At 53.0% G+C, this 127110-nt stretch overlaps 44 protein-coding genes across 44 annotated transcripts in view; 21 read left to right on the forward strand and 23 right to left on the reverse strand.

Moving 5' to 3' along the window:
• Positions 1 to 301: 301 nt before the first annotated feature.
• On the forward strand, positions 302 to 1967 carry GLOTRDRAFT_106402 (quinone oxidoreductase; the record flags this gene model as incomplete). The annotated part of the gene is made up of 7 exons (XM_007868843.1): positions 302 to 577; positions 649 to 869; positions 928 to 1166; positions 1233 to 1344; positions 1456 to 1528; positions 1705 to 1763; positions 1931 to 1967. The coding sequence occupies 7 exons, from the start codon at positions 302 to 304 to the stop codon at positions 1965 to 1967; spliced, it is 1017 nt and encodes a 338-aa protein (XP_007867034.1).
• A 4658-nt stretch (positions 1968 to 6625) lies between these two features.
• On the reverse strand, positions 6626 to 8124 carry GLOTRDRAFT_62102 (ectomycorrhiza-regulated esterase). The gene is made up of 8 exons (XM_007868844.1): positions 7939 to 8124; positions 7865 to 7884; positions 7736 to 7807; positions 7450 to 7675; positions 7388 to 7397; positions 7116 to 7326; positions 6965 to 7061; positions 6626 to 6899 (listed from the first exon to the last, which is right to left on the reverse strand). The coding sequence occupies exons 1-8, from the start codon at positions 8059 to 8061 to the stop codon at positions 6795 to 6797; spliced, it is 864 nt and encodes a 287-aa protein (XP_007867035.1). The 5' UTR covers positions 8062 to 8124; the 3' UTR covers positions 6626 to 6794.
• Positions 8125 to 9492: 1368 nt separating this feature from the next.
• GLOTRDRAFT_21086 (ribosomal protein L1) lies at positions 9493 to 10577 on the reverse strand (the record flags this gene model as incomplete). Its single annotated transcript, XM_007868417.1, has 4 exons — positions 9493 to 9853; positions 9904 to 10002; positions 10056 to 10322; positions 10378 to 10577. Coding segments are annotated over 4 exons (927 nt in total), but the record flags the coding sequence as incomplete, so codon positions are not given.
• Positions 10578 to 11766: 1189 nt separating this feature from the next.
• GLOTRDRAFT_42573 (multidrug transporter) lies at positions 11767 to 13776 on the reverse strand (the record flags this gene model as incomplete). The annotated part of the gene is made up of 10 exons (XM_007868428.1): positions 11767 to 11954; positions 12014 to 12143; positions 12196 to 12305; positions 12369 to 12493; positions 12550 to 12701; positions 12759 to 12956; positions 13016 to 13146; positions 13210 to 13314; positions 13372 to 13495; positions 13546 to 13776. 10 exons carry the CDS (start codon positions 13774 to 13776, stop codon positions 11767 to 11769), a joined length of 1494 nt encoding a protein of 497 aa, XP_007866619.1.
• Positions 13777 to 15103: 1327 nt separating this feature from the next.
• GLOTRDRAFT_116562 (uncharacterized protein) lies at positions 15104 to 17942 on the reverse strand. The gene is made up of 4 exons (XM_007868845.1): positions 17700 to 17942; positions 16202 to 17649; positions 16001 to 16105; positions 15104 to 15941 (listed from the first exon to the last, which is right to left on the reverse strand). The coding sequence occupies exons 1-4, from the start codon at positions 17782 to 17784 to the stop codon at positions 15504 to 15506; spliced, it is 2076 nt and encodes a 691-aa protein (XP_007867036.1). The 5' UTR covers positions 17785 to 17942; the 3' UTR covers positions 15104 to 15503.
• A 138-nt stretch (positions 17943 to 18080) lies between these two features.
• GLOTRDRAFT_139285 (uncharacterized protein) lies at positions 18081 to 20370 on the reverse strand (the record flags this gene model as incomplete). Its single annotated transcript, XM_007868846.1, has 11 exons — positions 18081 to 18624; positions 18677 to 18715; positions 18766 to 19260; positions 19317 to 19358; positions 19412 to 19430; positions 19487 to 19507; positions 19568 to 19689; positions 19742 to 19773; positions 19837 to 19967; positions 20014 to 20190; positions 20241 to 20370. The coding sequence occupies 11 exons, from the start codon at positions 20368 to 20370 to the stop codon at positions 18174 to 18176; spliced, it is 1659 nt and encodes a 552-aa protein (XP_007867037.1). The 3' UTR covers positions 18081 to 18173.
• Positions 20371 to 21939: 1569 nt separating this feature from the next.
• Positions 21940 to 22523, forward strand: GLOTRDRAFT_130143 (uncharacterized protein; the record flags this gene model as incomplete). The annotated part of the gene is made up of 3 exons (XM_007868847.1): positions 21940 to 22062; positions 22132 to 22285; positions 22342 to 22523. The coding sequence occupies 3 exons, from the start codon at positions 21940 to 21942 to the stop codon at positions 22521 to 22523; spliced, it is 459 nt and encodes a 152-aa protein (XP_007867038.1).
• A 711-nt stretch (positions 22524 to 23234) lies between these two features.
• On the forward strand, positions 23235 to 28064 carry GLOTRDRAFT_106408 (uncharacterized protein; the record flags this gene model as incomplete). The annotated part of the gene is made up of 23 exons (XM_007868848.1): positions 23235 to 23294; positions 23347 to 23392; positions 23453 to 23541; positions 23600 to 23629; positions 23679 to 23743; positions 23794 to 24053; positions 24108 to 24159; positions 24207 to 24568; positions 24619 to 24888; positions 24957 to 25165; positions 25223 to 25562; positions 25626 to 25684; positions 25736 to 25777; positions 25827 to 25973; positions 26020 to 26154; positions 26207 to 26253; positions 26306 to 26325; positions 26388 to 26490; positions 26540 to 26862; positions 26911 to 27080; positions 27131 to 27414; positions 27465 to 27883; positions 27928 to 28064. 23 exons carry the CDS (start codon positions 23235 to 23237, stop codon positions 28062 to 28064), a joined length of 3669 nt encoding a protein of 1222 aa, XP_007867039.1.
• A 330-nt stretch (positions 28065 to 28394) lies between these two features.
• GLOTRDRAFT_23360 (ribosomal protein L5) lies at positions 28395 to 29123 on the reverse strand (the record flags this gene model as incomplete). Its single annotated transcript, XM_007868421.1, has 1 exon — positions 28395 to 29123. A coding segment is annotated over one exon (729 nt), but the record flags the coding sequence as incomplete, so codon positions are not given.
• Positions 29124 to 30706: 1583 nt separating this feature from the next.
• Positions 30707 to 32057, forward strand: GLOTRDRAFT_139287 (uncharacterized protein; the record flags this gene model as incomplete). The annotated part of the gene is made up of 2 exons (XM_007868849.1): positions 30707 to 31199; positions 31276 to 32057. 2 exons carry the CDS (start codon positions 30707 to 30709, stop codon positions 31917 to 31919), a joined length of 1137 nt encoding a protein of 378 aa, XP_007867040.1. The 3' UTR covers positions 31920 to 32057.
• Positions 32058 to 32203: 146 nt separating this feature from the next.
• Positions 32204 to 34002, reverse strand: GLOTRDRAFT_77537 (pectin lyase-like protein). The gene is made up of 10 exons (XM_007868850.1): positions 33785 to 34002; positions 33634 to 33724; positions 33333 to 33581; positions 33120 to 33276; positions 33053 to 33074; positions 32868 to 32997; positions 32764 to 32812; positions 32605 to 32701; positions 32507 to 32553; positions 32204 to 32446 (listed from the first exon to the last, which is right to left on the reverse strand). The coding sequence occupies exons 1-10, from the start codon at positions 33985 to 33987 to the stop codon at positions 32316 to 32318; spliced, it is 1176 nt and encodes a 391-aa protein (XP_007867041.1). The 5' UTR covers positions 33988 to 34002; the 3' UTR covers positions 32204 to 32315.
• A 1540-nt stretch (positions 34003 to 35542) lies between these two features.
• Positions 35543 to 36578, reverse strand: GLOTRDRAFT_11410 (uncharacterized protein; the record flags this gene model as incomplete). Its single annotated transcript, XM_007868405.1, has 4 exons — positions 35543 to 35740; positions 35799 to 36236; positions 36295 to 36389; positions 36446 to 36578. Coding segments are annotated over 4 exons (864 nt in total), but the record flags the coding sequence as incomplete, so codon positions are not given.
• Positions 36579 to 37561: 983 nt separating this feature from the next.
• On the reverse strand, positions 37562 to 39238 carry GLOTRDRAFT_62122 (Clavaminate synthase-like protein). The gene is made up of 8 exons (XM_007868851.1): positions 38806 to 39238; positions 38579 to 38755; positions 38445 to 38525; positions 38277 to 38382; positions 38075 to 38218; positions 37968 to 38024; positions 37847 to 37910; positions 37562 to 37781 (listed from the first exon to the last, which is right to left on the reverse strand). Exons 1-8 carry the CDS (start codon positions 39181 to 39183, stop codon positions 37691 to 37693), a joined length of 1098 nt encoding a protein of 365 aa, XP_007867042.1. The 5' UTR covers positions 39184 to 39238; the 3' UTR covers positions 37562 to 37690.
• A 540-nt stretch (positions 39239 to 39778) lies between these two features.
• On the forward strand, positions 39779 to 41838 carry GLOTRDRAFT_62127 (Clavaminate synthase-like protein). Its single transcript, XM_007868852.1, has 11 exons — positions 39779 to 39926; positions 39992 to 40086; positions 40147 to 40238; positions 40305 to 40525; positions 40576 to 40660; positions 40724 to 40818; positions 40870 to 40980; positions 41031 to 41059; positions 41120 to 41223; positions 41282 to 41741; positions 41805 to 41838. Exons 1-10 carry the CDS (start codon positions 39829 to 39831, stop codon positions 41387 to 41389), a joined length of 1038 nt encoding a protein of 345 aa, XP_007867043.1. The 5' UTR covers positions 39779 to 39828; the 3' UTR covers positions 41390 to 41741; positions 41805 to 41838.
• Positions 41421 to 42469, reverse strand: GLOTRDRAFT_43312 (NAD P-binding protein; the record flags this gene model as incomplete). The annotated part of the gene is made up of 4 exons (XM_007868477.1): positions 41421 to 41605; positions 41663 to 42170; positions 42229 to 42332; positions 42391 to 42469. 4 exons carry the CDS (start codon positions 42467 to 42469, stop codon positions 41421 to 41423), a joined length of 876 nt encoding a protein of 291 aa, XP_007866668.1.
• A 1493-nt stretch (positions 42470 to 43962) lies between these two features.
• On the forward strand, positions 43963 to 48367 carry GLOTRDRAFT_77548 (NAD-specific glutamate dehydrogenase; the record flags this gene model as incomplete). The annotated part of the gene is made up of 18 exons (XM_007868853.1): positions 43963 to 44163; positions 44333 to 44607; positions 44662 to 45083; positions 45148 to 45339; positions 45414 to 45601; positions 45659 to 45723; positions 45779 to 46032; positions 46082 to 46163; positions 46215 to 46374; positions 46429 to 46528; positions 46585 to 46617; positions 46671 to 46865; positions 46916 to 46933; positions 46987 to 47184; positions 47246 to 47333; positions 47391 to 47557; positions 47609 to 48036; positions 48088 to 48367. 18 exons carry the CDS (start codon positions 43963 to 43965, stop codon positions 48154 to 48156), a joined length of 3135 nt encoding a protein of 1044 aa, XP_007867044.1. The 3' UTR covers positions 48157 to 48367.
• A 2016-nt stretch (positions 48368 to 50383) lies between these two features.
• GLOTRDRAFT_42902 (uncharacterized protein) lies at positions 50384 to 50620 on the forward strand (the record flags this gene model as incomplete). The annotated part of the gene is made up of 1 exon (XM_007868459.1): positions 50384 to 50620. A coding segment is annotated over one exon (237 nt), but the record flags the coding sequence as incomplete, so codon positions are not given.
• A 2487-nt stretch (positions 50621 to 53107) lies between these two features.
• Positions 53108 to 55709, forward strand: GLOTRDRAFT_121793 (uncharacterized protein). Its single transcript, XM_007868854.1, has 3 exons — positions 53108 to 53577; positions 53631 to 53747; positions 53799 to 55709. The coding sequence occupies exons 1-3, from the start codon at positions 53346 to 53348 to the stop codon at positions 55412 to 55414; spliced, it is 1965 nt and encodes a 654-aa protein (XP_007867045.1). The 5' UTR covers positions 53108 to 53345; the 3' UTR covers positions 55415 to 55709.
• A 390-nt stretch (positions 55710 to 56099) lies between these two features.
• GLOTRDRAFT_130155 (uncharacterized protein) lies at positions 56100 to 57564 on the forward strand (the record flags this gene model as incomplete). Its single annotated transcript, XM_007868961.1, has 8 exons — positions 56100 to 56226; positions 56285 to 56312; positions 56371 to 56563; positions 56615 to 56734; positions 56797 to 56978; positions 57031 to 57046; positions 57100 to 57259; positions 57326 to 57564. 8 exons carry the CDS (start codon positions 56100 to 56102, stop codon positions 57562 to 57564), a joined length of 1065 nt encoding a protein of 354 aa, XP_007867152.1.
• A 427-nt stretch (positions 57565 to 57991) lies between these two features.
• On the reverse strand, positions 57992 to 59153 carry GLOTRDRAFT_43606 (NAD P-binding protein; the record flags this gene model as incomplete). Its single annotated transcript, XM_007868505.1, has 6 exons — positions 57992 to 58283; positions 58341 to 58451; positions 58504 to 58574; positions 58633 to 58663; positions 58719 to 58988; positions 59044 to 59153. The coding sequence occupies 6 exons, from the start codon at positions 59151 to 59153 to the stop codon at positions 57992 to 57994; spliced, it is 885 nt and encodes a 294-aa protein (XP_007866696.1).
• A 1650-nt stretch (positions 59154 to 60803) lies between these two features.
• On the forward strand, positions 60804 to 62259 carry GLOTRDRAFT_94209 (uncharacterized protein; the record flags this gene model as incomplete). Its single annotated transcript, XM_007868855.1, has 3 exons — positions 60804 to 61670; positions 61733 to 62080; positions 62134 to 62259. 3 exons carry the CDS (start codon positions 60804 to 60806, stop codon positions 62257 to 62259), a joined length of 1341 nt encoding a protein of 446 aa, XP_007867046.1.
• Positions 62260 to 62420: 161 nt separating this feature from the next.
• On the reverse strand, positions 62421 to 64503 carry GLOTRDRAFT_139295 (cytochrome P450; the record flags this gene model as incomplete). Its single annotated transcript, XM_007868856.1, has 12 exons — positions 64389 to 64503; positions 64010 to 64334; positions 63805 to 63953; positions 63628 to 63743; positions 63464 to 63572; positions 63384 to 63397; positions 63135 to 63324; positions 62999 to 63080; positions 62818 to 62934; positions 62752 to 62762; positions 62563 to 62695; positions 62421 to 62508 (listed from the first exon to the last, which is right to left on the reverse strand). Exons 1-12 carry the CDS (start codon positions 64438 to 64440, stop codon positions 62424 to 62426), a joined length of 1383 nt encoding a protein of 460 aa, XP_007867047.1. The 5' UTR covers positions 64441 to 64503.
• Positions 64504 to 65729: 1226 nt separating this feature from the next.
• On the reverse strand, positions 65730 to 68663 carry GLOTRDRAFT_77565 (uncharacterized protein). The gene is made up of 2 exons (XM_007868857.1): positions 68469 to 68663; positions 65730 to 68418 (listed from the first exon to the last, which is right to left on the reverse strand). Exons 1-2 carry the CDS (start codon positions 68612 to 68614, stop codon positions 66012 to 66014), a joined length of 2553 nt encoding a protein of 850 aa, XP_007867048.1. The 5' UTR covers positions 68615 to 68663; the 3' UTR covers positions 65730 to 66011.
• A 190-nt stretch (positions 68664 to 68853) lies between these two features.
• GLOTRDRAFT_111417 (uncharacterized protein) lies at positions 68854 to 71788 on the reverse strand. The gene is made up of 9 exons (XM_007868858.1): positions 71117 to 71788; positions 70320 to 71064; positions 70228 to 70262; positions 70055 to 70171; positions 69813 to 69998; positions 69688 to 69750; positions 69504 to 69634; positions 69280 to 69455; positions 68854 to 69220 (listed from the first exon to the last, which is right to left on the reverse strand). Exons 1-9 carry the CDS (start codon positions 71696 to 71698, stop codon positions 68901 to 68903), a joined length of 2355 nt encoding a protein of 784 aa, XP_007867049.1. The 5' UTR covers positions 71699 to 71788; the 3' UTR covers positions 68854 to 68900.
• A 550-nt stretch (positions 71789 to 72338) lies between these two features.
• Positions 72339 to 73610, forward strand: GLOTRDRAFT_139297 (uncharacterized protein; the record flags this gene model as incomplete). Its single annotated transcript, XM_007868859.1, has 4 exons — positions 72339 to 72528; positions 72581 to 73098; positions 73147 to 73494; positions 73554 to 73610. 4 exons carry the CDS (start codon positions 72339 to 72341, stop codon positions 73608 to 73610), a joined length of 1113 nt encoding a protein of 370 aa, XP_007867050.1.
• A 477-nt stretch (positions 73611 to 74087) lies between these two features.
• GLOTRDRAFT_130161 (uncharacterized protein) lies at positions 74088 to 74573 on the reverse strand (the record flags this gene model as incomplete). The annotated part of the gene is made up of 2 exons (XM_007868860.1): positions 74088 to 74424; positions 74494 to 74573. 2 exons carry the CDS (start codon positions 74571 to 74573, stop codon positions 74088 to 74090), a joined length of 417 nt encoding a protein of 138 aa, XP_007867051.1.
• A 521-nt stretch (positions 74574 to 75094) lies between these two features.
• Positions 75095 to 77798, forward strand: GLOTRDRAFT_139298 (uncharacterized protein; the record flags this gene model as incomplete). The annotated part of the gene is made up of 10 exons (XM_007868861.1): positions 75095 to 75307; positions 75362 to 75556; positions 75625 to 75701; positions 75757 to 75854; positions 75908 to 76032; positions 76082 to 76170; positions 76228 to 76349; positions 76412 to 77166; positions 77236 to 77465; positions 77522 to 77798. The coding sequence occupies 10 exons, from the start codon at positions 75095 to 75097 to the stop codon at positions 77643 to 77645; spliced, it is 2028 nt and encodes a 675-aa protein (XP_007867052.1). The 3' UTR covers positions 77646 to 77798.
• A 187-nt stretch (positions 77799 to 77985) lies between these two features.
• GLOTRDRAFT_121798 (uncharacterized protein) lies at positions 77986 to 80471 on the reverse strand (the record flags this gene model as incomplete). The annotated part of the gene is made up of 8 exons (XM_007868862.1): positions 77986 to 78112; positions 78169 to 78404; positions 78460 to 79184; positions 79245 to 79365; positions 79563 to 79687; positions 79897 to 79923; positions 80107 to 80215; positions 80274 to 80471. 8 exons carry the CDS (start codon positions 80469 to 80471, stop codon positions 77986 to 77988), a joined length of 1668 nt encoding a protein of 555 aa, XP_007867053.1.
• A 561-nt stretch (positions 80472 to 81032) lies between these two features.
• GLOTRDRAFT_94214 (alpha/beta-hydrolase) lies at positions 81033 to 83152 on the forward strand (the record flags this gene model as incomplete). Its single annotated transcript, XM_007868863.1, has 5 exons — positions 81033 to 81222; positions 81311 to 81541; positions 81595 to 81721; positions 81778 to 81988; positions 82031 to 83152. 5 exons carry the CDS (start codon positions 81033 to 81035, stop codon positions 83150 to 83152), a joined length of 1881 nt encoding a protein of 626 aa, XP_007867054.1.
• A 147-nt stretch (positions 83153 to 83299) lies between these two features.
• GLOTRDRAFT_139301 (terpenoid cyclases/Protein prenyltransferase) lies at positions 83300 to 84864 on the reverse strand (the record flags this gene model as incomplete). The annotated part of the gene is made up of 8 exons (XM_007868864.1): positions 83300 to 83555; positions 83612 to 83717; positions 83779 to 83990; positions 84042 to 84087; positions 84136 to 84414; positions 84463 to 84524; positions 84579 to 84694; positions 84752 to 84864. 8 exons carry the CDS (start codon positions 84862 to 84864, stop codon positions 83392 to 83394), a joined length of 1098 nt encoding a protein of 365 aa, XP_007867055.1. The 3' UTR covers positions 83300 to 83391.
• Positions 84865 to 85412: 548 nt separating this feature from the next.
• On the reverse strand, positions 85413 to 87733 carry GLOTRDRAFT_77574 (uncharacterized protein; the record flags this gene model as incomplete). The annotated part of the gene is made up of 6 exons (XM_007868865.1): positions 87656 to 87733; positions 87545 to 87593; positions 86594 to 87490; positions 86024 to 86441; positions 85769 to 85975; positions 85413 to 85704 (listed from the first exon to the last, which is right to left on the reverse strand). Exons 2-6 carry the CDS (start codon positions 87552 to 87554, stop codon positions 85413 to 85415), a joined length of 1824 nt encoding a protein of 607 aa, XP_007867056.1. The 5' UTR covers positions 87555 to 87593; positions 87656 to 87733.
• Positions 87734 to 90881: 3148 nt separating this feature from the next.
• Positions 90882 to 93029, forward strand: GLOTRDRAFT_43580 (cytochrome P450; the record flags this gene model as incomplete). The annotated part of the gene is made up of 11 exons (XM_007868503.1): positions 90882 to 91071; positions 91123 to 91447; positions 91511 to 91659; positions 91710 to 91825; positions 91874 to 91985; positions 92044 to 92057; positions 92120 to 92309; positions 92367 to 92448; positions 92520 to 92636; positions 92740 to 92886; positions 92942 to 93029. 11 exons carry the CDS (start codon positions 90882 to 90884, stop codon positions 93027 to 93029), a joined length of 1530 nt encoding a protein of 509 aa, XP_007866694.1.
• A 187-nt stretch (positions 93030 to 93216) lies between these two features.
• GLOTRDRAFT_62158 (N-acetylhexosaminidase) lies at positions 93217 to 95637 on the reverse strand. The gene is made up of 12 exons (XM_007868866.1): positions 95074 to 95637; positions 94980 to 95017; positions 94876 to 94927; positions 94680 to 94829; positions 94601 to 94621; positions 94182 to 94545; positions 94070 to 94118; positions 93933 to 94017; positions 93837 to 93877; positions 93745 to 93781; positions 93615 to 93675; positions 93217 to 93550 (listed from the first exon to the last, which is right to left on the reverse strand). The coding sequence occupies exons 1-12, from the start codon at positions 95593 to 95595 to the stop codon at positions 93297 to 93299; spliced, it is 1674 nt and encodes a 557-aa protein (XP_007867057.1). The 5' UTR covers positions 95596 to 95637; the 3' UTR covers positions 93217 to 93296.
• Positions 95638 to 96197: 560 nt separating this feature from the next.
• GLOTRDRAFT_116582 (N-acetylhexosaminidase) lies at positions 96198 to 98458 on the reverse strand (the record flags this gene model as incomplete). The annotated part of the gene is made up of 12 exons (XM_007868867.1): positions 96198 to 96448; positions 96499 to 96559; positions 96614 to 96650; positions 96708 to 96748; positions 96796 to 96880; positions 96935 to 96983; positions 97037 to 97400; positions 97456 to 97476; positions 97530 to 97679; positions 97734 to 97785; positions 97840 to 97877; positions 97931 to 98458. The coding sequence occupies 12 exons, from the start codon at positions 98456 to 98458 to the stop codon at positions 96198 to 96200; spliced, it is 1677 nt and encodes a 558-aa protein (XP_007867058.1).
• Positions 98459 to 100391: 1933 nt separating this feature from the next.
• On the forward strand, positions 100392 to 100883 carry GLOTRDRAFT_130170 (uncharacterized protein; the record flags this gene model as incomplete). The annotated part of the gene is made up of 2 exons (XM_007868868.1): positions 100392 to 100505; positions 100569 to 100883. 2 exons carry the CDS (start codon positions 100392 to 100394, stop codon positions 100881 to 100883), a joined length of 429 nt encoding a protein of 142 aa, XP_007867059.1.
• A 442-nt stretch (positions 100884 to 101325) lies between these two features.
• Positions 101326 to 103103, reverse strand: GLOTRDRAFT_77581 (uncharacterized protein). The gene is made up of 4 exons (XM_007868869.1): positions 102883 to 103103; positions 102384 to 102836; positions 101762 to 102325; positions 101326 to 101692 (listed from the first exon to the last, which is right to left on the reverse strand). The coding sequence occupies exons 2-4, from the start codon at positions 102727 to 102729 to the stop codon at positions 101586 to 101588; spliced, it is 1017 nt and encodes a 338-aa protein (XP_007867060.1). The 5' UTR covers positions 102730 to 102836; positions 102883 to 103103; the 3' UTR covers positions 101326 to 101585.
• A 3292-nt stretch (positions 103104 to 106395) lies between these two features.
• On the forward strand, positions 106396 to 107130 carry GLOTRDRAFT_42683 (ENTH-domain-containing protein; the record flags this gene model as incomplete). The annotated part of the gene is made up of 6 exons (XM_007868438.1): positions 106396 to 106470; positions 106532 to 106602; positions 106658 to 106696; positions 106753 to 106764; positions 106820 to 106901; positions 106954 to 107130. The coding sequence occupies 6 exons, from the start codon at positions 106396 to 106398 to the stop codon at positions 107128 to 107130; spliced, it is 456 nt and encodes a 151-aa protein (XP_007866629.1).
• Positions 107131 to 109030: 1900 nt separating this feature from the next.
• On the forward strand, positions 109031 to 111302 carry GLOTRDRAFT_77583 (N-acetylhexosaminidase; the record flags this gene model as incomplete). The annotated part of the gene is made up of 9 exons (XM_007868870.1): positions 109031 to 109564; positions 109617 to 109706; positions 109756 to 110290; positions 110342 to 110390; positions 110443 to 110527; positions 110576 to 110616; positions 110673 to 110709; positions 110761 to 110821; positions 110872 to 111302. The coding sequence occupies 9 exons, from the start codon at positions 109031 to 109033 to the stop codon at positions 111108 to 111110; spliced, it is 1671 nt and encodes a 556-aa protein (XP_007867061.1). The 3' UTR covers positions 111111 to 111302.
• A 1852-nt stretch (positions 111303 to 113154) lies between these two features.
• GLOTRDRAFT_100338 (uncharacterized protein) lies at positions 113155 to 113786 on the reverse strand. The gene is made up of 3 exons (XM_007868871.1): positions 113753 to 113786; positions 113452 to 113699; positions 113155 to 113398 (listed from the first exon to the last, which is right to left on the reverse strand). The coding sequence occupies exons 2-3, from the start codon at positions 113604 to 113606 to the stop codon at positions 113380 to 113382; spliced, it is 174 nt and encodes a 57-aa protein (XP_007867062.1). The 5' UTR covers positions 113607 to 113699; positions 113753 to 113786; the 3' UTR covers positions 113155 to 113379.
• Positions 113787 to 114365: 579 nt separating this feature from the next.
• GLOTRDRAFT_111422 (uncharacterized protein) lies at positions 114366 to 115359 on the forward strand. The gene is made up of 4 exons (XM_007868872.1): positions 114366 to 114439; positions 114498 to 114695; positions 114761 to 114919; positions 114973 to 115359. Exons 1-4 carry the CDS (start codon positions 114434 to 114436, stop codon positions 115255 to 115257), a joined length of 648 nt encoding a protein of 215 aa, XP_007867063.1. The 5' UTR covers positions 114366 to 114433; the 3' UTR covers positions 115258 to 115359.
• Positions 115360 to 115973: 614 nt separating this feature from the next.
• On the forward strand, positions 115974 to 117869 carry GLOTRDRAFT_106435 (benomyl/methotrexate resistance protein; the record flags this gene model as incomplete). The annotated part of the gene is made up of 5 exons (XM_007868873.1): positions 115974 to 116264; positions 116330 to 116502; positions 116578 to 117619; positions 117677 to 117775; positions 117828 to 117869. 5 exons carry the CDS (start codon positions 115974 to 115976, stop codon positions 117867 to 117869), a joined length of 1647 nt encoding a protein of 548 aa, XP_007867064.1.
• A 1946-nt stretch (positions 117870 to 119815) lies between these two features.
• On the forward strand, positions 119816 to 121687 carry GLOTRDRAFT_43128 (O-methyltransferase; the record flags this gene model as incomplete). The annotated part of the gene is made up of 9 exons (XM_007868468.1): positions 119816 to 120064; positions 120125 to 120254; positions 120322 to 120445; positions 120515 to 120571; positions 120623 to 120849; positions 120900 to 121048; positions 121108 to 121162; positions 121214 to 121500; positions 121550 to 121687. 9 exons carry the CDS (start codon positions 119816 to 119818, stop codon positions 121685 to 121687), a joined length of 1416 nt encoding a protein of 471 aa, XP_007866659.1.
• Positions 121688 to 123124: 1437 nt separating this feature from the next.
• Positions 123125 to 124833, forward strand: GLOTRDRAFT_116586 (uncharacterized protein). Its single transcript, XM_007868874.1, has 11 exons — positions 123125 to 123349; positions 123403 to 123531; positions 123589 to 123702; positions 123760 to 123876; positions 123939 to 124010; positions 124058 to 124156; positions 124208 to 124273; positions 124321 to 124366; positions 124421 to 124435; positions 124487 to 124764; positions 124818 to 124833. Exons 1-10 carry the CDS (start codon positions 123179 to 123181, stop codon positions 124642 to 124644), a joined length of 987 nt encoding a protein of 328 aa, XP_007867065.1. The 5' UTR covers positions 123125 to 123178; the 3' UTR covers positions 124645 to 124764; positions 124818 to 124833.
• GLOTRDRAFT_77591 (TrkH-domain-containing protein) overlaps positions 124725 to 127110 on the reverse strand; it is a gene marked incomplete at both ends in the record, with an annotated part of 3198 nt that continues 812 nt past the window's right edge. Inside the window, 14 exons of the mRNA XM_007868875.1 lie at positions 124725 to 125060; positions 125111 to 125166; positions 125226 to 125280; positions 125329 to 125375; positions 125437 to 125591; positions 125648 to 125698; positions 125757 to 125918; positions 125972 to 126115; positions 126168 to 126182; positions 126237 to 126244; positions 126294 to 126432; positions 126483 to 126598; positions 126652 to 127019; positions 127066 to 127110. The exon at positions 127066 to 127110 is cut by the window's right edge and continues 365 nt beyond it. Of these exons, the coding sequence (XP_007867066.1) occupies positions 124725 to 125060; positions 125111 to 125166; positions 125226 to 125280; positions 125329 to 125375; positions 125437 to 125591; positions 125648 to 125698; positions 125757 to 125918; positions 125972 to 126115; positions 126168 to 126182; positions 126237 to 126244; positions 126294 to 126432; positions 126483 to 126598; positions 126652 to 127019; positions 127066 to 127110 (1697 nt within the window). The remainder of the gene's footprint in view (positions 125061 to 125110; positions 125167 to 125225; positions 125281 to 125328; positions 125376 to 125436; positions 125592 to 125647; positions 125699 to 125756; positions 125919 to 125971; positions 126116 to 126167; positions 126183 to 126236; positions 126245 to 126293; positions 126433 to 126482; positions 126599 to 126651; positions 127020 to 127065) is intronic.

Genomic DNA, 127110 nt, shown 5'->3' on the forward strand with positions numbered 1-127110 from the left:
GCTGGCGCGATTCTGCCTCGCAGAATCACGCGCGGAATCGCAATCCAGAATCGCAGCAGAATCCGCCACTCTGACTCCCACTACTATAGCGCACACATGAATGCGAGTGCCCGCTGCCGTCTGCAACTTGCAGCGCATCAAACCGCCGGTACGGCACCCGGTAACTCTCCGGCCCGAACCGCTGAGCGATGGTGTCATACCCCCGCCGGCTTCCGATCGCGTCTTGCAAACTCCCGGCCAGAAGGGCAGCCATGTCGAGATCTCTTCACTCGCACCAGCAGCAACGATGCCCCCAGCAGAAATGCGCGCCGTCCTGATCAAAGACGCCAAAGGCCCCCTCGAGAACCTCTACATCGGGCCCACGCCGACCCCCGCCCCCGGCCGCGCGCAGGTCCTCGTCAGAGTCCGCGCGTTCGGCCTGAACAGGATGGACATCCACCAGCGCGAGGGCAAGTACCCCGTCCCGCCCGGCGCGTCCGCCATCCTCGGCGTCGAGTTCTCCGGCACCGTCGCGGGCGTGGGCGAGGGCGTGCATGAGTGGAAGGAGGGCGACGAGGTCTTCGGGCTCGCGGGCGGGGTGCGTGCGTTCCTGGCTTACTTGCGTGTGATGATTGAGTGCGATTGGATGTTGACGCGCGTGCCGGACAGGGCGCGTACGCAGAGTACATCGCCGTGCCCGCGCAGCTCCTCCTGCGCAAGCCGCCGCTCCTCAGCTGGGCCGACGCAGCCAGCGTCCCCGAGAACTTCCTCACCGCGTACCAAGCGCTCGTCACGATCGCGGAGCTCAAGCCCGGCGAGAGCGTGCTCGTGCACGCCGGCGCGTCCGGCGTCGGGCTCGCCGCGATCCAGATCGCCCGCGCGTACGGCGCGTACGTCTCCCCTCCTGCCCACTCCCTCCCTCTCTACTAACCCCAAACCCTACCCCAGGAAAAACATCATCGCCACCGCCTCCACCCCCGAAAAACTCCAGTACGTCCTCTCCCTCCCCGCCGGCGCCACCCACGCCGTCAACTACAAGACCCAGTCCTTCGCCGACGAGGTCAAGAACATCACAGCCGGCAACGGCGTCGACGTCGTGATCGACTTTGTGGGGCGCACGCATTGGGCCGGGAACGTGGACAGTCTCGGCGTGGACGGGCGCATGGTGATGTTGGCGGTGCTGAGCGGTGAGTACTCGGCTTTGGGTCTGGGTTTACTATTGATTCCTGCAGCACTGACGTCGTGCGTCGTAGGCGCGGAGGTGGACAAGGTGGACCTCGTCCCCATCCTGTACAAGCGCCTCCGCATCCAGGGCTCGACGCTCCGCGCGCGCTCGCTCGAGTACCAGGTTGATTTGGTGCAGAGGTGAGCGCCGTGTCGCCTTACCCTCCTCTCGTTCCTCCTGCCTCTTATCTCTGCACCCTGTTATCCACATGCTTCCCCACCCGCGCCACGAGACTAACCCGAACCGCCCAGGTTCAAACGCGACCTGCTCGACAAGATATCCGGCGCAGAGGGCGCCGGCGCGGTGCGCACCTACATCCACAAGGTGCCGTTGCCTTTCCCCTTTCCCTCCCCTTTCCCTTTCCCTTTCCCCTTTCCTCCTCCCCCCTCCCGCCCCCCCTTCCCTTTTCCCCTTCCCCTCTCCCCCCCCTGCCCTTTCCCCCTCCCCCCTTCCCCTCCCCCTCCCCTCCCCTCCCTACCCCCTGCTAACCACCCCCACAGGTCTACCCCTGGACGCGCATCCAGGACGCGCACCGCTGCATGGAGAGCAACGCGAACAGGTGAGCTTTTTCTTTCTTTTTTACGATGGATGCTGTGGATGCGCTGGATGGAGTGGATGTGGTGGATGCGCTGGATGCGCTGGATGCGATGTGCACGTTGGATGGCTCTCTTTCTTTTTGGTCTCTCTATGTGCACGGTGGATGGCTGATTGCGCGCGGGTGGGTAGTGGGAAGATTGTATGCGAGATCACCGATTCGGAGTAGGATGGTACGGGCGGCGAGGGTAGGGCGGGGAGGGGTGGGGTGGGGTATGGAGGAGAGGAGGAGAAGAAGGGGATAGGAAGAGAGGAAGGGGAGTGCAATGGACGCGCGAATGGTTCGGTGGCGGAGCAGGAGACAAAACAAAGCGAAGAGAAGAGCGGTGTGTTCAGTATACAGACGGGACCGGTGTTGCCTGCGGGATGCGAGTGTACACTGACTGCATCGAACGCGGCCCGCTCTTCCAGGGCGGTACATACTCATACACATACACATACACACGCGCGCCTTAAGATTCCGAGCGCCGACGCGGAACGGGCGGACTCTTCGCTGGTGACTACCGACTAGGCCTTAGGAGCGAGACGCCTCGCGTGGATGATGGGACGGTACGGGGGCTGTGTGCGTGCCTCTCACCTGTTTGTCCTGCCCTTCAGGTCCCACCCTCTCTCTCTGCGTTGCCCTAGGGGGGGAGGGGGGGGGCGTGCGTGCCGCGTGCGCCGGAGGAGCAGTGCCCGGGGTGGTTCCTTACCGAGCGGGACGGCAGGCAAGCGGCAAGTCTGCAGCACCGTCCGCAATGTGTTCTGCAGCTGGAGTGTTCCATGTCCAGAATGCTGCTGGGTCTCGGATGGCATGAAAACGCAGCGTGCACTTGCCACCGAGCCCAGGGGCTCTTGAGCACGACGGGCGGCTGGAGGTATGCGCCGGGGCCGGGAGGGCGAGGAAAGCGTGCGTGTACACGGGACAGCGTCTCGCCCCGGGGGCTGGGGCGATCGCAGGCAACGCCGCCGCCGCCGCCGTGTCTGGAAATGGGCTGCGTACGGGCGTGGGCCTCGGACATGCGCTGCGACTTGTGAAGGGACGGTGATCCGCGCGCGCGGTCGACTGTCCAGCTTCGGAAACGGCGGGGTGCATGAGAGGGCGTGGAGTGATGCTCGTCTCTATGCGTCTCCGGTGCTTGAAATGCATCGTGGCCCAGCCGCGGCGGAATAGCACAGAGCTCTGGCCGCGACCACTGAATCAAGGCTCGAGTCCTCGTGAAGCGAGGGTAGAAGGCGGGAAATCATAATGAATCAAACCTTCCGCGTAGTGTAACAACGCCCTACCAGGCCGGCGTTCAGCATCCCACCGTCGTACGTCGAACCGGAAAAGCCTCTTAGAGTCGGATGCGTGTGGACCCGAACGCGGCGAGACGGGTTTGCGGGATGCGCGATGCGTCATGCACCGTAACACAGGACGTCCGCGCGCGGCCAACAATAACCTGCGGCCACCCGCCTTGCTTCTCCCGTCATGGGTGGCGTGAAGATGCATCCTGGAATGGCGAACAGATGCGCGCGGGGAATGTTCAAGTGGCCGGAGCGGTAATTGTTGCCAGGCAAGGGAACGGGGAACAATGGACAATGGATCAGGATCAGGAGATCAGTATCTCGATGCGCGGAACGGACGAGAGATGTTGGGTCCGTGGAGGGTACTCGGAGACGCAAAGCTGCTGTGAGAGCGCAAGAAACCTGGGACAATGAACAACGGATGAGGATCAGGAGATCAGGATGTACATGTATCTCGATGCGCGGAACAGATGGGTCCGTGGAATAGAATAATGGAGGGGTACAAGGACGCTCAGAGCTGCTGTGAGAGCACCGGGCGCCAATCCCCCGACGAGAATACCTCCGTGCGAGGTAGGTTATACTTCGCCATCTGCTTCCCAGGAGTGGCGTGGTATGCGGGACGTCGGCCGAGCCCAGACTGTATCCCATGTAATGTAAGTGAGGGCGACACATATATCACTGGTACTTGTTTGTACCTGGAGGTGGGCCAACGTCATTGCATTCGTCCTCGAAGTGTATTGCCTAACACTCACGGTAAGACTTGATGATCATTCGTCCCTTGCTATGACAAGTCCAGGCGCTATGTGACCGGGCACAGGACACCCCATTTGCCAACAATCTTCAGTTCCAGGAAGAGCGAACGTCACCTGCTCCGTCTAAGAACCGAAATATACAGTACCTGCAATTTCGACATACGTGGTCGCACGACTTGCAATGCAAGACTTCGATATATAGATCGTGCTTCTCCCGTCATAGTCGTCGATTACCCAGATAGACGCCCGGTGAGTCGGAGACTGTGCGATAGCGGAAGAGCCATCCCGTGAACGTAGCATCGGGCAACCGCTTCGCAATAGATAGACGGGTACACATGGTCCGAGAGCGGCGGTTTCTTATGCGGATGCTTTGTGCCTTTGCATAGCCAGGTACCGAAGAGGCTGTACTCGATTCGTCGGGATGGCCTGAGTCCCGTGGCCCTCGACAATTAAAAAAGCGGAGGAAGCCAAGATCTCCACGGTCATACCCCGCGGCAGTCCGTCTCCCATTCGTCCAAGCAACGTGTTCGCCACAAGCTCCCGCGAAGTGCGGTCGGAAGCCGGTGTAAGTTGGGTATAAGTATACCTTGTCGCTGTAGCGTGAAGACGGCACGGTGGTTGGGGACAATGATAGGCCAACGAAACAATACCGAAGGGAGTGGATTCCAATGCAGCGGGCATCATATGCCCGCTGCATCGTAATGCACGTCCTTATTTCTATGGCACCCGGATGCCGAGGGCAGTCAATCTTAATGGAGGGGGGGGGGGTATGGAGTCTCCGAGATGGACGGTGATAGCCCGGATTCTAAGGTATCTTGAAGTCGTGGGCGTCATGTTTGAAGGTCGTAAACCCTCCGATATGCCGAAGAAGTTCCATCGGCGAGAAGCTGGACGGTATCGAGAGCTGAGGTACGAGTCCAGCCTGCTCGGACTGCAACCTGCACTGGCAGAAGTCGTCATCTCTCGCCTTCCGCATCGTGCAACGAAGCCTAAATGAGAGGGCAAATCGCGCTACGTGATAGATGCTAGAAAAGACTTGAAACCGTCGAATTCGAATCAAAAAGCTTAGTCACTGCCCGACTTGAGTCACTGCCATTCTGACTTGATTCCCCTCCATTGCGTACTAATGCCAGAAGCCTATCACGGCCTTGACACGTATCAATATTCATGAGTCAGGCAATTGCGAACGCGAGATTACTAACCTTGGTCGATAGAGGGGCGCAGACGTACGCGTATTCTTGAGCACGAGCTGTTTGGCCCAGGTGGACGTTGCCGATCAGCGTCCCACGCACAATTGAATTCTCGACCGATATCTCCTTTCGCGGGCTTGCAAAGAGCGTTCGATGTTCCAGACAGGTATAGTGCCCTGTTCGCCTTCTCAAGCTTCATGCATCCGTCGAGAGACATGGAATCGGGGCAGATCAGGTTCTGATACTCTTTGCGTACAGGTTCTTGAGGCTATCTCCATCCGTCCATCACGGATCTCTCCTTCCATGCCTTGAGGGCTCTTGGGATCCAGCGGCGTACCTGATCCACCACTGCCTGTGCTTCCTTCGCGTCAGCGCATTGCATTCCGTATGAAACAATCGACTAGACGCGGAGATGGCTACTGCATCCTGGCGCCTAACCCGTTGCCACGGTCTGCTCGATAATCTTCAGGAAGGTGTCATCATGTATCAGAGTCCTCGGCCTGCCACGCGTACCCAGAAAGCGGTGAATTGGGTAATGGCTGTTGTGCTACACACGCTTCCGTGGGACGGCATCGCTCGTGCGCAGCTTTGGCGGTCCCGCTATCCCGTTTGAGCGATACGTGTTGTCACTTGCTGTTTCTGTATCATGCAGAGCTGCGCCCCCGAGAGCTATAAAGGGGCCCTGGTATGTTCACAGCTCCCCATCATCTCCTCCAGCTACTCAAGTCACCCCGGACTCGATTCACTAGCTTGACACTATCGTTCATCCTCACCCACATACTACGATGAGCTCGCCCCAGAAGCCCCGCCCTACCGGCAGCACGTCGCAAGGTGCCATTCGCAGCACCGCAAGCAGCACTGGGGCAGTATTCTTCTAAGCCCCGTCCCGACATCGCGGGACTCTGTCAGCGCCCTACGATATAACCTACAATACTGTGCACATAATCAAATAATCCTTCAACCTCGTCGTATTCTATAATCTGAAGAGATGCACTTCATTAATTGGTGAGTCACCGTTCAGTTGCCCGCCTGCGAGATGATGTCCTGACCTTGTCATGTCTCGTTCCAGTTTCATCAAGCGCTGCTGAAGCTCAATTACACCTTCGTAATCCAACCCAATCGTTCTCAAGTCTGCGACTACCCTTTGTCGAACCGCCGACGTATTTATTCGTCTTCATTTTGGCTGCAGCCAAATCGCGATCTAGGGATTCCTCGGAGGAGATTCAGATCTGTCTTTCATTTTCGGATTCTGATAATATAAGCGCTCGACCGCGGTGGCTTTAATATTTTTATTACCGACCTTGTGATTCCCCATCCTGTAGCTTACCCCGTAGACCTGTCTCCCTAGAAGTACACACCCGCTCCCCTCCCCTCTGCACCCCCGCGCAACTGAATGTAGCTAAATTAGCAACAACAATAGTATCCTGATTCTCACCTTCCACGCCCGATACGGTGAAATGCGCTGATGGTATCATCGATCAAGGCCACACATACATAGAGAACCTCAGAGAATATGATCGCGAGGACGGACGCGAAAGAGGCCCGAGCTGACTCCCAACGGCCTCCACCCTCATGAAACAGGAAGCATGATCGTAGCCACCGTCTTTTCTCATGGAGGTCGTGCCTATCCCATTAAGCAACGGAGGCTAAGTGACGACTTCCCCGAGTGGCATAGGGCCTGCGCAGAGCTACTCTGACTGCGGTAAATTCACGGATATGGCCAGGGCGGCGGTCGCTGTCAGCTCACTCTATGTATAGCGTCCCGGAACAGTCGATCGACCCACTGGGTCACAGTTTCCCTCGGACACCAGTCCTCCACACACCCGTTTTCAAATCACCGCGCTCGCACAGCTGCCACCACTCCAGAATAGTATCAACTATATCGTCCTGCCTCTGCAAGTATTCGGGTCAGTTATTACGAAGCATTCAAGGGCACGAAAGTAGCCATAGCGACGTACACCCGTAAAATTGTGGTCGGCGTCTTCCATGAGATACAAATTATGCGTGCCTGGCGTCCGGGTACCCAGAGCTCGGGCGTATATCGTTGCATCATATCTACGGGAAGCATGCTAAGCAGGGCATGCATTATGCAAAGATGGCGTCACTCACGGCGGAACAGTCTTGTCGTTAAGTCCATGTACGGACAGAGCGTGAGTGCTCAACGGGAACCGGTCCCATACGATGGACGTGTCCCAATGCGCGAACGCTTCCAAGTCGTGAGGATATATTTTGGCATTTACCTCCTTCCGCGCTACGGTGACTCTCCACTCGTAGAAACCCTGGGACTCGAACGCGGGTTTGTAGATCGGTAGCAGGTTGTCTGACGTCGTGGAATCAGCGTCGGCGCATCATGGGATTTGCAATGCTGTGGGTATGCGCACCGTAAATTTTCTTTCGAGTCGGGGTGAGACCACAGCACCCTCCGTGAAGAGTAGGCACGCACATGCATTCTGTATCGCCCTGATGCATTGACGAACCCCGTCACCGTCTTCCCCTCTTCGGAAGTGCAGAGCCAGTGGAACGCGACGATGCTGCCGCGGGAATGACCCACCACCAAATCGATCTTGTACCCGTAGGTCGAAACCAGGTATCTGACTACGACTTGCAAATCCACGACGTCATCTCCAAGTGCCCCTTGTCGCCATATACCGGGGGTCTCATGATTACCGCTGCAAAAAAATGGCGACGGCGTCGGCACTGTCTGGACAGGGAATACACGGTGACCTTACCGGAAGTCAAAACGGAAAGAGTCAAAGGGGAGGCGATGCGCCAGCCGTTTCTGGTAAAGGTAGTCTTTGTGCCTAAAGTCCATGAAATGGGTACAGACATGCGAGACACGGAGCTAGAAGCCGTTTCACCCCATTGTTCCGTGTAAGATCTGTGCAAGTTATCTTAATCCATTGATCCTCTCGGATTACGTTCCAGTACATACCAGCGCTATGCTCTTGCCCTGCGTTGGCTGGTCGGGTTGCCATTGCTGAAGAACCCCGGTGATCGAGCACCCCTCTACCTCGGTATGGGGTATATGAATTTTCTTCGGTATACTCTGGGCCATGAATTCTCCCCCTTGATCTGCTAGTAGCAAAGCTGACAAGGCTGGAAACTCGAGGTTACTATTAGTATCTCAGTGGCACAGAATGCAACGGGCATTGAACTTAGTCGGCTATTTGCTTAGCCGGATCCGGTGGAACGTGACCAATACTGTTAGTCACGAGACCCGCAGTCGCGTACATTCGTCGCCACAAACCTGAGGCACCAAGATGGATGGACTGGGAAGATACAGCAAGTACTACGATAGGGAAGCCTTTTTCCCTATGATTTCTTCCTTCGCACTCTTCCCTGGCTTCCCCTTCACAACTTTATCCTTCTTCCTCTCCTTGCGCTTTTGCTTCATCTCCTCCTGAGACGGCGTCGACGTCGATGTCTTCTCAGCAGCACTGGCATCCGTCGCATCCGCATCTGCGACAGACACAACAGCATCCTTCGAAGCCAAAGCCTCTCTCTTCTCAGCTCTAGACTTCCTTCGCTTCCTAGGCTTGCCCTCGTTAGTCGACGGCGTCGATGCCGCCTTCTCAGCATCCTCCGAGACGGCGCTAGCTGTCGCTTTCGGAAGTTCAGGCGTCTTCGCCTCTTCAGACAGAGCTTCTGCAAGCTTCGGCGCATCGACAGGCGTGGAGTGTTCAGCCTTCGACTTCCTCCGCTTCTTCTTCTTGGTGGGATCGCCCAGCGTCGCAGGGGTGTTGACAGGCGGGGCTGGGACCCCCGTGCTCGGAGTAGCAGTGACGCCCTCAGGATCGAAGAAGTCAGAGGCCAATGCGCGGGACTTCTTCTTCTCAGCGATGGGGGTTGACACGGCGGGTGGAATCGGGGACTCAGAATCGGGGACAGCTGACTCTGTAGTATGAGTCTCCGCAGTCCGTGATTTACGTTTGAGTTTCCGCTCCTTTTTCGGCTTGGGTGTGGCAGCTTCGGCATTCGAGGGTTGCGCTGAGGGCGCTTGGTCTTGCGACTCCTTCGCCGGCTGCTCATTTGCAGCTGCCGCCTCCGTGTCTTCAGCCCCAGACTTCCTCTTCTTCTTACGGCGTTTCAGAGACAGTTCTGGGGCTGATTCCACGTCCGCCTCAGCACCGCTGGTCGGCGCGACAACCACGGAGTCTTCGGACGCACGTAGATCGGAGATAGAGCTAGATGGGACCGGGGTAACGGCCTCAGGTGCTTGATTCTTGGACTTCCGCTTTGGCTTCTTCTGGGGAGGAACTTGAACGGAATCCGAGGAGGTGGGTGCCGAAGACGAGATTGCAGGTGAACCCTTCAAAGTGGTACCGGGCGTTTCCTTGGACGAGGCAGGCTCTTCCTGGGTAGGCTGGGGGGCGGGCTTGGACCTCTGGGGCTTTTGAGTAACATCGTTAGCCTGGGCAGCAGCGGGTCTAGCGACCTCGGCCTGTTTCGACTTGTCCGAGGCAGCACTTGCCGCCGATGCGACAGTACCCTTCGACCTCTTTTTGGGTTGCTCTTCCTCCCCTTGGGCGGGCTCTGCAGCCCTCTTCTTGCCCTTAGTGGCCGCCTCGGGAAGCACCTCATCTACCTCCATTTCGCTCTCGTCGCTCGAGCCACTAGCCTCGGCTTCAGACTTCTCACCGGCGACAAGTCCATCCCAGCGCCCGCCTGCCTCGGCACCTAGGTCACACGTCCATATCGGGAGACTCACGCTCGAGCTCGTCTTGATGTGAAGACTCTGAATGTTGTCCCACTCGCCCTTTATCCGCTTGATAATAGCAGGGAGGGCGGTTTTGATGTTGTCCAGAATCTGGGTTGGTTTTTGTGATAGCGTACCAACCTTGATAGACCTGCGTAAAGTGAGGAGGACTGCAGGAAGCACGAGGTGGCAGATACTCACGTGCAGGTTCCCTGATTCAAGTGCATGTACGTCGATGAGATCGCCCGTTCGAGTTCACCCTTCAGATCCTTGCGAGTTAGACAAACAGGTATGGGTTGCCTAGGCCAATCTGATATTTACACGGAGAGACAAACGCAGGAGGAAGAACTCACTTCTTAGCTTCAAAGAAGCGCTTCCCTAAAAGTCCGGGTAGTAGTGGGACGACTCGCTCGTCTGCAAGGAAAAGTCCGTTCTCCTGGAGTAACAGCCGCCGCGCCTCGTACGGCTTGAATTTACCCTTCAGCTTCGTAATGCCCACCACACGCGAGATGAACTTTATGCCGTGTGATTCTAACAGGTCTTTATATTCGCGCTGGGGGTCCTTGGTTATGAGACATACGGGCGTTGTACGCGGGTCGACCAATGGGTGTTTGATAGGTCTGTCGGTGCAAACGTTCCAGGAGAACTCAGCGTTCAGCAAGTGTAATCACGCACATCTTATGAGGTTTCAACTTCTTCTCTGGCTGCATCTTTTTCACCGCTACGACCAACCAGACATGCTGCTCCTTCCCTGGCAGGAGCTCATTTTCCTCCTTCTTTTTCTGGATTTGCAACGCATGTCCTAGCAGGGCGTTGACCGCCTTCTTACATTGTAGAGATGACACATGCCCGTCGATGAGTTCCGTGTTAGACATCGAGCAGGAGGGAGAGCGAAGGATGCACGACGCCAGACAAGCCTGCAGCCTGGAAGAGGGTTAACACAAAATTCGATCCAGGTGCAGACCCATAGTTTGGTTGTGTTTGCGAGTGGTGGCGTGTAACCTTTGTAGGCCACAACATCATCATCATGATGAAGCCTGATGAAGGTCAATGCATGTCTTCCGTAAGGACCCGCCGGTACTCATACAACTCGCGGGCGAAGTTTGTATCTCATGCTACTTGAGTGGTATTGGAGCCCAGAAGTGTGAGTTTCTGCTACGCCTCCCTCTTACCGGTTAAGCTCGCAACGTGTTTGGGAGGTTACCCGGAAAGAGGAAGGTTTTGCAAGCTCCTGACAGGCTGCGCCCTTCACTATCAGCGAGCCACTGTTAAGTCGTTCGTTAATGAGGTAGTATATAGGTACGACTCGCAGTGGTAAGGAAGTCGGTCGAAGAAGACTCTCAGTCTTTCCCCTCGTCTATATTCTGCTCTTAGTATCCCAAGCCAGAATCATAGGGGACAAGGGAGGGACTGAGAGGCTTCGTCTTTCGACTTGATTTCTCCCTAGGTATAGGAGGCTGATACAGATTCCTCGAGTCCGCAGGCCGTTCTCATATATTTTGGCATACGCATTCCAAGCGTGCCTACTATTGTAGGCTGTCCGAGCGTGAAGCGTCCAAGGTGTCCCATTGGAACAACGATTAAATCGCGCCCCTCTATGTATCTGCCAATTTGTGATTGTGTGGGCAAAGTGCTCCCACGTTGTGCGACACAGGCTATACAAGCCTGACATGTGTCATGGATTGTCCTTCGGACACCCGAAGAAGGTTTGAAGATAAATCATAGTACTTTGCAGTCCCAGTCGCAGCCGCAGCCCTAGTCCTAGTCCCAGACTTCAAGTGATCCTCAAAGAACGGATAAATAACCGAATCTATTGCTGCACCTTAACATTGGATCCATGCTTGAGGTACGCTTGATTATACAGGTGCACAAGGGTATGCGTAAGCTACACAAGTTGAACTATGATACAAGTTTCATCGCGACAGTTGAGTGTAACAGAATGCGCGTGTCGGGCATTGGTGTCATGAGCTGATGAAAGAAGAAAGACATAGCCTGGAAAGACACATTAAATGACGATGTCTCGTCGGTCATAAATATTCCATGAGGAGTACTCGGAGCAGTAGTTCAATACAGGTCCGCCACTTTCGCATCGCCTGTGACGGAGGCGCGCGCTGCCTGCGCAAACTTGCATCGCGCACGAATCTGTGGGCCATACCAGTAGAAGACGTACACTGGGATCGCGACAATGACGCCGAGAAAGCCCAGAAGGGTCGACGCCCACTCGAGCGAGTGCGGCCCCAAGTTCTGATACACTGGAAGTGGGCGAAGTAGTCAGAGCTGATGATACGAGCCGGAGATAAATTTGACTCACGCGGAACTGAGTAAAGCGCCGCGATACCAGCAAGGAAATCTCGAGCAAAACCGTTACCACCCGTAGCTGAAGCTGCATAGGGACCATAGGCCTGAACCATGTAGTCGATAGTCGCCATGTAGATAGCATACTAAAACAGCGGTTAGAACCTCGTTATAGTATGCGAACAGCACGCCACATACGTTTGCAATGGCAATCATGCAGGCAAAAATCATCGGAGCGATCCAAGGAATAGGCGGGCCCAAACTAGTCCAAGCAAAACCGAACAAACCGATGGGCTCGAGAGGAACAGCTATGGAGAATCACCATAAGCGTCAGTGAGGGGGGTTTCCCGAGGTCATACAAGGATACGCACTGAAGAGGAGCCACCACAGGCGAGCTTCGGGTTGAAGCGAGTTAGGGTCTTTACGAAGCTGGTTGCGCTGCTTCCAAATCCAGGGAATGAAGGACGCGTAGGCGATGATGTATCCCACTCCGATGCTGAGCAATATTGGTTTAGGTCATGATACGAACAAGATGTTGAAGATCGGACTCACGAGCAGAAAGCGAGACCACCTGTGACCGTGCCAAAGCCCCACTGCTGGAACACAGGACCGAAGGACTGGAGGAACGAGAAGATAAGAGCATCACTGAAGCCACTGAGAAGCGACAGGCACAGCACGATCGGCTCGCGGACGAACATCTCGAACTAAAAGGATCCGCGATCAGAGGCAAGCGACACAAGAAGAAAGGTAGATACACATACCGGACGCAGCCAAATTGCGACAATCTTCCTGGCAGAGAAGCGGTTCTCCTTCACCTCAGAAGGGCCGTAGATGTTCTTCTCGCCAGCCTCGCGACGCCTCTTAGCCTCCCGGTCGAGCAAGACAATGGTGCAAGTCTCCGGGACCATGAAGAAGTGCATCGCTTGGACTGCGGCGCCGAACATAAGCTGGATCCAGAACTAGAGGAGTGGTAGTCAGCCTCGACGACTCTACGACCGGTGCACACGGCGCTACAGACATTCCAGTGCCATGACAGATATTCTTGGATGAAGCCACCAAAGATAGGACCGAGGACGGATCCGCCGACCGAAGAAAAGACGACAAAGGCAACTGCGAACTGCTGCTCTTCCGCGGTCCACATATCGGCAACTTGATAGTGCAAAGGTTAGTTATTTACGGTTTGTTGACCGGCGTCACAGTAAGAAAACGTACCCATTCCCAGAGTAACGGAACCTCCTGCCGATGAGATGCCGCCGAGGAAGCGACCCACTACGATGGTAGCGAAGTTCGGGGCTAAGGCGCATGGTATCTGCCAGACTAGAACGGAGATAAGGATTCGTGCCGTGTAGAGGGTCATGGATCATGTGCACATACTATTCACGAAGAGTAAACTGAGTTGCAGGATGGGCCTGCGCCCGAGCTCTTCGGACCATGGCGCCCAAAGCTCACACCCGAAGGCATAGGATATGAGGAACACCAACTGGCCTACCCGCGCAGCCTGACAAGTCCCTCTTAGCACCGCAATCACGAATTGATAAGTCTACGCACCTGCTCGCTGATGGAGAACTCTTCCGCCAAAAGCGGTACAGCATTTGCGTACACAGATGCGTTGAAGTTCATGGAGCACTGTACAGCAAATATGACAGAGAGAATCGTCCACTTCTTCCAAGTGGGGAAAGTGAACCCGAGCTTGTCGTATGCCTCGCCTTCCGAGAGCACCATCCTGCCGTCAGGTAGCGTATGCCGTTCGTGGACGGTCCCTCGTTCGATGCTACCCATGTCGGCCTGCTCATTCCGATCTTCTTGCGCGCCCTTCTCATCTTCGTCGCCACTGTACACCTTCCTCGGCTTTGGCAAAGCGTCTTTGTGGTCTGCCTTCTCGTCGACGCTAGGAGGTCCAGAAACAGCAGTCCTTTCGCTACGGGTGGTAGGCGTGAGATCCTGCCTAAACGGTTGTGTCTGACTCATCGTTAGGGTATGGACGAGGACAGGTTAAAGTAGCAGCTGCAGTTTCGCGAGGTATCCACTCCGATGAAGGGGCAGCAGACAGCAGATGTCGCACATTGGAGTCGAGCGACTCCCACCCGTTATATACTGTTCCAAATGCTCTGCGTTGATCCCATACAGTTCAGGATGACGCACCAGTTGAAGATCGGAGAGGACATACATAATCGCATCAAAGCGTGGAGCACGGTTGAGGGCACTTCTTTGAAGACGCCCAGGTAAGTAGCCGTGGTCCGGATATATCTTCTGAAGTAAAATTTACAGCAGAAGACCGCATGGTGGCTTTCCAACCGTAGCGAATACCTGCTGAAATTCTGAGACGAATGCTGAACTAGACGTTCCTTCTTGTCGCCGGATGTACGATGATATCGGCTTCACCTCCGCGAAGAAGCCGCCGCCATGCATGGTCCGATCTTCGACTTACTATTACCGACATTCGACCGATAGCAAGGGCAGCCATGTATTCAAAATTCTCGCGCAACCATTGCAGGCGAATTCTTCGAAGCCATAGGCAAGAAAGAGGGTGCGAGTTGTATGTCGTTGTAAACGGCACCTCGCACCGGCACATGGGAATGTCTGCGGCACTACGTTGTGCCGGTGCCACAGCCACATTGCATGGCGGGTCGTTGTCACTGCGGGCAGAGACCGATGTCCCACCGGCGAGCATGCTATGAACATGCCCCAGTCGGGAGAACACTTTCCTAGAATGGTCTTTGTTGGACCATGACCTGGACATGGAGAATGTCCTTTGAATGAACAAAGGCAGGTCTGCGGGACATTTACTATGCTCTCTAAAAAGCAGGGGACATTTGATTGGCATTCTTCTCTCATTCTTTATGTCTCTGCAAAGTCCCACTTCGGAGCATGCAAGGAAAGTGTTCTCCCACCTATTTCATGAATGACGAATGTCCGGTGGCGGGATATTGGTGCTTGCCCGCTGTGTGTGGCGTCCCAGTTCTGAGATCGCCACAGTCCTCTCTTCGTCGAATGACTGCACAGGAACTATGGTTTGATTCAGTATGGTGCAGCTCCCGGTAGCTCGTCTCCTCTGCTGCATGTTTCGTCTATTGATGTAAGTGCATAAAGCGGATACCCACAGATACGAGCAAGAGGAACCTTGATTGCAGATTGAATAAACGAGCCTAAACTATTCCGAGGATTAAATATACTGAGAACATACGTGCACCCGTATAGTACAATATATATATCGTGAGTGAAACAATGGTGCAAAGGGAAACCGTAAATGAAATCATAACTGTCCAATGAGACAGGAGCAAGGAGGACGGCGAAGCCGCCAGGTGAAGGGAGGATAAGACGCGATACTGTGACATGTAAGAAGCAGATCAGACCGCAGAGCATACGACGAACGAAGGGCGCGCTGGTGAGCAAGATATGTTACAGTGAACATGAGAAGTCATGACAATGACAAAGCAGCAAGACCAAAGGCAAAACGAAACTACTCCAGACCGACCGACCGACTAACCGATATGTCACCGCGGAGATCACATTATGACGCACTTGCAACAGCCTCCCTTGGCCTCGTCCTCTTCTTCCTGCTGTCTCCGCCGTTTCTCGTTCTGAACCTCGGCAGAGACTTGCATCTGGGGGATATTTCCATTCGCAGACACAGCGTCTGGATTGGGGGAGTGATAGCGAGCAAAAGGTACAGGTGATTCGGAATGGCGGGGCGGATTGAGCCGCATCTGTGCGCGTTCCCTCTCTAGATCCTCGTCAAGGTTCACATGTGTAGTGGTAGGAAGCGGTCGATCGTCTTCTCGATCGTGCCCTGGCCACGGCTCGCCGTACCAGTCGCCTTGATCTGCACCCTGACGTTGCTTATCACGATGTTGCCCGAATTCGTCCATGGGGATGTCTTCGGCGCCAAGATCCGTACGAGGAGGCTTGTACTTCGAGTAGTCAAAGCCAAATGTCCCGGGAGCCTAGGTGAGATCCGCTGAGAGCCTTTTACAACATACGTAACCGTGCCAGAGTAACTTACGGGAGCGGGTTCTTGCTCTTCTGGCTTCCTTTGCGGGGTGTTCCCATCCGCCTCTTCATACAGACCGTGCAACCCCTTCTTACGAGCCACGACTGGTAGAACGACCTATGCCGAAGGACGAAGATCAGTATATACATAGTAATTCACGTCATTCGAAGTGGCAAATATCGATACCGTCAATCACATGGAACAGCCACTCACCTCATCCCAATTACCCTTCGCCTTCGGCTGCGTCCACACGGGGATAGCATCTGCCATATCGTCGTCCCCATCCTTCGGAATGGGATACTCTGCGATAGATCCCCTTTTGTCATCCTGCCTGAGATTCCGAGGGGGTGTCTTTGTCTTGGGCTTCTTTGCAGAGGATGTGGGAGTCGAAGTCGCAGGACTCTTTGCACGCCGCTTCGCGTTGGGAGTGGTAGCGGAGACTGTGCGCTGGCGCGTGGAAGTGGGAGATGCAGAGGGGGATGGGCGGGTGCGAGGGGTATTAAGTTGCGTTGTGGAAGACGAAGCTAGAGTTGATGTCCCAGCAGTGTTGCGAGTACCATTTAGAGTAGGTGTCTTGGGAGGCTCGGTCTGCTGCCGTCTAGCAGGTATACGGGACGGGGTGCTTGTCTGCGCTTGTAGGCGGGCGGTATGCGTTTTGTCCTCTGCGAGGGGATGAGAAGCATGCGAGCTGGAGGCTACACCGCCTTCCACGCTGAAGTCGTCCTCACCGTCGAGATCCGTCAGTGGATGCTCGTCCAGCACCATACCCGTCTGCTGAGCCTCCGCATCCTCATCGATGTACAGACTGCCTCGCGCACCAAAACTCTCTGCCCGCCTCCTAGTCCGGCCGCCCATCGTCACTTCCGAATCCGCGCGTGATGTCCTCCCGGACACATAGCCCGAGGCTTTCTCGGGCATCTTCCGCAACGAGTGCCCGTAGCTCGCAATCTCAAGCATCTCCATCCGCTTCCCGACCCGCAACTCGCCGACGCCCCCATTCCGCGAGTAGTCCCCGCGATACCAGTGCTCGTACGGGTGCTCCTCCGAGTCCATCGACGACCGCCCTGACGCCTGATCTGGTAGCAGCGACGACGATGTCACCGAGCTCGCCGTCGCGAAAGGCGGCTGCTCGTTCAGTATCCCCGACGACGACTGCTTCGACGGGATATCCACGGTCGACCGTGACGCCTCGTCAACAGCGGACATGTGGTACCCGTTTGGCTTTGGCGTCAAATTCGCGGTCGCGTTCGCGTTCGCGTCCGCGGTGCTGGAAGAAAAATGGCTGGCCGCGCTCGGGCTCCGCGCGCGTGGAGACACCGGTATTCGAGTCGGGCGACCGTTCACAGCGGGTGATCTTGAGCGGCCCAAATCGGGAGACGGAGATGGTGAGGAGCCTGCAGGGAGACCGTCGTAGACGTACGGCGTGGACTGCGTCCGAGCTCGTTTGAAGTGCGCCGGCCGGGTCGACGACGTGGTGTGGCTGCTGCCTTCGGAAGGGCGCGACTGCGATAAACTTGGGCGCGGAATCGCGCTCGGTCGCGGCGAAGGCGTCGGGCTGGCCGAAGGAGATGAATATTGATAAAAATTCTGGTCGTACCCATCGTCACCCAGTGAGGCCTGGGAGAGCCGGTTCGACAACATGCGGCTCTCCTGCTCGAGACCTATATCTTCGTTGGAATATAAACATATGCATCTCCTGATAAGAACATACGTTTGCGTAATGTTGGCACGATCGTCTCGTCCCATGATGGTCCTGGATGTAACGCAGATTGCGCCGTAGCTGTCAAGGCAGCCATGAAAGAAACCGATCACTCCCTATAACGGTGGAAAAGTGAAGATGGCGAAGGCAAGGATAAGGAATGGCTAGGGCGATTCGGTCAGAAAACACAAGTACGAGATAGCCAGCATACAGAGCGGCTGCAACAGCGAGCGTTGCAAAGAAGCCCAAGCGCCCGTAGTTCCCGGTTCCTAAGCTTACCAAATTTGGGTGATAGTGGCTGGCTGTAGTAAATGTCAAGGCACCTCGTAGTCTGGCTTAAAACGATGGCAGGAGACGCTGAGGAGAGAGAGAGAGGCAGAAACGAGAGGCAGCTGGAGGAGGAGGCACAAAGATGGATCTCTTTGATTTTTTCATTCGCATACAAGACGAACATGTACACTTATAATACAAGTCAGGAGTGCGGCCCTACCCATCACATTTGCTCGACAGGGTCAACTCCCCAGAAGCTTTCAAATACCCATCCCTATCCGTCCGCACCTCTTCCGTCGAAAACTCGACGGATATGTCATACGTGACACCCACCTCATCATCAACCACGATACTCGTCCTGTTCGTAAACTCTTCAAGGATCTGGCCTCCCTTCGACCATGTCACCGCGTAGCTTTCCTGAGGAGTAACCGGATCCCTCCGGAATTGCGCGAGAGGAACAAGGTACAGCTCGATAGTCCTCGTCCACTTGCCTGTAGATGCATCCTGCGCACACCCGGTGTACACGTCATCCACGAGATGGACGCGGCGTAGCAAGGACCGCCACAGTCCTTCCCTGCAGACCGAACAGAAGTTGGGTGTGGTCACCTGTCGCATCAGGCAATCTTCGTTTGTAGGGCGGTACGTAGTCTCATTCTGTTCCGAGAAGCTGCAAACTTTTTCGGTGAGATCCTACGACGTAGGGTATGCGAACGACTTACGTCGGGAAGAGCCCGTAGTACGCTGGAGTAGAATTAAATCTGAGCCGGGTTCAGCATTCGCCTCGAATGAGATAGAACTGATGGCCCACTCTTTCTCCGTTCCGAACTCCAAGACCTCAACACTGCACAGTTGCGCAGTTCCCTCCAGCGCAGAGTCCTTCAAAGTGAACTTCACCTGATGGAGACCCTCCTCCAGTGCAGCGGACTTGTGAATATCATAATGCCACCGGTCCACGCCAATATCCTTCCTCGGCGTCCATCCCAAATCCTGATCGTCGAACTCGACGCTAAGGGCTTGTTTCTCCGGAACGCCAGATAGCGAGAACCGCAGCAAATACCTATCATACATTCCGGAAGAGTTGAACGTCACCGACCACGGCTCGGAAGTGTTCAGCATCGTCCAGGCGTAGTTCTGCATCGGCATGACCGAGCGCTCCACTCGGGGAGAATCAGAGAGAGGTTCGCTGAGCCATTGCTTCCATGGTAAATCGGAAGAGAGATCCTGCACGGCGTTGACGCCAAAGTACGCGTAGCCGCCATCGTACTCTTCCCCGACGTCGATGATGGAGTGACCGAGTTCATGTCTTTAGCCGGCAATGCTCGTCAGGAGAAGACCATTAACAGAAAATGGCTACTTTACCTCAAAACCAACGCACCATTCGCTAGGGATGGCGTGATAACCCTGTTGTACGATCATCATACCACCATGCGCCCATGTAAATTGACCATACGAACGTGAAGTCCCCTCCTAAGCCTTCAGTCATAATTGCCATTGAGATGCTGAAGAGGCTAGTGACACGTGAAACTGACCTCCGTATAACGGATCGTTCCCTGATGTAATAAGGCATCATGCATGAGTGTCTGCCAGATACACAGGTTTGATGTACTCACCCATTAAAATAGGATAATCGCACCTGTCGCCCATGGAGAAGCACGCGGCGCTAGCTTCATCCGGCTTACTGTAATACACGCCTCGCAGCTCTGTTCCATCGCGGTACAGGCCAAACGCAGTACTGCATTCACGATTTAGAGTCCGAATCACCGCTCGTAATGTGTGCAGCCTACTTCTTAGGCTTCCCTCCGACGCCAATACCGCTCTGAGTATGATAGACCGGAGGGGGGGCTCAGATATAGTCACCCTGGCAAATAACATAACCTACCTCTACACTGGGTGTGAAGGCTGCCCAGAAGTTCATCAGCGGCTTCACCGTGTTGAACGTTTGGTTTGATGAAATATCCTGAGCTAGCCGTCTTGCGTCTTCGAGAAACTTTGGACGTTCCTCCGCAGTGTCTAAGAGGACATGAGGTTTCGCCCAACTCAATCGTGTGATACGTACATCCGTCCGCGAAAAAGACCAGGTCAATCCTGTTCGCTGACTTTCCAGATAGAATGAGGGGCTGTATAGTCAACGGAGGCGAAACTGCGTGGAAATCTGCAATTCGGGGTCTACTCTCGGCTGAGAGAACCTCCTGGCCAAGGGCGAGCTCCGAAATATCACTGTCTTCCAGGAATACTGTATGCTCCCATGAGCTTTCATGTCCGCATAGACGTCTTGCTTGCAACCATAGCACATCCTTGTCATAGCTGAAGAAGCGTAGTCGTTCTTCACCCAAGGGTTCGCTATGGCTCCTGCTCCCTTCCAGCGGGACGTGCCTGTCTGGCAACCTTTCGACTGAATAGCTTCCAGGTTCATTTTTCAATCCCTTGTGCAGTTGAGTCTCTCGGAATGACAAGAATGAGCAGCTATGAGAGTGGCCATCGTGATGGACGACAAGTTCGTATGGCTTTGGGGGAGACAAGATATCTAGACAGAAAGCTGTTTCGGCCAGCAGAAAGAATAAACCAATCGCCCACATAGCTAGCTCACTGTCTCTCCCAACAAGAGGCTCGGAGAGCAGGACGTCGACGTTGACTGTATGTCTTGCACGTGAATGCCTCGGACTCTAATCTGGACACCGTGACGCGTACATATGGACACACAAATCCTCTACAAATACATAGACAAGCATGCGTGGGCCTACTTAGTGAGTGGCACAATCTGCCCGAGTTCGCACAGAAGCCATTACGCAAAGCATAACCGCTGCTCAAATTGGGCTCACAGCGACGATCGCGGATCAAGGGAGCAGAACACGGGATGGCCGTTTGACGGGGGGTCGTGGTCGTCGGAAGCCAGCGAGAGGGGACAACCCCCCCGTTCGGTGTCCAATAAGAACGAGACGGCACCTTACCCAAGGTATAGAAACGTAAATCTCCCCTTCACCGACGAGCGCGCAGCACCGGCGTACCCTTCATTCAACGGAGTGCACGAGACATGGAAGTCTTTCAAAGTACAGGAGAGGAACAGAGACTACCAGGGTCCGAGAAGAAGATTGGCAGTAGGTGGCGATAAGCAGGGTCGTGACAAACAAGCGCGCTCGAGCAGATCAAGTACGGCGTGCGGATCGAGTTTAGCTTGCGGGACTGTCAGCAAGGGATAGAATCGGGGGGGGGGATTTGCGCCGTTCAGCGAGAACTGACGTAGAGAGTATACCCAAAGATGCAAGAATAGCATGCAAGAGACAATAAGATACCATAGCTCAGACGACACGCGCCCTTGGCTGAAATTTCAGGGGCGCGCGTACATAGGAGACATGGTACCTTTCGCCTCCGATTGAGCTGTGAATCAGCGGAAGCACCACATGCTGTTCGGAACGATTTCGCATCCAGCAGAGTCCGTGGACCGCCGTCTCAGGAATCCGGTGGAGTACAACTGTCCATCGCCGCTGAGAACTGCGAACAAAGACAAAGCAGTGCACCGACGCACCAGAAATAGACACGTGATGCGCGATTGGGAGAGGCGTGTAAGCTAGAGCTGTGCGAACGCCTTCGGCTTCATTTGCGGCATGCCATTGAGCCTCAAAGTTCCGCTCACGCTCATTCACAGGAAACACCCGAAAGGAAACCAACGGACTTCTTCCACGCCCTAGACCAGCCGCGCCTCAATCCCCTATGACCGACCATAGCCAGCACCAGCGCCCAGGGCTACCGAAAAGGAAACATGAATGAAGGCCAACAATCCTGGTGGCGTTTCAACTTGACGGAGGAACTTGCCTGTCTCATGACGATCCGATAAAGGGACCTTTGACCTTAATCCGCGTCTTTCTCCTTCCTCCCCCTTCGGCCATTATCCGCTCGTCGCATTGTGGCGGCACGCTCTGCACTGGCCACCGCCGGCGAAAGAAGTTCATTATGCACGAAGCCAGAATCAAACCTTACATATTTAATGGCCTCTCTTCCCTCTTCCTCCAACAGGACTGAACACAGGGGTCTCCCGGCCCTCCCAGACGTATTGATAGAGGAGATACTTTCGCATTTGGAAGTTCCAGAGATGGTGAACTGCAGACAGGTGAGTCAGATTGTGGCAGATCACAGATTGCAGTATAAGACTGAAGCATATCCTGCTTTACCTGATCAGCTCTGCTCCCGTATAAGAGACATCATCGACGATTCGGATTACTTACAAGACAATATCGACTATTACATCGAAGAGCAAGTTAGCATATACAAGCTGCGAGATGCTTTACCACCCGAGTTACAAGCCGACGACGAGGCGGTCGTACTGAACAATGGTGCGTGGCGCTATGGACCAGAACATGTTCAAGTCTAACGACCGGCGCGATGACAGCCGCGGACTACATGGATGTTTTGGAGCGTTCCAACGAGCTTTTGGAAGAGAGACTGGACCGGATATTCCAGGAGTTGGAGGAATTGAAGGCCACAACCTTAGAGAACGCTCGCCGAATCCTTGGTGAGCAAGGGCTATCGGAACTCGATAATGGATTGGGAGCAGAAGAGGAACCCGCATAACGTACTTTCCCCAGTATAACTTATTCGTAAATACTTCGACTTTGTCCGACGGCGCTGGTCTGCCTGGTCCTACTGTTTAAAGACGTACGGGAGTCGGGTACTCCTGCAATAATGGCGATCGGAAATCATTCTGTTTCTTGACACTAAGGTCCGAATGCCCAGCACTGCTAAGGCCTAGCGCACTCGCACGTATTCCTCGGAGATCGGGCAGAGTCTGTATATGCCTTAGACCTCCGACATTGCGGCCACACAGGGTGTAGGGCTTCAAGCGTTGATAAATCGTCTTAGAATTGGCCCTCTTGCTCTGGTGGCACTTGGGCCCGCCGTCGTCGAACAAGCCAGAAAAAAGCAGTACACTTCCCCTCTCCTGCCTGGTCGACAGCGCCAGAATCGAAGAAGATAATCAGTTCAGCAGACCTGATAATCCGACCCATGTAGCGACACCGGAAACCGAGCCAAGAATGGATGGCAACGCGTCAATGGGCGTCTTCAGCAAAGAAGGTCCGAAAGGCTCCAGCGGCAAAGTCCGCCCACTGCACTCAGGCTCAGCTTTGGATGCCACCGTTGAACGTTGACTACCACTGTCGGCGCCGGACGCGACGTTGACGACGTGTAAGCGCGTTCAGGCCGTGGCTATTCCTTTGGTTTTCCTGTATACACTGTCTGCAGCTTGAGACTAGCCGAAACTGGGTCGGACGTTAGGAGCCCACCATGCCTGCACTCACGGGCTCCACGTCAAGTAGCGGGAGTTCCAAGAACCTAGGGGACTATGTGAGAGGACACCAAGGAGTATATGCGTCTGTGATAGCTGAGTGATACTTAGCAATTAGGAGATTGCCTGGGCAAAGGCGCTTTCGGACAAGTGTATCGTGCGTGAATCTGGAATATGTCTTATTCTGTTATGGGTGTGACCATAGGGGACTCTGTAGGAGCGCTGAATTGGGCGACCGGGGAGACTGTAGCAATCAAGGAGATCCAGCTGAGCAATATTCCGAAGGGCGAGATCGGAGAGATTATGGTATGCTCGATTGTTGCACCAGGGTCCTAGGCTGAAGTACTGATCGGACGGTGGACAGTCCGAGATCGACCTACTGAAGAATCTCGATGTGAGGCTTGATGATTCCAGTAGCTGCTCGTTGCTGAATGCGTGCATAGCATCCGAACATTGTGAAGTACAAGGGTTTCAAGAAAGAACGGGAGTATCTCTACATAATCCTCGAGTACGCGATCTTCGGAACGCCTCAGGTTCGCTCTACTAATTTACAATCAGGTTCTGCGAGAACGGATCACTTCACAATATATGCAAGCGGTTCGGAAAGTTTCCGGAGAACCTTGTAGCCGTGTACATATCCCAAGTCCTCGAAGGGCTGGTATATCTACACGACCAAGGTGTCATCCATCGCGACATCAAGGGCGCTAATATCCTCACAAACAAGGATGGTTGTGTCAAGTTGGCTGACTTTGGTGTCGCTGCTAAAGCGACTCCAGGGGTAGTCAGTGACGCTACCGTGGTGGGGAGTCCTTACTGGAGTAAGTATTCAAATAGTACATCTAATGCATTACCGAACGCAATCTCGTAAATAGTGGCACCGGAAGTCATCGAACAGTCGGGGGCTACCACTGCGTCGGACATCTGGTCAGTCCTATCCTTACACATTCAACTGTGTACCAAATTCGTTGCAGGAGCGTAGGTGCTACGGTGATAGAGCTCCTGGAGGGCAGGCCTCCGTACCACTTCCTTGACCCGATGCCCGCATTGTTCCGCATCGTCCAAGACGACTGCCCTCCGATTCCAGAGGGCGCGTCGCCCATCGTCAGGAACTTCCTCGAGCACTGCTTCCAGAAGGACGCGAACTTGCGTATATCTGCGAAGAAGTTGCTGAAGCACCCTTGGATGGTCGCGGCTAGGCGACAGATGGGCGCCGAAGGCGGGTTTGGCCGCGGAGAGTCAGCATCAGCCAATCGGGAAGGAAGGAGACCACCCAGCAATTATAACTATGACGAAGCTGTATTGAAAGTGCAAGAATGGAATGAAGCACTCAAGTGTAAGTCCGCGCTCGCTATGGCTCGGGATGTCCCTTCTTATGACCCACAGCTCCCTCACGACCGTCCAAGCATCCAGCACGCGCTCGCCCAACAACCCCTCCAGATTCGCCCTTATTTGACATATCGAATGGCCCTGGCATACCGGCATCAACCTCCGCGGGCTCTCAACCTACCGTAACTCCTGGATGGCGTATGCCTACCATTTCCAGCAGCAAGGCACCTACAGTCATCGTTCCACCACGCATAGTCGAACCAGAAGAGCAGACGGATAACTGGGATGATGACTTCGAGGAGGGAATATCCTTCTCGAAACTACAAGGTACGCCTGGCACAACATTCATTTCCGCTTTTGGCGTACTCACACCAGGTGCTTGCACATGAATCAAGCCCTGGAAAAGACGCCTGCTGAAGAGGAAAAGCTTGAAGCCGACGAGAACGCTCAGACCATTCGTCCAAATCGGAGCCCACCAGCCAAATCGCCCATGCCTTTGTCAAAGCCGCCAGCAGAGACAATAGGTCCTATCGTTGAGGACTACTCGGATCTTGCATTCGACGAGGATGACGATAAGTTGGAGGAGAAGCTCATGGACTTCAAGGTGTGCTTCTTGTGAACTTGAGACGTTATCGTCACTAACTCGCGAGCCCTTGTTTAGCTGAAGACATCGTCTCGGCGGGGGTTATATCATCCAGACGATATCAAGACATTTGGCTTGGGTCAAATATCCCCAGGCCCCAAGACTGCGCCCCTTCCGGAGCTGGACCGAAAGCCCTCCCGACCATCTCTCAGTCCTAGGACGTCTTCCCCCAACGCTTCAGCAGGCCCTTCTACATCGCGCCCCTCGCATTCTCGCTCATCGTCATTCGCCGGTTCACCCGGGGGTTCGCTTGGCCGTTCGGAAATTAAACGCCTCGCGAGCCAGGCCGAGTTCGATAAGTATGCAGAAGATGACGATGAGGACTATGACGATGTTTTCGGCAAACCGAATGGCAACAGTGAGTCCTTCATCTGCATCCCCAAGGCGCCTTGGGTGTGACCTGAAACACGTGTTTCATCAGCGAATGGAGCTGCCTTGCAGAGATTGCAGTTAACCACGCGCCTCTCCAGCAGATCATGGGTAGGACCCTCATCCAAATCTCTTTGGGCACTTGGCTGACTTGACTCTCAGCTTGGTGATGATGACATCGACGAAGAGGATCCATTCGCCGAGGTGCGTTTTACTGGTATTGAAGGTGGACTCGTATAAACTAGTCGGATAGATCGACGAAGGATTTTCAGAAGACGATCTGGAGGCTAATCTGCAACGAGATAAATACGCTCGGATGTGCAATGCAGTGAATCAGCTGCTAGACGGGCTGACTCCATCAGCACCGGACTTTCAATTGCGCGACGCTTGTGATCAGCTTGTAAGTCAATCTTATACAGGAGGAAATCGTTTCTGACTGTTTCCAGATGACCATTCTGCAAGATGTACCGGAGATGCAGGAGCAACTAGTCTCTTCCCACGGCATGCTTGCAATACTGGAAGTTCTGGAGGGTAAATGTTCCCGGGATGTTGTCTTGAAGTTGTTGCAAATAGTCAATCTGGTATGCTTGCTGCGAAGTTCTCCCAGATGCTGTGATTTATTTATGGTTGTAGCTTGTCACCGGTGACATGGGTTTCTTGGAAAGTTTCTGTCTAATAGGGTATGTCATTTCGAATCTACTGACGACGTTGGTATTTACTCTGCGGCTCCAGAGGCATCCCAGTTGTAATGGGTAGGGTCACCATTGTTACCGTTCAAGAGTGTGCCTTGACATACTTATACTGCCATGTATAGGTTTTACTTCCAAGAAGTACCCCTCTGAATGCCGCCTGGAAGCGTCCCACTTCATCGGGCTTTTGTGTCAATCGTCTGTTTTGACCCTTCAGATGTTCATTTCGTACGTTATATCAGCTATGACTGCTCTACTTGCTGACCCGTGGTTATAGATGTCGGGGTCTCAAGGTTTTAGTGGACCTCCTCGACGAAGACTACGCAGAACAGACGGAACTTGTGGTCCGTGCTCTCAATGGCATAAGGAGTGTCTTTGAGTTGCAGAGTCCTACCAAGAAGAACGACTTCTGTCGCATGTTCATCAGAGAAGGCCTACTGGACCCTCTCTCCTCCGCCCTGCTTAATGTGATGGCGACCACGGAGGAGAAATCCGCGGACATCAAGGGACGAATAATCCAGATCATTCTGATATTTTGCCAAGTATCTGTGTCCGATATCCACGTCCGCAATGCTCTTGGGACCCGAAAGGTCATAAGACGTACGTAGTCGAAGGGTCCTGTCTTTGCGTTTGTCTGACACCTACCAGGTTTCTTACGTGCCTGCGAGTTGCTCGACGGCGACCATTTGGTGCAGATGCTGAAAGCCGTTAAGCATTTATCCATGAATGCCACCCTGCTTGACGTCTTACAGAATGCCAATGCCATCGAGATCCTATGTCGCATTCTGGACGAGCAGAGTTCGGGCCCACGCAGTACGGTAAGACCGCCTCTGGGGTTGTCAGGGGTTCCTTTCTCACAAAAGCTTAGGACGTATCAAATCACATCTTCCAAACCTGCTATAACCTCTGCCGGCTGAATAAGTCACGACAGGAAGAGGCTGCGCAAGCTGGCATAATTCCGAGCTTGAAACGCGTCATCGAGTCCAGCTCTCCCCTGAAGCAATTTGCTCTGCCTATTTTATGTGACCTAGCGAGTGCAGGGAAAACATGTCGAGTTCTACTGTGGCAACATGACGGCCTGCAGATCTACCTGAAGCTGCTGGAGAAGGACCCTTACTTCCAAGTCAGCGCCCTGGAAGCTATTGTCTCCTGGTGAGCACAGTACCAGACACCCGAGAAGCCATTCTAATCTATCATCACAGGCTTCAAGACGAGACTGCACGCGTTGAAGATCAGCTCATGAAGCCCGAGGCTGTCGATGCGCTGCTGAACTGTTTCGTCACAGCCAAGGCGAACTCCTTTGAGAACCTGCTGGATCCGTTCCTCAAGATCTGCCGTATCTCTACTGGTATCACCATCGCCATCGCCAAGAGCCAGTTCTTCAAGCGCATAATCGAGAAGCTAGGCCACAGCAAACCCGTCGTGCGGCTCAATCTGCTCCGTCTGCTGCGCATGGTATGCGAGGTCCACCCGAACCGTGCGATACTCGTCGAACGCTACGGTCTCTACGAGATGGTGGAGAGACTGAGCAAGGACGACGGCGCTGTGCTTGTGAGAGAGCTTGCGAGGGAGATCATGCCTACTCTGGCGCCGGCGCTCAAGCCAGCCAGCACCCGATCCAGTGCCACCAGGACCGATTCGCCCAAACCGTCTATCGCGCCTAAGAAAACGAGGGTGAGGCGCACGGCTTCGGAGGGGACATCAGCGCTCTTCTCACCAGCCCCGAGCTCGGTGTCGCGTACTGCATCCGGGCAAGGAGGCGGGACGAAACCCAAGTCATCGTCGCGGCTGAGGTTGAATGATATCTCATGGCAGCCTGATCAGTGATTGTACATTTTTCGATTTCCTACCTCCTCTTCACCGCTCCTTTCGTCGTAATCTGGTTTTTTCCCCGGTCGTAATGTCGTTCCTTTGTTATCGCATCCTCGCTTTCGCATAGCATCGCACTGCTCTACTGTCATTCGCATAAGTTCACAGCACTATCACCATTAATCCAGGCTCGCATGCAGGAACATTTATTAAAGCCTCTGTACACTAGAAGCACTGTAAGTAATCTACAGATGGACATAGCCGTAAGTTCACGTGAGAATTGAACGGGCGAGAGGCACACCTAAGGCTCATCACCGTCGGACAAATGGAACTTGAAGTCCAGAAAGTAAAGCTCTCGCTTTATTTTGAGCACCCTGCCCTTCAGCGTTGGTGATGAAGTGTATGTGCATGCCGTAGGTCCCTGGGTAAGCATCCAAATTGACCTCTATCTGGGGGAACAAGCCCATGGCTTCTGGGGGTAACCCGACGGAAATGACACCAGAGACGGAGCTCGGGGTGAAGTGCTGCGCAGAGGGAGCAGGCATCACGAAGCCGGGGAACTCGCGCAAGCGTGGAAGGACGAATTCGGTGAGCGTACCGAGGAAATCGTACATCTTCGGGCCCTTCAGGTCGACCTTCGCGCCGACCGGCAGGCCAGGCCTGATCCACCCGCCCACAGTCTTCACGCCCCGCACAACCTGCACACCCTCGCTCGTATGCCTCCCCCCACCGTACTGCGTCTCCCCGGACAGCGCCCGCAGCATCATGATCGGCCCCAACAGGTTAACGCGGCTTGACAATGCCTCCTTCACCATGGTATGGATCTGTATTCGCTCAAGCTGGACGACGTTGTCCCAGGACGTCGGCGGCGCCGGCTTACGGCCAACTTGCGAGCCGCCCACAGGTGGATTGACGCGGTTCTTCGTGTACGGGTCCTCAGGGTCGTACTTAAGGCGAATCTGCCGGGGTGGTTTGCGAGGACCGGGTTCGTGCAGATAGGTCATGTACATCAGGTCGTCCCGGAGCGTGTTATAGTAATGGTCCATCATGCGCGACTGGTGGGTGTCCCGCACGAGCAGCTTCACGCGAGGGATTGGCAGGCCCTGCTCATCGCGCTTCAGCGGTTTCCGAAGTTTTGGTGGCCTACGGGTTGGGCGCAGCGGGAAGCCCTGCCTAGCAGCTGCAGCGGTACGAGAAACGGCCGGTGCTGCACTCATCTGACAGAGATGAATTCAGCGTCCATCAATCCTGAACGAAACGTAACGTACCGAATAAACCGCTGGCTACGCCGTGTAGCAGAGCAAACCACTGGCAGTGCTGCTAAACATCAGGCGCCACAACCCAAATAATGACAAATACTCAGGATATCGCCTCTTGGTCTCTGGCGACTCTCCGCTACCCTCCTGTGCCGTGGACTCGCTAGGACCCTCTGTGTTTCACAACGACGCCAGTTAGAATCCAGGCGCTTAACAAGGACGAAGCGCGAGGATGCTCAACTGTGCGATATATTTCACCACTGCTTTTTCTGAATCTGATAGGACCTAATCTGCTGTTGAGGAAAAGAGGAAGATAACCGCAGTCGAAAGCAGAAACACGGAGCAGTCGCGCGGCATGCTTGCTGAGGCCGACACAGAAGGCACTGGGCCGAAGACTTCGTAAAGGGAAGGGTGGAAAACTGCATCTCCATGAACTCACCTCGACCGAAGGAGAAACCCAAGGAAACATATCAAGTCCGCATGCCTTAGCTTCGTGTAGGGTTGGACACCCTTAGTCGACCCTATAACCAGGCGCTTGCACTTAGCTCCCGGCCAGCAGCCATGTGGCAATCACTAGGGTCTCCGATGCTTCTACATATTCATCTTTCGCCGCCGTCGGAGTCGTGGCTCACTGCACGTCCCATCACTGGACTCCTTGCCTTACGGCTCTACCACCCTGCTAGCGACCACGACCAAGTGAACTTTATTGGCTCTGTTAAGGCTCTACAGAGTGTCTTCGTCACTGCTACGTTTGTAGAATCGGTTTCTTAAGCCCTGGGGAACTCTGGTCAGTCAATCGTCACCGCCATTGTCTCACCCCTTCCCACGGTTCATATCCGCAGAACACGCGTAATAGGGGTATAAGAGGGTATAAGGAGTGGCCGGGTTGCTAGGGTCGTACCTTCACTCATCATTCAACATCTTCTTCCCGCCACACGTGCTGTGCCGTAGGTGTGCGTATTCTGTCCAATCCTCCTACGTGTTCTGCTACCTATCTATTCTGCTGTCCTCTCGTCCTACGGCAGTTCGCTCATGGTCGCAAGGCGCGTGTATTGTATGTGGCTCAGTCGCCAGTACGTTTAGCCGGGGTGCGTTCTACGGGCGTGTCGCGCCTCGTGTTTCGGTCTCGAACACTGGCCAAAGTAATATGAAACCACCAAAAATGGTTGGCGCGATCACGTCGCTTCCTTCGGTGTCGGTCAGTTAATTGTTTATTGAATTTTACTCGTCGAAACTCGTGTTTTGGACGCGCCTTGACGCGTCCTGTCATGTCACGCGTTCGAAGAACATAAAAGCGCGACGGCCGAGCGTTACATTCCCAGGATTACGAATCGGCCCATCGGTGCTCTCCATCTGCTTGCTGTTATCTCCGGCCCACAATGGTTGCGCTCGACAATTTACCGGAATCCATCATTTCGAAGATATTATCTCTGGCTTGCAAGGATGGTGGCGCCTCGGGCTGCTCGCTATCGCGCACGTCGAGATATATCGCTTCTCTAGCGCTGCCGTACCTATACCAGTCAGTCGCTCTGTCCGGCGTCGATCAGATCACGCGCTTCCTGGAGTCTCCTCGTGTTGCAAGCAGTAAGAATCTGCCCATCCGTCATCTTTTCGTCTGCGATCGTCAGCGGAGTATGGCTGGGGACAGGTGCCAATATCCGCTTGGCCCCCGCCATCCGGTCTTACCTGCACACAAGAGGATCTTGGAAAGGCGATACGACGTCGTGCGAGAGCGACATGAGGCTGACGCTTCCGAATTTGCAAAGAAGCTAGTTGCAGTGATCCTGAAGTTGAGCGCGAAGGGCACGAATCGTTCGCTGCAGACACTCAGCTTGATATTCTTCAATCCTGCTACGGATGACGTAGTCTGGAGTATCTTTCAGGAATTCTCGTTTGTTCAACTTGACTGATCTGTCTTTGCGCACACCTGAGAAGATGCCGGGGCTAGGTGCAACGCTTAATGTACCGACGCCGCGTCTTCCGGAGTTGCGACGAATCCACTTTGCAACTGCGCGATCTCTGATGCACATTGAGAAGGCCTGGGAAGAGAACGGTACGCAGCCCGAATACACAGTGACAGACGAGGTGCTGTTCCTTGCAGCGTTGTGCAAGATGCCTCGGGTGTCGCACCTCCGAATTTCCGAAATCAAGTTGGGTGCCGCGGGCGCTGGAGCGTATCTGGCTCGCATGCTGGGCTTGGACTTCCCCCCTGGTAGGGACGCACAAGTCCCATTGGACTACATGATCGATGCTGTACCACAGCTGAAGTTTCGCGACCCGGCCCGAATGAGTATCGCTGTAGAAACATGGAGCGGAAACTCAAGGATACAGCAGCGGAAATATAGATTTCCTCCCTTGACGGAGCGGAAAATCACGGTTGAGGAGCGTGACTTCTTCAGGGATGCCATTCTTACAGCGAGTCACTCTACCCCGCAGGATGAGTCCGGCGCACCGCACAAAGTGCAGACGAAGCCCCGGATCTATGACTTGGGGAAGCATGCTGAACACAAGTACGACGAATGGTGGAGGGAGTGGTTGAAGAGGCAGCAGACCAACGCTGACGACGAGCGTGCAGCAATATTACTGTCCTGAGCACGCAAACGAGGAACCCCTCTTCCGTCATCTCTATGTATCCAATTATTCCTTACCGAGTAAATCTTGTCTGTCAATGGCTACCACTTCTACCACAGTAAATCCTTTGTTCAACCTCGTTCCCTTGCCGTAGTGTTTCCCTTCCGTCGTTCACAGACACAATGAATGATCCATTCAGAGACTCGTTTATACAGCAGTGCGAGTGAATCTGCTCATGTTACAACATCTTGCGCCGACGAATCGAATCTTCGGGTCAACCGTACGTAGGCTCGACATATATCCTCCGGCAAAGTACAGGAGACCATCCGCTGCCATAATTGTTTGGGGTTGATCACATATTGATTGGAGATTCTGTTGGAACTTGGAACGATTCTCGACTTTGTTACGGTGGCCACATCAATATATGTAGGTGTAATCGATCCATTTGGGATGTTCTAGGAACACCTTGTCTACGGTGAAGTTCCTAGCTTCTGTGTCTGTCAAGAAATGTTCATAAGGCTCTCTTCCGGAATAATTTCCCCCAGGACCTGGATAGCGAATCAACTTCCACCCCCTGGGCAGTAAGTAGCTCATGGACTGGCCCTCACCGTATGAGTTATACTCCGCATAATACGTCGTAGATATATTCAGCGTGCTGTTGGTGGTAATGGTGAGCACACGCTCATAAAGGTGGGGAATTGCTAACCGCGTGCTATCGAATTGTATCCATCCCACAGGTGCTATACTCTGGTCCATGTACGTATTGAGGTATACAGTGGTAGCAAGACTGTTCCAGGGACGTCCTAGAGAGTGTAAGCATTCGAAGACATGTCCCTCTCGCAAGACCTTAAGTGAGAGTTCCTACCTAAGTAGCATTTCCCGTCCGTGACAGTGGTGGCATTGGCGTCCGGAGACTGAAAGGTGTAATCAGGCAAGTTAAGACAGAGAAGGCGGCACATTCCTACTCACTCGGATGATTTTTGAGTTAGAGATGTAAGCACCATACCGATTGCCAGGTGCGTCCGTGAGGTTCGTGCCTTTCCAAGCGACCAGGCCTCCGCCGCACCCACGGTTAGCCAGAGTGACATTCTGGAACCACCTGAAGACTGCCAGTCAGTGCAAGCACTGGAACCTAGGTAGTCCATGCTACTCACGCAGTTCCAAATCCGAATAAGTCTGGGTACGCGTTAGCAAAGTGCTGGGGAGTCAGATATGACGCACAATCAGTCATGCCATAGATAATACTGTCGACAACGTAAGTACTAGCATTCCTTCCGGTGTACCAAGTATCTTGGTAGCTCGCGAATGTACACCCATAGAAGGACGCGTTGGCGTAAGATATATCCGTGACCAATGCCTGGGAGATGGAATAATTCGCCTACAGTCAAGAGTAGGTTGGAGCATTACGGGAATTTATACTCCACTGGAGCGCACCGCAAGGTTTTGGAAGTCAATGTTATACGCCTTGAAATCGACGTTGCCAAAGAGCGGCTGGAGTGGGGCCCCAGTAGGGCCTGCTCCGATCAAGGATGCGTTGAAAGACGGTGAGACAACGAGTACGGCGGATTGCGCATCATCCTCAACACCCTGGGTTACAACCCATCCATTATTCCATATCTGCACCAGATTCCGAGTGGAAGCGTTTCCAGCCGGATCGAATGCAGTTGCTCCATTCAACTGCCCCTACACCGAGGAACTGATTCAAGAGACGTCGGTAATGAAGGTGATGCCATACCAAGAGGGTTAGGGGCGCCTGCCTGGACACATTGACGGTCTCATGATATACACCTTCCCCGATCAATATTGTCACTGGTTCTCCTTCTGACCTAGTCCCAGAGTCGAATGTTTATGCCTTAGCTATTTCGTTAGCACTGCGAGAGACTCACAACGAGTCTACTGCTGCTTGTACGCTGGTGAAGTTCGCTTCTGGGTCCGTTGGGCTCACGTACAGAGTGCCTGAAGAACAGCCAAGCAATTGCGACCAAGAGCTAGGCTTCTGCAACTGGCAACCCAGGTAGATGGGTGAGAGCCCGAACACGCCGTTTACACAGCAAAGCGCGAGGACGCCATATAGCCAATGCAAAGCCATTACAACGTTCGGGGGCTAGGAGCTCGCCGATTTCTGCATGTTTATCGTTTAAAACGTTTTATCCACACCACTGCTGAGGGCCTTCGAGGCTAGTCAGGAGGAGTGGGCGGGCCGGCGGCGGTCATTCCGCTCCCTGGCATTCGATCACGAGGACGAGCGTGTATACCGGAAGCGCGACAGTCTTGACAACTACCCACACAATCGATATTTTCAGACTCATGTAGAAATCTTCGAAGTGAGCGACGCGGAAGATGTAGGTGCGGTCATGACCGAATTCGCCCTACCGACCTATAATACGCGTTCAGCCACCGTGATACCAATCACACACAATTAACCGGTGGCTGAAAGCCTCTGATGGCCTCCCCGAATTTAAACGCTTGAAGTTCAACTTCAACTTGAAGGGCCTACGCACCAGTGTTGGGCCGGTTGACGCCAGTTAGTTTAGTTGTTTCGTCAACTAAGCAACTATGGTGCGGGACACCTAGTCACCGCTACTTTTGGACAGCGGCAAAATCAGTGCTGGAGAAAAATTTTAATTCTGAGGTCACGAAAACGAGGACTTCGCAGTGGGCAGAGCTATTTAATGGTACTCTGTAGCTATATAAGGACTCACAGTGTTATACACAAGCAGGTAGCCAAGGATTTCTCGACCTTGCATAGTGATTACATAATAAGCGCCTATTCATATCGGGTAATTTGGCAAAATAGGTTTGGGCCAAAATTATAACTCCTTCAATTTTAAGTATTTCAACAATCCGTCTTGAGAAGCTGATTCTTTCATCAAATGCAGCGTTTTCCCAAGATGGATAAGAAAATGAGGGAAAATTGGACCCTCCATAACTGTTGTACCAAAGTAGTGGTGACTAGGTGTCCCGCACCATAGTTCTACAAAGTTTAGGAACCCATAGAGGTCAACTTTCCCACTCACTACCATATACGGTGAAAAACCTTAGCTAAGCGCATGAGTTCAAGACTATAGAGAGCAACCCATCATCCCTGCAGTCAGAACGGACGGGGAACTCAACATCTCGACGGGAACTGAGGAGGACTGCTGGCTGGGCTGCTGGCGGGCAAGGCTCGCGCCACAGTTCCGCCGGAAAGTTATCAAAAAGTAAACGGAACTAGTTGACGAGTTGACGGTTCTCCGAACTTTCGTCAACTAGTTCGGAACTGGCACAACACTGCTACGCACAACATTGAATGCTCCAGCACGTGGCGAATACACGCGTTTCCATCAAGCCTCGCAAGAGCCTAGCGATTGAAAGCCTCGGTTTCGGAAGTTAGCTGTAAGCTCTCCGTGCTCCAGCGCGATATTCATATATACCGCACTATGCCGCTGACAACATCGCGTCTCGTATCCGTAACCCGTTTTGATGTTTCACTCAAGCACACAGGAATGTTAAGCCAGCCAGCCAGGAAGTGGGCGTCTAGCGCCCATATTCATTCATCATGATAACCCTAAACCGAGAAAACATCCGCAAGAAAGCGAGAGCAAAATGAAGCGTCGAAAGCGGGTTGGTATTCAATGTGACTGTGGTATCGTTTACTGTTGAGCCTGCGCCGCCTTGAGCTGAGCAAGGAGAGTGGTGGAAGCAGCCGGGCAGCCCTTGCCAGGCCCGTTCAGGTTCTGGATGGTGACGAGGGCTGCGTTGATGCGAGCTGCTTGCGAGGCGGGGGAGCTGTCCGTCGGGAAAGTGACAGCAACCGACGGGTTGTTAACTGCGTGGCCAGCGTTCACATTAGCTTGGAGTTGCTGTATGGCATCGGAACGTGAGTAATCAAGCTGGAGATACGCGTAAGGAAGGACATACACTAATGTACTCGTCCTGGGCAGGTGGGCACGCGCACGGAACCTTGATGGGCTTGCCATCGGCTCCGTTCACGGCGCCGTCGCAATCGCCGGTACCGGTGGGGTTGACGCCGCTCTGGAAGCCCAAAGCTGGGGCAAGGGATGCGACGTCTGTAGCACCGCCGCTTGCGGCGGGGGAAGCAGCAGGCGCGGCCGCAGGAGCGGGGGATGGAGCGGGGGCGGGGGCAGCTGATCCACCAGCCGCGATCGCCTTCTGCTGTGCAAGCAGCGTGGTCGATGAGGCGGGGCAGCCCTTACCAGGGCCGTTCAAGTTCTGGATCGTCACCAGCACGGCGTTGATGCGGGTAATCTGCGACTGCTGGGAACCGTCAGTCGGGAAGGTCACGGCCACAGAAGGGTTGTTGACGGCGTGGCCGGCGTTAACATTGGCGTTCAGGGACTATAGATGGATAGCAATCAGGATCGGATGGATGGCAAGATTTTCATTGTCCACTCACCTGGATCAACGTATCCCTGGCAGGAGGGCAAGCGCAGGGGATCTTAATAGGCTTGCCATCCGCGCCGTTTACGGCACCGTCACAGTCACCCGTACCTTCCACGACCCGTCAGCTGAGGCATCTCGGGGAAAACTAACGCCCCTGATCTTACCAGTGGGGTTGACACCGGACTGCCAGCCGAGATCGGGAACCAAGTTGGGATCCACATCTCTCTTGTAAGGAGCGGACGTCACAGACGCGATAAGCATAGCGGCGGCGGGAACGAGAACAGTCGTGAACTTCATTTTTGCGGATGTTAAAACGTTAGTAGTCGATACTAAAAGAGTGGTAGGTGTCGGGCTTCAAGCACGTCCGGCGTAGGGCAAAAGATGAGTGGCTGCCGACACAGTCGGTAAAAGCTGGCAGAAAGTGAGACGGAAGAAAGAAAGGAGGGGTAAGGCGGTACGGTGGAACAACAACGGTCTTTATATCGCCCTTCGAAAAGGCTATACCTCCACGTGCAAATTGAACTTACCCGAACCGGCGGAACGCGAGGGTTTGATGTAAGATTGATCTCACTCTAATCGGACACGATTACTAGGAAGGGAATTATACTCTCAAATTTGTATTTCAGGCAGCAAAATACAGAGATTTCTTGCATTCCAATACGGCATTGTGGAATACATCCGGTCATACTGGGTAGACAAGAATGCATCGTGTCGAGCACTATGGGAACCGAGCCTGCCATAACATGGGCCCGTCGCAGAAAAGGCAGGTGTGTCAGGGGACGTGGGCAAGACAACAAAATGGTTAGGCATGTGCGCCAACATGATCTCATCACCCTCCCAGATGGTCCCTGACAAGTAGGGGACTGCGGCGGACTGCAATCTGACCGAGGATGAGAGGGGCTCAGACGGCAGCGTCAGCTGAAGAATGTGAGTAATCGGAATATCCTATAGCTATGGAGGGTCCTCCATCCATCCATTGCTGGGCTCAACAATACCGCGGTGAAGATATTCATGCACTCAACGGAGGCATCAATCCAGCGATCACCCAAAGGCTCGGGTACGCCGGCGTAGAACGTTGGCTGCGTAGGATTACTCGAGGGCTGTCCTTCCAGAGGATGCCTTCAAGACAACCCTCAGCCGCCAACCAAACCACGGGCGCGTCCGACACGCACATAACAATGACACGGATGAAGTGCCCTGAGCTGGGAACATCTTGTTCCGCAAGCTTATCGAGTCTTCTTCTGTAAGTTCGGATGGGAAGCAACGGAACGTGTTGATAAACCGGCTTCCATCTTAGAGACTCCATCCTGATCAAACAATACCATCCATGCCCAGTAATTACATTCCTCAAATACGCCCACTCGCATGTTGGAGCTTAAGGTTTCTGGTAACCATCGCACCGCGTCTTTTCAATATGCTGACCCGTACTCGGGCAGACCTTGTGGGAAGAAGTGCTTGAAGAGTTCAGGGTAATGCCTCTGTGCAACATCCGGGTGACTCCTTTGGAGAAAGTGGTTGAGTGAAATCAGGAAGGTCGCACTATTGAGACACTACCGAGAACTTACTTTATCCGCCCGATGAGATTGACCTCGCCAGATGGCAACCGGTCATACTCCGAGAAATTAACAGCTAGAAGATAAAGCGACGTTGATCTCAACAATTGCCTCGCATAACATGGCCGCTTACAATCCGTCTCGCCGGTGGTGCCTCGGGCTTCCTTTAGCTTGAGCACGTCAGCTGGGACTGCATTGTGGCGTCAGTATCAGTACTCATATACGTTGAGGGACACTTACACTCCAGGCGAACATCACTCAGCTTTATATCTTGTCTGATATTCTGGAAGAACGGGATCGAATATCGAGGAGTCGACCCCCTTGGGGGAGACAAGACTCTATGGGAGGTGGCACGAGCAAGACCTTGGGTGACGGTCTCCAGAGCTAGAGAGTACAGAGTGAGTGCTTGACATCGGAGTGGAAGAGTGATACGACTTCAGACCTTTCCCGATGTTCACGACAAAGGTTCCCGGGATCGGAGGAGCGTCAATCCATTCGCCTGAGAGGTTCTGAACTTGCAATCCTGGGTGTGGTGACACTTGCAGAAGCTGGCCAGGCATCGGAGACGTTGAACAGACGGCACGTGAAGTCGCAACAAGGGTACACGCACGAATGTCAAGAACCCGGCATCGTAATGTGGGCCGACCCCTTGATTCGAATTTACACTGTCAAGTGCTGGATACTTCACAACCTGCGGGGAAGTGTCAGGCTGAATGCAGGACCAGCATATGGCACTTGTATCACCTTGCCACGGTGTTGCATCGCACCCGGGCTCTTATCAAAGAACACGTCCAGTGCGTCCGAGGAAAGCCCAAAAGCTTCAGATAACAAAGTGATGAAGTCATAGCTGAGCTGCTCGACTTGATTCAAGTACCGGAGCATCGTGGCCTTGAACCCGGGCAATAAAGTTTCATCTGGCCACTAGGACGGTAATGAGACGCTACGCCGGGACGTATCAGGGCCTACCCTACCTGCGAAGGACCCCATAGCTTTAGATATTCCGGATCGCCTGGTTTCCATCGATTCTCGTGCTCAGTAGCAAAGTCGAATTGCTCTCGCTGATCAGTTTTCCCCTTGGTTAGCTCGCGTCCAAGAGCAGAGTATCCGAGGAAATGCTGCGAGTTGGCCATGCGGATTTTGTCCTTCTCCTCCTGAGGTAGCGCAAACAGACGCGGAACATAGTCGATCAGTGCCTGAATGTCTTCTCCTGCGACAGGCGGGTTGGACAGGTAAAGGAATCCGACATTAATGAGTGCATATCGTAGTTCCTTAACGAACGCAGAACGCGATTCCGGTGAAGACACCTGAGAATAGTCGAGTATCGGTACACTCGTGAAGTTGGTTGCCATTGTAGATCCCCCGCGAGGTCTCTAGCAACAAACAAGGTGGTAAATAAGAGCTGACAAACCAGACTTCGAGTTCATTTATAATTGGGAAGAACATCTAGTCATGCAAGCCTGCCGATAGTTCTCGTGACTATGACGCGATTATCCCCGTTCCCACCAGCGAGTCAGCCAGGTCCCTCTAGAGTAACTGACCCATCCAGACCGTATCGAAGCCAGAAAATAGAGCGCAGTTGTATCAGTGAATGAAAGCAGCTGCGAGACAGCATGTCTACTGCCTGGAATTATTCAGTTGACCGTTCCCAGGCCGTCTTATTGAACCTCAGGCTCGGACATTCACCTTCTGCCTGCCGAAGACATGAATAGAGTATCGCAGTAGAAACCAATAAGCTTGACCCTCCTAAAGACGATCATCAGTGGCACAAGCAGCGAAGCACGACGAAATAACAGGTCAAGCTCAAGTCCAGGTACGAAGTCCAGGGCAAGCTCCAAGTTCGAAACGAACTCGTCCGATCCGACGCTACAAAGGTCAGCTGTGACCCCGTGACTGAACTGTTGTGGAAGCCGCCACACATCATACATTCAAGTCGAAGATAAGCGGCTGTTACAATAACCGGTGCTACAACCGCTGAGACCACGAAATCAGGTATTATGCCAGAGTCTACAGCTACTGAGTGTAGTGGTCAGAGTCCACCATTCCTTGCTACGAATGTCCGTACGGACAGCACCTTCGAAGAGATTCCCGTAATGTAAGTAAGTTGTCTAAAACCGAAATTATACATCTGTATCTGGATCAAGGCTCACTTTATGACAGCGATTTGAGCGACGCAACTAGCGCTGATCCCATGGCGAGGAGGGCGCTCGCGGACAAGATCAGAGACGCCTGCATCAACGTCGGATTTGTTTATGGTGAGCGCCCTTAAGCGCAGCTTATGTTTCAATAATTTTATTTTGAACCATCACTGTTAGTGAAGAATCACGGTATTCCGGAAGTGGTCATAGATAATGCGGTGAACGCAGCCAGGACCTTCTTCAAGTTACCTCTCGAGACCAAGATGAGCGTCAGTCTGCTTCCGCCTTCAAGTTCCTCCCGTGCAGGTTTTGCTAGACTCATACTAAATTGGCAGCTCGACATACACAAGAGTCCCAACTTCAAGGGATACACTGGTCTGCTTGGAGAAAACACGAACTCTGAGAACAGAGGAGACATGCACGAAGGATTCGACATCGGCTGGGAAGAACTGGAGGAAGCCGGCAACGCTCTGAGGGGAGGCGACGGCGCGATGGCTGGTGGTAATGTCTGGCCATCTGATCTTCCCGGTTTCAGGGAGGCCGTACTGTCATATTAGTTCGTCCACCCAGCGACAAGGCGCTCTACTCCACTGACCATCCATGCAGCCACGCAGGAGTTAAGTTGGGGAAGCTACTGTTCCCTCTATTTGCCATGGCACTCGACGTCCCAGAGAATTTCTTCGATGATAAGGTAATGCAATAGCATAGACCTGGTGCTGAAGCGGTCGAATTCAAGCCGATGCACATGCTCCAGACAACCAAGCCAGCGGCCATCATGAGGCTGCTCTACTACCCGCCGCAAACTGGCGTGATAGACGACCGCGTTATAGGCATCGGAGCGCACACGGAGTAGGCATTGATCCTAATTTTTACTGGGCTAGAAGACCTGAGTATCGCCAGCTATGAATGCTTCACAATCTTGTGGCAAGACCAAGTTCAAGCACTCCAAGTGCTGAATGCCGATGGCAAATGGATAGACGCCGTCCCCATCCCGGGGACCTTGGTAGTGAAGTACGTCTTCTATATCGGACTACGGTGGGGAACTGACGTCGGGTCTGCAGCTTGGGTGATCAATTCGCTCGATGGACTAGTGTGTATATTATATACCTTGAGTCGGACAGATGTCTTCTGATGCTCTTCAATCCTACAGATGATGTGTTCAAGTCGACCGTGCATCGAGCAGTCAATCGGTCGGGGGTGGAGCGGTACTCTATCCCGCTATTCTTTGGCAGTGACTATGACGTGCAGTTACAGGTACGTAGCCGTCCCGTCTGTCACCTAAAAGGTAAGAACTCAATCACGTTGTTTACAGCCAATCCCGGGATGTGTCTCCGAGGACAACCCTCCCAAATACGAAGTCGTTACCGCAGGTGACTACGTCAAGTCGAGATTGGAGGAAACATATGCGCACAGCAAATGATATTCTGGGTCCATCAGCCACGCGTAACGTCTCAGTAAGTAGAGGAGAAGAGACCGAGCCTGCCACCATCGGTTATGTGAATAGTCCCATTCACGTATGCTCCGGCCCTACTAGCGAGAAACAGGGCTAAGCCCCCCATATCCTTAATATCTCCCGCCCGCTGTAGAGGGATGCCGTTTTGTATAAAGTCCTCTGACACAAGTTGCGCTGTCATTTCTGTTGAAACGGTACATCAGCAGTTCGTTCAGCATCACTCGGAAACATCCACGCCACCGGAGGGATATAGACCAGGCGCGATGATATTGCTTCGTATCTTCTGATCGCGCAGAATATTCGCCATCATTTTCCCCAGGTGATTCACGGCAGCCTTGCTCATACTGTACGAGACGCTGAAAGCCGATGGGTCTCTTCTCAGCCCAGAAACACTCGAGACAGATATGACTTGGCTCGTGACGCCTTCGATGCCTCCCTGCCTATTTCCCGCGTCTAGGAGTCCCAGGAAGGCAACGGTGCAGCAGTACACTGCCGTACAGTTCAGTTCGAACGTCTTCGCCCAGTCTTCAGGCGTTCCTGCAGCCCAGAGCCGTGCCTGCAAGTCCGTAATGTTTTCTTTCGTCGCCCCCGGACGAATGACGGGCGGCTTGAGGTCGTGGTATGATATTCCGGAATTGTTGACGAGCAAGTTGATGTAACCGTGTTTCGCTTCTAGAGTCGCGGCCATGTCCAGCAGGGACTCACGACTGGTCACGTCGCCTTGGAGGGGGAATATCTTTCCGTATTTCTGAAGATGAATGGCTGTCAGGGACAACGGACCGTCGAATCCTTCATGAGTCGCTCACGTTGGCCTCTTTTGCAGTTGATTCTAGGACTTGTAGTCTACGGCCCACGATGTATACGATGGCGCCGTTGTTCTCCAGGGCCGTGGCTATCATCCGGCCAATTCCTATGTCGCGAGGTTCTATCAGAGGGTGGTATTGTCACAAAAGTAATGCATGCTTTACCAGTCCCTCCACCTGTGACTACCGCCACCAACCCTTTGACTGAGAACAGCGATGAGCGGTCAAGGCCTTCCGATGACATTGCGGAGACCTTGTAGGATGTCTGAATGGGAAGACCATAGATGACTTCCTTTCGGAGAAGCTGACCAGCCGTGGGCATTGCATCCACGATTATAGCTCAATGGTGCTCTTCCGCTGGGAGTGGTATTTCCCTCGCGATTATCAGGCAAGTGTTAGTGGAGAAATTTCGGGCAGACCATTCGGGCTATGGATCAGAGCCTATGTAAGTCGTGAGCTTAGTCTACTTGTGTTCTGCGTCGTGCTGAAGGAAAGATTCAGATGGAGGCAGGTGCGAAGATTGGACCCAAAAATAACTTTGATTAACTGCCTGCTTGTTGGCACGCGAGCTTGAACTACTTGGCTGGGCTGGCCAGTATAGCGTGATCTTGGCGATATTATCATGCGTAAGGTTGCATGTCGACGGTGAAGGGAAACTGTGGCAACATATAGACAAATTTTGAGATCACGTACGTATTAATACTGGGGTGATGCTCCGAAATGCCAAACGCGGGGTTGAAGAGGCCTTTAACGTTCGTCCCTCCATTCCCCGACGAAATCAGGGAAGGAAGTGCATGCGCTCATTGCCCTCGTCACATACCACATCTTATAGGCCCTACCCTAATCAATTCCTGGTCGTCCTGATACCCAGGAAACCACCGCCTGACCGTATTAGTCTAGGGCGCCAATACTCCGCCAAAAAGAAAGAAAAGAGTCCTTCAGATTTGCTTCCGGCAGGGCCCAGAACAGACTCCATAACCGCAGTTACAAGAATCGCAACGAGTGGGGTTCGCAACTGCAGATATTGAGATCTGCGCCGAGGACTGCCCCAGCCTAGTGAATTTCTCAAATCGAAGGGATCCGGTCCAGACCTGAGAAGCAAAGCCAGGGATTCCTTTACATACCTTTTTTGCGGATGAAACTATATTGACCGCATCGGACATTCGCCAGGCAAGCAACCATTAGACGTTTGAAACGCCCGGTGACGGGTTAATGTAAGAAAGTCGTCAGGTGCAGCATCACCTGTCATTTCATGGATCTTTTCCGAGTGCCGGAACATACCCAACGCACGTCGGAGGGAGTCCTGCCCAGCGCGCGTGCGCCCCTCCGAGGGACGCACGCGCGCTGGGCAGGAGAAGGCGCCGTACCCCAGAAAATCCGTGAAGTCACAAGAGAAATTGGTGCAAGTCTTCGGTCACGCTGCGACTGACGACCGCAAAGACCTTTTGGCAAGTCATCGCCATTGTCGCCTCGTATAACGTCTTCAAACCGAATAGACCGACACCGGTGCTGAAGGCGGTAGCAGAAAGTTGTATCATAGCGGTACCGGTCCCGGGCGTACTGCAGCGCTTCGGCGATGAGACACCCCCTGTCACCCCTCAGTTCGGCTCGATCCATGGGCACGGGCGTGACGTTCAGTTCTAGCACATATAAAAGCGGGGAAGCTTTACACCATGCAAGCCATCGATTTCCGTCTTCTCTTCATCGTTATTCGTCGCGTCATTCAGCAGTCGGAGGATGTCCAGCCCGAGCATAAGCACGCCCGACAGCGACGCGTCGACGCCGTCGGTGTTGGCGGACCCAGGCAAGGCCCATCTGCGAGTTCCGGGCAGCGATCCGTCGGTACATCGCGTCAAGAACATTCCCGGGTACTCTACACCTGTTTTCAAAGAAAAGGATGAGCAGCGCGCTCAAGTGCAGGCGAATGTACTTGGAAAGGTGAGTGTATCGTGACCCAATGCAATAGGGAGGTCGAGCAAGTACTGTGTCGTCTGGCACATATGCGTGAATAGCATGAGATGCAGCAATGGTGTAAAGAGAACCTGACTTCGATCAGCCCGGATGAGCGTTTGGCGGATGTATGCGCGTCTTCTAACCAATTACATAGGGATTCATCCCTCGCGAACTTGTTGCTAACGAAGTGAACTGGTTCTATGACCATCTGGGCATCGACGACACATACTTCTCAAACGAGACAGTAGAAGTGATCTCAGACCACATTATCGCGCTCTTCGGCGCCAAAGTCCTCGCGTACACCAAGCACGACCCCAGCAAACTCGTCATCGATCTCGAAAAGACAGATGAGAACGGCGCGACCTTCATCCACACCAGTGCGCCCGGTAAGACTTCCACGGACGGCCCTGGGGCCACTTGTGAGACCAGGTGAGCGAAAAAAACCCTACTTTCTATCGCGCATATATTGACTTTTTGACGAAGAATCGACGAACTTTACCTGGACAAGGCGACGCCGGATAACTGCTACCGTCTGGAGACCTTCCGTTCGACCGGGTCTATCTCAGCTACCGCATCGCAGCAGCTCCGCTGCTACTTCGTGAACAAATGCAACTTTGCTCCCGACGCGCCCAAGGCATCCTCGCCAGATGGCAAAACTGACATCCGGAAGGTGTCTGATCGCGCGTTCCTGGAGAAGGCCAGTGAGCACACGTTGAAGATATATCAGGAGGTGATGTGGCAGGTCGAGAGCAGGTACGGACCCGTCATCGAAGTACTTGAGGTAGAGGGTAGTAGGGAGAGGAGGATGGTGATTGGGTACAAGATGGGGGGCACCAGTCGCTTCTTCAGCGCCTTGTCGAATTTGTATCATTTCTATTCATTGTACTCTGCTCGTAAATACGTCGGTGAGTTCTCAGAATTAGCTCACCTGGAGAAGCCTATGTTGACGTTTGACGTGACTCCTGGTAGAGCAATTCTCCAACGGGATCACCATAATCTCGTTGTACCTCAACCCTCTTCCCAGCACCAACGCACCTCCGATCGAACACTCCATCTTCCAGATCATGAAGGAAGTGTCTCTTTTGTACTGTCTCCCCGACAACCCCTTCTTCGTTGTGAGCGATGGGCCAGGTCATGCCGTGCAAGAAGCTACTTATGCATGTACGTCCGATACTACCATTCGCATTCATGTGCTCTCTTCAAACCTGTCTGTTCTCACACATTTCGGTTCTCAGACTGCGGCTGGATCTTTGCGCAGCACTTCTGTAACCGCCTTGGCCCGGCGTATCTGGCGCTGAAGAACGTGCTGGATGAGAATAATGCAGCACATATGGCTGTCCTCAATGACATCAAGAGGAGGTTCAGGGAGGAAACTTTCACTCGGGAGAGTATAGCTCAGGTCATCCACGCGCATCCAGACTTGGTGAGTATCCTCGGCGATTACGAACCTGGATTCGCAATTTTACTGGTACCCCTGCAGATCCGGCTTTTGTATGTGAACTTTGCCATGATTCATTATCCCAACAACGAAGCGTCTCGTCTAATGTACGTATCGTCTTACAAAGCTCTGGGCAATTACTTATCTCGTCCTGTGGCACAGGCCGACGTTATCGTACCAGCGCTTGCAGACACAGCAGCCGCTCTCAGACCAGGAGCTCTACGATAAGATACGGCGGTCCGTGCCGAACAAGCACGACCTGCAGATCCTTGAGAGCTTTTTGATCTTCAACAAGCATGTTCTCAAGACGAATTTCTATCAGCCTACGAAGGTCGCGCTCTCCTTCCGCCTCAAGCCCGATTTCTTGCCTGAGGTGGAATATCCAAAGAAGCCCTTCGGGATGTTCTTCGTAATTGGTGAGCAATGTTGTCAACATGGGATGTGAGGTTACTCAGCAATAGGCAGGCAATGAATTCCGTGGATTCCATATCCGCTTCCGAGATGTCGCACGGGGCGGTATTCGGATCGTCATGTCTCGAAACAGAGAGTAAGACAGAAGTAGCCTTCTTTTTCAATTTTGTGACATACTCTTTCGCAGAACGTACTCTATTAATCAGAGGCAGCTGTTCGACGAGAACTATGGCCTGGCATCGACGCAGTCCTTGAAGAACAAAGATATCCCCGAGGGTGGTGCAAAGGGAACGATTTTGCCCTCGCTAGGCGCGAGCCCCAGGTTATGCTTCGAGAAATATGTCGATGTAAGTTTGACACCTGGGGATTTGGGCCTATCACGGCTGACTGACTCCACCAAGGCCATCATCGACCTGCTCATACCGGGCAGGACGCCGGGTATCAAGGAGCCTCTAGTGGACCTTTACAGCCGACCGGAGATGCTATTCTTCGGCCCCGATGGTGGGTACCCCGTATTTGCTGTAATGTGCGGACTCACAAAAACGTTTCACTTACAGAGGGTACCGCCGATATGATGGACTGGGCCGCAAGTAAGGAAACGCTTACCTCAACTTGTGAATTGATCATTTTTATATGGGTTTAGTGCATGCTCGCGACCGTGGTGCTGAAACTTGGTGGAAGTCCTTCACGACTGGAAAGAGCGCCGAACATCTCGGCGGTGTGCCCCATGATACGTATGGCATGACGTCGCTATCCATCCGGCAGTATGTTCTTGGTATATACAAGCAGCTGGGCCTTCGTGAGAAAGACATTACCAAGGTCCAAACCGGAGGACCAGGTACGCCGGGTGCATATCACATTCCATATCTCTTCTGACCTGTCGTCAAGATGGTGATCTTGGTTCCAGTAAGTACTTCAATGACCACAGCGGTAGCAGGAATTCACATGAAAATCGCTAGACGAAATTCTGCTCAGCTCGGACAAGACGGTCGCTATCATTGACGGTAGTGGCGTACTTGCCGATCCAGTCGGACTCAACAGGGAGGAACTGGTCCGCCTGGCTAAGTTACGGAAGCCGGTGTCCTTCTTCGACACGTCGAAGCTGTCGAAAGATGGGTACCTCGTAAAGGTGGAAGACCAGGATGTGAAATTGCCCTGTAAGGCCATCTTATCTTTCCAGGATTATGGGTGGGGTAATTGACTTCGAACATGCGACAGCTGGGGAAATCATCATCGATGGCACGGACTACCGCAATACCGCCCACCTTCGTTTCAAGGCCGATCTGTTCGTGCCCTGTGGCGGACGGTGAGTTGTTCGTGCGAACGGAGCGAAGGATAGTAATTGACACGTTCTGGTGGATAGACCTGAAGCCGTCAACATTTCCAACGTCGCTGCTTTGTTCGATGCGGAAGGCAAACCTCATTACAAGTACATTGTGGAGGGCGCCAATCTGTTCATTGCTCAACCCGCGCGTCTACTCCTGGAGAAGCGCAAGGTCGTCCTATTCAAAGATTCGAGCACAAATAAAGGTAATTACGCCGCTCTAGCCCTGTTGGTTATTTCTGACACACGATTACCAGGCGGAGTGACCAGCTCGTCGTTAGAAGTCCTTGCGGGTCTTGCTCTGTCCACTCAGGAGTACACAGACTTGATGATCTTCAAGGATGGCAAACCTTCAGCGTTCTACCAAAGTTACGTCCGCGACATCCAAGAAAAGATCACCGAAAATGCGGCTGCGGAGTTCCAGTGCATCTGGCGCGAACATGCGCGTCTTCAGGGTGCAAAAGCGCGCACGACCATCTCGGACGAATTGTCGAGTACTTTGAATAACCTGCAGGCCGAACTGGAGAGTTCCGACTTGTTTGATGATGAGCCCAGTAAGAGGGGCGTTATGCGGCGTGCCGTTCCCAAGACCCTGGTCGACCAGGTAGGCTTGGACGAGTTGCTCAAGCGCTTGCCTGAGTTCTACCAGCGTGCCATGTTCTCGAGCTGGGTGGCCTCACACTTTGTAAGCACGTTGTGCTCGCATATTAATGCTGCGACTCATGGTCCTTGACAGATTTATAAGTACGGCGTTAACGCTTCGAGCGTGGACTTCTTCCACTTCGCACGGGATCTCTCGCATTGAAGCGGGGGCGGCAATCATACAAACTAAATTATTCGGGCCTTTCCCTTCCCGACTCTGCAGCTATAGACGCAATTACTTGTACCGTACGAGGATAATGGATCTCAAGGTCTACCACGGCTATTTTAAGTGCTACAGCATTTTGTGCTTTATGGCTTGTGCGCATGCGCGTCGTCCGAAGAACGCGTCGTCCGGTTTCCATCGCTTCACGGACTACATCTGCCGCCCCACGCCTTGGGAGACATGCATTCGAAAGTGTCCTGAATAATTGACAGGGTCGTGTAGAGATTTGCCGCTCGTGATTGCTCGCTGACTCTTCACTGTGGACCCCAGAGAGGGGTAAATTCACCATGTTTGCAACCCAGAAACTGAGTCTCTTTCACCAGGTCAAATGGTGATTTTCACTGGTAGGTGGTACTTTTCACCAAGTACGCGGGTAGATTGCAACGGGTGAAAATCCACCTTTATATGGCCGGTTTCACCATGTCAGTATTGTGTAGTTGTGCGAGTGAAATTCACCCAGAATTGAGGTGAATCCTCATTGAACCTATTTCACCATAATTCCTGGTGATTCCAACCCATCATCATATTATCATATAATTCACATATTCATCACAAATTAATAGTCATAATATTGCACTACTACCACATATGTATTACAGGGATTACTTGAACTACCTTACAGCCATTTCAATGGATGCCACAACCGGCACGCAGCCAACGACCTACAGCGTTACAGCCGATGGCACTATCCCGCACGCCCGGATGACCTGCCATACGCTGAACACTTACCTCGTCGTCATCACCAGCAGCCCCGCCACGGGGATGCGCCCACCACGCCGCTGAACTCAGTTGAAGGAGGATATGTACATTAGCATTATGGTGCCGTACACGGATACATTCGAGCTCACCTAGCTACCTATGCGGTCTCCGTCTGCCTCGAGACTACTGGCCTTCATCGCACCACACCTAGGACAACATCAGCTACGCCAAGAGTATGTAAGTTCACAGGTCATACCTGCTTGGACACCTAGAACAGGTTATTGGGGATTTACCAACCTGGTTGTCCACACTAGTTATTTGGCCCAGATTCCTCGTATCAGATATATTCCCCTACTATTCTGTAGCGCATAGTCAGTAGCAACTTCATGCTGGACCATGATGAAATGTAGCATACCTTCTTGACTCGACGTCTGCAACCCCGAACTCTACGCCCTGAGACCAAACCGAGCGCGCCAGAGCACCTAGCGCACCGTCAGGTTGTCATCGTCGGTCGTATCCTGCGTAGGAGGTGTATGGCCGCGAGCCCAAGACATATAGAGAGGAGAACTCGAAGAGTGGAAGGGTCAGTGGTGGTGGTCACAGTTGAAGTCGGACTTAGCGACGCGCGCGTCATAAGTGGCGCTGGCGGTTCGGCGGTTTCTCACGATACCACCACTACGCAAATCACAGAGAGCACTCGTACGTGTACTGTCGACGTTGAGGACCATCTCACTTCAAATACCGTATAAGCAGTATTTACAGAGTTCAATGTATTACATGTCAAAGATATAAATTAAATGCAATGTATGAGGGAATAACAATGGCCTTTGTTTCGCATGGTGATATTCACCAATTGCTTGGGTACTGTCAAGCCCGCATTTTATGCCCGTGTAAATTCACCCGCTTTCTGGGTGAACTGGAATAGGTAAATTTCAACCGTGCAATCACCAGTACCCACTTGTCACCCACTTTCTGGGTGATTCACGAATTTCACCCGGTTACATGGTGAAATTACCCGTCCTTGGGGCTCACAGTGCTTTTCACGCACTTGCTGCGACGACTAGTATGCCACGAAGCAAACATCGAGGTCACCACACCTTTCGGGTCTGCTTATTTGCGCGGTTTTCCGCGACAGGCACGCGTTGCCTTCCCGGGGTTCCGTCCCAGGGTCCATAACGCCGACTGTTCCGGAGCTTTTGAGTTTATGCTGCCATGTTACTTTGCTCCAATAAGGACTAGGTAGGTTTGGTTCGTCGTGATGGCAAAGGGAGCGTGCTTGACTGCTGTTGGTCCTTTACCTCGTCAATTCTGGTTATAGCAGTTGCGTAGGTCATTCCACAACGAATCTTCCGCCGTCCAGGCTGCAGCACTGATCGCAGCTGTTGAATTAAATACCCTCTGATAGAGCCGTTGCAAAGGTCAGCTTGGACAATAACTTCATCCCATTGTCTGCCCAGGGGCAAGAAGCATGAACAAAATTCCTCTTGAAATCTGCGAGAGGATGTTCTCTTTCGCGTGTACCGACGATGGTACTACAGGCTGCTCCTTGTCTCTGGTCTCTAGATACGTGCGCGATGCCTCGCGTCGCGTACGCCTGCAGTCAGTCGCTCTACAAACCTACCAACAAATGCAAAAATTCTGCGTCATGGTCGAGAACCTTCCTCCTCGTCATCGGCGGGTTCATCATCTCCTGCTCACCGGACCCACCAATCCTGATGCGCCCAATATGGATAATCTGGATAGACAGACACGTCTCCGCGCAATCCGGGCCTGGAAGGATCAATTACAGGAGGAGGGCAAGGCAGCCTCCCTTATCGTTGCCCGTGTTGTTAACGCCATCGCCCCCACCGTTCGCGTCCTGTGCCTTTTCCTCCCAAGGGAATCCCAGATCGAGCTGACCCATATTGGTGTCCGCCTGCCTTTCCTCGAGGAAATCACGCTTCCGGACGCGAGCGTTCTATGTCCGCTCACCATCACTACACCCGTTGAACTATTTCCCAATCTGAAGCGGCTTCACCTCGCAGGTCCTTACGTAGACCACCTTGACCATGTGTTGAGGTTTTTACCTCAGCTCGCAACCTCCCTCACACATGTCCGCATTTCGGGGTTGGAGCAGAGCAGGCGTGACCCATACGAGCTGAGGGACGCCTTACGTCCACCCGGTCATTCCTCCTTCACCTCAGAGGAAGCACACGACCTAGCTAGATTTCCTGCCACTCTGCAGGAAATTATCGTGCAGATGGGTCCCCAGCCGTCTTGTGACTTCCGGATATCCAGTCCGGGAGTCCTCCCGTACGAGCTTGTCCAAGGCCATTTTGTGGCTTTGGGAGATGAAATAGGCGGGTGCAAGATCACCGTGCTCGCACCCCAGAGGGACATGGACGAATATGATTTCGCGGAAGCCAAAAGACTGTGGCTCGACCGGGCGAATCAAGGCCCTGGGTGCTGGGTCCGTTAGGTGTGTCCTAGCCGTCTCGCGTGCCAGCTCTGATGATTGCTGATTTCTCCAAAATCAAGGATTTACTTAGTCATTGTCACGTCTGCCATGAATACTGTACGTCCAAAATACCGAAGATACCGGCGTAATACTGTTTCCTCTTTTTCACTGCACCCATGTACTTCGGCCTATCTATTGCTGCGAGGCCTGTGCTCGAAGTTATGCCCCCGATTATCGAGCAGCCGTTGCCCGATACTGCTGCCATCCTGCTGCCATGAGTATTTGGCCAGCTGGTTACTGGCAACCAAGTTGTATGGAGAACTCCCGTGGTCCACCCCTCCTTACGAGCAATAAAATCTGCGTTCCCATTGGTCGAGAGGTACGGCACGCCCAATCCTCCTCTGCGAGCAGCTCGGCCTGAACGTGCTCGCCACCTCGTTAAAAAACTGCCATCCGTGTCCGTTGCTATACGCCCAGTACAGGAGTTGTCGGAGGTCCCGACGGCCTCTCCCCACGGACGACGGTGAGCCGCTACTAATTCTATGGCGTGGGGACCTCTGGGGGGGGGTTGAATAGCCTCTAGTCTGAACATCCTATGCTCTGACACCGTGCCTGATAGAGATGCCAATAGGCCCACTTGAGAGGAGGACTCGCCTCCAGATGGCAGAGTGCAAGAGATTTCAAGAGGCAGCTTTGTTGTCGGCGCATGTCCGGATGGGAGGGCAGAGAACCTTCCAAAGGCAGACATGTCAGGGCGCGATTGAGAGTGGGGGGTTATTGAGGAGCAGCTGTCGCTGTCCTGTCGGTCCCGTATTCGACGTTTAGCACAACAGCATCGGGCACATCGGCCTCTGTCGCCTATGATGCCAGAATTCGGCTCTCCTGCTTATTTCCGCCGATATTTCCAGCAAGCACTGCGCCGCGCATATCGGTCAGATAAATCGCAAATTCAGCTAGAGCTTTTCCTACCGAGTGCGATCCCATTGGCTGTCGACTTTGTGCTCAGATAAAAATCTGTGCCACCTGAGACTACCTTTCGAAACCCCGGAGAGAAAGAGCACCATAAAGAGACGTAGTAACCATACAGATGTGTCTGTTAGTCGGGATCTCTGAATAGATCATAGATGCGTTATTAATATCCGCTTGTATCAGATGTGCTGCACTTAGCGAGCGAATGGGCCAGCTATCAGCGTAAGGTAATTATACTGCGAACGACCACCGGAGGCTCCGACAGACTCAACTGTCGAACCCAGATATTTTATCAGCTTCGGCGGGCCCTCTTGTGGGCCGTTGCGGAGGACTGTGACTCATCATATCCGGCAGACAGACATCAGGAAACCTGCCTCGAGGAAGAACTGATGAGTGCTAATGCTTGCGAAACACCTAAAATCGGGGATTTCTTGTTCAGAAATGTCGCTGATTACGTCGACCCGGCTATATCCTACCTTCCCGCTGAGGGGTTCATTCTCAATCTCGAGTCAACATCAACTTGAAGGTCTCGCGCCACACCGTTGACCCTCAAGAGACTGCTCAAAGCATCATGCTTTGCAGATCGGCCACCTATAAGCTGCTATGAAAGACCATCGATCTAATATCCATCATTAACCTGTCAAGACGTGATGATCCAGGAGCATTTCGTACTTACCATCTTTTGTTGGAATGTCGACCGCTCTTGAATCGCACACGTTCCTACTCGGCATCTTCCGGACGTGGTTGCCAGAAAGGCTGTGGCGCGACATATCAAACACAATTACCCTTTCCTCCTGCCATTTCTGCGCTGTTCGCTGGCCCAACGTCGTCGACGTTCTGCTGATCGTATTGGTCGTTTCCTAGACCGGCAGGCTCCGCTGGTCTTGTCTAGACACAACGTCGCATATCCAACCTTGCGGCCTTGATTCTAGCTCGTTCATTTCCGGCTCGACGTCGACACTTCTTTGCAACACCAACCCTTTGCTAAAGGAGCTGTAAACACCTTTCATTGCTATATTCTCTCATGTCAACGACAACTCTTCAGCCTCCGGCGAGTCCTAGTCACTCGCCGGCACCAGGTGGCAACGAAAACGGCCGGTCACCGAATGTGCGCGCGTCCATGGGACCCTCTTCGCGCCCAGCGGGAAATAACCCAGGTGCTCCGCCTGTATCACCTCGTCCTGGCGCCATCTCAGGTGCAGGCAGGCCCACAAGTGAATTGCTTGGTGGCTCGGGCATGTTTCAGACGCCGGAAGGTGATTATCAGTGTCGTCCAGCGTGGGTTGTGTTGACACCGTACTCTGCATAGCTGAGGCTATCGACCAATGGTTTGAGAACCTCCAGAACTACGAGGAGATGCTCGAGGATATGGCTGCAGCCTCGCTGGATGTAAATTTCAAGGAAGAACTGAGCGCCATCGAGCAATGTGCGTTGTCATGTTAACAGCTTGCCTCACGTTCTAAATTATCTGCCACAGGGTTCAAGGTTCTTTCTGAAGCTGAGCGCACAGCCGCTCTTTACAGTCTTTTACAACATTCGACACAAGTACAGATTAGGTTCTTCATTACAGTTTTGCAGCAGATGGCAAGGGCCGATCCTATGACCGCGCTGCTCAGCCCTGCCGTTGGTGGCTCCATGCAGGCTCAGATGGAGGCGAAGTTGGCGAGCATGAATCTCAAGTCGCCGGGGCTTAAGTCCCCCCTTCCGGCCTCGCCGTCCGCTCGCAACTTTAGCGCTAATCGTCAATCGCTCGCGTTGGATAGCTCGTCGCACTTCCTGTCTCCCGAGTCTGCCAACTTGGCCTCTCCCAACCCCGGCGATCCGGCATCAACACTGGCGCAGCAGAGGGCTAAGTTGAACGCCAGGAATGCGGCGCATCGTATCTCCGCGCCTCCTCTCGCCTCCGGTGGTGGCGATGGCAGGACCATGTGGGGACAGAACTCGAACCAGCTGGGACAGGTCGAGGAGCGTTCGCCTTCGCCGGCGCAGGAACTTACCATTCCTGCGCCGAACACATCTTCTGCTAGGCCCAAGAGTACAGACTTCTCTGGCTTGACCAAGGCATTCCAGTCCCCGAGGGGCAATGGAAATGAGCTCGACAACGTTGCTTTGTCGCCCATGGTCGGCGACAGTTGGGCTAGCCAGGTCAACACTCCATTGATGCCGATGTTTAAGAACAACCGTGACTCTAACGCCAACCTCGATGCCGCCGCAGCGAAATTGACGGACTGGTCCAGCAACGCTCGCGTCCCGTTGATGTCCGACCCACCCAAGCCTGGCATGCGTCGTGGATCCAAGCAGAGTAACGACAATCAAAACAGTGCCTTCAACAACAACGGTCTCTTGGCTCCGGGCCATCAGCCCGGCGGGCAGCAGCAGCGCAACGGCGGGAACGGATTTGCCGGCCAGGCCGGCTGGTCTGGGGCCAAGAGCCCGGCGCTCTCCAATACATCTTCGAACAGATTCGGCGGCAGCGACGACGGCAGCATGGCCGGCCTTGGAATGGGAGGCTTTGGGATGGGACTGGGCAGTCCCGGATTGGGTATGGGTCTGCCGGGTGCTGGAGGACTTGGCATGCCCGGCTTGGCTGGCATGGGCCAGCTGAACCCATTGATGAACATGAATATGCTTAACATGGCGAACTTGGGCGCGCTGGGCATGTCGCCCGAGTCGCAGTTGCTTGCAGCCCAGATGGCGGCCGCCGGAGGTTTCGGCCAGCCTGGGTTGAATCCGTTCATGGGTCTGCAGCAGCAACAGCAGATGAACAACCGTAACAACAATAACCGCGCTCCCGGGGGACGTCCTAGCGGCAACAAGTCCGCGAGCGGAAGAGAGAAGAAGGACGAGGAGGATGTGGACCCGAAGGTCCTGGAGGACGTCCCAGCCTGGCTGCGCTCGCTGAGGCTGCACAAGTACACGCCCAACTTTGAGGGCATGAACTGGCGGCAGATGGTCGTGATGACCGAGGCGGATTTAGAAAAGCAAGGCGTCGCAGCCCTGGGGGCCAGGAGGAAGATGCTCAAGACATTCGAGGTTGTCCGCAAGAAGATGGGCATTGACTCGCCCGTCGAAGGCGGCGCTGGGGCTGCATAAATGGATGGCCTCGCAGTAAATTGCCGCAAACTTGGCAACAAATTATGAATACGGCCCAAGGAGCTGTACGGATATTTCTTTTCTTTCCATTATGGTTATGGCTATCGGACGGATACATAATGACTCTGTCGATGCAGATTCAGCGTACGTACCTTTTCCACTAATTGGCATCGTGCCCTGGTCCGGTGTTGACCTCTCGATTTCCTCTCATGTATTTACGATTAATCTGAAATATGGATACCTCTTTCTTGTCTCTTTTTTCAACTCCTACTTGCAATCCCTGGCTGTTATTTGTGTGTCAGTCTAAATCTAAATAGGAAGTCACGTCAACGTTTAGGGGACCCAATTTTGCAGTTCTTTCTCCACCGTTGATGTTCACCGTTGTTGCAAGAATGATATGGTCTCTGTCGCGAACTTCCATTGTCCTTCACGACGGGGGACACCGGGATACGCCTTGTGGCAGTAAGCGCTGTGGAGTCGGGTAATATCTCGGTGTCGCGTCCCGTTTATAAACTGCGGTGAGATCACCTTCATTTGTAACGCCCCCTCCTCTTTCTATTTACACGACTTAGTGCTTGGCTGGTACCTTGGACTTCGTCATTGTTATAAGAGTGCCTGCGTATTTTTCTGCGGCATTCGTCCTTATTCCCATCTTTCACGACCATCCTGAGGACCGCTGGATATCATGATCTCGTCGAAATTGTCTGTAATTCTGGGTTTGATGCTGCCAGGCGCCTGGGCGACATCGTACTCGCAAATTATGGAATACGCCGGGCAGAGCTTCTTCGACGGTTGGGACTTCTACGGATCCTGTACGCTATTCGGTTCGTATCGTCGAAGGACACGAAAGAACTCATAGAATCTTGATAGTTGACAATCTCACCAATGGTGATGCCATGTTAGTCCGATGCGTCGATCCGCGAAGGATGATTGGGTGATCGAGCTTGAATTCGCAGCTTCGTGTCCGCGGACCAGGCGGAGAGCCTGAAGCTGGCGTACGTGAACGACGCCGGAAATGCCATCATGAAGGTGGACAACATATCGACTGTGGCATTTAACCAGAAGCGGAACACCATTCGTATTAATACCAAGGACCGGTACGATGTCGGCAGCGTGTGGATCACGGATATGCTGCATGTACCATTCGGGGTCGGTATTGACATCACCGTGTATGATGCACCTCGCTGAGACTCTTCGCAGTGTTCGGTATGGCCCGCTTGGTGGTCGCAGGCTCCCAAGTGGCCAGATGGCGGGGAGATCGACACTTTCGAAGGCGTTAACCAGGTTACCATGAACCAAATGGCGCTCCACACAGAACCTGTATGTTATACCGGTCTCTTATTACAACTGACAAGTGACGGACTCATTGTTGTAATTTGTAGGGCTGCACACAAGTTAGCCCCGTGCAATCTAGCCCCCTGGTCAACTCGACGGATTGCTCATTCGAAGCGAATAGCAACCAGGGATGCGTCGTGACAAACCCGACCACCCAGTCGTATGGGGAAGCCTTTGCGCAAGCCGGTGGAGGCATGTTTGTCACCGAGTTCGCGTCCACGGGTATCTCGTGAGTATTTCCACCGAGCTTTGTAGATCCTTACTCATGCGTCAACCTACAGAATATGGTTCTTCCCTGTCAGTCGCCGTCTGTTATTAAATTAATAATCAGTTTCTTACCTTCCTACCAGCGTGCAAGCATCCCGAATTCACTGCAGGGAAACGCCAGCTCCGTGGATACCTCCACCCTTGGCCAACCAGTAGCGAACTGGCCCAACGGCGGCTGCAACATCAACAAGTTCTTCCAGCCCCAGAGCCTTATCTTCGACATCACGCTCTGCGGTGACTTCGGTAAGCTCCCACTTCACTTCCTCATGGTCCCGATCCAACGGTGACTAAATCCATGCGTTCCCACAGCTGGCAACGCCGCGACTTTCTCCCAAACGTGCTCGGGCTCCTGCTACCCCGACTACGTCGTCGGCAAGGGCTCGACGTACGACAACGCGTACTTCGAGGTGCAGTACGTCCGCGTGTACGGCGCGAACGGGAAGAACACGACCATCTCCGCGGCGCCCGCGTCGATATCGCGACCCAGCACGGCGTCTGTGGCGGGCATAGCTGCGGCTGCCGCCCTGCTCGGGGTAGCTTCCTGGTGAGGAAGTGACGAGAGGAGACGCGATCTTGATAGGCGGTATACCTCGAGGACCTATGACATGTTCGCTGCCCGGACGGGTCTGCTTGACTCCCTTGCGATGGGGTGGCTTCGGCCATCGCTTTTCGAGCTGGATTTTTTGCTATACACTGCCAGCTCCACTAGAACTGTATCGATAACTTATTCACGGACGCTTAGAAGTTACCCCTTCATGTATCCACGCAATCTTGGAGCACGGCCTTCGCACTTTCCATGGACCTTATACGGACTAGTACATAATATACCAATATTTGCTCCCAACTTCACCCTGAAACATCATAGCAATGTATGACATACACAGATCCCGTAATACTAGCAATACAGCTATTAACTTCTTCCTCGTTGTCCTCCAATTCTATCCATCAAAAAGATCCATCCACACGATCCCAGACTCAATCCTGCATAGACGCCAACCCTTCCCTCACATATTCCTCGAACAAGCTCTTATACTTCGGGTGCCACCTACTCAGCGCAGGGCGCCCCTCGGCAATGTCGCCCGCGCCCCACATAATCCTCAGCTGGTCGACCTCCCTCCTCGTCTCGTTATCCGGACAGAGGATGTAGAAGTCGCCGTTGCGGACCTTGTCGAGCATGTACAGGACAGTCTCCTCGGGAGTCCACGCGCCTGCAGGCTTCTCCTTGTCAGGGGAGGCGCCGCCCAGGGCGGTGTAGGTCCAGCCGGGGCTAGGGACCGCGGCTGTAGGTGCATCAGGGGTCACAGAGGAGAGACGGGATACTTACATGAAGAGGTGCGCGGTTAAGTTGGTCGCGGGCCGTTCACGCAGTTCCCAGGCGAGCCCTTCGGTTAAGCTCTTCACGGCGGCTTTGGACGCATTGTAGGATGCGTTGCCACTGAACGAGTATGGGTCAGCATATCGCTCTGGACTTACTAGAGCAGACGTACGGGGGGTTAGTGATACCTTGCTTGGAGCCAGTGTTGATGATTACAGACTGGTTCTCCTGGTGGATCATAGGCTGGGCAGCGTGAATGGATAAGGCCGTCGGCGTCCTAATCTGGCTTAGTCTGACTCACCGGAACGAAGGTGTGCTGGACGTTAAGCACGCTGTCGCAACATTAGAGTTGGACATCCACGATCGGGGAGTAAAACACAGGCTCACCCAAACACATTCACATCGAACGTCTTCCTCCAGTTGTCCAGCCCCTCCCACGACGTACCTTTGGGCCCGATCGCGGCATTGTTCATTAAGACACCGACTTCCCCCCAGGTCTCGTACACCTTCTCCTTCAGCCTGACGACATCGTCGAGCTTGCTCACGTCGGTAGGAATGACCAGCACGTTGCCCTCGCCGGCGATCGCGAGAACCTCCTTCCCAGTCTCAGCCAACTTGAGCTCGTCCACATCCGCGAGCGCGACCCTCATCTGCAATCTACGAAACGCATTACGGTTCCGATCTTGATCGAACAGCGCTTGCCAGTGCCCACCTTGCCAGCTCCAGCGCAGCCGCCCGCCCGATTCCGCTCGCAGCGCCCGTGATCACCGCGACGCGCCCAGAGTGGAAGACTGGGTGCAGCTCGTCCGCGACGGGCGACATGGGCGCGTCAACGCGGAACGACGCTGCCCCCAATCCTGTCGTGAACGCAGGTCGCAGCGGAGACGGTCCTCGTGAGGGCATAATGAAAGTTCTGTCGTTAAGGCAAACTGAGAAGTCAGAAATACGGTGTGCGCTTGCGTGAGGGCTCTCTTATAGGGGGATTGCCTCCGATAGACTACAAGTGACGTATCCGTGAGAACAGTTGCCATTCCTGGAATGTGGCAGATGGAAGAGAAGAGGAAGATGGGAATCGAGCCTTCATTGCGCAATGGTTTACTACGACTCAGCAATACCTTTACGCAACATCGAAAGACGCAGCAGGATACAACGTTACGGGGTCAGACCAGCGAGAAAGGTATAAGCCTTGCTTGGAACCAGCGGATGACGAGAGCGGTAGATCATGGGGTACTCTCATGATGCACGCTGAGGCACTTCCAGTCCTGAGAAAAGAATAAATACGGCGCCCAGTGATGACACGGGCCGAATATTCTAGGGAGAGACTGCACCTCTTATGGGGAAACCAAGCAGACGGTTTACATCGCAATCCATCTGCTTGGTGTTTGGGTGTGAATCACATCCGAAAGATGGACAACAGGACTAGGAAAAATCTAGGCCTGATGGCAGAACATGGTACCAGACGCAAGTAGTGCTCTACCTGTCGCAGTATCCCAGGTATGCCGTCTCCCTTGTTCCACTGTGAAGACAGACAGGAAACGTAGAGAGCTGGGATACCCTTATTGGGGCCTTCCACCTCTGCGAAGAGGCGAACGCAGGGTACCGATATAACACCAAGAACAATGGCAGTCTCCGACCTTGCCTGCTTCACTGTCATATATCGGACGGTATCATGGAAAGGAGCGACCTAGTAAGCAGACATACTTTCGAGGAGCTTTGTCCATCATATTCGAACATAAAGAGAACTTGCACTGGTGGCGACGCAGGTCTCACTGATGATACACGATACGTACGATGTCCCGGAACGTTACTGATCATTGGCGTCCAAATGTTTTAATTGGGGCCAACAGAGTCTGTTTTGATTAGCTCCAGAAAATACGAGTATACTGAAATGGAACCTGGAGTCCTAGTCCTGAAAATCCCAAAGTCAATAGCACTAGGGAAGGCGGCAGGCGGCTTGGCCATGTAACTAAGAGCGAATGGTTTCTGTTTCCCGGTAATGTACCAAGTGCCGCGGCGTACGGTGGGCATTGAACTCGAGGCTTCTCCGTGGGAACTCAATCTAGCCTTGTTCAACCACGGCCACAAAAGTAACCGCAGCTTACTAGTACACCAGTACCGTATGCATCCCAAGGGTATATTCTTATTCGATACCGAGTTTACTCTAGAACCTCAAGTTATTATGGCTTGCACTGAAACCTTGAAGAAAGCGGTGGGTGGACGGGCCAGTAATTTCGAACCCTTGCTACATTAAGCCATGTGGACAGACTCGGAAGTATCAACCTCAGCCACACCAGATAACTCTGCCTTGTTTTTATGTAACGAGCCCCTGATACGACACGACCCTTCCGTGGGATGATTGCGGGCTAGCCTGTCTTCTGTGGATAAAACGCACCGGTCTGGACTTCTCAGATAAGCAACTCCTTCCTTCAAGCCACAAAGTCTGACTAGTGATACATTCGACATCCTGTTGCTATGTCTCAGGACTCCTCCTCGTGTCCTATGTCTCTTTTAGCCTGTCCCATGACAGCACCGCTGGAACATCCGCCACAATCGTGCATCGTCGGAAAGGTCGCCCAGCCACATCCTTCGAGCTCCATTGACAAGCCTTTGAAGGTTTTTTCTAAGGTGGTTCATCCGTGGTTCAGCTGGATTGATGCCAGGGATGCCTTCAATGCTGTTGTCGAAGCGGAGAAAGTTTGGGAAATGCGAGAAAAACGAAAAGCAAGTCTCGGGCAAGAGGGTGCCTTAGGCATCGACTTTTTTCTACACGCTCATGAGAAGGCGAGATTAGCAAGGAATGATTGGTTATCTCAAAGAGCCACTCGTCCGCGAGCTGCTTTTCATACGGCCAATGTCCACATCGGCTCATCATCTGCAATTTCGGTACACCATGGAAAGACGGCGATGCGGCCAGACCTCATCTATACTGATGTTCCAGTGCCACATGCTGTGACCATACCTCCCACCCTCCCTCACGAAGCGCCGTGTCCTTGGGATCTTCAGAAGGACATGTTCCTTCTCCCGGCCAAGTGGAGTTGGCAGCAAGCTATACATGAAGCCTGCTGCACTGATAACCCTGTCGTATCGGTCACAGCGGCCTGCAGAGTAGCCAGCTCATGCAAATGGTTTGACAAGACCCTGAAGGAGCTTATTGGAATGCTCATAGAGAAGATTCTAGTCCTTGGGTCGCAGAGCGAAATGCTGAACCTTGCGAAATTTGCGGGCGCATTGCATACCGCACTCGAAAATAGGAATCATCCTGGGGCACTCGACGCGATAGAATTCACACGGTGGTTCGAAGCTGCATTCCAGCATCAGTTCTGTCTGTGGTGGGATCTGGTAAGTTTATTCGAAAGCGAAAGAAGCGCAGTCGTCCTTACTTCGGCCTTTGTTCCCATCAGGTGCAGTCCAACCGAATCCGAGAGGGCACTGCCGCCACTGCATCCCCAGCCCAGCCTATGGTGTCCTTGCTCCTGTTTGAATTTATGGGCGCTCTGTATCGCGAAGGCGTCATTACCCGGGGCTGCATGTGGGGCACGATTGAGAAGCTGCTTTGCAATACCAACACTGTTGAGCACCTTCACGGTCTTCGTTCTATGCTGAAACACTCGATTCGACAACTTAGGGTTGGCGCACGAGGAAGAGCCGACATGCGTTTCTTCGTGAACATCTTGAGAGTTATCCCTGCCACAGTCGCGAAGAACACGAACATTCTGCATGAGGCACTCCAGATCCCACTACTGATCGATGTATGCTCTTCACTTCCTCATATTCTCCACGTGCTGATACTGGCCATGATCAGGAAATCCAAACTCTGATATATTCGCGCCCTCCCGAGCGTCTTTCTCCGTGGTCTTACAAGTTATTTCTGGCCTCCGAAATCGAATCACGAGCTCAAGTATCCGCATCGGCGGCATTGTCAAATTAGTCTCGTATGATCATCCTTATTTCTGGGCGGCAAGGTGTGTATAGTATGTTAAACTAAGCAAACACAGTGTATAGTAGTAAGTCGGTAGTCCAAGCCATGACAACCGATGTGGCATGATGCCCGAAGTACAAATGTGACAATGACCGGTGCAGCGAATGGCAGTCCTATTTAGCTTCATTCTCCGCAAGAATGAGCGCCCGCGCTGCGTCCGACCGAGGCGTGATGGAACACTTGAAAGGGGCAGGATGGCTTCAAGTTTTCAGACGTCAGGGCCTGCGCCAAAGGCTAGCGAATATGACAAACCTGATAGTCGCGCTCGAGAAATCTATCTCGGGTTCTATGGCACGGCCTGCCTGATCCTTAGCTTTCATAATATTGAAAACAGCAAGCGACATTGCGCAGGACAACCACACGGATGCCTCAGCTAGATTGCGCCCTGTATCCAGTGTCGCGTCACCGATCATTATTGACCATGTAGAGATACCGGCTCACCTGGACATACCCTACATATGCGGATGCATTAGTACAGAGATTACAATGGGCATAATATATTTCTACCTTCTTCCGAACCCAAAGCAATATTCTCGAGGGTCCAGTTCAGGTTTCTCGCCGAGGAACCTGCTTGGATTGAATACCATGGGATTAGCATAAGTCTTAGGGTCATGCAACATTTTCCTGTGATCATTACGGTCAATCGTCGTGTCAACGTCATCTCGAGATGATGGTCGTGGCATCGTACCATATGTTGGCTACGACGACAGTTCCCTCAGGAATAAAGTACCCCTCATGAATATCATCTTGCATGAGGCGGTGTGGTAAATCTGCCATAGTGGCGTCAACCAATGAAAACTACGCAGGAAATAGCCCAGGCTTACCGAGGGGTACAACCGGATGCCACCGAAACACTTCTTTGACCAGCGCATCAACATAGGGCAGTTGACCCTGGTCCGCCAGACTTGGTAGCCTGTCGTTCCCGATAACCGCATCGATCTCGGCCTGAGCTTTCTTCTGAGCCTCGGGGTAAAGCGTCATCGTCAAGAAAAATGTCTTGATGGAAGAGACAGTCTGTGCAAGTGGAGGATTATGTTATTCAATGGGGGTGATCCGTGGCAGGTCTTGCTTACTGTATCAGCACCACCTGGGAATCGATGTCAACCGACATCAGTACACGGACAGTAGTTTACTCTTCCTATGATGACTTCACCTCCGTACATTGATCCTGCTGCCCACTTGATGATACGCTCGTCTTCCTCACGCAGGTCCTGGTCATCCAGGAATCTAGAAGCAAACGAGGGTGCGGCAACTCCTTTGGCCTGCAGAAAAAGCATCAGTGCTTTCCCGCTCGAATGGACAAGCGGCAGCAAACACCATTTGCTCCTTCACATATCCCAAGGGTACTTCTACAACATCCCTGGTGCACTGCGCCCATTCAGGTACAATTCGTTTGAAATTCGCGCCTGGGAACCATGCGGGAATGTACTTTACTATAAGAAAGGTGTGTACGTCAGCCCAAAATTACAAATTGGATAGGGAAGAAACATTGACGTATGGGTAATACATCTACCAAGAACGCGTTCGGGCTCGTCAAAATTGCGAACTGCTCCATCGTCCTGTCAACGAGCTGCACTAACGAGTCGCCGTGATCTTTCGGCTCATAGTCGTATGTGACACGCAAAATGACGGCTCCCGCAGTCCTGGAAGAGCCGTCGTGCGGTAAGCGACAGAAAGACAAGAATAATGGCCGTCTGACCTTCGAATAGCTTCCGCAAGGTCCTCCGGATGCTCAAGAACACGCTTCAGAAAGGCCTTGGTCTCCTCCTCTTCGATAGGGGCAAATTGTTGCACACTCGCTCGGGTTCCCATGTACGTATGGAACAGTTTCCTCATAGCCCGGAACTCTTCACCAAAGCGCTTCAATCCAAGAGTCCACTCCCATCCGACGAGTTCGCAAGCCATAGTGAGAGAAGGTCGGTCAGAGTAGATGAGGCTCTTCTTCTCCAGCATATCTGAGGCTGCCTTCGGTGAGTTGAGGAATACGAGTGGCTGACCCAAAATGTTGACGTATATTATATCACCTTAACAATTATGGTCAGCGACGTGACATCGGGAACGGTCAGGCGGCCAGTTACCGTATTCACGGCCCCACTCAGCCACGGTCTCCCACATGTGCTTCGACGACATGTCGAGTACATTTCCTATGAGTGGAAGCCCATTTGGTCCAGGGGGGTATGGTGCCGGTCTTTGCCTGCGCATTACTCGTCTAAGGAGAAACAACCCCATGAGCGCGAGTAATGCGTCCAGCATCGTGAGTGGGTAAGCCATTGCAAGGTACAGCGAGATCGGGGGCAGGGTGGGCAAACGACCGTCTGATTAAATGCAAGACTCAGGCGATCCCACGAGAGCGGAAGACAATGATGCCCGAGTTCTTGCCTGGATAGTGTTATGCCAGTGGGACAGGTTTTACCACCCCGAGGGAAAAGTAGCGAAGCCGTCAGATAAGAATGGTATTCTAACGTCACGTCCATGTTGGTCGGCTAGGGTCAGCCGGGCGTGACCCTATGTGAATACAGCTGGTCATAAACGGAGATGTTCTGGAAATGGGAAGGCGATAGAGGCGTCTTGTCAACGCGCAGCGGTACCCATTCGAACTCGGTATTTGGATGTAACTGACCACTGGAGCATACACAGCAAATCAGCACCTTACGTACTTCGACATCATGGAACACTGCACCGCTGAGAGTGAGAATCGCAACAATGTCCAAGGTTACCACAAACGCGATTTCTTCAGCGAGCCTATCCGGGGAAGTGTGCGAGTCGGACATCAGTGAACACTCTCAGACAAGAATATGCCTGACAGACGTACTGTTCGAAATGTCTTTTTTTTACTTCCTGGAACGGAAGCGAGACAAGCATCCACAGCCGATCACGGCGGTGGATTTCGTGCGATCCTCATCCATGAAGCTTCACTTGTCAGGGACTCCACGCGGTCTGCGATCATGATGCCCATGTAGTCAGTAAGAATCCGAACTGCTACCGCCTAGAACATACCGTGACTTGACATCTTGGCTTGGGTTCATTTTCGGGTAGCATGCATACCTAAAGCATGGCTACTTACAGTAAGGTTATCCGAGTCAGTCGAACTGCAGCGAATCGGGTGGCTGCGGTTCCCGAGGATTCTTTTCTGCAGACTACAGCCGTCCTGAGATAACAGCTATTTCAGACCAAGATATCACTGTGCCACTCTCGCTGCGACCCGCCGGTGGATCAGGCTGGTAAGCTTCGATGGTGAGCGGGGGAAGTCGAAGGAATACATAACCAATACACACCATTCTGGTCCTGAACGTTGAACAGGCACAAGTCCCGGATCCCCATCTGCAGTGTCAACTTGAACTGCGTCCGCCCGAAGCTGATATACCTTCCCGAAGGGAAGCAATGTCATAACAAGAAGCATGGCGAGAATGGCTGATAATCGGTCTACATGGACCAGCGACTGATGATATAAGTTTTACTGCACAAAAGTACATTCCGTGTAGTTCATATATATACGTGACATGATTCCAAAGGGATACTAAGGAGCGTGAGGCAGGCAGTATGTCTAGAGAACGCGTACTGGTGCAGAATCGAAATCGAACTAATGGCGTCAATGATAGACGACAGTGAATGTACCTGAAAGATTAAGTGAAGTCATACAGGGAATAAACGAGAAACGAGGCAATTAGAAATCGTACATTGATCGTTATGAGCGCTAAGGCTTAGAGAACTACCGTGGATTGCACCTTCTCCTTTACTTCACCAGTTCGCTGGTTGAGCTCCAGGAAATACTCGAGGGCCTTCCTGGCCTGCTTCTCCATCTCCTCAGCGCCCTTCACCTCCTTGCCGCGCTCATCCATCGCAGTTCTGAACCTCTCCCTGAGGTCCCACGAGGCCAGTCTAAGGACCTTCCTCGTCTCGCGGCTAATCCTGGTGGCGTGGGCATCAACGAACATGTCATCCTGGGAGCCTTCCTGCTTGACTAGCGAGGACCGGATCCGCCGACCGACGGTGCGCGGGATGGTGCTCGGCAACTCAAGGATGAAGTAGGCTGTAGCACCAATGGCAACGGCACCAATGACGGGTGCGGCCCACTTGCGCGCTGTCTCGTTCGATAGCACGTCTGAGACGCGGGCGATACCCTCAATGAGACTGCGTACCCCGAGGGTCTTGCCGCCGACGACGGTCAAAGCACCGACGCCGACAGATACAACGCTCAGAGCAGTGGGGCTCATCTCTTCCTCTTCCTTGCCCTCCTTGCCTTCACCGAAGTGCACCGAGAACTGGTGGTAGACGTCGAAGAGGTCGAGGAACGAGGTCTCGAGAAGCTCAGGGCGCTGAGCAAGACCGAGGCCAAGACCTTGAGTGCCGCCAGCAACGACAACACCGCTGGACCTCCGACCCTTCTTCGTCGACCGACGAGCGGAGAACATCGCCTCGGGGATGAACACCCTGCGAGACCTCTCAACACCCTCTGGTAAATGCTCGTCGCCAAGGTCAGAGACCTTCTTCACGCCCGCACTAGTGATAACCCGAGCCTCATCCTCGGCCAACTTGACGGCAAGGTCCAAGCTAGCGAGGAGCGCCCTTCTTACATCCTTGGCGTAGTCCCAAATACCAAGCAGACCGGGGTACGAGGGCATTTCGACCATAGGCCTCTCAACCCCCGGCAAACCCTCTCCGACACGATCCAGTGCAGTCGAAAGCATCTGCCTGGTCGTCGTGTTCGCCTTGGAGGCGCCTTCTTCTTCAACGTGCTCCAAGGTATCTTCCAAAACCTCACGGCTGTTCTTCATCTTCTCCCACACAGGGCGGGTGCGGTCGAGGTCAGCCTTGGCACGCTCCAACTCTGACTCGGCGACGATAGCGTTGGAGCCGACTAGCAAAGAGACATCCTTGAGGAGGTTCAACAAGTAGTTCGAAACCGGCGCCAACTTGGACTTTGCTCGCTTGACGAGAACAAAGGATCGCAGAGACGACTCGAGGTTCTCGAAGGAAGGCTGCTCCGAAGTACCATCCAAAGCAGCAGCAGAGTCCACAAAATGCACTAAGTCCTCAGCGTCTTCGTAAGTCCTCGGGGAAAGCTGCTTGATCTGCTCAAGCACGAGCCGTCGGCACTTGTCCTTGTTCTTGATGCCCTCAAACTTGTTGACGACAATGAAGACGTACGCCTTTTCGTTGCTCGCATTCCACAAGAACTCCTTCGCCGACAGCGTGAAGTGGTTCTCTGCCGATACGACGAAGACGACGACGTCAATCTCCTCTTGGCGGGAGAAGAGCGCAGTCGTCTTCAAACTGTCTCGGTTCAAGCCCGGCGCGTCTATGAGAGAAATGTCGACAACGCCGTTGTTCAGTAATGAGTTGTCGGGTTGCCGCGAGTCAGCGAGATACATCTTGAGGACCTGCTGCGAGTTCTCGTTCTCCGACACGATCCCCTCAAGCCCATCCAAGCTGACACGAGTGAACGTGCTCTCATCCTTCGGATCATAGTGCGCACCCTCTTTCAAAACATGCACCTCCTCCTTTCCGCCGTTCTCCGACGCGTCATGCACCTCGCAGAAGGCCGTCGTGCACGGCTGTTGGTCAACAGGCATGACCTCCCTGCGCAGCAGAGCGTTCACGAACGTCGACTTGCCCGCGTTCAGGTCACCCGTCACGAGGACTTTCGACGATGTGTCCTGGACACGAAGCTGGAGCTTGTCGATGTGAGCGAGGGAGGATAAGATACGCTCGTCAAGCAAGTTGGCGATCGATGACTTTTCGAGCTGCGAGACCAGGGACGCCGGTGAGCTCGATGAGCCGTGCGGGCCCAGCTTGAGGTCGAGACGAAGGACATGGAACTCGGAGTCCGTCGTAGGGTCGGCCGAAGGTTCCTCAGTCGCATCCTGCACTTCCTCTGCGATGGTAGCAGCCCGCTTCAACTCCCCTCTCTTTCCCAAGACGACCTCTGTCTCCAGTGCGGGCTCGTCAGCGAATGACAACGACCGCCGCATCCCACCCCGACGCTTTTTCACCTCTCCATTCTGTTTCTCCTCGTGGAACTGTGGGTACCGTACGACCCACGATTCCTTGTTGAAAGCGCGAAGGTCTCCCAGTATCGACTTTGTAGAGTCGAGAGCTTCAACTAGACTGTCGAAAGCTTCAGTTACCGTCACCTACGCCTCTGCTATACTACTCACCTGTCCTTCTGGGTAATATACGCTTCCTGTACATCTTCCGCGTTAAGATGCTTCTCCTGCGACGCAGAGTCTGTTGAGGGCGTCTCCATCATCGGCAACGGGGACGACACCGTTCGCCCAGTAGCTGAAAAGTACGCCTGTGTCATTGGCGTGTCTATGGTTTTTGCAGTTATCGTCGTCGTCGTCAGAAACGTTAGCCGGCTCCGCTCTGTTGCAAAGCGCTGACATAATCCGGGGCACGTCGGAACCTTTTACAGGAAATTCGGAAAAAATCGGGCGCTCCCATTTTCGAATGCAGTCCGCACTTACATTAGTATAATGGACTCGTCCGCCTTTTAGGCTGCTGGTAAGCATACCAACCGAAAGGATACAGTAAATTGGAATAGCATTTAGAAGTCTGATGTAGCGGGATATCACACTAGCCTCCTTACCCTACAAACCTTCAACCCTCCGGAACACATTCGTATCACTATTGATACTCCGGCTCGGTGCCCGGAGCATAAAATCGCTTCCCTGGAACGACCCCGCGTTGCCCAGGGTGTCCCGGCTACCCATACGACCAGGAGGGGATCGAGGGGGCAAGTTCAGATTCGGCGTACCATTCGCCCCAAAGGGCGGGCCACGGGGCAGCAATACCGGCTGGACGGGCATAGTATATCTCAGGTCGAGCTCCTCCAGCGCTGTCTTTAGGTATCGCATGAACTCGGTGCGGCGTGCCCATCGCCCTCCCCAATCTTGCCAGTTGGGGCGATCTACGGGATAAACGCGACGTCAGCATTCAGATAATCATACTATGCAGAACGATACGTACGTTCCATCGCAATGATCAAGTGAATGGCGTTCTGGAATTCCATCTTGTCGATGTGAACGCCACAACCCGACCACTCCCTGTTATGTTGCGAGACATAGTTATTGATGCGCTGTCGGAGCTGCTCAATCAACTCGAGAGGCGTATTGTACGAGATCATCAGGTTCGTCGTCTCCCACCTGAAGCGGAGTCAGCGAGAGCATGCACAGCATCAGCCTCCAACTCACATTGAGTTACTCCTGCGCATGTTATGCACAAGCTTGGCGCTAGCTAGGAGAGCATTCGGAGCAATGATCTCCTGCCCGTCGACCCGACGGAACGTCGTCGAGAAGAGACCAAACTCGCGGACAAATAGAGGCTACAGATACGGGTTATCGACCCAGCTCTGGACGGAACCTTTCTTACACTTACTTGATCATCAATCATAACAAGGTCTCCGACATCGAAGACATGCGTGGAAAATATGAAGATCAACTTGGTAAAAATCGTATCAGCGAATGAATTGGAGGGAATGACCCATGACGAATAACTCTCACCGACTCAAACAGTAACTGGGCCGAATGGCCGAAAATGAACGAGAAACCCAGGATGATGGTTGCCAGAGGGACCAAAGACGAGAGCGTGTCCTTCCGGTTGAAGATAAGCAAGCAAATAAAGAAAATGACTAGCAGTGCGATGCATATTAAAACGGCATCGAGCTTGGCCACAATGGAGCCGACGTCCTAGCAACATGTTATGAGTTACCCAGCGGGGGAGGCCACCGCCATCGAAACAATACCTTCAAGCTAGCGACCAACGCTTTGCGTTCACGGTAAATTCTTTGTACCGCTTCACGCATCTCTTTCTTAGTGATATCGCCATTACCATCTTTGTCGAAGACAGCAAACGCTGCATGCTATATCGAAGAGCAAGTTAGCTACTTGCCTTTGCTGTCAGCGTCTTCATACTTACTGCTTCAGCGGTGTTCGGGAAATACGGGTAGAAATCTGTGCAGCGAGACACGTTAGAAGACACTTCACACACTGCAGCACGTCTAAGCCTACCTTCAACAAGGAGATAATCTCTCGGCGGATCAGCATAACTGAGCGCGCTGAATAATTTCCTCGCCAACTTCCGCGCGGAATATAACCCGCCAACGTCCCTGTTCAGCTTAGAGTTCTTGAGCGCCACCTGGCCTATGGCGCCGCTGACTTGGTCCACGACCACAGATGCAATGGCCTTCTTCCGTCGCATCTTCGCGTCCGCCGACTTGACCTTCTTCTCGACATGGCTGTGGTGGCCCTTTGCCTTGTCCGCATGCCCGTCGTGCGAGCTGTGCCCTTTCTCATGAATGGGCGACCCACTTGCTGAGCTGGGTGCAGCATCCCCAGGACTCGGATGTTTTCCAAACTTGGTGTGTAGGCCCAGCAAATCGAGTGAGTTGCGGCGTGTCGGCGGCTGGGAGGTCGGGACAGAGCCGGGACTCTTGTGGCCCTTCTGGCGGTAATTTGATCGTCTGTACACGGCGGGTTGTGCGTTGGAGAGCCGGTCGAGAGCTTTGAGGCCGAGGCGATTCTCACTCAGGCGGTCGGCTAGAGCCTTTTGATGAAAGTTGATGGCAACAAAACGTAAGAATATCTTCTCTGCCAGGAGAATAAGCCCAGCAGCGAAAAGGGCTTGCATCACGCGATTGATGATGACCCAATAGCCGCCAGGCGGATGGTAAGTGGCACGAAGAACAGACAGGGCAATCCAAGCCCAAGTTATGTCGAGTGCTAGCTTGAGCCACGCCGCTACAGCCAAAGTGAGCTGGGCCAGGTTGAGCATGTCAAGAAGACAGTCATGGTACCAATCCGCGCACCTCTATCTGGGTCCGGAGCCGTTCCACGGATCCGCCGAAGAGCACGATAAGCCCCATGAACAGCTTGGGAACATAGTCGACGATCAAGTACGTAGCACAACTAGCAGCCCAGACGATAGACAGCCAGAGCGACCACATGTGGGCGTGCGGGCGGGCAACGCTGCTCTTGAACCGTAGCTCAACCACGAGCAGAGGAGCGATGAGAACGCCAGCACCCAATGCACCGATCAACAGCACCCTGACGAATCTCGACAACTTCATGAACGCCAGCCAGATTGCCCGCCCTCGCCTCGCCTTCGTCTTCTCGGCCGCTTTCTCCTTTTCCTCCTCGTCCTGCTCATCCCAGTCAAATTCATCCGAAGAGTTCGTAGCAGTCGTGTCGCTTGCGGAGTCCGCCGTCAAGCCATGATCGTCCTCGTCGTTGAGACGCACCTCTGCCCGATTTTTGGACGCAGAGTGAGTCTCCGGCGATGGCGAATTGTCGTCAGACCTAGGTGCAAAGTCGTGCTCCTTTGGACGCACGATATCTGGCAAAGGAATCTCCTCTTGCTTGGGAGGCTCGTTCCTTGCCACGCCGGCCATGATGGTGAGGAGCACAAAACTGTAAGACTCGGCTAATTGATAGCCTCCCTGTCGCTAGGGTTTTGGCGTCGTGATTGCCACCGTCGGGCTTGACAGGCCTTTGACAGGAAGGGGGCATGCCTGTATTATAATTTACAGCGCAGCGTGGCTATGCGCCAAGTATGACGTTCGGGGAATCAGCCGAAAAACATACGCCATATCTGGAGTAAGAGATGGGAATATTATTCATGTAGTGGTAACTCCAAGGAAAACAAAACTAATGCGTTGCTAATAATCTCATTCCGCATGTTACTGTACTGTATCTCAAGCGTTGGATCAACGTTGAATCCTATGGCGTCTTTCCGTTGATATCACTTGCGTAAAGCAGCTCTTTGTTGATCTTTGTCGTGACAGAGGTGGCCCGCGCACCGATAGGGCCCGGGTTCTAAGCGCTATTCTTCGCCAACAACTTCGCAAGACAAGAAGCGCGCCTAGAGGATTCATTGCCCTATTGTCCAAGCATGATGGTAATACTGACTTTGTAGATGCCACTGCCGTGAGCGAGCTATGGCCCATAATATCCGCATGGGCCCCAGAAGCTCGTGCATATAAGCCTTGAGCCCCCGCGGTTCACCGTCTGTCACAAAGAACTCTCTTCAAGATGTCTAGCGAGACCCTCTTCCCGCACGCAGTATTTCCTTACCGACTGGAAGTATGTCAAGCCCCGCTGGGCGAGGCAGATGTCGGAGTGAATATATGGGAAACATTGCCCAACCTCAAGTCACTCCGTATCGCCTCGTCAACTAGTGAAGTCACCCTCGTAGAAAACACGCACGAAACGAAGGAAGATGGTATGCCTGCGATTTGAACGCTTCGTTTAAATGACTAATGAACTCGCGCTAGGATCTAAGAAAGAAGGTTGGGTTGCTCATGCGCATTCAAAGGCCCTTGAGGCTAGGGCTAAATGGATGGAAAAACACGGCCTGCCGAAGTCAGCTCCAACTTTGTATGGCCCATCACAACTCAAGCCTGATGCTGCCCCCTTTGTCCCTGCGAATCTGAGACACCCTAATATCTCGGACAGTTCTAGCTTTGATCACGAAATATCCGCATCCTCAGGTATACCGTGGTATCCTGCATTTCTGTTCGGCGTAAGCTCCTCCTCTCCCGAGGCGCAGAGAATTGCTGCGGCTACTTTGGTTGACAGTCAGCCCTGGAATATCGAATGCATAGTAATACTTGCTAGGGAACTTTGCTGTTGCGCCGCAGAGCCACTAACGGACGCACCCGGCGCAGTGGCCAAGTTCACCCGAGCGGTGTATGTCCGACTTCGCGCAGCTTCGAATGAATGGATGGCTCGAGCGCTTCTGCGCCACCTGCAGGATAGCGCTTGCGAGTTCTTCAATTACTTGTGCGGCAACGTAAGGGTCCACGGCCAATGGTCCAGGCATCAAGCTAATTTGCTCTAGCATCACTCACACAATGCAGGCCTGTTGTTGCCCCAGCACGTCTCCGCAGCAATGTGCCTAGGATCCTTCGTAGGCGACCTCAATACGGAAGGTATGTTTACGCACAGCGAGGTGAAAGCGTGCGTCGACGTCCTTCTGGCTGAGCCGCTCGCGGTGGAAAAGCTGCAAGTTGTGTATCGCCTGCTCACTTCCTCGTCGCCTACGTTATGGTTGGGAGAAACTGCTTGTATCGCTAAGCAGGCGCTCTTGCAAACACTCAGAATTCAGGCCGCTCATATGGTGCCTATCAACGCACCAGCTTTCGACGTGCCTGCTTGGGATGCGAATCGTATCCATGAACTGGTGGAGGTAATGTCCTTCACGTGTGATATCAAATGCTGGCACTCACTCATGTCACCTCTTCCAAGGCTATCACTTCTGTTTGCAACACTCGGAATGTATATCATGCCGCACTGTTCCCATGATATACATGTACCTACCTTGTACAAGCATACTAGGTAACCGATGTACCGCAGGGTACGGCGTAGGATGCAGTTCTGTCAGACACGATTCTTGTATGCATAATCAGCGTAGTTCCATTCGTAGCAAATTGAGAAGGACGTTTCAGTTCGAGGTCGCAGTTCGATGGAGTTCCTCGTGTTGCGATCGCTCCGCACAGATATGCCGTCCACTGGCAGCATAACTCAAAACTTGACGGGTAAGTGCTAAGCGCTAAGCATGCATATTGCCACACACCCTGGCATCTGGTCACGTCTTCCGTTCGCGCGGTCCGGCCCCCAGATGCGAGAAGGTTCAGAAGCAGAAACAGAGAAAGAATATGCCAGTTAGAGCAGCCAGTAATAAATGCTCCACATCGAGGTACCATACACACGAAAAACCGCGATGAGCAGTAGATGTGCAGCCTTGGGAGACAGAATGTATCCGATGTATACGACTAAAGATCAGAGACCCTCCTCGTCAGTTGGGGGGAGGGGCAACGATGCCGAGATCTTTTCCAATCCAATGCTATATGCTGGAAGGTCCAACATATCCAGGATACGCTCGAGCCGAACACTCAGCTCCCACAAGCGATTCATAGTCTTCTGGATGCATTCGTCATCCGCCGGGAGAGGCTTGGTCGAGACCCGCACAATTTCCCAGTGCAGGTCGCAGATGAGTTTCCTCTGAACGCAGTAGTGACAATTCGTTCTCCAGGTAGCCGTACACTCATGATCCGGTAACACCACGTTCGCGTGGTATCTTGTCTTCATAGGGGGGGCCGCCGAGGGTGAAGATCTCCTGTGGAATCAGTGATAGATTCACATGGATCAGTAATAAATTCACGTCCATTCCTTGAAAAACACCTACGAAGACGGGAGGGAGGCTTCTTCAGCAGTATCGCTCAACGGCGAGCGCGGTCGAGGCGCATTCTTGTCCCTCGGGCGCATCCTACGCCTGCTTTGCGCGCGCTTGGGATGGATGCCCGAGCTCGTCCAAGCCTGAAGACGCCGAGGAATTGCACTGAGCACGTCGTTCCTGGCGCCATACGCGCAGACGCCAGTGTCCGTTTCACTGAGGACAGCCCGCTCACACATTCAACCTAATCTCTCTCGAGCCCAGAACCAGAGACTCAAGGAAGAGACCTTTGCGGGGTAGATGATGAATGGATGTGAGTGCTCGTCGCGTCCACCGACCGCGAGACGGTAAGCCCTCTGCACTTACTCTCTCAGAGTCTCTCTTACCTTTTGTACCATCCTCGCGAGGACTGAGAACTGGCATCTAGACTCGCGCAACAGAGCAACCAACGTATATAGTACGTACAGTGGTCGTCCCGCCCCCTGGCGTACGCCACCCTGACGATACGCGGTCACGTGGCCGTGACGCGCCTATAGCGTCCGCCAATTAAGCGAGGCGTTCAGACTCCGCACTGTCGATACGCCTCTCCTCTCAACCACCACCATCCCCAATCATGGCAGAACCGCGTAAGTCGTCACGCCTGCGGACCAAGAACAGCCAGGCTGCGGCTGCGGATAAGGAGAACGTATCTACGGCTACAGGGCCGCCTCATAAGCGTGCGCGCAAGAAAGCAGCCGATGACGGTCAGAAAGCTGGTAAAGGCAAGCGCAAGAGCACTGGAAAGCTGAGAGTACTTCTTGAAATGCCGTTGGATGTGTTGTATGAGGTGAGTGGCTTTGAATGTAGTAGGTTAATGGCCTTGCTGATCCAACGAGGGCAGATATTTGGGAGCTTGCATCCCCTCGACCTCCTCCGTCTGTCATGGACATCGAGGGAGTTCCGGCGTGTCCTAATGAACCGCTCTGCGAGGACAGTATGGATACGATCCCTCAAGAGCGTGGAAGGTATGCCCGAATGTCCGGAAGACGTTACGGAGCCGCAATGGGCGCGCCTTGCATTCTATCCTTCCTGTCATGTCGGTATTATAATTAACATGTCCAATCATGTGAGAGGCGGGTACTCACTTAAAACTCATAACTACAGTACTGCGGCGCTATGAACTGCCAAACCGTAGTCTGGTCCTGCCGTGTGCGGTGTTGCAATAAATGCATGAAGGAATAGTACGTCGAACTTAGATAGACTATCCATTGGGGAACATTACTCATGTCTACGTAGCTTTGTCGACTCCAAGCACCCGATTTTCAAACCGCTAATCCAGGTATGGAGAGACCACCTCCACACATGGATACCGAGCCATTACATTTTCAGCAAAGGTGCATATACCGCAATATCCTTCCTTTATCTATGGTCTGACCGGCGCATACAGAGAAGCACGTGTACCTGAAGAGCGAAGCGGAGGCCTTCGTGCGAAGGGTACATCCCAGACCCTCCTGGGGCGCACTAAAAGCGATTCTGAAAGAGAGGGAAGAGATAGTGATACCTCTGTACGAGGTATGTATGGTGCATCGTAGGTCCTGCAGGACTTAAAGCCGTCCAAAAGCACGCAGAAGAATGCGATGAATGGTTCGAAGAAGAAAAGGAGAAGCGAGCTCTTGAGTTGGATGAAGTACGCAGCGCCCGTCGTCAAGCGTGAGTCATCCCCCGCGCTGCCATGGACAGATTAGATGAATGATTTCCCTTCATCAGGGTTGTCGCGAAATTATACGAAGCAGGCTACGGAGAGGAGCTGACTGCTCTCATGAACTACGATATAGATTCGTTCATGGACCACCCACTGGTCTCCCAGCCTAAAGAGCTCACCGAACGAAGTAAGTAGTCTGAGACCTGTCTCAATCTCTGATATCCGTAATATTCGCTCTCTTCGCTCTAGTTTGGAACAACATCCAGGGACCGCTGATAAAATGGATGGAAGAGAAGAAGCTCCAGCGACTAGAGCACGATCGCATTGAGGCAATGTTGATGCGGGACGCCATGGCGGCCGACCTTTACGAGGAATGGCTGAGGACGCAGTCGCCAGTGGAGGCGTATCCTTCCATTGCGGACGTCCTTCTCATGAAGGAGTTCAACGACATCATTCTGCAGCCCGCCGATATTGACGTCACAGCCGCAGACTTCGCTCCTGCTATGGGCGCTCTGCCTCGCCTGGTCGAAGAATGGAGAGAGAAAACGGGACTGAAGCTTTGCGAGCTGATGTCCCGCGAAGAAGGGCAGGACGAAGAAGCCCTGAATGTCCCTCGTCGTTTGGAATTGGCTACTACCATATTTCGATGCACGTCATGCCGGGATTTCATAAACTATCCACGGGCCCTCTCCCACAAGTGCTTGACGCGCCCTCGATATGCGAATCCCAAGAGAGGCTATTGCGCGAAGGAGGCTGGTGAAAAGCAGAGCGACCTTATGCTTCGATGGGGGACTCTGGAACATGAGCCGTGGAACTATGACGGCAACGGCCTGCTCTTCGCCGATAAGGCTTCTGACCTGGTGAAACAGTTGGTTGAGTCCTGTGGACTTGACCCGGACACAACGACAAGGGAGGAGATGAACGAGAGGAACGATAGATTTGCGTGCATGACTTGTGTGACGGGAGGGAGTCGCCCGCATACCGTCATGTCCTGGAATACCGCGGTACGCCGTCTCTACTCCGCGTTTTATCTGTTTTACTCGATCTAACATATTTTCTTCCGGGACGTTCAGGTTGAACATAGATTAAGAGACCACGCCGAACTGGAGGACTTCAAGGGCTTCGTTCATCTTACTCCTCAAGATGCCAGGCATGCTAGAGAGCTAGAACGACCACGAGGTTTCGTACCTTTCGAATGGATGGACAACAGACCTGGGATACACCCCATGTACTGGCACTGCACCTTTTGTCGAGAGAACATTCTCGAGACTCGACAGGCGGGGCTTGTCGCCCATATGCAAGGGTGAGTGCGCATCTCGGAAAGTCCGTCCATTCTCATTGAGTAAACATGCTCCCCAGCCATGGAGTCGGTGCAGATGCCGATATGAGGCAGTACCTCTACAACCACCCGGATGCGCCTGCATATTGGTGTCCTGTCCCAATTAAAATGAAGGTGAAAGAGACGCCAGTGCCAACATTATGAACATAGACGAGATCGGGCAAGACCCTCGCTGGTGCACGTTGCATATGTGTATTAGTCCACTGTTTCAGAAGTGTAATAATGATACTGCCATATTGCAAAAGGAGAGTATGCTTTTGTCATACGCCTCATATGTTACTGAAGGGTGCCAGTGGCATCTCAGTCCCCTTCATGCGTGGTATATGCTCCCTGGGCCGCAAACCAGACAGGGCCTCTGATTTCAGAGAGGTATACATCTCTCATATGCGACACGAGCCCGGTATGAGCCGCTACGGAGCATATCGCCGCCAGGCCCCGTCACACACTCGGCCATAATGCGTTTTCGTCTCGGAAATCGTGCATTTCAAACGGCAGCGGCAACAGGTGGATCCTTCATCTTCATCTCGACACTCGGTGGCCACGAACACGCATTCGAATCAGGATCATGATAAGCGTAGTCTTTCACATCCGCATCCACACTGACTCCGTGACTGAAGAACAACGGTGTGAGACGGTCAGAACCACGCGAGGTAAGGGAGCTACTCACCGGTGCATGTGTGCCAGAACCACCTCAGCGTCGTTACGTAAAAAGGGGGGGCACATCAACTTGCGACAAACGATGCAATGCCAGTCTTGCGGGAGCCGTCCGGGTCTGTCGGACAACCAAGGGAAAGGCCAACGGCGGCATAAGGCAAGTTGCAGATCTATCGAGTCTCGAGGAGACAGGCGAACGAATCCTCTGAGTTTCCCCCTGCTTTCATACTGATGCACACCGAGCCGCACCTTGAGACCCGTAGTGAGCTTGAGTGAGATCACTCAGGGTAAGGGTAGGACGTACTGCTACATTCCACGTCACAATTGTTTGCTCACGCTCGGACCCCTCGCACGCAAACCTATCACTGCGGTCGTCCATCTCGTTCTTCGTTGTCACCCCCGGGTCGAGGCTGCATGCAACGACCAACCGTCTCGCGACCTCCGAAGCACCCTCGTCGAACTGCAGTCTGTGGCTGTCGCAATTCCACGGCGCGCAGCGCAGCGCCACCCATCTGAATCTCATGTCACTTTGTCCCCCACTGAGAAGGTCCTGGCCGAGATAACTCAGCTTCGTTGTGCACGCGTGGAAGAGCGCCCGAGGGTAGTGTATGAGCTCAGTGCACATCTTGCATCGGAATATGGTTGTAGCCAATTCCAAGTGACGGGGGTCCTTCCAGACCTGTTCTTCCTCGTCTTCCTCGTGAGGCATCAGTTTGCAGAGCTTGAGCTTGATTTCGGTTCTCCACTCCTCCACTAGCCGAGGTAGGGACTCTATAGCCGGGACAAAGTCCTCCTCGCTGACTTCAACATTTAATCGCCGGGAAAGAATCTCGCTGAACTCCTTCATCAAGCAGACGTCCGCAACAGAGGGGAATGGGTCCACTGGGGACTGCAACTCCAGCCATTCCTGGTATAGGGCGGATACTATGGCGTCGTGAGCGAGCATAGTGTTCTTGCGTATTGCCTCCGCCACTTCGAGTGACTTCTCTTGTACAAATTCTATGACCTCGTCCTTGATGTTGTTCCAAACTAAAGCAGAGATCGTGAGCGTCGCTGCAGGTCTGGCAGTATAGCCTCCAGGGCACTTACTACGCTCAGTGAGTTCTTTGGGCTGCGAAACGAGCGGGTGCTCCGTTAAGGAAGAGACATCGTACTCGCTGATAGCTTGAACCTCCGGCGCCAGACCCATGCCAAAGAGTTTGTGGAGAATCTTGTGAAATTAAGGCTAAATCGTCCACCTGTTGGTGATTGAGATAGCATGTACGACTTACGCTTCACGGCGAGCATCGCGTAGCCTCTCTAACTCCATACTCCGTTTTCTCTTCTCGGATTGCAGCCATGCCTCGCATTGGTCCGCGTGCTTCGAGATACATCAATCTTAGACCGAAACAAATCCATAATACATACCTCCATCAATGATTGAATTTTCTCTGACCTTTCATCAAGAATGTCGCCGAGTTCGTCTGGGGTCCGTTCTGACTGCAGCAACCGCATAATCTCCCCCGCGTCGCTCCTAAGAAACAGCAGTCTATCTACCGAAAAAAAATGTAAGGGGGCAATTTATGGATGGATGGATAGATCCACCCGCCTTTTGAATCGATATAATGGCTGCGCATGAATGAAGAGAGGTCCTGCCGGAGACCTGCAGGTAACCGATAGAATATGTAGGTATCCGACTCGACAAACCTAGGCGCACATACGTTAGACGAGAATACCACGAGTGAAGCACAACATCACGTACTGTTCCTTGAGGCATTTATTGCATGATCTGATACGACATGTCCAGACAACAGTCTGGCAGTTTACGGCCCCGCAGTACTGGAGTATAATACAATATCAGGACCAGCCCAAGACACCCTAGTTCAATAACGACGTGGCAGTGGGGATAGAACGCGAGGTACGCCCACTGGGGCTCAGTCAAGTCCTCCGGACGATCAGGCAGACCTTCAACGTTCTGGGATCCATGCCGCACGCGCAGAGCGGTGCATCACGGTACGTCGGAGCTCCTTCGCCGTCCATGACAAGCGAAGTAAGTCGAGAGGATGCAACTTCCCGAGTATCTGCAAACATTGCGAGATGACGCCTGCAAGCCCTATATGGCTTGCCTGATACGCGTACCTCGTACAGAACATCCAGGGGCATCTCCAGGAGCAGCCTGAGTTTTCCTTTCTTCCTCTTGCTATTTTTGTCGGTTTGCTTGTCTCCGTGGTCACCGGCCGCGTTCTGCCTTTTGCCCTTGACGGTACCAGTATTCTCTTCGCCGACAGTGTCCTTGTCCTTCGCCGTGCGCCGCAAAGATTTGCGAGTTTCTACCATGGTGATGGTGGTCGAGAGCAGAACGCGCAAGTGTATACCCTAAACCTGGCATAACCCGTGAATATATGCGCTCTCGAGTATATGCGCGTCGCGGTCACGTGATTACATATATTCCGGTGGATGACGACATTCTGCAGTCCTCAGAGGCTAAATTCGGAAGGCATACTACCTATTATGGTAGGATCACGGATATGTTCTTCTCGTTTTCACGCTCGACTTTTGTCAACCAAAGACTTCTCCTTCACGCCCGACCGAATATAATAAGCCTTTCCCTCCGATGGGAGGTCATATGCTCTTTGTCTCCTTCCACTTCTGAATCGATGCCGTTTGCTCGCCTGCACGCTTGTTGAGCCCGCGTTTCTTTGGTAAACGATACATCATACTATCCTCACTTAGTGCTCTCTCTACTATCCGGCTTGTTTGGACGAAATTCACAAAACTCATGGTCGCACAAGTTGAGGTCTTGTGATACTATCACCCGAGGTATCGGGGGTCTTGGATCCTTACCCACTTCGATCATCATCGGTCTTCCTCGGACTTGGACATGCACTTGAATGTGCCATGAACTCCGTTCTATGCCTGTCTGCACCTGTATATCTCTTCATTCGACGTGTCGTGCATGTTCTTTCAGCTCTCTCAATCTCCAACCAGTATGTCTTGCTGCAGAGTGGCAAAGGGAAAGTGGACACCGGCGTTCTGAATATCCAAGTAAACAAGGAGAAAGCGTTCAATACCGCAGGGGGCATACCAGGTAAGAGCGCGTTCACGTTGGAGGAAGGTTTTATACACATCGAAGACGTATGGCACCTCTCAGCGTCACTCATATCGCTTATGAGCAGATGGTCCTGCGACATTGTCATCGTCCAAGGACGTTTCTCCGTCTACTGACGGCAATGTAACGAATCATCATGAGAACAATGAATCGAGAGACAGGTCACCGGACCCAACACCAGAACCAGGACGTCCGAGTGAGGATACAAAGCGGCTTGATACAATCCATCAGCTGTTACAGAATCCAGTCCTGTACGATCCCATACGGACGCCCCGCCATCCCATAGCACTGTGCCATGGTGAGTGATCTCTTATGACGTCCGAAGACGCGTTTTCATGTGGCGCTCCACAGGACTCTATGGATTCGATGTCCGAGGCCCATCCTCGTTCCCCAGCTTGCAAATGCACTACTGGTCGAACGTTCTACAGATTCTCAAGAAAAAGGTCGGAGCCGAGGTGATCGTTACCTCCGTCCCTGCGTGCGTCGTTTCCGTTGAATATAAATAATTCGGCTGATTGCTGACTGAGTTTCTAGAACAGGCTCCATAGCTTCACGCGCAGAGAACCTTGACAGAGCCCTCAAGGACCGAGCACGAGGCAAAGGGATCAATTTCATGGCGCATTCCATGGGGGGGCTTGACTGTCGGCATTTGATTTCGCACATCAAGCCTAGGGATTACACGCCCGTGTCACTTACGACTGTAGCGACACCCCATCGCGGAAGTCCGTTCATGGATTGGTGTGCGGTTAGTTCGGTGTAATGTTTCCTCACCGGCATGCCTAAATAGTCCGTCACCCAGGAGCGCATTGGTATCGGTAAACTCAAGCGCCAGGAGCAACAACGATTAAAGGCTGAGGAATCGACTGCCCAGTCGGAACTGGATCCGCTTGATGCCTCCTCTGCTGCAGAAAAGCACACGCCACCCCCACGCTCCCCATCTCCCCTCTCCATTTCTTTATTCCCTTCCTCCTTCACCACCTTTCTCATGTCCATCCTCGACTCGCCGGCTTACGCGAACCTGACCTCCACCTATCTCAACGAGATATTCAATCCTACCACCCCAGATGATCCGCGGGTCAAATACTTTAGCGTCGCGGCGCGGATCCAGAACGTGGCCATTTGGCACCCGTTTTGGCTACCTAAAATGGTGCTGGACGGTGTAGAGCAAAGGGAGCGCCAGCAGCTGCGGAAGGAGGGAGAGGAGATGCTGAGGCAGCGCGGATGGACGAGGGAGGACTACGTGCGGATGGAGGGGCGCCCGCCAATATGGGAACGCGAGGACGAGTGGGGAAATGACGGGCTCGTGACTGTTCAGAGTGCGCGGTGGGGTGAGTTCCTAGGGATCATGGAAGGCTGCGATCATTGGCATATCCGCGGCGCGCGGGGATTGGAGCTCGATATCGATATACCGAACGTGTCGTTTGGGATTGGGAACAGCTTTGGCGAGGGATGGAGTTTGTCGGATTGGACCCGGTTCGTGACAGCATGGCGGAAGGAGGAGAAGAAAAAGGAGACCGAGAAGAAGAAAGAGAATGGTAAGGTGAAGAAAATCGAGAAAAAGGAAAGAGAGGAGACGCTGTCGAAGGCGGTGGAAGCCAGTCAGAAGGAGAAGGAGAGACGAGCGCGAGAGGCGGATGACCATGACGATGATTTCCTCAAGTCCTCGACGGATAAATTGTCCGCGGTGTTCGACTGGCTTGTCGAGCAGGTACCTACACCTGCCAGGGCTGGTGTCAGTCCACTTGCCTCATCGTCTCGCGGCGCGTCTGCGTCGCCCGACGAGAAGAGTGCGCGGGAGCAGAGCAAGAAAAGCAAGAAACCGTCGGTCAAAAACGAGCTCGAGACGAAGGAGGACCTAGAACGATTTTATGTCGCTCTTTCGAGGAAGTTGTATGATGAAGGGCTGTAGCAGCAGATCCACTGTGTACATAAATAATATCTTGTAATCCCTGTTCACATATAATACACGCATCTAGGCTTATGTAGTAGATCAATATAGGACTCATATCTGTTTCGATATCTTGTTCCGGCTTTTGTGTACACTGAGAGGACATCAGTTGGAAGAATTGCGACAGTTGGAAAGATTCAATCGCTATACCCAGTGCAACAATTCAGACAAGATCGACAAAATCATCCACAGGCTCGTGTTCAGTGTCCGAGAGACCTTGAGGGTATCTTCTCCCGGGCCCATTGGGCCGTCTCTAGTCTTGCATTCAATGAGGGATCCAATGCCTCGAACTTCCAGGACTCTTCCGGGTCCTCTGGGAGGTATATTCCCAAGGCAGCGAGGGAGAGGTACGTATGAAATGGATCTACAGTTCATCAAGATGTTGAGGATCACGCCTGGCAGCCATAACGGTGCGCATACCAGAATGTTCGCCAGGGGCTTTGGCAATCCCCCCGAATTTGAACTGGCACTTCGCCAAGAACGAAGCCAGAGGACCAGTATCCACCAGGCCTTTCACGTCTAATATCTGCAAAGGGGTACGGCCAACTCAGTGAGGTTCAACACTTGTAGCAGCAGATCGGGGTTACCTGGAGAGAGGCGCCACACCAGAAACAATAACACGCGTCCGGATCCTTTTCCGTGCGCCCACGGAATCCGCCCAATGACTCTTGGTTGTGGACGAGCCATCGGATTGTCTGCCGCCGTTGGGCCTGTGTGAGTCCGCTAAGGGATAGAGAAGTTGAATGGGGAGCGCTGAGGGCTAGGTGTATGGCTGCGAGAGCGCAGTAGGTTGTCCCTCCTGGATCGGGCGTCAGGACGATCTTCCGGACCATAACTCAGACGTACCCACCTTGTGCTTCGGCATACGGCTCCTGACCGTACCCGCCCTCGTATGTCTGAAGAAGAGTCAGAAACGTGTTCCGGAGGGGATGATAGTAACCTACCCGGCATTTGCTGATGAACGACAATGCGCGGGGGACGTCTATGCCCGACCAGTCGTCCAACATGCTGCTGATGGCGAATGCGCAGTACACCGATCTCAAGTCGGATTCCGTGCTATTAGGGTAACTGCAGAAGCTGCCGTCTTCGCGCTGGCAGCTCCGGAGGAACGTCAGCAGACCCTGCCGGTGGAGGCGGGCGAAGTCGTCCCTCAGGATAGAGAGCGAAAGCAGCGCAGTGTAAGTCATTATCAGGTGTGGCGTGTCATATTCGGAGTATTCTGCCTAAGTACCCTATCAATAGCTTGGCTATTCCGTAGGGAGTGAACGTACGCTCTGGGAACCTGCCCCTGTCATGAAGGGGCTTGGTCGAAAGCCTGCACCGTACTTCCCGCCTGCGATTATAGAACGGTCAGCATTAGTTAGCACTTTGGAATAGCACAACGGACTGGCATGCTGTTGCCATATCCATTCCTTCCAGCTTTCTCGATCCGCATCAGTGCTCTTTGACTCCAGTACTCCAAGCAGGTCAAGGGACCCAAGGCAATAGAACACCAACGCCAAACTTGATTTGCACATCGATTCAGAGTGCGTTTCACACATTGGAAAAACTGGGGCCTACCGAGACGAATCCATCTCCGTCTGCGAGGACGGCAATCCCGACAGACATCGTATGCAATGCAATGCATGTGCGTTGCGAGATAATTTGGGCAAGGGCTCCGGGGATTCCGCCATCGTCTTCGTCTGCAAGTATCACGTCGCTACGTGATACAAGACTGAGAGCGGGATGGTAACAGGTAGAAATATGTCTCGCAAGAGGACCGTTTAGATTCATGATGATATACCTCGCAAGTCGTGGCAGTATCCTCGTTGTACGATCCCGCACATCGGATCGACAGCTAAGAAGACGCTCTACGCATCGAGCGCCCAGCAAACACGACTGGTCGTAGGATACGTTTGCACAATAAGATTCTCATCAGAGTAAGCGGATCGGACAGAACATTGCATGCAGGCCTTTATGAATGCGTCCGAGCCGACTATGTGTGGCACAGCGGCTCAGAGCCTAAACAGCAGTGGGTCAAGAAAGATCGTCGCGTTGTGATAGTAGCACCAGAAAGCGGATAGGCAAATACGTTATGTAAAAAGGGCGGGTGTAATACAGATACAATTGTTCGAGTGGAAAACGAGTGAGCGCGCCTGACAGAGAAAGAGCAGAGCGTGCAGACACACAACATTACGATAGCGCCGCGGTTATCCCCATTAAACAGCATCGGCAGCGCCCCTCACATCGACGTGACGATCGCCGGAAGGTTAGCCCTCGTTTGCGGTAGCTGCTGCGGCTGGGACTGCGTTGGCATCTGGAGGGTCAGGCCAGGCGCGAACGCGGGGTGCGCCTTCTCCTCCAGATCCGCGTACATGACCATCATGTCCTTGCGGCCCTTTTCCCAGTTCTCCGGATCCCAGTAGGTGTACGTCCCGGACTCCCCGCCGTTGACCTTCACAGAGTTCTGCTGGCCCGCCTCCTTCGTGAGCCATAGCCGCAGCTCCTTGTGGTACCGCCAATTGCGGTTATACCTGTCAATGCAAAAAGACCGCCGTGAGTGCGATGAAAACGGTCGGTCAGGAAAGGGTGACCCACAATTCCTGCGCGGCAACCTCCTGCATGGCATCCCGCGGAGACGAGTAGAACATGAAAAATAACGTCTCGTCACTGAATGCCTGAGCCTTGGCAGGCCCCGGTGGCGGAGGGTGTACGCTATAGCAGGCTGGTAAATGGAAGTCGGGCTCTACCGTATGCGCCGCTGATGAATCCGCCCAGGGCGTGATGAACGTCGAGTACAGATTTCTATCCACCGATCAGATCACACAAAGCGCACGAGATGTCAAGACATACCCAGTATTCGTCATATCCATCCCCATCGTCCCTAAATCTGTACCCACCGTTAGCATGCTCTGGTCCAGATCCGCATTCTTTATCATGGCTATTAGCCCTAATAGCCCCCACCGGTCCGCCGGAGACATTAGCACTTGTTGCGCAGGGGTCTGTGGCACGCCTCCCTGCGCATGTGCAGCATCAGCAGCTGGTGTCCCGTTCCCTAGATAGGGCGTCTGCTGTGCCTGCTGGCCTGCGCCTGGCGCTGGGTGGTGGCCCGCGATTGGCTGCTGGACATAGGAGGTTGGGGGAGGCACGCCCGGCGGTGCGTTTAGATGCTGCTGAGAGGGCTGCTGTGGTAGGTGGTTTGGCGCTGAATTGTGACCGCCGCCGTTTTGCTGCAATGACTGTGTCGGATACGAGCCCGCGCCCGCTGCAGCTGGTGTTTGGGAGCCACCGTTCGGGTTAGGGGAGTTCCATGCTGGGTGATTTGACTGGTTCAGCTTCATTGCGTAGTTCTGCAGTAACAAGGAGCAAGCGTGGCGTGCGAGAAGCAGAACGAATCAATTATCCAGCCTACTCCATCCATACGGGAAACATAGCGTACCCGTTGCTTTTCTGCTTCCGACTGGAACCCGGAATGTAAGTTTCGAGACGCACCCAGATTTAATAGCCCTGGTTGCTGCTGCCCTGCCTGCGATGGCGTAGAAGCCACGCCACCTAGCGAACCCAACAATGTCTGCCGCTGCTGATCGCTATTTTGCTGACCGAACCCGTTAAGCCCTGGTGGGTGACCTTCTTGATTCGGTTGACTCGGGTGTGCCGATTGTTGCGTTTGTGATGTCTGGGGTTGCCCACTTAGCGCGGGGAAGTCGTCCGGCGTAAAGTCGCGGTTCTGGTTCCCTCCTGACGTGCTCGATGAACCCTGTCCGCCCACCCCACCCAAGGCCACCCCCGTCCCTGCCTGACTCGCGTAGCTAGCACCTCCTGTCGCGCCGGTTGCCGTGCTATTCGATGTGGCCGCCGACCCAGTGGTAGTCGAACCGAGTGCTGGGAAGTCGTTCGGATCCAGGCCGACTTCGCTCGCTGACGACACCGAGGGTGCCGTGCCTAGGGTTGAAGGTGCGGTCTGAGGCGCCAGGTGCGGGGGTAAACTCGTGCTCGTATTGTTCGACGGTTGTGTTGTCGTCTGCTGGGTGTGTGGCATGCTCGTCTGTTGGTGCTGGTGGGTTTGTGGCTGCTGCTGTGTCTGCTGCTGCTGCAGCGCGCTGCCGAACGGGAATGTGCTCTGCGCGCGCTGCTGGATGAAGTTCGGTGATGGCTGCGAGACCATGCTCTGTGGCGTGCGGTGGTTTGGTAGGTTTGGGTAGCCCTGCATGACGTTCCTTGGTGGGAGGCCGAATGAGGGAGGATATGGGCCGCGGAAGTGGCCAGCTAGGCCCGGAGTGGGCGCTAGACTCGGTGGCCGCTGGGGTGGTTGTGGTTGACCTGGACGCACGGTGAATAACGCTTGTCTACTCTGCGCCGAAGTCCAGCGGTTACCTCGATTCATTGCGTGCCGCCTACTCAAGAGTAAAGCTCCGAAAAGATACTTCCAGGGAATTTTGTTAGACTTTCCTCCGCAAAGCGCGTATAGCCGTGGTACCAGCTCACCAGAAACAAGCCGAACCAGGTATTACTCGTTTGCTGCAGCGCACAGTTGACGCTTCTTTGGCCTCTCCGCGAAACCGCCTGTACCCACGTAGGACGCTTAATTCACAACTAAAAAGGCGTGCATCAAACGCATATCCGGATGTAAAGCCACAGGAACATACAAGATTTAGAGCTCAGAGAACTGGTAGACGCAGCTGTGTCAGTGTAATTGTCGACTTGCACTCAGGCTACGACGCCTAAGGGACACGGGGACCGGCCGGCCACAGCCAATTTGGGGCCGGAGATTACATAATATTTGGCTACATATGGATATGCTTGCCGAAAGCGACGTTTTCGGTCCTCTCTGAGTCTCGGTCAAGACGTTGTTTCCTGCCGCGTTTGCGACTCTTGTCTACGACTGTAGTCGCGTTACGCATGTCGAGAGACCACCCTCTAGGAGATTGGTTTCGGTGTTTAACCCTTGCAAGCAAGCGACACGCGCTCGGGAACAAGGGATCCAACTGTACCCCCAGGCTGTGGCGACGAAGGTGCATCCTCCTTTGGACGTTCCGAGGGTAGCTGTCGTCGTTGAGTTGATTCTTCGATTGGATTTCATTAATGCCTGGGTGAAGCGAGGAGGTCGGGCGTCGTTGCTTGTGGCCATATTTCGCGCAATAACCAAGTCAAGCATTGGACGTCGATACACCGCTGTCCAATCGTACAGCACTGCGTTCCTCGCATAATTGAAGAGACGCTGTCTACGCCTCCAAAGTAGGACAGTATCACGACTCTGCATACTTTCTGCCAACCCGTCTCATCCAGAGACACGCTGGTGAACTGAAGGTCGGATAATACACTATGTCCACCTCTTGAACGGGGACATGGACACTGCTCATGTCCAACATCATTGGTATGTTGCTATGCTTTGTTCCGAAGAGACTGCAGGCCTGTGGGTAGAACCATGGGTTTCGTCAATACGACGTTTGGTAATGAGTGCCGCTGCATATATTGCTGGAGCCCCTGGGACAACAACTCAAGTCATCTGCTCGAGAAGTCTGCAGACAACTCTGTTCATTGCTGATGCATCACTCATAACGGTGAACAGCTCGAGATCTCCAAGCGGCTGCCCTCATTATTCCTTTCGTTGCGCTGAACAGCTTGATAGCGTCGATATTTCGATCAGCAGGGCCCTGCGGCTGCGCGGCATGGATCAATCGAATCGTCCGCCGGACTTGTACTACGTTCACAAGACACCTGTCCTTGGAATGGCTCGGCGGAAAGCTGCTTCTGTTTCGCTCTGCAGAAAACCCTAGGCAGTCTCGGATGGGACTTACTCGAGAAGTCTGGAAAAAAAGTCTCCACCGTTCCTTAGACCAGTGAACTGTCCGGGCAAGGTCCAAGCGCTTGCGCACGTTCATCCCTGCGTCGGGCTCAAGTGCCTGATATCGTCGGTACTCTGAGCAGCAGCTCACCACGATGGTTTGGTTATCGACGAACGAATCTTGCCCTTTGCCTAGCGGGCAAGCGGCGAAACGGCGCTCATGGGGCACTCCTCCTCGGATATCCTCGGACAGCTGCCTACACTCCGCTCTGGTAAAGCTCCTGTGTAGTTATCCCAAGGACCCAATCGAGAAGTCTTCTAGCAGCTTTGCTTGTCGATCCTTCACTACGTTGAGTAAGTGCGTGAAGTCCAACCGCCCTCCCCTCCCTCCTGCGGGTGAACCGGCAATTGCTCTTGATGACAAGGCTGTAGACTCAAAACTCGCGCTTACCCTGTCGCCGCTTCTGAAAAGCAGACCCTATCGGATGGTGCAGGCTAAGTGGACCGCTCAATCCCTGAAGCGTCGGCCGGCTAGCGGACTAAACAAAAGCAGTACCAGCGCGCCGAGATAGGCATGCAGCTGCGGCGCGCTTGCGTCGTTTTTACGATTGCACATACCTTTGGATGATTTCTCTAGAAGGCTGCCCCAAGAAGATTGGCCGCGCTGGTACGGTTCTTGCACAGCTTCACTAGACACGAGGCTCATCCATGATGGCGATTGCGTCCGTGACAGGTTTCGAGAAGTATTGGGGCAATCCATCTGCCTTCGGGCTCGGGATACAGATCACCCCAGCACCTCAGAGGCCTTGAGGACGGAGTCTCGGACGTTCAGCAACGCGCGAGCCTAATGTACATGCTGACCTACAGTGCTGGTACGTCATCTACTTCTCGATAGTTTCATTGGTTTGCTCTGTGACCACGGAAGCGGTGTCCACTCTTCATATCCCTCAATAGACTCCAGGTTAAGGTTTGCTACGTCAGAGTGAGGACCAGGGCTCACCAGATGATATGCATTTAAAGATGGCACACAGTTCGTATGCTGACCGATTCCCTCAGGCATACTGTCTCAATACAGTTGGACGTGAGGCTTCTCTTCACTTTCCGCGGCTGATATCGATGGAAATACCTCCGCGATAAGACTTTTCCCATGGCAAATACGAGCCAATGAAGCAACCCCAAGAAAGGATAAACGAAGATGCCTATGTTTTTTAGAAGAGGATGAAGCTTCTATCGTCGCCTCCAGGATATCTATCGTAAAATAGTGGTAATACGGACCCACAGGAGAACTGCTAGTAGACCTCATGACTTGGTTTTGATGCAACGTGTCTCTGCAGGACCTACGCCTTTCCCATTGCAGCTTTGGGCAATGTCGGTTAATCGGATGTTATCTCATCGAGCGTTTCCATGACCGACAACGAGACAGTCGCTCAACCAAGTTTTTCGAAACGTCCGAGAGCCCAGGTGCCCATCCCTGTGCGGCTTCTCTTCCGGGATCACATCACATCAACGACTATGGCGATTGGCCTTCGTGGAGTCTCAACCGTCGGGAACGGGTTTGTTAACGCCGTTGACATAATAGCGGAGGCTTCTCGTACAGTTTCCTATGGCTCGTGCCTCCCGAAGTCGTGGATTTCATCATATCGCGCCGCTAACTCGGTGTCAATCACGATGCTAACCCATAGATGCGCAAGTGGCTGGTTATGCCGTCCCGGAGGCGTACCATCACTTCTTATGGTGGTTGCTTTGTCTTTTACACCAGATGAAGCCAGATCTACCACCCGAGGGCCGAGGGAATCCAGATGGGCGACGGATTTAAAGGCCGGGCTCCCTCTCACATGTGGCCAGTCGATCCCCCTGGATTCCCATCCCTCGATTCTCGAAGAGCTTCGCACTCTTCTCCCGTCCATCTGATACCCTGTATATGCTATGGCTTACTCTGTCAGTCTCGTCGATGTTATCCTCGCACTCATCGCATGTATCATATTGAAACGGCTCGTCGCTCGAGCCCCCGCTCCATACCCTCCAGGTCCGAAGGGATGGCCCATTATCGGCAACCTCTTTGACATGCCTGCCGAACATAAGTGGCTTGCAGTCTCCGAATGGGCTGATAAATGGGGTATGAACCGTGTGCCTGTACCGTGGTGACTCGCGAGTAACATATCTCTAGGTGACGTTGTCTATGTAAATCTTCTGGGTCAACACTTTGTATTCTTGAACTCGACCAAGGCAGTATCGGCGCTTTTTGAAAAGAAGAGCGCTATATATTCCGATCGACCTTACTTTACAATGGGCTGTGAACTCGTTCAATGGAACTGGACTCTCGCACTCCACCAGTTCGGTGAATCCCATCGCGCAGGCCGTAGACTATTCCAGTGGTATATGGGTACCAAGTCTGCTACCGAGAAGCTGCATCCCGTCGTCGAAGAAGAATCATTCCGCTTCCTGAGGCGAATTCTGGTTCAACCGCAGGAATTGTTCGATGCTATCAGAAAGTTAGCTCTGCTCTCTCTGGATGTATGGCACTCCTCACTAACGCTTGCGATTCTTCCCGTCAGGGACGCTGGAGGCATCATACTGCGAGTCACATATAGTTATGAACCTCAGGAAGAGCATGATCCCCTGGTTGAGCTAGCCGAAGAATCGATGTCTCATTTCGCGCTCATCACTAGTCCGAACGCCTTTCTCGTGGACACCCTGCCCATCTGTGCGTCCAGTCTATAGGGTATCGTGTACACCTGATAAACCGCGCTACAGTGAAATACGTGCCGTCGTGGTTCCCGGGAGCTGGTTTCAAGAAAACCGCCGCTTGGATGTACAAATGCTCCGTCGACACTGTGGAAATACCCTTTGCATGGGTTAGGATGCAAATGGTGTGTGATGCTTCGCTTCCCGTGCAACTCTAGCTAACTGCAGGCAAGGCCGATGGGACCGCAAAACCCTCTTTCGCGTCACGTTGCCTGGAAGACGCGGGAGAACTCACGCCGACAAAGCTGCGAGATATCAAATGGACCTCGGCGTCCATGTACGCAGGTAAGCCTCTTATTACCAGTACCGCAGCAATGGCTAAGCGTAATCGGAATCAATGCAGCTGGAGCGGACACTGTAAGCATTACGCTCCCCAACAAGCTGACAGCAGCTATCCTGACAACTTCACGTCTCATCAGACCGTCGCACTCATTAATTCGTACTTCCTCGAAATGACCCTTTTCCCTGAGGCTCAGAAGAAGGCCCAAGAAGAGATTGATAGAGTCATAGGGCCTGACAGGCTCCCTGTATTGAGTGATCGACCGCTCCTCACGTATGTCGAAGCTCTGGTGAAGGAGGCATTCCGATGGCATCCAGTCGTGCCTCTTGGTAAGAAGCGATGTTCCTGGCTCTCATTATGTGTGATTAAAAGTAATTCTATTCTAGACCTTGCTCACGTCGTAACGCAAGACGATATTTGTGACGGCCATTTCATCCCGAAAGGATCTATGGTGATTGCTAACATCTGGTGCGTCGTCAGTTTCGGACAACTTGTTTAATGCGCCGCTCCTCAATTGGTCACGTTTTATTTATGCCTAGGAAACTCCTCCACGACCCAGAGACCTACTCAAATCCTATGGAGTTCAGGCCAGAAAGGTTCCTAGGTGAGAACCCGGAACGCGACCCTAGGGAGTTGTGTTTCGGATTCGGAAGACGGTACGTCTAAGTTAGGGTTGGAATGGGCTGGTGCTGACTTCAATTATCCAGGCGATGCCCTGGTAATGAGCCTCTAGTTTCACCCTCACGTGTACTTACGAAGCCACCCCCCTCTAGGTCTCAACCTAGCGGATGTATCTGTCTGGTGCGCCGTTGCGATGTCGCTGGCGGCATTCGACGTATCGAAGGCTATGGATGAGAACGGCCGTGTGATCGAACCACTAGTAGATTTCACGAGTGAGACTGTTAGGTAATGACCATTCGTCGACCAGCGTGTTGTTCTCCAGCTGATCGTCACCGCTCAGCACTGTGAAACCATTCCAATGCTCTATCAAGCCACGGTCCCGCGCTGCAGAAGCTCTAGTACTCGCAAATTCCGAGAAGACTGCCTGAGACAACCGGACACTAGGTTCATCTGCTGTTGCAGCCTTGTTGAGATTTGGCTACTTCCAGAAGTGAGCCCGATGCCAGAAGCTGAGGTGTAATATACGGAGTGATGGCAGGGACCCCATCACATTTACCGTTACTTTTTCTTGCTTAATGCTCTGTAATTCATGACGCTTCACGCCTTGTAACGCTGGAATAGTTTTCCATGCAGGAACAGATGAGATATGATTAAATCCTCAGTTAATCAGCAGTCGTGCTGCAGGCTCTATCACTTCACGAGTTGATGTCACAAGCATGTGGTCTGAGAGCACACCAAAGCGGCTGTAGAGCAATGGCACCGACGCCTCTCTGTACCATCCGGAACCTTAGATCGTGCAGTCGAGGAAGAGCTTCGGTGACGTTCAGCCGTGCCCCGTCCGGTCCAGTAGCACCTGTCCAGAAGACTTCCGCCGAGGAAGCAGCACGGGGCCATACTATCGGGTCAAGGTTTGTAGGCGAAGACTGTTCTGTCCACAGGAGCTGCTCGCCTGGATGAGGGAAGTTAATGGCCGAATGAATAGCGTTTGAGACTAATACGCAGGAGTCATTTACCTCCGAGCACCAGTGATTTCTGGGAGTCGGTCATATTAGCGAGAGGATCGAACGTGTATGACTGTAACGTATTGTTTCATCAAACATTCGTGGATTTCACCAGCTGAGGTGTACTGCATAAACTGCATACCTTCTGCCAAGTCTTGAATGGGTCGCACCAGCTCGTCCTAGTATTATAATTGTCAGTCGGCAGCCTCCAGGAGTGAAACAAACATCACGGACGCCTCCGGTGTATCACCAATCCATTCGCTGGCTCCACAATCCTGATTGAAGGTATCTGAGACGTTCTTTCCAGGAGACGACGTCCCAAGTCCCTACCAGATAGAAATAATCCGAAGGCGCCTGCACAATCCTGTAATTCTTGGCTGCTACCGCTGCAGCATTTGCCGAGCTTATCCATACCCTAGGACTTCAAGGTTAATTACGCCGCCGAAGGAAGTACGCAACCGACCTACAAGACAATCGTGTCATTGGAAAGAGTAACATTATGATCGAGGACCATTTCTGAGGAAGTTGTGAAGTCCGTCAGGCCGGCTTCGTTGTATTCCTTGCTTTGACTTTTCTTACCTTCCCAAACCACCGGTGTCTTCCCTTCTGCTATCAAGGCAGCGTGAGTAGACTGGGTGAAGTTACTCAAAGCCTCTTCCAGCGTCAAGCCCGTGCTATTCAACTCGCCCTGCGTCCGGTTATCGTCACGGTAGCACGGAATATTCAATTCGTCCCCTCCGGAGCTGAACAAAGTGCCAGGAACGGTCTTAGCCACCGCACCGAACAGCTGAGTAGTGAAGTTGACTACTGCCGGGTCTGTGAAGCGTAGTTGACCTGCTGGTGGTTCGTTGGCATAGGTTGCCCACGGTGAAGCCTGGTTGCAGGCCACATACTCGGGATGCGATGCTGCAATCGAAGTAGTATGGCCGGGCGTATCAATTTCCTGTCAAGGTGCCTGGATTATCACGCAGCCGCAGCTAGGGCTGTCAATGTCATACCAGCATCACGTCTATCCCTTTCTACGCGAGAAGCGTGTATTGAGTCAATGACTGAAATAGCTATGAAACCGAAGTGTACCTGGTTGGCGTAAGTGATGATGTCCTGTATATCTTGAGGGGTGTACACATCCTCAGACGAATACGCTCCTTGTTGGGCGAGTTCTGGGAACTCTGCCACATACAGCGGGAAGCTCTGGCTGTCAGTTATATGCCAATGGAACATGTTCAACTGCTCAAGTGTCAGAACGTGTATTCCCGCCAGTAATGGGTCCCACCTTGACCCAGCTCATAGCATCGAGCGTGCGGATGATATCTGTCGTAGGGAAACTGTCTCGATTTTTATAGAATCCCGCTAGGAATCGAATAAGAAATAGCGCACTAGTGCCTGGCGGTGTCCAACATGAAACCTCTGTAGGGCTTGGGGGTATTTCTCAGTCAGTTACACTTAGATCCTACAGAATGAGACGACGAACATAAGCCGGGGAATCTTGAATCGAGATTGGGGCTGAGGTCATGTATACTTGTCCGGCATATTCATACCAAAATTGGCTGAACGTAGTCAATCCCCGGTACAGGCCAAGGGTTGAGTTGGCCACCAGTGTGGCGGTAGATCCGTCGGCAGGTATATCAAGTTGATATCCTTCACTCCTTATGTCAATCGCCTTTACAGCTTCAGCAGATATACTGTTGACTTCCGCTCCGTCCTCCAGGGACAGCATTAGAGATGTAAGGGTGGGAGCCGACTCGATGTCTTGGGCGTCGTAGGCACCACGACCGACAACTAGGCGTTGCAACTGATCGTTAGCAAGGTACCAGTTCAACTCTTTCACGGCATCCAGAAGGTCTGCTGGCGGAGACGGTACCGATACCGTGACGTTGAACTGGGAGGGCAACTTCAAGAACGTCGACCCGGACTGCATGGACCTAGGTATCGGCCATAGTGATGCAGTCGTCCGTACAGCAGCCAAGGACAGTATCCCGAGTACGGCTAGCATAGTGACTCTCGCAGCCTCAAGCTCAGCTGAGGAACTAGGAAGAGTTGTGGGGTTTGCAGCCGAAATACCTATCGTGCGACGTTATAAGCGTAAACCGGATCATAAATAGGTTGAAGCGGGTTCAGCGGGCATCGCAGCATTCTTCAATTCTAATCCATACGACAAGGACCGGCGAATTTGATCGCCCCTATCTAACCCACAGATAGACGGGAATCTAACGCCGCGAGCCTATTACTCGTAGCAGCTTTGCCTTTAACGGACGGTTGGATTAAATCAAGGTCTGGCGAGTGCACGCCGCCCTTATTGGGCATATGTCGTGCAATTGCGAGGTACCACGAAATTCTGAAGAAACGGCCAGACGAATCGTTATGCAAGACAGAGTATGGCGAAAGTTGGACAGACCGGAGAGAGGTTAGGCAACGCTACCGTGACCGCTCTGACACTGGATGGCATTGTGGCTGAGATTGTGGCGACCACGTGCGAAGACCGGTGGCGTCTGTTACGTCGAATACAACAGAGGGGCCTGCTACAACATAGCGTACGGCGATGACAGCGTCCCAAAATAGTCCCAACACAAAGTCCTTGTAATACTCAGTCCTTAACTACGCATTGATGTCGCAAGCGTCGGGCCTCAAGGCACACCAAAGAGGCTGAAGGACAATCGCATTCACGCCCCTCTGGACCATCCTGAACCGTATGTCGTGCAGCCTGGGGAGCGCCTCCGTTACATTTAGAGCACCTCCACCGGGCGATGTGGCGGTCCAGAAGACCTCCGCGGATGCAGCGGCGCGTGGCCATACGATGGGATCCAGATTCGTCGGCGAGGATTGCTCCGTCCACAGCAATTGTTCACCTAATTCGCGTATCAGCGTATGGAACGACGGCGGAGTGGGCGTAACAGACCGCCTAATACGAGAGGAATCTGCGCTGCCGTAAGGTTGGCGAGTGGATCATACGTATAGGCCTATATCATAGCATGGTCGGTATGACTTCGGGTAAGTTAACGACACCACCATACCCTTTGCCAGGTCTTGAAAGGATCACACCAGCTGTTCCTGTTTTATACACTCATATTAGCTTCTGCCTGGAGATGTAAGCAGCAATGATCCCACCCTGCTGGGTTGTCTCCGACCCATCCGCCACCGCCGCAATCCTACATCGAAGTTGAAGCGCCGAATAGATGACAGACAGGTAACATACCAAGTAGAAATAATCCGAAGGTGCTTGTACCAGCCGGAAACCTTTGTCCGCGACTGACGCGGCGTCGGCGGACGAGATCCAGACCCTGGTATCGAAATACGTCAGTCGGACAGAACATATTGACAATTGAGACACGCACATGACAATCGTGTCGTTAGCAAGGGTGACGTTATGATCGAGGACCATTTCTGAGGATGAGTGCTGAGCGGCAAAACTTCCCAAGGATTCACTATGTTCCCACCTTCCCAGACGACAGGCGTCTTCCCCTCAGCGATTAAGCTCCCATGTGTCTGCTGCGTGAACGCGCTCAGCGCCTCCTCGAGAGTCAGCCCGGTGCTGATCAGCTCCGCCTGCGTCTGGTTATCCTGGGTATAGCAGTTAATATTCAGCTCGTCGCCGCCAGTACTGAACATCGTGCTCGGAAGGGTCTTCGCGACAGACGAGAGAAGTGACGTGGTGAAGTTGCGGACTGCCGGGTCGGTGAACCGCAATTGGCCCGCGGGGGGCTCGTTGGCGAAGTCACCCCAAGGCGTAGCCTGGTTGCAGGCGACGTACTCGGGGTGCGAGTCGGCGATTGAGGCAGTATGACCTGGCGTGTCAATTTCCTAGGAAGATGCATGATTATACCTGGATATCCCTCCCGAACGCTGTAATGCTTACCAGCAACACATCGATTCCACGCTGAAATACGCTTTATGAGCTGACAGATCTACAGCTAGACCGCGACAACGTACTGCAGCAGCGTAAGACACTATGTTTTGGATATCCGTGGGCGTATAGACGTCAGATGAAGAGTACGCCCCATACTGTGCCAGTTCGGGATACTCGGCTACTATGAGGGGGAAGCTCTGACTATCCGTGATATGCCAGTGGAACGTGTTGATCTACGACGTGGATTAACACGTCTATCCACAAATGGTAGGTACAATATGACTTGCTTTGACCCAGCTCATTGCATCGAGCGTACGGTAGATATCTGACACCGGGAAGCTGAGGATGTGTTAGCATAATTCAAAGATGCTTCCCCGAGGGCGTCATACTCACTAGTTCCTGGCTGTGTCAAGCATAAATCCTCGAAAAGGCTGATGGAAGCGTTAGGGTCGGGCCATCTCGGTACCATTTTGTGAAGACCTACGTATGCAGGAGAGTCTACGATGTCATACGGCGCGGATATAGTGTATATCTGCCCATCATATTCATACCACATCTGGCTGAAGGTAGTCAAACCACGGAACAGGCCAAGCGTAGAGTTCGCGGTCAAAGTGGCAGCGGATCCATCAGAAGGTACGGTCAACGAGTATCCTTCACTTCGGGACCCGAGTGCCTTGACTGCCTCCGTAGAGATACTTTCAGCGGTGGCTCCGGGTTCCAAGGACAACGTCAAGGACGGCAGGGTACTCGCAGATTGCACGACACTCATGTCATACGCTCCTCTTCCGAGAACGAGACGCTGCATGTTATCGGTCCGCAAATAGAGTTCTGTCTGTGCAACAGCAGCCAGCAGATCTGCCTGAGGCGGATTGACCGCAGAAGCTTGGATGTAGAAACCCGGCGAAAGCTTCAAAGCAGTCGTCCCCGATGTGATGGACCTTGGCATCGGCCACAAGCCTTGTACAGCGCCTGGAAAGACTGCCAGAGCCAGCAGCAAGAGTATTCCAGCCATTTCGACGATGCCCATGGCTGAAGGTGCGGCGTCGGCAGTCTTGGGCAAAAACGAAGGGCAGGCCAGGGAACTAAACCTGGTCTTCTGCCCAAGTTATATGTGCGTTCGGAAGAACAGCTATAAATACCAGCTGCCTTATCGGCGAGGATGCACATATGGTCTGTACCAATATCGGTGTCGGCCTGCCTAAAGATGTCGGCATTGCTCTGATCCCTGGCACCTCATGTTACCTTTTGCCATTTGAAGTCTAGTACAAGCCGAGCCCCGAGGGAAATGTCGAATGACCGGGGTCATGCCAAACGCTGTGGCGTAGATGTGTTTGGAGATGGTGGAAAGAGAGGGAGAAAGAGTCGGCCTCTCTCATGCTTAAGCTTGGGACGGAACCCGGCAAAGTCCGGACTGTGGTTTCAAACTGAAGTCAAGCAACAATACCCGAGTCTATACCTACAACCCTCCCCCTATAAGTACTGGCTGATGCTCATTATCTACTCACCGACTTGTCGCCGGCGGCGGTCTGCGTTCACTGATACTACACCGGTAATCTCGGGTTATATCCACGTTCAGGGTGTTTTGCACTAATTATAAGCCAGAAAACTCTCAGCACACGGCTTCGGCGACTGCGTTGGCAAAAATGCATCCTCGTGGTCAGGTATACAATGTATAATGCTGCAGTCTGCTATAGCCACCGTTAATTCCATGCCCTGAGTACCTTAAGGTGACAGGACGGCACGCCACCCTCACGAGCCTTCGTTGGAGACTCAGACTGGTCCACGGAGGCATTGGACCGGATTCGGTGTATATGTTTGAGCCTTTCCTATCTATGACGGTTGCAGAGACATGGAAGATTCAAAGATATACCGTGAATCGGATTAGGCGCTGATGTTTGATATGCAGCGAGCTCGAGAGCTGCCATGGTTCAAGCTTCTTACTCTATATCGGTAACAACTTGACGTTCAGCTCTTCGTTACATGTCTGTAGATCTCGGGAGAGTTTCTTGTTCTTTCAGGATATATAATCACTCAGGATTGCATTCTTACCATGGGTATAAAGGCCTCTACTCCACAGACCTGCCTTTGTCAAGCTTAGTGACTTAATGGCCCCTCTTCCGTAAAGCTCAGTTCGAAGCTGCGCTTGCCTGTGAAGCGAGAGTGTCGCCTCAGTATGTATCTCTCGCTCCTATGTCCCGGAAGTAAATAGTCATACAACATTTTTTCCGCCCAGCGTACCACCTGTGTAATATTCTGCTAGGTGACGAGAGTGTAGTAGAGTTGGAATATCCTGGACTTGCATTCCCGGAGGGCATTCTGCGCCACTCGACCTCGCAGCATCCTGTTCCTCGAGTAAACTTCCTTTACTGTAAGTGATTTGCAGTGATTACGATTATCGTCGCCTACCTCAGCCTCGCGTTGTGCGCGTCACCCTCACAGCCTTGCAGATACCTGAAGATGCGAGCAAGGCTTAGCCTCATGTTTGACCGGATCTACTCCGGACTTGCTAGAAGACACCTGCCCGGTGACTACTTGCGGTGAAGACATATGGACCTACATCGTCTATGGACTTTGCGATCAACAATGACGGTCACTGACGTGCGAGGATCGCCGTTTCATTCCCCTTTCAAATACAGTGCCTCCGTCTGGTGGCGTCCTTTGCTCCAACACTCGCGTTTACCTCCCTTTGAAGCCACCGTTCAAAGGCTTCTACGGATCATGCTTTCGCTGAAAGCCCCATTCATCTCTAGTTCACCCACCGTCCGACATTTGGCCTCTGACGCTTTGTGTCCTCTCGTCATCCCGCGCATTTTCTTTCGCACTCCTCACCGCAATGCTTGTCCAGTGCTCTTAAGCCCAGAGTTTGTCTTCTTGGTAAAGTTCAAGCACTCTCCGCCGGGTCGTCGGTGGGAGCAAGCACCACCTACACCCCCAGAGACGAGGATATGCCGAACTACCTGTACCTGATCTGGTACTCTCCACAGTTCGGCGGTCCCCGCCACTGGGGACTATTTATCGTTGGCTCCAGGGAGCCTGAGGCGTACGGGACGCTGTACCACGTACGTTCCCCACCTGAAGCGGTATCTCCGAGCCTCCGACTAATCTGTTTATTCTTCGTGCAGTGTATCACAGACCAGAAACGCAGCTACGCCTGCACGTTCTCCACCGACGTCCGCTATGGCGTAGCGATCAAGGGCCCTCGTAGCAATCGCACCTACGAGGACCGCGTCCTCCTGGGCACAATTGGCGATGATGTCAAGGTGATGATGACCGAGTACGCGGACGCCGCCACCCAGATGGTGAACGAACACAACGTGACCCGGGGGCGCGCAGAGTCCAATTGCCACGATTGGGTTCTTCACATTGTTCGGAGCTTGGATAACTCGCATCTGATCGAGCAGGGGGCGCTGGGGAGGGCGGCGGCGTGTCCGCGGTGACTCTTGATGAAGAGATTCATAGCATGACTGTTATTATTGATATCTATTAGTAATTGTATACCACCCAGCAGTGCTCAATACCCATAGTAGAATCCAATGATCTTCATTCAGCACCACTTCAGCTATGCAGGTTGCCGTCCCGCGTCTCATAAACGTGCTAAGCGACACGCGTTTGACACTGGCGGTGTTTGGGCTATCCCTAGGACTAGGGCAATCTTGTAACCAGGGAAGACTATCCACTTTGCCATGAGGAGAAGTGAGTAAGCCATACGAGGTGGGTCATATGAACGCCTGGAGCTCGTGACCGATTTGTATTTCTTTCGCCTGAAGCACTTCGTCGCGGCGTCGAGAGTGAGAACAGTTTCCTTGCAACTTCATTGGCCCAATAGTCACCGAGAATGCACAACCTAACCCTAGAGGCACATAGAGCTTGATTCGGATTCCGAAATAACACACTGCACCCCAGCGAAGAAAAGGGACATATACGGGGTAATTATCGGTATGCCTACAGTATGTACGACGTGCAATACATGCTCTGCTCATGATAAATACATTGGTATGTTGGTATGTGTGCAGTCCAAGTAGCGACAGCGTTCGGTTCGAAAGGAGCGACAGTGAGGATGGGGACAACAGTTCAGTGTTCAGATTGTGACAACAGGCTGGGGAGACGATGCAAGAGATACCAATAACGCTATGGATAACCTAGGTTCTGCGAGAGACGAACACAGCGATGAGGACGATAAAGGGCACATAGGTGAAGAGCGAGACGACAGCCATGATGCGACAACGAAAACGCCACGTTCTTGCATCTTAACACGGAAAAGAAAGACGAAGATTCAGCAGGGGAGCTAGGCGGTGATGTGAGTGTACGTCCGTACCATGTTCAATTTGTGGGTCGTCCAGCGTAACAGCCTTCTCGGTATCCGTACCCCCTACTTCCCGCGTTCTGGGTATCGGCAGAAACGACGTAACCCACCATAGAGGAAACAACACAAACCCTATAAAAAAGAACCAAGCATGCAAAGGCGACCCGTCTTCATCTTGCGATCTAAGAGTTAAGGACCATGGGGTGGGATGTACTCTCGGCGGCCGCCGAGGATCACGCATATGAAAGTTGGAGGACCTGGTTACGGATGGTACATGAGGGGTTACAATTGCGCTGATGGGTATCGAAACCTGTGACAGGCTGCGCCGGCGGTCTATGTCGGTGTGATGGCGTGCAGGGGATGAACGAACGGATGCAGATCGTGACGCTGCGCGGGAGGGTGACAGGCCCTGGATCTTCGAGCTCGTATGGCTCGACCACGATCCTTTTGGTATTCGGGATAGGGAACCCTGAAGGGATTGGGAGGGGCTTTCACCGGGCGAGGATAAGCGTGCACGCTTCGGGGTGTGGTATGATGAAGGTGCACGGGAGGCATCGGAGGAGTGCCGCGAGGCGGCTGATAATCATTGATGTCAGCCAGAGTTTGACACAACGTTCAATATGTGCGGACTCACTTCGTTCACTATGGTTGGGAGGGAGCACAAACGATGCATGCTGAACGTGCTTTGGCACTGCAGACATGACCTCAACGTCCTCTGCCTTCCTCTTCCCAAAACTCTTAGAGGACACAGGCGTTCCCTGTGTTGTTTTTTGACCCAGAAGTTCGCTAGCCGATCGTCGAGAGTGTCCCCCAGGAGATCCTTCTGGAGTGGGCGCAGTTACGGAAACCGCAGGAGGACTAAGAAGAGACGGGGCATCCGCAAAAGCGCTGGCAGATGTCGATGCGATCTGAGGAGTATTTGGAAGGGAAGCAGAACCATTCGATTTCCTGTCCGGAGATGAACGAGAGGGTGCCACCATGTCTTCGCTGGCAGGAGCACCTGGAACGTTGCCCTGGATAGACGTGCCTGTCCCCTCTCCCAAACGACCGTTAGGCGCCCCCGATAAGTTACAATCCACGTCGGACCCTATAAATTGTTCATCAAATACTCCATGCACATCTTATCGACGTACCTTGCAAAAGAAATGGCGACCCCAGCGCTGAAGAAGGAATATCTAAAGGAAAAGATGAAGGACGCGGGGAAGTTGGGCGACCTTGTATCGCAGCTGGCACGTTGTCCGCACGTGTCCGGCGATCGGCCGGCTGACCGGTACTTGATCGGCTATCTTCGGGGATGCCGACACGGAACGGGGTATCTGGCGATTGCGCACCTTCGTCTTCAGCTATAGCCTCTGTGCTCCCGCTGCCTTCGATGCCTGTCGTTGTTTCGTTGAAGAGCATCGCCATGCTCCGGCGTCGTCTTGGTTGAGCATCTGACATGCTTCGCAGTCTGCTGGAACCTGGTCCCATTCGCGCTTGACTTTGTGACTGACCAAAGATCTGCTGAACCTTGGGAAGACTTGCATATGGCCGAAGGGACTTCGTGACTCTGAACTCCGCGGATGACAGCGATTCTCCTGTGGTCCGCTGTCCTCCTAAAGACCGCGAAGGGCGGGAAGAGAGGGTGCTCGTGACGCTAGGCGAGATCCCCGATTGTGAGGACGTCCGCGACCGCGACTGGCCATCGCCCAGGTTCGATCGTGATGCCATAGCTGCGACAAGTTCAGGATGGTCTAGGGCCGGCATTGGCGGAGCTTCTGGACTCGGTGTGAAGGTGAACGGGTATCCAGCATCGATATTCTCCGACGGAGTGGGGTAGCCGAAGGTCCCGGGTGAGTCGGCGGCCTGCACACGCTGGAAGCGCGACACTGGGGTGAGGGTTCCCAAGCGGAGGAAGAGCGACCTGCCAGACTTCGCGGACTGCGTGGAGGGGGTACTCGATCTCCGCCCGGAGGGTTTCCGGGAGGGTGTGCTATGGGGAGTGGAGGCGGCTGTTGAAGCTGATAATGTGGCGAACTTGTAACTCCCCGGTGCAGTTTTCGTTCTTCTGCGCGGTGCGACGGTCCGAGAGCGAACCGGGGTCAGCGGAGATGATGCCTCAGGGTAACTGAGAGAATTTCGGACGGGTGTGCTGCTATTACCTCTATCACGTCCGAGCGGGCTGCTTAGGGTCCGTCCCCGCGATGGTACGGGTCCTTCAGTGGCAGAGGGCGTGTGTAACGAGGTCGGGCTAATACTGCCGTCACTTGGTGGCTTGCTACGGCCAAAGGTGGACTTCTGGAGACCGAATAGGGACAGCTGTGGCAATGTGCGTGCAGAAGGCTTGACCGCCGATACGGGTGCGGGCTCGTGGCCTCGCGGCTGAGGCATGGACGGCTCGTGTTCTTCACTGGGAGGCGGCAGCCCTGCGCTCGGTGGGGCGCTGTGCGCGGCTCCGCTGGACGCATATGAGCCGACCGAGTGCCGCCGTGGCTTGAGGCCCTGCGGGACGTCGGCCTCCGCCGAATAACGCTCCAGAAGGGAGTCGAGGTCGGGGTGTATTTTCTGTCCGACCAGGTTCCGCCTCGGAGGGGATTCGAGCTGGACGAGCGGGTTGGCAGGCTGGATTGGGGATGCTGCTGGTAAGGGGGCAGGAGGTATTGCGTTCGTGTCGGACGATGATCGACGTGAATGGCGGCCCCTGAGGCGCGCCAAAAGAGATGGCATTTTCGGTGCTGCATGTAGTCAATAGTTCACTTCATTTGTGCCCTCCCATGCGTATTGCGCACCTTGATCCGTTCCTGCAAGTCCTGGACATCCAGAGTATCTCCGTCGCGGTCAATCCAAGTGTAGAACTCCCCGCTGGTCTCGCTCCTTTTTCTGTCGTAAACACGCGTGATGCTTCAACTTTCATTAGGCCTATTTACTTGCCAAAGTCGCTGTGATGCTCACCAGTACGCCTCTGACTGCTCGTCGAATCTGCAATCGTCGGGTCCCTGGCAAGGAAAGGCCTCCTGTTCGGGACAAGCTTCGGATTCACTTCCGCATCCCGATTTAATTACGGCTATCAAGTTACGTAAGAATTGACCGGATTTATGCTCCATGTCGGAAATTCAAAATCCGCCTTGCAATGGGCATCCATTCCCACGGTCGTGCAATGCCATTGCAATCGGCTTGCCATGTAAGCTGCCCATTGCAATCACGGCTCACTGCGCACCGCTCGATTCGCATCCTGTGGGGCTTCCGTAAATATAGAAAATTGCTGCAGAACACCGTAGAAAGGTGTATCTTGGGCTAGCCCATGTGTTGTATTGTTTGAACATCTCCTGAAGCAGAGCTACATATGGTATATATATAATTGTACATTATGTATATCAAGTGCTCATGGTGTACTGGTTTCATTGCCCATCTTTGTATCTATTACATAATGTAGATGTTTGAAGGTCATGAGTTCAATGCGTTCTATGGCCACTTCAGAAATTCATTTTTGTGCTATTCTTGGCCCCGTGGATAACCTCGGTTGCAATGCCATTGCAAATTGGTTGCAGACGCTTGTACTTTATTGCAACCGGCACACTGCATAGGAACCCTGGGAACCCTTGCAAGGCGGTGCAAGGGACTTCGCGGATTTCCGACACAGTATAAGCTAAATAATCATAGCACGGAGAGCAAGCCAACTCAGCGCACAAAATCCTTGCGTGGTGAGATACCCTCGGAATCGTGGGGGAAGCCACAATCTGAGAGTACTCAGTCGAGGAATCAGCGATGGAATGGCGCGTTTTCAGTGAATCCCTGCTGCATCACTGCCAATCAAGAGTACGGCCACATAGGGGGCAGCGTCTGGGGATACGCTTAGGTTGAGAGGAGTTCGAGGGAGAGGGAGAGATCTGGATCCTCTGGCTCAGTGGTTGAGCCTCCTCTTCGTCTGTGAAATTTCAAAGAATGGGAATATCGAGCTGTGTTTGCCTAGTAGCAACGAGGGATATATGCAGTGTAGCTCAATCAAGGCACGTGCCTAGAAGAAGCAGAGCCACCACCATATATGCGTCCCCTCCGCGTGCCATGACTGTGCGCCCTCCATGCACAATCACAGTCGGCATGATACTCTGTGCTACTCAATGTGCGCATACAAGAGCTCGGTCTCGGGGTTCCCATCGATGTCTCGTGATGGATACTCAACGATGGTAATCGCTGGCAAGCTGCATCCACTGGTTTGGAGGATCAGTAACACGAAAGATTATATACATTGACGGCCAACCTTTCGCTGCCAGTTCCCTCCTCTCCGGAAATGAGAAACAAGAAAAGGGACACGATTTCAGCCTGCGCGCCTGGGGGGACTCGGAGAGTACGGACAAGGCACGTATGCTCCTATATTAAATATCACCTTCTAAACCTCGGACTTTACTCCTGTAACGATGAGAGCGCATATATAATTCCAGGCGCTCTCCTGTGGATGATGATGGTGGGAAGCTAAGAGGCTGTATTATTCCGACGCGTCTGGACGCGTAAAACGCGTTATTATTTAATATCACGTGCAAATATTACGTACGAGAAGATAGTAACCTTAAGGGGAATCTTGTACTGTAACTTATTACTACCGCCGGCCCTTGGCCATCGTACACGTCTTCGTCGACCGACCATTGTGAGGTCTGTAACGTTTGCCCGCCATGGATCGCATCGAAAGTCTGGCAAATACGCTGTCGCAGGTGACAGTGTACGATATAAAGAGCATGTACAACCAGGTATGTCTCTGTTTTGCAAATGAGAGCACGGCACACTGATTCGCCACGATGGGCGGCGTAGGCGAAGAACATGGTACTGAACGTGAGTGAGATGGAGGCGAAAGTGCGGGAAGCAACGAACGATGAGCCGTGGTGAGTGTCGCGCCTATGGACATCGGTAGAAATGGGGGAGGTAATGTTTGACCAGGGGCGCGAGTTCGACATTAATGCAGGACATTGCACAAGGGTACGTGACGTGAAAGGGACACTAAGTGATCCGCTGTTGATTCTAGGTCTTATTAGGACATTCAATTTGTTTGTAGCTTCATGCTTGTTTCCAAGATTCCACCATGACACCGTTCGTGTCTAGCCAAAACTTCAACGAAATCATGCCCTGTATATATTCGAAGTTCATGGAGAAAGAGGCACGTCAGTGGCGAGAAATATACAAGGTACGCCAGGGCATCTCGATCGCGTGCATTATCCGACGACCTCCTACATTAGGCTCTCCAATTACTCGAGTACCTCATCAAGAATGGTAGTGAACGTGTCGTGGACGATGCGCGCTCGCACATTTCTACGATAAAGATGCTAAGAAGCTTCCATTACATCGACGATAAAGGCAAAGATCAGGGTATCAATGGTAGGCTCTCTCAACAGCCCAATTTGGACCTGAGCTGAGGATATGTTCATTCAGTCCGCAACCGGGCCAAAGAAATCGTCGAGCTGCTTTCCGACGTGGAAAAGATCCGGACAGAGCGACGGAAGGCCAAGGCCAACCGAAGTAAATACATCGGTACCGGTAACGATCCCATGAGTTTCACGTCCGGTGGCGGTCGTTATGGCGGTTTCGGCAGCGATAGCCTGGGATACTCGGGTGGTGGTAGCAGTTCATATGGAGGAGGAAGTAGTGGGGGATATGACCGAGGTAAGCACGTTGCACAAAAAACCTCCCACACACCATAGTCACTGTACTTGGATAGACTATGGCGGTTACTCTGGTGGCAGTGGCGGTTTCCGGGATGCGACGGATAGAAGAGGTTTTGAGGAGTACGATGCTGGTGATGACGAGGAGACCACGCCCCGTCGGTCAAACTCCGTGTCGCAGCGAGCTGGTGCCAGCTCTAGCAGCGCACCTCGTCGCGCAGCCACACAACCTGCTCCGGCCCCGCCGGCGAAAGAGAAAGAGTCCGAGAAGATGGTGGACCTTCTTGGCCTCGATGATGACTTTACTGCTGGTCCGAGTGCTACCCCTGTGGCGGTACGTCTCTCTTGTCGGTCTGTGTAATTACGAGTGTCCTCAAACTTCTGGTCGAAGGCTACACCTGCGGCACCGACACAGCCAGCGGCGGCAAGCGCTCTGTTGGACGACGATTTCGGAGACTTCTCTACCGCTCCAGTATCCCCGCCGCCAGTCCAGACGAGCGCTCCTCCGGCTCCTGCTGTGACCGGTCTCGGCAGCCTAGTTGCTCAGAAGCCTGCGGCCACACCCATGGGCGCGCAACACCCTAGCTTATTCGGTCATTCGGCCAACGTCTTGTCGCCCACGCAGACAGGGAACAGATCTTCGCTGTCGATGTCGTCTCCCCCCCTGTCTGCCGTCACCCAGCCCAACTCCCTTTTCGCTGCGAGCCAGCCGCTCACTCCGGCGAGCCAGCCTCTCACGCCCGCGTCTCCTCCCCCTCGATCGTCCTTTGCATCGCCCGTATCGGCCGCTGCACGTAGTGGCCCAACCACCCCCGCCTCGTCCAAGCCTTCTGGCGCCGGTGCCTTCGATGACCTCTGGAGTATGGGTCTTGGGTCCGCGGGCGGGTCGCGCTCTGGGACACCCGCGAACAGCAGCGCGCCTGTGAAGAAGTCGATCAAGGACCTCGAGAAGGAGAAGGCACAGGCTGGGATCTGGGGAGCCGGGCGCGGAACTGGTCACGCGACCCAGGGCAGTATGGGCGGGTTCGGTGCGTTCGGGGGTGCCTCTGCTAATACGACTTCTAACAATGCCAGCACTGGTGGAGGGCTGGATGATTTGTTGCTCTAGTACTGGTCATTATACTGTACAGCCGATTTGTCCGAGGGGATTCTTATCTTTGTAGATATTATTAGCGTGGCGCTGGAGAGCGTATGGATTCTATCTTCCGAGCCAGGCACTGCTTTCTGTCCACCCGCCCGCTTCTTGATATGCTTCTCCTTCAGGAACGGATAGGCTTTCGTCTGCGTGTAAGATATATTGATGGAGTCTGCCGCTGTGCGGCATCTCTCCCTCCTCATGGCGGTTGACGTAGACTGCATTCCACCTCGCTCGCTCCGAGCTACTTCGCGTTCTGCCACGAAGGCACGACCTTGGTAGTCTCACCAGTACATACGGCAAGCATTACGCGCACAAGCATTAGCTTGTATACCGGCACCGACCATATCGGTTGCCTCCTTCCGAAACGCAGGTAACTAAACCCGTTGATCATATGCGAGCTTGGTGACCGAGCTAGCATGCGGGCCAAGATCACGTTCATTTGATGGGTTACGGTACAGTACATATAACCTACCGTGTCCAAATTCCTGTGGAACTAACGTCGTGTCTCCTCCCAGCATGGTGCCGAAGTTCGCCTTCGCCGCCGCCACGGCGGTTCTCCTGGCCTTCACCCCTGTGAACGCGGTATGGCCTTTGCCAACTAGTTTCACGACTGGTTCTACAGCTTTACGCCTGGCGCCCTGGTTTGACATCCATATCGACGTGCATGGAGCCCCAGGTGACTTGGTTAACGCAGTCAAGCGCACCAAACAGCAGCTGTGGAACGACAAGCTGGAGCGTCTTGTGGTAGGCCGTGGCGGCGTGGACGCCGACGCAGTTTTCAAGGCGGGGCAACTGAACGGCTTGACGATCTCGCTGGAGAATGGGGCGAAGGTGCGCAGCATCTCCGAAGAAGCTGTCGCCCCCCTGGAGTCCAGGGACGAGTCGTATACCCTCACCATCCCAGGCAGCGGTTCAGGCGCTCTCCTGAAAGCCAACTCGACACTCGGTCTTTTCAGAGGCTTAACTACTTTCAGCCAGCTATTCTATTACTACAAGAACAATGTTTACACTATTGAAGCGCCTATTGAGATCACTGACAAGCCAGCATACGTACGTTCGCGATTCCGAATTTCTTTGTATCGCGTTAACGACATAAAATCAGCCTTACCGCGGATTGATGCTTGACACGGCGCGGAATTATTTCCCGGTCAAGGACCTTGAGCGCACTCTCGATGCCATGAGCTGGGTAAAAGTCAGTGACATGATGTCCACGCCCTTGTTCATCACTCAAAGTAGCCCAGATCAATAACTTCCACTGGCATGTCGTAGACAGCCAGAGCTTCCCCCTTGAAATTCCGGGTTTCGAGGACCTCGCCGAGAAGGGCGCCTACTCTGCTGACTCGGTGTACACGACTGACGATGTCTCGCACATCGTGTCGTACGCCGCTGCACGCGGTATCGATGTTATCGTCGAGATCGACACGCCCGGCCACACGGCCATTATCTCCAACGCGCATCCCGAGTACGTCGCGTGTGCACAGTCCACCCCATGGGCGTCCTTCGCAAATGAGCCGCCGGCTGGGCAGCTGCGCTTCACGGAGCCCGCGGTCACAAACTTCACCTCGGACTTGTTCACTGCTGTCAGCAAATTGTTCCCGTCAAAGTTTGTCAGTACGGGCGGCGACGAGCTGAACGTAAACTGCTACGACCAAGACCCGGTGACGCAGGCGACTCTCAATGCGACTGGGCAGACGCTTGAGCAAGCGTTAGATACCTTCACTCAGGCAACGCATGGCGCCCTGAAAGAAGCTGGTAAGACGCCTATTGTATGGGAAGGTGAGCGAATTGCGACATCCGTGGTCCGCAGGGCATTCATTAATCGTGCAGAGATGGTCCTGGATCACAATGTCACTCTCTCAAACGATACCATTGTCCTGTAAATGGACCTACATATCTGCACGTCCCACATGCCCTGACTGCTTTTTCAGGGTCTGGATTTCTTCCCAGAATGTCGTTGATGTAGCGAAGAAGGGATACAAGGTCGTGCACGCTGCGTCAGATTATTTCTACCTGGTGAGTGGTCTCACATGAATCTCGACGTCCTCCGCTAACTCTTCGCAGGACTGCGGAGGTGGTGGTTGGGTTGGTTCCAATCCTGCGGGGTAAGATCAATCGGCAGTCGGCCAATAAGGACTCTGATACTGATTTCTACAAATAGTAATAGCTGGTGCGACCCTTTCAAGACATGGCAGAGGGTGCGTTATTCTCCCGCACTGGAGTCTATCGTCTCTGACAAATCCCCATAGTCATACACCTTCGACCCCACCGCCAATCTCACTGCCGAGGAGAGTAAGCTTATTCTCGGAGGTAAGTCTTCCACTTTGACCAGCGCTTCGCACGTCTGACCATACGCGCAGGTCAACATCTGCTCTGGACTGAGCAATCCGGGCCAGAGAACCTTGACCCCATAGTCTGGCCTCGCGCCGCATCCTCTGCTGAGCTCTTCTGGACTGGCCCGGCCCTCACAAATGTGACGACAGCCCTGCCGCGTCTGCACGATGTCGCGTTCAGGTTTAGGCAGCGCGGCGTACAGGCTATTTCCCTGCAGCCGTTGTGGTGTGCTTTGAGGCCGGGTGCTTGCGATTTGACCGCGTAACCGTACAAGGATCGCCAATATAATATTACTACTCGCTTTTTTGACGAGCTACTCTGACCAGGCGATCTGAAGCGGGTGAAGAGATCTATCAAAATGTATCATAATATTATTGGGTATTGACGCGTACGCGCGCTGCACGTGACCGCGACGAAGACGCGTTAATTAATTACGTTTGAAGTCCGCTAAGCGCCGTTTAATATATACGCCTTGGGTCTGCGCTCCGGTCACGTCCCTTCCTGCGCTATAGACATGGCTACCAGGCGGTCACAAAGGCTCTCGCAAAGATTAACTGCAGCCCCTGAGGCTGGAGTGGTTGATGTAGAAGCTGTAGCGGAAGAGCTGAGTCCGCCCGCGAAACGCAGGAAGACTAAGAAAGCAGTCCAAAATGCTGGTATCACGAGGAAAGGGAAGAAAGGGAAGCTGAGTCGATTCGTAGATATGCCTCTGGATATCTTGTACGAGGTGCGTGATACGAATGCGGGATGCCTGAAGGTCTTGGCTCAAGCGTAACTTCTGCAGATCTTCCGTCACTTGTATCCTCTGGACCTATTGCGGCTATCATGGACAACAAAGGCCTTGCGAGCTACTCTCACGACCCGCAGAGTTAGATTCCTTTGGACTGCTGCTATCAGCAATGCAAGCCTGCCAGCGTGTCCGGACGAAGTGACGGAGCCCCAGTGGGCTCGTCTAGCGTTCTACCCACACTGCTCGGTACGCGCGTTCTCTTGTTCTTGCATCTTTGAATAATTCTCACTTTCTGTAGTACTGCGGTGCGCCGAACGTGCACAACATCTTTTGGCTTTGCCGCGTAAGATGCTGCAATAAGTGCTTGAAGCAGCGGTGAGCAACCTGTACCTGCGGCCAATGAGAAATTAGGACTTATACCCAGCAAGCTATATCTCAGAGTACAAACATCCCATTGGGTTGGAGTTGCAATGTCTCATTCCCCATGCAGTTCTGGTCCGAAGTGGTGCGCATCGACCGCGATTTATTCCATTGCCATATTTAGACGTCTTACAGGTTCGGAGGAGGTGTATTATCCCAAGGCCGCCGTGGATGAATTCATGGCTCACTTGACCGCCACTATTGGGGATCGCGAAGCGCTTGTTCAACTTCTCATGGCCAAGTCGGCCGATCTTTTAGCACTTCAGGACGTAAGTGTAATAAATCCATGTACCAAGCATAATCTGATACTGTCCGGAAAGCACGCCGAGTTGTGCTGCGAATGGCAAGAAGAGGAGAAGATTCGGATCTGGCTGGAACGGAAGCGGACAAAAGACCGACGTCTGTCTGCGTATGTCATCCCCTGACGACTTTTACCTCGTTGCTGAACATCGCCTGCACTTCAGTATTAAAGATAAGCTGCGTGGCCTCGGATATGGAGAAGAAGTCGATGCGCTAGAAGAGTTCGATTCTAGAGCCCTTGCCGACCACCCCGCAGTAGCCCAGCCCAAAGAACTCACAGATCGCGGTAATGTTTAAGAGCCATCCGTTGGAGAACGACTGTCTGACGGCGTCTGCTGGCAGCATGGAACAGCATGAAGGCTACTATCATAGCATTCCTCCATGAAAAGAAGGCTGCACGTTTGGCCCGGGAACGACTGAACATTATCACATCCCGAGAAGCGATAGTGAAGCTACTGTTCTCGCAGTGGACTGCAGGGCAACCTCCCTACACTCCTTTGCCGCGCGTAGCAGACGTGTGCCAGATGACCGAGTTCAGGCAGATCATAGAGGAGCCCAGTGATGTAGAAGTCGGCCCAGAAAGCTTCCAATCTGCGATCGCCAACCTTCCACGTCTGTGTGAGGAGTGGCGCAGCAAGGTCCGCGCTCGGCTGGTAGCTATGCTGCCAGACACGTCGTGTTGCCAGACCCACCCTACAGCTGGGCCCAAAGAGGAGCGTCTCGAGCTAGCAACGACATGGTTCTTCTGCACCAAGTGCCTGCGAGCTTTGGATTATCCCCGGGTGATGTTTCACGAATGCATGTTCAAATTGGATTTCAACCGGCGGGACTATTGCAGAATACGCGACGAGCCGCTGGTGGTGGTTGACGAGCCTGCGGAGCGGTACTACAAATTGGGTTGCGAGCCTTGGGATATGGACGACGAAAAGCTGAAATACTGCCCAGGAGCATCTCATGCGGCGTGGCAAATCGTGAGGCTCAATGGGGGATGCCCGGGAACGACGACAGGAAAGGAGATGGACAAGCTTCAGGCTTGGTACTCAAGGGCATCCTGCCGCAGTCTCCGTACTCAGAAGCATACAGTTTACTCCTGGAAATCGGCGGTGAGTATCTGGTAGATGTGTTTTCCATCTCTTTGAAGCTTACTCGGCCACAGGTCCAAGAGCTGGTCTTAGAAGGAGAGGAAGAGCGCAAATCCTGGTTCCGCATATGCGGCAGGGACGAGGCAGCGGCCAGAGAGCTGAGCAAATCTGTGGCGGAAGAATTGTGGTCCATCAAGTTCCTCTCCCCCGAGTATCGGTGGACATCCATGTACGAGGAATGTAACCCTCTCCAGTGGTGCTGCAACCTCTGCAGGACTCGCCTCTTCGAGTTCGGGCACAACGTCCCCAAGCATTTGGCAGAGTAAGTGCATCTCAAATTCATCATATTACTAGAGTGTACTGATCGCTCCGTAGGCGCCATGGGATACATGAGCCGCACGGCATCCGCCAGTATCTACACTATAATCCCGACGCAGGGCCGTGGCCTCTGCCCGTGGATATCGAATTGACTTCGGTGCCTGCTAGTGCTGGTGAAGTATAGCTATACTCACCTCCGTGTCGTACACCGATATAGGCAAGCTTGTGGAGCTATGTCCAGCGTAGATGGTCTAGGAATATGTTATTATTGATGTGGTAGTGTCTAGGCGATTTAATGTGGAGAGAGGGGGAGAGGGAAACTTCAGCGGACTGGGCTCGTCATTGTTGGGAATATTTGCTTTACAGTTTCTTTGAATCCCTTCCCCGTACATGAAAAATGCATCACTCAGTCAGTATTAATATTCTTCTCGATGGAAACTGATGAGTCGGACGGTTTGCAGCCACCGCTACCTTCTCGGGCAATAGCTGAAGGAATTGTGGCGTCCAGCTTCAAGAGAGTTAACCTCTTCTCCAACGCCCGTGGTTATTCCCGGAAAGCGGGGTTTGAACTCCCAGCCAATGAGAGGCCGACATTTAGTGACAGCACGTGGGAGAATAACTTTCAGTGGAATATTTTCTGCGGAAAGCCTTTCCGTCGGGCGGTTCCCGCGATTTCCGTGTCCGTGCTATAGCTACACAGTCCCTACCACTGCTGCGAACCCTGTAACGTGAGGTGTAATGGAGGTCTGTGCGTTCCTAGGTGATCTATGCTACGTATTCTCATATCTGCTTCTTGGTTTAGGTCGTAAATCCTCGATCTGCCCTGTTGTCCAACTACGAAGTCCTAGCTCTTTTGCGGGAACTGGACAGTGATCACTTGGCGAAGACAAAGACGGCTTTGCGTATTAAGAAAGAGGAGGAACAGTCGGGGAAGCCAACACCAAATGCTACCGCGATAGAGGAAGAGATCTGTGAAAACTTGCGGACCGTTGAGGTCGAGGTACGTGTGGAACTGGGCGCCGCATAATTGAGACACTCACACACTCACTGCAGCCTCATTTCTAGGCACTTCAGTACCTCACGGCGGAGTATCAGCCTATAGCAGCACAATCTGACGCTGGTATAACCAAGCTGGTGAAAGATATCGAGCCATATGGTTTTACCAAAGCAGAGAAGTTGCAGATCGTGAACCTAGCGCCCACAGAACCAGTCGAGCTTTACGTAGTCCGTACACTCTACCTTCAGTTCTGATGGGCTACATTTGACGTGCTCCGCAGATCGTTGAGGAACTAGAAGATCGATTGGGTGAACGTATGGAAGAAGTTCTGTCGCATGTGCGAGCATCGCTCGACCCCAATGCCCTACCTGCTTCTACAGCTGAGGGGTCGAGCAACGGTGCAGATCCCAATCCCGCGGACCCCGCAGCTCTTCAAGTTGAAGAGAAGATCACGACAGAGGTTTACGAGGCGGAAACATGGATTCAAGACACCAACTATATTGAATGGGACGATGGTGGGGAAGGAGCGGGTGTCGAAGGGGATTTGGAAATGGATGAAGAGTAACGGTACGCATTGTGGCAATTGTGAAACTCATTTCTCGGTACCTCCGTCCTGGATTCCCGTGTATCGTTGAGGAGGGCCTCGCTGCACTTGCCGAAGTCGTAAGGGTTAGCCCTGCGGTTCAGAACCTCCGACATCACGTATTCAGGGTTGATTGCAGCAGTAGTGTCGTCGACGACACGGTACGAAGCTTGGCGAGAAACTCATTGTGGATTGCAGTACGATTGGAATAGTACACAGCTTGACGGGGTCCACGCCCCGGTTAAAGTGCTCTGCGCCACAAACCATATTTCCTGTCTCCTTCAGCCTGGCGGCATCGTCCCTGCGCACTTGTGAGGATGCGGGCACGTTGCTGCAGCGCTCAGTGACTGGACGCTTCTTTTCTCAACATCGGGCAGGTTCGAGTCATGATCCTCTACGCTTGCCGACTTACTTATGTACACGTCAGCGACGGCATTGTGACTTGCAAGATGGGGTGGAAGCTTTCGGATCCGAGGCTTCAGCCTTCCATCTATCTTCAGCGTTGTCACGGTCGAAGTCAGAGAATGACTCCACGTCACGGTCGACTTACGGCTGGCTGACTGGCAAAAGACGCTGAGGGTAGACTTTAATATATAACGACCGCGGACTGGGCACTCCCCCAGCATCTACACAGTGTGTACTCAGTCATCGACAACACTGGCTGCATGTCCTCCGCTCCCTCTTGCTCAGCTTGCATTATGCCCGTGGATCTTCATGTTCAGAGCACCATTTTCGGCAAGCTGATGCGCCTTGTTTCGCGCAATAAGGTCTTCCAGTATCCCGACGAGGTTGATCCTTCCTCGTGGAAGAACGCGATCCAGGAAGATCCGACGCAGCTGCCACGTCAGACTTCGCCATCCACCGTTGATCTAGTCAACGCGTCGGGCAAGGAGGCGCAGAATGGCGCGGTGCATGAGCAACAACAGGCGAGAAAACGCGAGAAATGTGATGTGACCATCGTGGGCTGGTATGGGCCGGATGATCCAGAGGCAAGAACATCTCTCGTCAAGTCTTGCGGGGATGCCTGTTAACTTGATACACCCCAACGCTCTAGAACCCCCAAAATTGGCCGAATAGGTTGAAGCACCTTATCACTTTCCAGATGTGCATCCTTAATTTTGCCGTCTACATCGCGAGCTCGATTTATGTGCCGGGCGAGCCTGGCCTCATGGAAGAATTTGGTGTTGGTGAGGTTGTCGCAACGTTGGGTCTTTCGCTATTTACCCTGTAAGCCATGACATCCGCCTTGTGTCGCCGACATGAATCGCATTAGGGAATCTTCTACTAATTATCAACAAATAGCGGTTATGGATTGGGTCCTATGCTGTGGTCCCCATTGTCGGAGATGCCACAACTGGGACGAACTGGTATTTTCTTCTGGACACTCTTGGCATTTATCCTATTTCAACTTCCCGTCGGATTGGCCCCCAACGTCGCCGTATTTCTCGTTTTCCGATTGGTGACAGGGTTCTGTGGCAGCCCTTGCCTAGCTACGGGCGGCGGTACCATCAATGACATCTACCCACCCATAGCAGTGCCGTACGCCTTGTGTATTTGGTCGTCGGCGGGTGTATTGGGTCCAGTCTTTGGGCCCCTCATTGGCGGGTACCTTGCATCGGCCATGGGCTGGCGCTGGACCATCTGGGTCTTCACATGCCTGTGTAGCCTGGTGCTCATTATCATGTTCTTCTTCTTTCCAGAGACAAGTGCCGATAATATCCTCTACAATCGAGCGAAGAGATTGCGCAAGGCTACAGGGAACGAGGGCCTGCGAAGCCGGACCGAAATTGACGCGGCCAACCATACCACCAGAGACGACCTCGAAGTCCTCGCGAGAGCGTTTACTCTTACATTCAGTGAACCCATCGTGCTGCTCATGGATTTATACGCGGGCCTCCTCTACGGTGTGCTCTTCATATGGTTCGAGTCCTTCCCGATCGTGTTCGGGAGCATCTATGGCTTTAACTCAGGCCAGCAAGGACTTGTCTTCCTCGGCATCTTGGTTTTCACAGTAATATCTGTACCCATATTCCTTCTCTGGGTAAACAAAAAACTTGTGCCCCAAATGTCTTCGCCAAATTTCAAACCCGAGGCGGTTCTTCCCCCAACGTTCGTTGGGTGCTTCGCCCTTCCTATCTGTCTCTTCTGGTTCGGTTGGACCTCACGAGAAAGCGTACACTGGATCGTACCCATCATTGGCTCAGGCCTCTTTGCCGTCGGCGTCGTCACCCTTTTCAACTCGGTGTACACATACATCGGCATTGTATATGCCAAATATGCCGCCTCCATCTTCGCAGGGGCTGCTCTCTTCCGTGCCTCGCTCGGTGCAGCTTTCCCACTTTTCGTAAGCACTTCCGTGCTCTTCTACCCTTTCTAGCTAACCCACAGGGTGGTTCGATAGGCACGAGCGATGTTTAAGCGGCTCGGCGTCGGTCCAGGCAACTCCCTACTGGGTGGGATCGCTATTCTGTTTATTCCGGTTCCTTTCGTGTTTTATCGAGTAAGTTCAGGATAATTCCCGTGCCGCTCATATGTTGTAAACCCCTACTTAGTATGGTGAACGGATCCGAAGCTGGAGCAAGCGTGCACAGTAGTTGAAAAGACTGCCAATGTGCATAATTTGATTTTGACAAGCAGTGCAATTGAGAATGAAACGGGGCACTCAAGACGCGCCCAATCTCAGGACTTGTTTGTTGGCAGGGGAGAGGGGCCTTTAGACATGGACAAAAAGTAACTGTATTCATTACAACTGTTTTCATACGCCGTTTCCTTGTTCCGTGGTGGACAGTACCTTGTTCTTGGGTTTCCGCGTACGCTGCTCCACGCTAAGAGTTCGATTGCTTTAGGCCTACGGCTATCTTACTACCCCTCGGCATATCAGCATCCCCGCAACTCTCCGCATACAAACACGGGGGGAGCCAATCTCAGATCAGAACTTTTGCAAACGCCTGGCCCGACGGACCGCGACAACATCAGGACGACTACAAAATCATGAAAATGGCGTTAGCCACACCCATCGTGAGACTACAGATTGACCAATCTCGCCGCGAGGAGTACGCCGAGGACCCTCGCGGACCCTCACGGTTGAGGCCAACTTGAAAACGGACCTGACGTCTGAGAGCATCTGAGAGCACCTGCCAGAGAGAGGAACGGAATAAATCCTCATGAGCTGTCAGGAGCTCTCAGGTAGGACACGGAAATTCAGAGGCCTCAGCGACTGTCATATGTCCGTCCCGCCTAACATCCGTGGTAGCAACAATCTATCTGATAGAGCTCAGTATCTGCAATTTACCCCTGCTAGCTTGTTCCTGGCGAGAGGTGCAACAACCTTGCGAGACGTGAGTGCGAAGACCTTATCCTTGTTTAACTCACCACCAGCTCAACTCGTGTCGTCGCACCATGTTGGATCTTCAAGCTTCAAGCGTCACAATCTGTCAGTTCCGACGGGGAAGCGTATTTCCTGATATCCTTACTTCCTTACGCTGAAAATTCAGAAACGGTCTCGACCCTTCATCGACACGTTGTCTTAAGTGAGGAAGGGTAAAGAATGACATCCGTGCTAAGTAACGCAGGGGTTGAATCTTCCTCCCGCTATCAGTCTTTTGACTTCATTACGTCGCTGATCATCAACGGAACTGGGAAAGGTTGGTCATACATCGTTCTACAGGTAAGCCGGTACGGGTGCACATACGCATTTCCCGGTGTCTGTGCGCGCCGACGGTAATGAACATATGCACACTGGCAGCCCCTCAGTAGAAATAGTCAACGGTCCGACGTATCCAGCGACCAAGTTGCGTTCGGCACTGCGACGATCGCAAGTACACAAGCCCCAAAAAGTGAGCAGTAAATCCTGCCGTTGCATGCGTCTGACTTCCGGCTCCTAATATGTAGCGACTAAGGTCCATATGATTCAAAAATTCCTGTACCGGGTCCGCCGACCACCGCACCAGCCTGGATGCAGATATTGACCGTCGCTTCCGAGAACCCTTCGGTACAAGTGAGCACTGCGGCTATTTGGGACATCTATATCACCGGTTGATAACCTACGTTCCAATTATGGTCCTTATCGACACATATAATCCTGCCCTCGAGTTATGGCTCTTATCCTCATCCAAGATGGTTGAAAATCTTACGTCGTATGGGTACTCCTACTTAGAGTGTACGAGCGTTCTGCGTAAGGCAGCTCAGGCGAGACGAGCTTACTTTCACGTCATCCACTGACCTGCACTCGATGGGCGCCACTCCCTCGAATATAGGTATTTGGGAGCGTTCTAACATTATCATCGTCCGTCTTGCCGTATCACCGAGCTGTCCCCTCCTTCTCTTCAATGATAGACGCAGCTCCAGAACGAGGTCTATTCTTTGGAAGACTGGACAGCGGTGCAGTCCACCTGATCGTTATCACCAAGTCCCTGCTTTCATGGCGCTAACGACTCTCGTAGGCTATCTACTCAAACCGCAGATATAAGATCCCGCAGCCGAGGCAAGCTAGTACTGTCTCACCGCCGTCCTCGCTCTCCTCTCCCTTGCTGGTCTCGGTATGACAATCGAAGACCTGGAGAACCTGCAGGCAGTTCTCAACGACTCCATTGACTCTCTAAAGAGGTACTACACGGATATATCATTAGATTTCCCGTCCCTCGATGGACAATACAGCGCCGATGCAGCCGAAAGCTTGAGGTCTGACCCGAAGGTCTCCCAAGCAATCCTGAACATCACTGCCGCCTCCTACCAACTACTATGCACTGTGAGGCCGCCTATGATGTCCATATTTGACGCAGCGACCAGCGTGAGTTTATACGTCGTATCCGGGAATCCTTCCGCTCACCCTGCGACTTTCGGCGATCAGTACTTGATCACTGCATGTCTTAGAGTAACCGAGCAGATCAATGCAGTAGAGCTGCTGCGCGACTTCGGCGCTCAGGGCCTTCACGTAAACGATATTGCACTCTACGCTGGCATGGAGCCGACGAAGTTAGGTAGGAACTCGCGTGCCAAGTCTTGCAGAAGCGCTGGCAAGTACTTATACTTAGAGTTCCGCTGTAGCCCGCGTGTTCCGCTTGCTCGCGACGCATCACATCTTTCGCGAAGTGCAGCCGAACGTCTTTGCCAATAATCGTATTTCGTCCGTATTCGACAGCGGCAAGGACGCGAGGTGGCTATCTACCCAGTGAGTGGTGGCCGGTGTCAATGGTATATCGCTGGTTTTTCTGTGATCCTACTTATCGAATCACGGTAGACCCCAAGCGGAGAAACACAAGGGGACCTATGGCGCGGCTGCATTTATTGATCACGCGTAACGCTTTATGATCGTGTGTCTAGTGTCTAGTGTTCATGGTTATTACAGGGCCGACGAATGCTGCAAGTCTGCGTGCTACCTGTATGAGACGCTCTCATCCCCCGAAACGAGCCATAACTTCAAAGCCAACCAGGCAGCGTTACAAACATGCTTCAAGACCGACAAAGTGCTCTTCGCTTGGCTCGAGGAGCCGTTCAACCAACGCCGGTTTGAGAGATACGGAGCTGCGATCAGAGCGAGCTCTTTTTGGAACGATCCCAAAGCAATCATCAATGGTAATACCTGACTATGTTCAGAGATCTTCAGCTAAACACATGTCATCCAGGATACGACTGGGGCTCACTGACCGCCAACGACCTGATCGTCGATGTTGGTGGCGGCCATGGTATGCCATCCTTGATGATAGCAAGGGCGAATGCGGAAGTCCGAATCATTATACAGGATCGTGAAGCTGTCACAGAGCAGGGGAAAGTAGTGAGTGTTTGCGTTATTCGCCTGCTTCCGCACCAGATATATTGCCGGTCTTTCTTTAGTTCTGGCGTGAGGTGTTTCCCAAGGCGTTGGACAGCGGCCGCGTTAGTTTTCAAGGTGCATGATTTCGTCGAGCGATTCATCGTCGCGACATTGACCGCCAGTCAGCCCATGAATTCTTCGACAAGCAGCCTCAGAGAGATGTATCTGTCTTTGTGCTGCGCACCGTGTTGCACGACTGGCCCGACAAAAATTGTGTCACTATCCTCAAACATTTGCGAGACGCTGCGGGCACCAAAACCAAACTCCTGATAGGCGACTGGATTATACCGCTCGCATGTAGCGAGGGCGCAGAAGCGCCCCAGATCTTGGGGGCACTGAAAGTTACCGTGCCTTCGCCTCTACTAGCGAACCACGGTAGGGCCAATTCTATTCCCTATGCACTCGACATGGCCGTAGGTACACGTTTCCTCCTGTTGGACACCGCCTGAATAATTTTCGCAGATGCAAGTCATATTAAACGGTCAAGAACGAACTCTAGCGCATCACGCTGACCTCGCAGCACGTGGGGGCTGGCGTATATCCCAGGTTAATCCTATAGAGGGTTCTTGTTTTGGTTACATGGTGGCGGAACCAGTGTAGAGTACTCATCGACCTCCACTTCCAGGTGCACAACTTCTCCAGCTTTATTCCCTGCTTAACACTAGCACACATTATTCTAATGAATCTATCATAGGTTCAGTATCACTGTTCAACACAGTCGAAACCTTGATGTAGCATAACGTCCGACTACAATTCATGTGGCTTTCATCAGCAAATTGTCCCGCGGCTGGTAGTGGCTGGCGCATATTCCAGTTATTTTAGCACGTCTACAATCGCATTACCAGCCGAATACCAGACTTGTATTTATGATAAGCGAAGCGCCTGCTGAGATACACTTACCCGAGGATTATCTTATCATTCTATATATATACCCTTAGCAACGAAGCAATCACCGGCGCCTGACTGATGCGCGTCGCCTCACGTGCTAAGTTCAACATGTCGGACTTTGAACTTGACTTAAAAGCGCGCCGCAGTTCGACTTCATCGCCAATCCCCTCTCTCCCTTGTATCACGACTACGTCCTCTCTACAGCTCTCACATGGCTAAGTCCTAACAGCGGCGCCTGCGTCGCCTCCTGTACCTCTCCGCGGGTAAGTTCTTTTTGTGAACCCGTTGCCTCTCGTCGAACTCCCCCTGAGTACCTTCCTACAGCGCGTGTACGGCGTGACCTAGATGAGGCCCTCATCGTGTCTCGACGCGTCTCTGTTGCAGGTAAGCCAATTCTCTGCCTTACTGTGTGCACATATTAATAGAGGTTCTTAGATTGCCGGAGGAGTCTTGCTTGCTAGGTGTGTCCCTCACATTTAGTGACTGAGCATTCTGATTTGTTTTGCAGGTTTGACTATGGTACTGCTGCTGGGTTCTATGCATACAGGATGACTAGTGCATTAGGTATGTCCCTAACATCTCACCTGTTGATTTACCCTGATGTAGTTTGTTGTAGTGATATGGTTTGTTTTCTATTGATTAGGGTGGGGGTTGATTCCGGGATAGTATTGCATTGAGCATGTAGCCATAGCAAATTCTGTATTGTAGCTAGCCTGAGCAATCATATGTTGTACTGTGTTCATCAGCCAATGTGTTGAGTCTGTATTTCATTCCGGGATGTAGAATACCAAGCAAAACACAGCTGATAGTGTGATTATGGATCAAAGCAAGCTGGCCTGAGCTTGCAATATGTGTAAGTCTGGTACATATTGTACTTCTTGTGGGAGTCTTACAACATGTGCCATCCGAATATAATGGCTGGCCCAGCTGTCCACAAGTCTGGTACATATTGTAATACTGGTATTTATTTTAATTGATTATATGCGAATTATATTCAGATACCAGTTATGGGAACATTTGCTGATGTTTCTGGCAAGTTGCGGAGGATGATCATGAGATGAATCTTGCATGGCGGCCACATGGACAAGGCGGTGACGCCAAGAACCTTTTTCAAGTCTTGTCCCGGCGGTAGCGTGTAGTGCAACTCCAAGAACATCGTTACGATGGCTATCGGCATACTACGCTTGCATCATAACTATCATTATGGCCCCTTGGGATAAGCTGAACGAATTGAAGGAAGCGTTGGCCGGCGACGATTATAAGACAGAAATACCTGCCGGACATGAGAAGAAGCAAGACGAGGTCCGAGCGGAAATACAGGGGGAGGAACATAAGATAAGGGAAGCGCAGGAGAGTGGAGGTTGGTCTGACAAGGTGGGCATGTACCACACGTATATGAAAGTGTGGATAACTTCACGGCGTGTCAGATCAAGAATGTGCTGGACGGTGGTGAAGCAAAGAGGAAGAAGGAAGAGGAGGAAGAACGATTGAGAATCGAAAAAGAGAAGGAACTGGCGAGGGAGAAAGTCGAAGCAGAGCGGGGTGTGGCGGGGAAGGTTGGCGGCTAGACTGCTTGTTCCTCAACTGGATTGGGACTCGGCTAACGCCTGCAGATACAAGATGTTTTCGATGGAGGACGCCACAAACGAGAACTTGAAGAAGCAGAATTCCAGCGTCTCGAAGCCGAGGCAAAGGCGGCTGCAAAGGAGCAAGGGCTGTCCCACCATGTAATATCGATTCCCATGTCTCCGTTGACTGTCTTACTTAGCCCCGCGCACCCGCAGATCAAGAAGGTGCTTGAAGGATCCGATGAGCGGGAATCCAAGCTTCAGGAAATCAATAAGAGTCAGAGGGACAAAACTAAAGAGGAAGAAGAGAGCAAACCTCATCTGACCGATAAGGTGACCATGTTACGACGGCCTAGATGGAGCAAGAATGTCAGCTTATTTCTTTATTTGAGTAGATCCACGATACTATAGAGAGGCTAAGCCCCAGGCCTACTCCCCCTCCTGAGCCTGAACACTTCAGTGACAAGGTCAGTAGCACGTCCTGTGCTCAGAGTCGTGACTGACACTGCCTCAGGTTAAGAATCTCTGGGAGCAAGCAACCCCTGGAGAAAAGGAGAGACAGGAAAGGCATTACAAGGAGCGCGAAGATACTGAAGAAGGCCTCCGAGACAAAGTACGGATTACCACATTTGCGTTCACGGCACACACATTGAGCGATTCATAGATCCAGGCCAAGTTACGCGGAGAGGAGAAGAAGCCTCAGACTGATAGAGGTTGGCTTGCATCAAAGGTAGTGCTGGCCTGGACCATTTGGACGTGATACTAATACTAGGTCAGCTGAACGAGATGACCGGCGGAGGTGTCCCAAGCGAAGAGAAAGAAGGTGAGTATGATCTTGCTATGCATCCTTGCGCAAACTGACAATCCTGAGTCATAGATAAGTTAGACAAAAGTACGTTCATGTCAGCTAATTCCCTCTTTGGAAACTACGATCGTTTCCCAGCTATCGATTTCTTCCAAGAGCATATCTTGCATCAAGGGGATCAGTCCAACGAGTCGGTGCTGGAACAAATGAAAGACGAGCAAATCAGCGACGGGCTCCGCACTGCGTACAAGGCGGTCACTGGTCACGAGCTACCTGTGAAGGATAAACCTCACTAAATCCTTCACGAGGAGCGGTGCAGCTGGCGCCGGGGGAAAATGCAGTAGAGGATCTTGTATAGTGTGTACATGGAATCAAATTACTCGAATTGAATCGCAGCATCGGGATCAGGGAGAAAGGTTCCGAGGGAATCGCGATTTTGCTTCTGTCGCTGATCAATCTTCTCTGTTAGATCGTGGCTTGAGGCGGCGCCTTCGCGTCTAGCGTCCTGGGACGGATAAGTCTTCGGCGTGTCTTGGTCGAGATCTGTTGGATTCGATACTTCTTTCTCCTTCTCCTTTGGACGGAACTCTGAAGGTAGCATCACTGCTCTGTCCAGTGCGACCGGTAGCCCTCTGTGACGACCTCTCAACATCACGGCGCACAGTATTAACTTGGACAACGTGCGCAAAGCCCCGGCGAATGAGTAGTTGGCCTGCGTTCTGTCAATGGCCTGCGTTTGGGTTATCTAGCGGATAGACTTACCGTTGGGATACCTAGGCTGAGCCCCACAGTCCCATAGGCGGATACCAACTCGAATGCTATTGAGGGCAGATCAAGATCAATAGAAAACGATCAAAACCACGATAATCAAACACACTCAATTGGAAAATATTGAACCAAGTCGCCTTCGATGGATCGTTGAGGTTATGCGCCTTCGCAACAGTTAGAGAAGAGTAACCAAGGAAAGGTTCCTGGTGCACCTCGATAATGCACAATAGAAACAACGCGAAGGCTAACCACCACAAGTCTGAATGAAGAAGACATTGTTAAGCATGCTAGACACTTGGCCAAGGGGCAATGTGCCGCACCGAAAGCTAGCTGCCTCCGAACATGGAGAAAAATGTACTTGCCCCATATCGCCACTCTTGATCCATTGTTGAACTGGTCGTCGTCGTCATCTACTTCTGCCTCTTCATCGTATATCCCCAATGATTGCTTCTCGTACACGTTCGTTGACCGTACGCTAGTTCACGCTTCAGTGCCACCAGTCGCTAGCAGAATTGGATGCGCGGTACTGACCTCATGGCAACAGGATAAACAGATATGTACATCATTATTAAGTAGAGAACTCTACGATACGGGAAGATTAATACTATAGTCAGGACAATGTTATGGAACGCCTCCTCACTTAACGGCCGGGGCCAAAGCTGAAAGTATCACAGACTGAAATCCAGCGGTTCGTACGGCACAGGCCTGCAGCAGCCCCAAGATGTTCCTAGTTCCTACCGGGATTGTAGAGATGGCCGGATTCCCGATGTCCAGAATGAGAAAGAAGAACCAATCGGTACAGCTGTGGGTGGGTTACAAACGCTCACGCGCAGAGAAGATGAGTCGTCACCGCACTTCAAGAACAACAGCATGAGCAGCAAAAACCATGTTTGACGAGAAGGGAACATGTATATGAAGCATCTGCGAGGGTGATCAAGTAGAAATTGATAGGTTTCATACGCTCGGGACCTTCGGTGAACGCATTTGGAGAGTATCCATCTGGTTATCGTCGCAATGAGCTCAATCCCTCATACAGGCTATCATCGCTCACATCATAAAGCGTAGGCTGGTAAGGCTGCTGTTATTTTTGTGTTGCGAGTTAGAGACAGGGTGTGCTCACAGAATAGGCTGGATAGGAGATCAGACGTGCGCATGGATCAAAAGGATTAACTCTCACGTAAGCTGTATTCCCGGCCAATATACACAGGATAAGAAAGAATATCATCGGATATGCCGTCTGAAATGGGATCATGTTCTGGTCAACCAGCGACATCCCCGTGTTTGCCCATGCCGCAACGACCTGAAACATGGAAAACCTGGAAATGACCATGCAGCCGAATGCCTGCCTCAGGTAGGCTGCGCTTACCATACTGGATTGATGACACGGTGCTGCTGCGGCGGAAGGAAGTTGCTTGTCCATCGGGATAGGGACATGTAAGGGGCGACGACAACCAATGACACCGCCAAAATACCCATGTAGTACTACAACATATACGAGGGGTGCGGAGAGGAATCAGGGAGAGAGGATGACATACGATAGGTACGATCCATAATAAAGCATTCAGTGCGCGGAATTCAACGCCGCCAAGCTCTTGCAGATTGTCTTCAGTCAATTGTAGGAACCTGGAGTTGCGATCCACAGTGGCATTGAAGGATATATAGGGAACTTGTTTGGTAGCGCCACGATGGGCTCCTTCTTCTCCTCTATCATCCATACCAGTGACGGTGGTTGTGTGTGGCATCGTTATGGTGCGCGTCAACTGAGTGTGCAGATTGGGCGCGGTTCTCTTCATGAGTTTAGAAACAAATTCTGTGGGACCTGCGAAACCACCGAAGTCGGATTCTTGCCTCCTCAGCGATCGCGTACGTTGGGTATGTATCGATGATTGTATCCCACTTGCATCTAAAGAGAATCAGAGTTGCTTAACATGGTAGTCTAGGAATCTCACTCACTTGGCGCGCCTTGTTGCGACGGCCTGCATGCGGACAATTCG

The sequence above is a fragment of the Gloeophyllum trabeum genome, assembly GCF_000344685.1.
Source record: "Gloeophyllum trabeum ATCC 11539 unplaced genomic scaffold GLOTRscaffold_00008, whole genome shotgun sequence".
NCBI lineage: Eukaryota > Fungi > Basidiomycota > Agaricomycetes > Gloeophyllales > Gloeophyllaceae > Gloeophyllum > Gloeophyllum trabeum.

Coding starts and splice junctions, on each gene's coding strand:
- GLOTRDRAFT_62158 (XM_007868866.1), bottom strand. CDS start 95,595: ATGCTAGCCGTACTCGGGATACTGTCCTTGGCTGCTGTACGGACGACT. Junction 94,546..94,600: donor AAGGGATAGACGTGATGCTG/GTATGACATTGA, acceptor GCACCTTGACAG/GAAATTGATACGCCCGGCCA. Junction 94,018..94,069: donor TCCAATGACACGATTGTCTT/GTAGGTCGGTTG, acceptor TTGAAGTCCTAG/GGTATGGATAAGCTCGGCAA.
- GLOTRDRAFT_100338 (XM_007868871.1), bottom strand. CDS start 113,606: ATGGATGTCCACCGATACTCGGGGGAGAGGAACTTGATGGACCACAAT.
- GLOTRDRAFT_62122 (XM_007868851.1), bottom strand. CDS start 39,183: ATGGCAACCAACTTCACGAGTGTACCGATACTCGACTATTCTCAGGTG. Junction 37,911..37,967: donor CACCACCGGCGAGACGGATT/GTAAGCGGCCAT, acceptor TTTATCTTCTAG/CTGTTAATTTCTCGGAGTAT. Junction 37,782..37,846: donor AATCTCATCGGGCGGATAAA/GTAAGTTCTCGG, acceptor CTTTCTCCAAAG/GAGTCACCCGGATGTTGCAC.
- GLOTRDRAFT_121793 (XM_007868854.1), top strand. CDS start 53,346: ATGTCAACGACAACTCTTCAGCCTCCGGCGAGTCCTAGTCACTCGCCG. Junction 53,578..53,630: donor CATGTTTCAGACGCCGGAAG/GTGATTATCAGT, acceptor TACTCTGCATAG/CTGAGGCTATCGACCAATGG. Junction 53,748..53,798: donor ACTGAGCGCCATCGAGCAAT/GTGCGTTGTCAT, acceptor TATCTGCCACAG/GGTTCAAGGTTCTTTCTGAA.
- GLOTRDRAFT_77537 (XM_007868850.1), bottom strand. CDS start 33,987: ATGGCTTTGCATTGGCTATATGGCGTCCTCGCGCTTTGCTGTGTAAAC. Junction 33,725..33,784: donor CAAGCAGCAGTAGACTCGTT/GTGAGTCTCTCG, acceptor CTCTGGGACTAG/GTCAGAAGGAGAACCAGTGA. Junction 32,702..32,763: donor GGACGGGAAATGCTACTTAG/GTAGGAACTCTC, acceptor TACACTCTCTAG/GACGTCCCTGGAACAGTCTT.
- GLOTRDRAFT_77581 (XM_007868869.1), bottom strand. CDS start 102,729: ATGGTGGCACCCTCTCGTTCATCTCCGGACAGGAAATCGAATGGTTCT. Junction 102,326..102,383: donor TCCCAACCATAGTGAACGAA/GTGAGTCCGCAC, acceptor AATGATTATCAG/CCGCCTCGCGGCACTCCTCC. Junction 101,693..101,761: donor CGACCCACAAATTGAACATG/GTACGGACGTAC, acceptor TTCCGTGTTAAG/ATGCAAGAACGTGGCGTTTT.
- GLOTRDRAFT_116562 (XM_007868845.1), bottom strand. CDS start 17,784: ATGGCTGCCTTGACAGCTACGGCGCAATCTGCGTTACATCCAGGACCA. Junction 16,106..16,201: donor CGAAGGGTAATTGGGATGAG/GTGAGTGGCTGT, acceptor CCTTCGGCATAG/GTCGTTCTACCAGTCGTGGC. Junction 15,942..16,000: donor AAGAGCAAGAACCCGCTCCC/GTAAGTTACTCT, acceptor GATCTCACCTAG/GCTCCCGGGACATTTGGCTT.
- GLOTRDRAFT_111422 (XM_007868872.1), top strand. Junction 114,696..114,760: donor TGCGGACCGTTGAGGTCGAG/GTACGTGTGGAA, acceptor CCTCATTTCTAG/GCACTTCAGTACCTCACGGC. Junction 114,920..114,972: donor AACCAGTCGAGCTTTACGTA/GTCCGTACACTC, acceptor CGTGCTCCGCAG/ATCGTTGAGGAACTAGAAGA.
- GLOTRDRAFT_116586 (XM_007868874.1), top strand. CDS start 123,179: ATGGCCCCTTGGGATAAGCTGAACGAATTGAAGGAAGCGTTGGCCGGC. Junction 123,703..123,759: donor AGCAAGGGCTGTCCCACCAT/GTAATATCGATT, acceptor GCGCACCCGCAG/ATCAAGAAGGTGCTTGAAGG. Junction 124,157..124,207: donor AAGAAGGCCTCCGAGACAAA/GTACGGATTACC, acceptor AGCGATTCATAG/ATCCAGGCCAAGTTACGCGG.
- GLOTRDRAFT_62102 (XM_007868844.1), bottom strand. CDS start 8,061: ATGGCCCAGAGTATACCGAAGAAAATTCATATACCCCATACCGAGGTA. Junction 7,885..7,938: donor AGGGCAAGAGCATAGCGCTG/GTATGTACTGGA, acceptor TAACTTGCACAG/ATCTTACACGGAACAATGGG. Junction 7,062..7,115: donor AACGACAAGACTGTTCCGCC/GTGAGTGACGCC, acceptor TGCTTCCCGTAG/ATATGATGCAACGATATACG.
- GLOTRDRAFT_111417 (XM_007868858.1), bottom strand. CDS start 71,698: ATGGCCGGCGTGGCAAGGAACGAGCCTCCCAAGCAAGAGGAGATTCCT. Junction 69,635..69,687: donor TTGTTATGATTGATGATCAA/GTAAGTGTAAGA, acceptor CCGTATCTGTAG/CCTCTATTTGTCCGCGAGTT. Junction 69,221..69,279: donor CTTGATCATTGCGATGGAAC/GTACGTATCGTT, acceptor TTTATCCCGTAG/ATCGCCCCAACTGGCAAGAT.
- GLOTRDRAFT_77565 (XM_007868857.1), bottom strand. CDS start 68,614: ATGACACAGGCGTACTTTTCAGCTACTGGGCGAACGGTGTCGTCCCCG. Junction 68,419..68,468: donor TATATTACCCAGAAGGACAG/GTGAGTAGTATA, acceptor AGCTTTCGACAG/TCTAGTTGAAGCTCTCGACT.
- GLOTRDRAFT_62127 (XM_007868852.1), top strand. CDS start 39,829: ATGCCAGAGTCTACAGCTACTGAGTGTAGTGGTCAGAGTCCACCATTC. Junction 39,927..39,991: donor TTCGAAGAGATTCCCGTAAT/GTAAGTAAGTTG, acceptor ACTTTATGACAG/CGATTTGAGCGACGCAACTA. Junction 40,981..41,030: donor CCGGGGACCTTGGTAGTGAA/GTACGTCTTCTA, acceptor TCGGGTCTGCAG/CTTGGGTGATCAATTCGCTC.